The sequence below is a fragment of the Schistocerca nitens genome, chromosome 8 (assembly GCF_023898315.1).
Source record: "Schistocerca nitens isolate TAMUIC-IGC-003100 chromosome 8, iqSchNite1.1, whole genome shotgun sequence".
Classification (NCBI taxonomy): Eukaryota; Metazoa; Arthropoda; class Insecta; order Orthoptera; family Acrididae; genus Schistocerca; species Schistocerca nitens.
The window spans coordinates 382979606-383104450 of record NC_064621.1 but is presented as its reverse complement, the minus strand read 5'-3'; the positions used below and the strand labels follow the sequence as shown (position 1 = coordinate 383104450).

General features: G+C 43.1%; 1 protein-coding gene and 1 non-coding gene across 2 annotated transcripts; one reads left to right on the top strand and one right to left on the bottom strand.

The window, feature by feature from the left end:
- The first annotated feature begins 31196 nt into the window (after positions 1-31196).
- LOC126198878 (glutathione S-transferase 1-like) lies at positions 31197-120706 on the top strand. The gene is made up of 6 exons (XM_049935482.1): positions 31197-31308; positions 49001-49155; positions 69768-69826; positions 69918-70059; positions 107881-108048; positions 120445-120706. The coding sequence occupies exons 2-6, from the start codon at positions 49015-49017 to the stop codon at positions 120601-120603; spliced, it is 669 nt and encodes a 222-aa protein (XP_049791439.1). The 5' UTR covers positions 31197-31308; positions 49001-49014; the 3' UTR covers positions 120604-120706.
- On the bottom strand, positions 34160-34234 carry Trnai-uau (transfer RNA isoleucine (anticodon UAU)). Its single transcript has one exon. It is a non-coding gene; the product is annotated as a tRNA-Ile (tRNA).
- Positions 120707-124845: the final 4139 nt, after the last annotated feature.

Sequence of the window (124845 nt, the reverse complement as noted above, 5' to 3'; positions counted from 1 at the left end):
ACCACTGCACGTGCTGATAGGCAAATTGTGCGCATGGCAGTGACGGATCGCTCAGTGACATCCCGAACCATAGCACAGCACATTGCGTCTGTAACGCATCATCCAGTGTCTGCGCGTACCATTCGACGCCGTTTACAGCAGAGTGGTCTGTCCGCAAGACGTCCATTGCTTCGTCTACCATTGACGCAGAACCACAGACGTCTCCGTCGCCAATGGTGTGATGACAGACGGATGTGGACGGCAGAATGAAATGACGTTGTCTTTACTGACGAGGCGCGCTTCTGTCTGCAGCAGCACGATGGTCGGATTCGAGTGTGGAGACACCGTGGAGAGAGGATGCTGGACAGCTGCATTATGCACCGCCACACTGGTCTTGCACCGGGTATTATGGTATGGGGCGGTACTGGATATTACTCTCGCACGCCTCTAGTACGCATTGCCGGTACTTTAAATAGCCGGCGCTACATATCCGAGGTGCTGGAGCCAGTTGTCCTTCCTTACCTTCAGGGCTCGGCCACAGCCATATTTCAACAGGATAATGCGCGACCACACGTCGCACGCATTGTCCAAAGGTTCTTCGTCAATAACCAGATTGAATTGCTTCCCTGGCCGGCTCGCTCTCCGGATCTTTCGCCGATAGAAAACATGTGGTCCATGGTTGCTCAACGAGTGACCCAGATTACATCCCCAGCTGCCACACCAGATGATCTTTGGCAACGTGTGGAAGCTGCTTGGGCTGCTGTACCCCAGGAACACATCCAACGTCTCTTTGACTCAATGCCGAGACGTGTGGCAGCGGTGATCTCCAACAATGGCGGCTACTCTGACTACTGATTCTGGCAGGAACCACATGTCACAGACGTCTGTAAACGTAATCATTTGATACTTGGTCAACATGTTATCTACAAAATAAATTTTGTTGTGCTACCTCTTGTCTTTCTTGGTGTTGCATTTACGGTGGCCAGCAATATATATATATATATATATATATATATATATATATATATATATATATATATATATAGAAGTACATCAAATTTTCACACGTAATTCTAATAAACTTTTGGACAAACATAGGATACCTATTTTTGAAATATATACAGTACATAAATAAATATACAGTATGTGAAATATATATTACTGAAACGTCATTAGCAAAAATCTTGATAAGTTCTTGAGTGACTGACTTCAAAATTTAAATTGTACACTATCATACATTCATATGAACATAGAATAGATATTTTTAATCAATAAAGTACAGGTGTTCTGTTAAAGCCGGCTGCCAGAAAGAAAATTCTCTGTGTTATGCTGTAAAAATGTGCAGTTTTGTTTCCTTTGTTTGCAGCCATTTTTAACTACAGCAGTGGGACATTTAAACCATTAGACAATTTGTTTATCTCATATACATTGTTTCTCAATATATATATATATATATATATATATATATATATATATATATATATCGTATGACAACAATGTGCTGGAGTTGTTTTTCTGGTTTATTGGCTGTTGATTGGAATACTACTATAGAATCTGAATTTGCAATGAAAATGAAATGAGCATTTGGCCTATTGGCCGGGAGGCCCCTTACGGTTCAGATCCGGCCGCCTTGGTGCAGGTCTTATCACATTCGACGCCACATTGGGCGACCTGCGCGCCGGATGGGGATGAAATGACGATAACACAACACCCAGTCACTGAGCGGAGAAAATCCCCGACCCAGCCGGGAATCGAACCCAGACCGCTTAGGACGGCAGTCCGTCACGCTGACCATTCAGCTATCGGGGCGGACTGAATTTGCAATAACAATAAGCAAGACTCGAGGTCACACCAGAGAGGAGGAGATGATGGAAACAGGAGGAGGAGGAGGAGGAGGAGGAGGTGGTGGTGGTGGTGGTGGAGAGAGTGAGTGAGGGATTGGAGAAGATTGAAAGAGACAGTGGGGAGTTGGGGATTAGGGCGTATATTCCATTCCTGTACGTATTAGAAACGTGTGCTTTCTATTTTATTTCTTTTCCATTTAACTAATCTGACCCAAGGCAACACGTGGACGGGTACAGCTAATTCAACATAAATTGTTTTCTGAGCTCTTTGGCCAACTTCAACCCAGTGGTCAACCCACCCCATTTGACTGTAGCCGTAAAAAGCACAGTGTATGATACAATAGTGAAATGTAGAGAAAAAACTGACAATGACGTTTGGAAAATTTTTTGATGGATACTACGTGACATTTTGTGACACTGAGTGACAGCATATGTTGTCGTAAATTATTATGAGGTGCGCGGAACGCAGAGGGTAGTGATTTGGGATGACAAGTAAGAGACTGACTTGAGGAGCAGAAGACTGCGAGACTCTGCTACGACGCCAACGTATTGCTTCACAGACGAACACGGCAGGAGAGGAGGAGGCAGCTGGAGGCAACAGGAAACAGACAATGCTTTCTGCAACAGTAGGCTGACCGCTGGAAGCGTCCAGCCGACCAGCCAGCACATGCAGTCTACACAGATGGCCATGTATCGTAAAATACAATATGTCGTCTGATCTTATCACTTTAAAAGGCTAAGCAGCGTAGCGTGGCGACGACCGGGGCGGTAGTGCAGAGCAAGGCAGAATGCCCTCGTGACGTAGAGCCGCATTGAGCCAGCAGATAATGAATACGCTTATTTTAGCTATAAGAAATCAGTAACGTTTAAAACATGGGTGATAATAAAAAAAGTTGTACTATTAAGGAATAGGAAGGTACGTTAATCTACTAGTGCAATAAATGACGGGGTCGAAATTCCGTCAGTTTCACATGACGAAGTGTAGAAACACTTGACGAAAATATATCCTGCAAAACATTTCAGAAGTGCAAAATGGTTTAGAAGTAAAGGAAAGCAGGCACTGTACCTGCTGACAGTGATGGTGAATGTCAATAACAATGAAATTCTCCAACAGCCGTGTAACTAAGATGTTATTTTACTTCATTTTGACGACAACCAGTTTCGACATTCCACTATGCCTCCTTCAGGCCCCATATGCATCTCTCAAAATAAACGATAATGCCATATAGTGCCATGTATACCTGGGTTTCGTGAATTCAATCGTTTCACAAGTTCTTGGTAGCTACCAAGTCTTCAGTGCTTCACCCGAAGACTTGGTTGCTATCAAGTCTTCGAATGATGCACTTGTGAAACGGTTGAATTCACGAAATCCAGCGGTATATGGCACTGTATGGCATTATCGTTTATTTTGAGAGATGCATATGGGGCCTGAAGATGGCATAATGGAATGCCGAAACTATTTGTCGTCAAAGTAATATATCTTAGTTACACGGCTGTTGGAGAATTTCACTGATATTCGCAATCACTTAACCAGATGTCGTCCCCTGTCCATGATGAACCAAGAGTGAGGTGAATCGTCTAATGCAGGGGTCTCCAAACATTTTAGTCCACGGGCCACATTGACTCCTCCACGAAGTCATAAGGGCCAAGATCTACCTAGTGGGATTAAAGCACTCCACGATCACCGTAATGTAAGGCTAAAGGAAAGATGAAATCGCAAAAATCTAAGGTTGTGGGAATAGCTAGCACTGAAATGAACTACGATTTTTATTTAATTACATAATTTTGATTGATGGACGTACCTGACCGAAATTCTGGCGTATTTTACTCTGGCGAATTTCACCGACAAAAAAGTATGTCACTGCACATTCTTCACGAAAGTGTCCTGCAGAGTTAACTAAATCTCAAAATCATTGTTAGCGACACTATTACTGCAAGACGTAACAGAGGTAGAGTATGTCAGCGCATTGTTATTTCAAGCGGCGCAACAATAAGTTTAGCTATGCAGTCTTGTAGCGAGTAGCATAGCCAATGTCGCGGTGTATTGGTCGCGATAGGTCTCGAAACTCAATTGTTGGCAGTATAGGTACCACCTTAAATATTTGGCGGGCCGGATAGGGGGGATGTCCGGCCAGCTAACGCGGGCCGGTTTGCCGGCTCCCGCGGGCCGGTTTCGGCCGTAATTTGGAGACCCCTGGTCTAATGAAAATGTAAGTGACAGGGATTATATGTTGCTGAAATACGAGGGCCGTTCAGAAAGTAACCTCCGGTTGGTTTCAAAAAATACACCAAGTTAAATAAAAATATTTTAATATATACATCTTACAACTACATCTTTGCACTATTTTTCTACATAGTCTCCATAGCGATTGAGGCACTTATCGTATCTCTTCACAAGCTTTGAAATTCCTTCTGCATAAAAATCACCCGCTTGTGCCTGGAGCCAGCCTGTGACCGCATCTTCGAGCTCTTCGTCGTCATCAAACCGCTGTGACCCGAGCCATTTCTTCAAATGAAATAATAAAAAAGTTACGACGGGCTATACAGAACAAACGCCGTGGTATGCTGACTTCCGGTATCGTTTTTTTGCACGATAACGCCCGTCCTCACGCTGCTCGCAGAACAACGGCCCTTCTTGAGTCCTTCAAGTGGGACGTTATCAACCATCCACCGTACAGCCCAGACCTGGCGCCAAGTGATTATCACCTCTTCATGCATTTGAAGAAATGGCTCGGGTCACAGCGGTTTGATGACGACGAAGAGCTCAAAGATGCGGTCACAGGCTGGCTCCAGGCACAAGCGGGTGATTTTTATGCAGAAGGAATTTCAAAGCTTGTGAAGAGACACGATAAGTGCCTCAATCGCTATGGAGACTATGTAGAAAAATAGTGCAAAGATGTAGTTGTAAGATGTATATATTAAAATATTTTTATTTAACTTGGTGTATTTTTTGAAATCAACCGGAGGTTACTTTCTGAACGGCCCTCGTATCTTAGAGAATAGCAGCAAAATTTAAAAGCAGCTTAAAAAAAACAGTGAAAAGACAAAAAAATCGAAAATTATATTGAAAAAATTATATTAACAAATTTTTAAAACAGAAAATGAAAGACGCGAGTCGCTTGAAACACCAACTTTACTTATGCAGTGTGAAAAGAGCCAAAAACTAGTTAATTGAGGCTTTATCAGAAGTATTTAAGAATAGGCAAATGACTAAAGCACAGAAACCAAGAATAACTTATTTACAGAATGGTCAGAAAGAAACTAATGATAGGTGTACAATAGCTCATAAGCAGCTAGATAAAAAATTAGGAAATGTTCATGTCGACCTATTTAAGAGAGTAGAAGTGCTCAGGAAGGTGTACTTCATTCTGAACTGAAAGAAATTTAAAGAAATGACAACAGACCTGAGGCAGAATTAGTCAGCAGGATGCAGATAGATCTGCATCAGTTATGCAGCCTATACAGGCTGTGATATCATACATAGTCAACCATAAGGCAGAAAACCAGTAGAAGACTTCATTGATTCCGATTTCTAGCCATCCACTGTCCCCTCCTCCCCCTCCTCCCCCCCCTCCCTCCCCCTCCCCCCCAAGTACCACGCCAGCCGCTACAGTAAAAAACAATGTACAAAGTGTTCTAGATTAATCTACTTTAAGACTGTTTATTTTTAAGTAACATTTCTCTGTATTGATGTATGTATAAACGCCTGAAGGTGAACAGCACATGTTCGAAACGCGTTGTGTTATGTTAGATTAAACATAAAATGAAAAAGTGACTGGTAGCAGAAATTAGAAATAAATAATTATCCCACACAGCCAGGGTTCACAAACATAGCCATTATGGCCGAGAATAAAATACAACTAATCAAGCAACTTAAGTTTGTAGTGATATCGGAAAAATTGTGAGCTGCTCACAATATAGATTACGCTTTTGCGAAAAAGAGGGACACTTACAAGTCTCCGGATTCAGCAAACTTGCTCCGATCATCGCCATTCCGCACGTCTGAGGGCTGAGATGGCGACAGAAAGTAGCTGCCTCCAGAGAACCTCAGGTCACCAGTGTTCCAGAAGGTGTCACCCCAAAGGTCTTCACTTCGGTAGTATCAAACCCAACTCCCTACCTTCTGAAAAACTTTATGTGGAAGGTAGCACTTCCAGCTAATGTCAAAGTGACCAGAGAGAATTTGGCTTTATTTACGTGAACGGAGGGGAGCCCTGTAGGAATATACCATTTTTGGCTTAGTATCAGACTGCCTTCGAAGAAGAAAGCCATTAGCGTTTGCCAACGAACCACGGAGTAAGGGTTTACTGAACTTGACTCTCGCAAACAACAATCCCCTGGGCAACCACATCCCTTCTCTAAAGACACTGTGACTGACCTCCAGTGTTCAAGCCAAACCGCACCCTGAACACGCAGCCCAAATCGTTTCTAACAATAAATTATGAGACATTCTTCCTGAGTTGGCAAGCCATATACTCTCCTGAAAACTAGTCAAGAAATAAGCTGAAAAATAATCAAATATCACACGGCGATATATGACTGTCATGCCACAACGTACAGGATGGTCAGAAACAGTATGCCAAGCTTGTAAAGGTGTTGCAGGGTAGGTTGTGCTGAAAAATAATTGTTAAGAAAAAAATAATTGTTAAGAAAAAATAATTGTTAAGAAAAAAATTCGATACGTTGTAGCGTTTCCGAGCCAATTAGGATTGCAGTTAGTCAATCAGGCTGTTGCACACGCAAATTCAAGTGACCCGCCAGAGACGGTGTCGCCAAACGAGTACTTGGTTTGGTTTCCTAGAACGTGACAAGTGAGCGAAACAAAAACTGGACATGATACGGTAGTAAGAACTGAACATGGGCCAAAGGCTGAGCAGTCACGTGCGCTACCATCTAACTACTGAGGGCAACTGAAACCAACTGTAACTGGCGGGCAACTTGAATTTGGGCGCCTAAGCCTAATTGGCTAACTTCACTGCTAATTAACTCAGAAACGATTTTTTTAGCAATTATTTCACAGCACAGCCTACCCTGCATTAGCCTTGCAAACTTTTCCTACTATATCCGGCCATCCTGTAAATATCCTAGAGTTGTGGCACAAGCAGTATAATGTAGTGTAGTGGTTAGGGGTTGCCAGTTCAAACCAGACTGCCCATTCCAATGTTTGTATATTTTGGAATATTTAATGTTTGCATAAGTAACAACGTTCTGGAATATTTGATCTTTGAATGAACATCAACGCTCTCCACCCAGGAGATTAGTTCTGTTCCGGCTCTACAGTGGTGTCATTAATGAACGTGCTTTCAGTTCTAAGTGTTGTCTTCACTCAAGACCCTTCCTACGACTTTGGACTCCGTTTTGCTTTTCAACTGACATCGTTCGGTGTAGATGCTTCGTATTTTAAAATGTCTACATCAACGTGACTCCAATTAACTAAAAAACATCGCTTACATGTACAGGCACCGGAATACGAGCAATACATTATTCCTCAGACTCGTGTGTTCAGGAGGCAGTTAGGTTCCAAAACAGCAGTAAGTCAAAAAAATGGCTCTGAGCACTATGGGACTCAACTGCTGTGGTCATAAGTCCCCTAGAACTTAGAACTACTTAAACCTAACTAACCTAAGGACAGCACACAACACCCAGCCATCACGAGGCAGAGAAAATCCCTGACCCCGCCGGGAATCGAACCCGGGAACCCGGGCGTGGGAAGCGAGAACGCTACCGCACGAGCAGTAAGTCAGCTGGGCATCAGGCATCCATCTGTTTTCTGGAGATAATTGTTAGGACCCGACGAAATAGTTGAAAAGATTCAACCAAGTCACCAAATACGACAGGTGGGATGATATGATGTGCCTGGCAAATGTATACTTTTATTTGGACATCACAGCTCAACAGTGTTTCGAAGGCAACGAGGATAAGTTCGATAGCTGGGATAAATTCCAGGCAAAACGGAACAAAACATTGGTGGCAATCAACAGTAAATCCATTTAGTAGAAGAACAACTGAAGAACATACCCCAACGTCATGGCGAAACAACCCTTTGCAACATTGCGAATCTTATTATGACAGAAGCCAACAAAATCTCGCTACTGATGAAAGGAGTTGCAAAGGACATGTACGAAGCCCTTGTGGTAACTGTCACAGTAATTAGAAATAATAATAATAATTCATCTAGTGGTGCCAATGCGTCAAAGAAATGCAAAAGAAAAAAAAAAGTGTCAGACGAAAGAGGTGTGACTGATCCCTAATGCGGTATCTATGACATTTGTGGAATATCACCATGATCTCGCCTCTTTCAAATGCTCCATTGTAAGGAAAGAGATACAACATTTTATGGGAACAAGAACTGTCGGAACGAGTACACAAGAGATAGCGGCTGTAAACGTCGACCCCATCTGTCAAGAGTTAGTTGTGTACGGTTCTTTGGCAGCAGTCTACCCCGCCAGTTACAAGCGAAATGAAGAATGGACTCGACCAACTCTGTCTTATGCTGGCGAAGCCAAACGACAACCCAGCATCTAATGAAGCCAAGTACAACCAACGCCCTACAGAAGAACAGACTTACGGAGGACGGAGAACAACACGCGATTCTGTACTCAGTTGGGTGCCCTAGACACATCGTGCACTAGTGCAGAGAAAGAAGACAAGTGTTCGACGACTGTTACTCCGCAAGAAGTCAACCGTCATAAGAGTCCTATCCATACCAGTTAACTGCAGATGAGGCTAGTAGAAATCCTTGGGTAACCGGAGAAATATTGAATTTAATTGATGAAAGGAGAAAACATAAAAATGCAGCAAATGAAGCAGGCAAAAAGGAATACAAACGTCTCAAAAATTAGATCGACAGGAAGTGCAAAATGGCTAAGCAGGGATGGCTAGGAGACAAATGTACGGATGTAGAGGCATATATCACTAGGGGTAAGATAGATACTGTCTTTAGGAAAATTAAAAAGACCTTTGGAGAACCACTTGTATGAATATCAAGAGCTCAGATGGAAACCCAGTTCTAAGCAAAGAAGGGAAAACAGAATGGTGGAAGGAGTATATAGAGGGTCTATACAAGGGCGATGTACTTGAGGACAATATTATGGAAATGGAAGAGCATGTAGATGAAGATGAAATGAGAGATATGATACTGCGTGAAGAGTTTGACAGAGCACTGAAAGACCTAAGTCGAAACAAGGCCCCAGGAGTAGACAATATTCCATTAGAATTACTGACAGTCTTGGGAGAGCCAGCCCTGACAAAACTCTACCATCTGGTGAGCAAGATGTATAAGACAGGCGAAATACCCTTAGACTTCAAGAAGAATATAATAATTCCAATCCCAAAGAAAGCAGGTGCTGACAGAAGTGAAAATTGCCGAACTGTTTAATAAGTCACGGCTGGAAAATACTAACACAAATTCTCTACAGACGAATGGAAAAACTGGTAGAAGCCGACCTCGGGGAAGATAAGTTTGGATTCCGTAGAAATGTTGGAACACGTGAGGCAAAACTGACCCTACAACATATCTTAGAAGATAGACTAAGGAAAGGCAAACCTACGTTTCTACCATTTGTAGATTTAGAGAAAGCTTTTGAGAATGTTGACTGGAATACTCTCTCTCAAATTATGAAGGTGGCAGGGGTAAAATACTGGGAGCGAAAGGCTATTTACAATTTGTACAGAAACCAGATGGCAGTTATAAGAGTCGAGGGGCATGAAAGGGAAGGAGTCGTTGGGAAGGGAGTGAGACAGGGTCGTAGCCTTTCCCCAGTGTTATTCAATCTGTATATTTATCAAGCAGCAAAGGAAACAAAAGAAAAATTCGGAGTAGGAATTAAAATCCATGGAGAAGAAATAAAAACTTTGAGGTTTGCCGATGGCACTGCAATTCTGTCAGAGACAGCAAGGATGATCAGTTAAACGGAATGGACAGTGTCTTGAAAGGAGGATATAAGAAAAACATTAACAAAAGCAAAACGAGGATAATGGAATGTAGTCGAATTAAATCAGGTGATGCTAAGGGAATTAGATTAGGAAATGAGACACTTAAAGTAGTACATGAGTTTTGCTATTTGGGGAGCAAAATAGCTGATGATGATCGAAGTAGAGAGGATATAAAATGTAGACTGACAATGGCAAGGAAAGCATTTTTGAAGAAGAGAAATTGGTTAACATCGAGTATAGATTTAAATGTCAGGAAGTCGTTTCTGAAAGTATTTGTGTGGAGTGTAGCCATGTATGGAAGTGAAACATGGACGGTAAATAGTGTAGACAAGAAGAGAATAGAAGCTTTAGAAATGTGGTGCTACAGAAGAATGCTGAAGATCAGATGGGTGGACCACATAACGAATGAGGAAGTATTGAATAGAATTGGGGAGAAGAGGAGTTTGTGGCACAACTTGACAAGAAGAAGGGATCGGTTGGCAGGACATGTTCTGAGGCATCAAGGGATCACCAATATAGTATTGGAGGGCAGCGTGAAGGGTAAAAATTATAGTGGGAGACCAAGAGATGAATACACTAAGCAGATTCAGAAGGCTGTAGGTTGCAGTAGGTACTGGGAAATGAAGGCACTTGCACAGTGTAGAGTAGCATGGAGAGCTGCATCAATCCAGTCTCTGGACTGAAGACCACAACAACAAACAACTTCAGACGATAATAGTCAACCGGCCGAAGCTCGTCACCATACCCTGGACGAGGTTGCTCCTTAATACATCAAAACTATTCCCCATTTCTGTACAGAGGTACATTTCCGTGCATAGCTAATCAGCCGAATTCATTAAGTGAAACGACCATGTGTTGAGATGAGGCCGCCACGGATGAAAATCCTCCATGGACGACAGTTACCATGATGATGTGAAATCTCATTGACATCATCATCGACAGTCATGAAGTCCAGGTGCTAGTTGGGTCAGGAGCTTCTTTTTTGTAATGTAGAATGCATATCATCGCCAGCTAAAGAAGACGTCGTTTCGCGATACGAAAGTGATCGTGCTGAAGGTCATAAATGGGAAACACGTCCGGCCGACAGGAACATTTATTGCGAGAATAACTATTATGACAGAACAGAACTCTCCGAATTCGTCGTTTTAACAGAATGTCGTCATGTGACTCTTGGATTGGACTTCTTGCATCACAAGCAATCAGACAATGGAAGATCAGAGCTACTGTTGACGAAGCTACTCCAACAAGCACATATAACAAAGATAGCTTTGGATGTGTATCTGCTGGTGAATGCATTGTCACCTCACCATCATCAACGAGACAAGTTCCAGTCGTTAGTGGAGATGCACAGTTAAAATGTGTTGCTTTTGTCGATTGTAATAAGCTACTCAGGCTCACAAAAGAAATTTACATTCTAGCGATGATCATAAGCACTGTACTTGATCAAAGAGAACACTGGATCACTAAATGTCATGAGCAGCCACAGCCTACCCCATATGGTATTTGTGTAGGGACAGCTGAACCAGACCAGGAAGGGCAACTTAGCGCCATCAACAAAGACTTGCTGTCTACTCGCCTCGAATAGGGCGCCTAAAGGATGCTGTGTTCTCGGAATGATATACAACAATTCAAGTAAATTACATTAATAGTATCCTGATTCCTTAGTTTCAGTTTGCATGAGCAGATCTGACATTGAAAACATGTATTTGCTAAAGTTGGCTGCGAAAACACGTTGTAAACACTTAGTAAATGTTATATTAAAAATGATATTTTCACCTTACATTTCTTGTATCAATCCAAATGTGAAAATTAAATTTAATCAATGGAGCATATTAACTTTAAGAAAACCATTATCTAACTATACACTTGTTAAACTTCAAACAATATTGTAATGCAAATCTCCATTACCACTCGCCTGCACATTGGTGCCAGCAGTGGTCATTATTTACAATACAATGCCCACATATTCAGGCCGCCTTTCAATTGAATTCATATAGAGCCAATGTAAATATGTATGATGCAATGATCGTGCACTTGTAGTTTTGAGCGTGAATAATTACATTTCATCACTGCAAGACAAAAAGAAAGGAAAACATATAAAAGAAGTTGGTAGGCTATAACACTTCATATCGAATTCAGTAAGTCGTAAATAAGGTATAAAATCGTTGGCAAATACATCCTTAAATGTATTTCTTGGTGATAAAGTTCCAAAAGCCCAGAAACTTGCATGTTACTCCACTGTTCCGGAGACATCGTGGTTTGAGGGAATCAAGCCTCGAGTTTCAAAATGAGAACCAAAAGAACTTTGGCGACAATGTATGGTCTTCGTATCTACACTGGCCCAAATGTTCTTTGATGTTAGGTCGAAATATCGACAAAAACGGAGTCGTACCAAGATTAGGGCCAATGTTAATTAGCCCACACATTGGACCAACATTTTTAGTGTCAACGTTTGCACCCCGTCTCATACCTCATTAATTTGTTTGGAATAATATTCATATGAATAATATGATTTGAAATATTAGGTGTTTTAAATTTTGTGGTTTATAAAGCTCAATAAAATTAAAATACTTTGCTAAGTTAAAAACACAGAATTCCCTGAGATTTTATAAAATTCCTAAAATTCCCTGAGATTTTCCTGATTTTTCAAGGTAAAATGTATTTCCCTGAGAATTCCAGGTTTTCCAGAAGACTCGCCACCCTGACAGTGCTTTTACCTGCGTTACAGTTCCCTCAATCCATGCCGACTAACCGTTTGACTGATGTATTGATCCATAGACTGTGCACATCTGCTTTATTACAGAAATAAAATATGCGTATACCTCTTATAAACGTGCCACACCTGATAGCTGAAATGCTTATCGTTATAATCGTGTGCAGACGATTTTCTTGAAAATTTTGAACATATTGTAACATCTCCTCCATTTAAACTTTTCCGCTGCTGTCACTCGATAAATTTGTCTAAAGAATGCATAACTTCAGGTTTGAGGGTGGCATTGACGTAAGCTAAATTTTGGGTGGCTAATGCCCTTAATGACCCTTCTGGCCAATACTACGAATTCCGCTTCAGTGAGATGACAGTCGTACCAGTGTGTGTAGCAGGAAGGAGGAAAGCCATCCTGAATATCTCATAAACTGCACCGTTAACGATAACACAACTTCTGTGTAACTCTAATTTCCTCAACTCCTCAGCTCTCCCTTGATCATAGCAATCTGTCAACACAACAAGACCGAGTACAGCCAGTGCATCTTCCAATCTCCGAATTTCAAATGGCTCTGAGCACTATGGGACTTAACTTCTGAGGTTATAAGTCCCCTAGAACTTAGAACTGCTTAAACCTAACTAACCTAAGGACATCACACACATCCATGCCCGAGGCAGGATTCGAACCTGCGACCGTAGCGGTCACGCGGTTCCAAACTGAAGCGCTTAGAACTGCACGGCCACACCGGCCGGCTGATCCGAATTTCATTCCTAATTTCCCCACATCTGTTGATTTAAGTGTACACTGATGGCTCTTAAGCAACGCATCCGATTGATTAGAGAACAATACACTTGATTCCAACGGCTGAACGGAAGTTAAACGTTCTGTTCGTCTCACAATGAAGCATGGCCCAACTAGGACCATTTGCATTATCCAGGATGTTCTCAAGATCTCATCACCTGAGCAAAGGAACTGTCCATCCCTCCCCTCCTTCGAAACGAGTGACTAATGATGAGCAGGAAACAAGAAACTACAGCAAAGAAACCTGATAATGAACTCACAACAATAAAAGAAAAACACATATGGCAATGACTTCAAAACTGTAAATCCGTCCAAACACGAAGTAAGGCATATCCACAAAATAAAATATAGGGAATAAATGTGACAACATCAAAACATTGCAAAGAATCTAACAACATAATTAATTACACGACCTCAAAACATTAGGAATGTCATATGCCTGGCGCTGTCTACCCGCTAGAGGTGTCTTTGCGTACTTGGTTGGTCACAGATAACTGTGGTAATGCATCCATCATATCTTTAAATGGTTTTATCCAACTGAAGCGAACAACAGAAGTTTTGTTAGGAAACTGTTCTTTTACTAACAGGTGAGGTCACCTCCATGATCTTATATGGTCCATGATGTTTCGTCAAGAACTTCATCTTTCCCGTCATTGGATTGGGATTAGTGATCAGTACTCACTGCGCTACATGATACTGTGGTAGTTTGTCCATGCACCTGTTCGTCTGTTCCTGGCGTCCCAGAGCCTTTTTGTTTGCCTTTTGTACGTTTCTCCATACTTCCTGTACTCTTATTACAAACTCCTTTACTGAGTCGCAATCCAGTCGCAATGTAGGATGTCAAAGGGGGATGGCGTCTTCGTCCCATACTACATCTCAGGTGTTGACGTACCTGTTCCCATATGAGACTTCGAGTTGTACACAAAAACCACATATAGAAGATAGATATCCCAGTCATCGTGTCTAGCATTCAAAATGGCCTTATGGATGCGCACCATCCTGCTGTCTATTTGTGGGTGGAACGGGCTTGTTTGCAACTTCCAAATACGTAACACATGACATAACTATTTCTTAATTTCTTGACCGAAGCTTGTGTCTGATCTGTGACTAAGGTATCAGGCACAGCAAAATTCAGTGTCAACTTGTTAACTAATTCCTGTGCCACAGTACTGGCCTGTTGGTCTGGAATTGCACCAATAATAGAAATGGTAAAAAATTGTCGATGATCGTAAGCACATACCTATTCTCTGCACGTGTTTTGTTGAATGGTCCATAATTGTCGAGACCAAGCATTTGAAATGGCTTCGACGCCTCTGGCAATGCGATTTTCTGATGCAAAATATCCACTCTTTGCGTCCCTGGTACACAATTTCTGACAAACCGCTCCACGTCGCGTTTCTTCCATCAAAACCATTCTGAAACATGCTTGTCTATGCCTGTAAGCCACCAGACCTGACAATACATGGTCATGAGTCTGTTGTTGTACTTCCTTTTGAAAAACCCCAGGGACACTGAGTTGTGGTCCATTTTCTGTGCCTCTGCACGATAAATCCTCATGTACCATAAAGTGCAGCTGTGACTTGAAACCCTGACAGTCTTTATTCTCTGCCTGTGCTTGTTGCCAATCGAATGTGCTGTACATCGTCACTTTTCGACTTAACGTGCTGGCATTCATGTGTTTGCTACATGGCTTATGGATGAATTTGCAATCAAATTCATTAAGCTTGAGAGCCCAGCTTGTTAGATGACTAGACAGACCTTTCAGACCAAGCAATAATCTGAATGATGCATGATCAGTCACAACCCTAAGTTTTCTACCATAGAAGTAACAACAGAAATACGTAATGCCATATACGACCACTAGCCTTTCCTTCTCAGTTGTCAAGCAGGTGTGTTACACCTTATTTAACTGCTTGGAAGCATATGCCACTAGATGCCCCTGTCCATTAACAATCTAACCCAGAATACAGCCATGACTGCTTCGTTACAAGTGTCGCATGAGAGAATGAATTCCTTTTTAAAATGGGGAAAATCCAATACTGGGACCGAAATCACTGCCTCCTTCAATTTATCAACGCAAGTTGGCACTTCTATGCCCGCTGAAACCTCACGACTGTTTTTGAGTAATCTCTTCAAAGTTTCAGCTAATTCTGCAAAATCATTTACGAATTTACGGTAATTGTTACACAAACTGACGAGTGTATCTGTCAGGTTGTTTGTTGAGTTGAAAAATGGTGAACTTCTTCTGTAAGATGGGGATCAGTTTGCACATCAAATTCATTAATTATGTGTCCAAGATAGTTAACACAAGTTTGAGCGAAATGACACTTATCCATGCTCAGTGTCAAACGTGACGACTGTAATCTACTAAACACTTCCTTCAACTATCTCACATGCTCTGCTACAGCTTTTTGATAAAACATTATGTAATCTAAATAAACGATATAGGCTTTAGACTTTAACCCTCTTAAAACTCCGTCTAGTAATCGCCGAAAAGTAGTTAATGCTCTTTATAAACTGAATGGCATCCGCTTAAATTGATTTTGTACACAAGGTTACATAAAAGCTGTCTTTGGTCTACTCTCAAGTGCTACTTCTAACTAAAGATAACCACTTTTGAGATCCATTGTAGTAAAGTAATGACACTGACCCAAATTATCCAAGAATTGCATCATATTAGGAACTGGTTAAACACCTGCAACGGCCTGTGCACTCATAAACGTATAATCACAGTAAAACCTATATGTCTTCATTCCATTCAATGATTTATTAGGGACAGTAATTATATTTGTGCTCCAGAGACTGTCACTAGACTCCATGATCCCATTTCGTAGCTGATGTTCAATGAACTCTATTAACAACTGAAAATGTCTTGCTATGTAATACCAATTCCTATAAATAGGTGTACTATTCCATGTTGGTATACGGTGTTGAGTTACCAGAGTTGATGGTAACAGCTCATAGGCACAAAACAAGTCACTAAACTTCAGCAGTACTTTTTACATAGCTGTGCAATCACTAACTCCCCCTTCCCCCCCCTCCCCCCCCCCCCCGCCTCTCATAACGTTGTTGTGTTGAAAATTTGCTTTTGGCTTATATCCAGACTCAACCTATCGAAGTCTTCTTCCCCCGTTACTTCTAGAGCGGCTAAAATTACACCCTTCAATGCACTACGTTCAACTCTGCCATAGTTATCCATGCTAATTGGAACCTTGTATTCCCTATTAACATTATTCATGTGTGCTATGCTTCTGCACACAAAAGAGTGTGGGCCATCCAACTTATCATTGCTCGAGAGTGGCTCAACCACATACAAAACCCCACAAGACAAATCTGTAACCTTTGAAACCTACACTACCTTTCCCATACCAGCTGGTATTTTATCCTGCTGATCAGTCTTTAACAAACTCGTTTGTCTTCATGGTAGGTGAGCCTTGCGGCATGGCTTTGTTTGCAACTGTATCAACCAACAGAAATAATGTTCCACTGGGTTCAACTACGCATTGCCGAAGATCAATCCTAGCACGATTTTTTACGAGATAATCTAGCCCAAGGGTCAATGAATGTCCTTCACCCAAATGTGCTAGTTTTAGCAATAGCAGACGCAACATTATTATTGCGTACATTTCATGGAAGCCAAAGTCCCCTACTGCTCACTAGGCCCACACTAATAATGGACACATGCACACCCATATCCACAAGAAGCCTTTGTTTCCGTCTGTGTACTGACTCGTGCAGTGTTATGGGGCACTAGGACTGCTTTCCTACAGTCAAAGCATTGCTGTTTTGAGTTTAATGTCCTCTTGCCCCTACGGCGCTTCCCATTCTTCCTATTGTGACAATCCAATTCTCGGTGGCCCACTTCCCCACATTAATATGGTTGGCTACACTATTCCTCGATGTGGCTCTCACATCCACACCTGAAACATTTGACCCCTGCATACTTAGTGATTAACCGCTGGCCGGCCGCTGTGGCCGAGTGGTTCTAGGTGCTTCAGTCTGGAACCGCGCGCCTGCTACGGTCACAGGTTCGAGTCCTGCCGCGAGCATGGATGTGTGTGATGTCCTTAGGTTAGTTAGGTTTAAGTAGTTTCTAAATCTAGGGGACTGATGACCTCAAATGTTAAGTCCCATAGTGCTTAGCGCCATTTGAACCATTAACCGCTGCTTCGTGGTAAAATCTGTTGTTCTTGTGGTTTTCAGTCCTCAGACTGGTTTGATGCAGCTCTCCATGCTACTCTATCCAGTGCAAACTTCTTCATCTCCCAGTACCTACCGCAACCTACATCCTTCTGTATCTGTTTAGTGTATTCATCTCTTGGTCTCCCTCTACGAGTTTTCCCCACCACGCTGCCCTCCAATACTAAATTGGTGATCCCTTGATGCCTCAGAACATGTTCTACCAACCGATCCCTTCTTCTAGTCAAGTTGTGCCACAAACTCCTCTTCTTCCCAATTCTATTCAATACCTCCTCATTAGTTATGTGATCTACCCATCTAATCTTCAGCATTCTTCTGTAGCACCACATTTCTAAAGCTTCTATTCTCTTCTTGTCTACACTATTTACCGTCCATGTTTCACTTTCATACATGGCTACACTCCATACAAATACTTTCAGAAACGACTTCCTGACATTTAAATCTATACTCGAGGTTAACCAATTTCTCTTCTTCAAAAATGCTTTCCTTGCCATTGCCAGTCTACATTTTATATCCTCTCTACTCCGATCATCATCAGCTATTTTGCTCCCCAAACAGCAAAACTCATCTACTACTTTAAGTGTCTCATTTCCTAATCTAATTCCCTCAGCATCACCTGATTTAAATCGACTACATTCCATTATCCTCGTTTTGCTTTTGTTAATGTTTTTCTTATACCCTCCTTTCAAGACACTGTCCATTCCATTCAACTGATCATCCAGTCCTTTGTTGTCACTGACAGAATTACAGTGCCATCGGCGAACCTCAAAGTTTTTATTTCTTCTCCATGGATTTTAATTCCTACTCCGAATTTTTCTTTGCTTTCCTGCACTGCTTACTCAATTTACAGATTGAATAACATTGGGGAGAGGCAACAACCCTGTCTCACTCCCTTCCCAACCGCTGCTTCCCTTTCATGCCCCTCGACTCTTATAACTGCCATCTGGTTTCTGTACAAATCGTAAATAGCCTTTCGCTCCCTGTATTTTACACCTGCCACCTTCAGAATTTGAAAGAGAGTATTCCAGTCAACATTGTCAAAAGCTCTCTATAAGTCTACAAATGCTAGAAACGTAGGTTTGCCTTTTCTTAATCTATCTTCTAAGATAAGTCGTAGGGTCAGTTTTGCCTCACGTGTTCCAACATTTCTGCGGAATCCAAACTGATCTTCCCCGAGGTCGGCTTCTACCAGTTTTTCCATTCGTCTGTAAAGAATTTTGCAGCCGTGACTTATTAAACTGATAGTTCGGTAAGTTTCACTTCTGTCAGCACCTGCTTTCTTTGGGATTGGAATTATTATATTCTTCTTGAAATCTGAGGGTATTTCGCCTATCTCATACATCTTGCTCACCAGATGGAAGAGTTTTGTCAGGACTTGCTCTCCCAAGGCTGTCAGTAGTTCTAATGGAATGTTGTCTACTCCCGGGGCTTTGTTTCGACTCTGGTCTTTCAGTGCTCTGTCAAACTCTTCACGCAGTATCATATCTCCCATTTCATCTTCATCTACATCCTCTTCCATTTCCATAATATTGTCCTCAAGTACATCGCCCTTGTATAGGCTCTCTATATACTCCTTCCACCTTTCTGCTTTCCCTTCATTGCTTAGAACTGGGTTTCCATCTGAGCTCTTGATATTCATACAAGTGGTTCTCTTTTCTCCAAAGGTCTCTTTAATTTTCCTGTAGGCCGTATCTACCTTACCCTAGTGAGATAAGTCTCTACAACCTTACATTTGTCCTCTAGCCATGCCTGCTTAGCCATTTTGCACTTCCTGTCGATCTCATTTTTGAGACGTTTGTATTCCTTTTTGCCTGCTTCATTTACTGCATTTTTATATTTTCTCCTTTCATCAATTAAATTCAATATTTCTTCTGTTACCGAAGGATTTCTACTAGCCCTCGTCTTTTTACCTACTTGGTCCTCTGCTGCCTTCACTACTTCATCTCTCAAAGCTACCCACTCTTCTTCTACTGTATTTCTGTCCCCCACTCCTGTCAATTGTTCCCTTATGCTCTCCCTGAAACTCTGTACAACCTCTGGTTCTTTCAGTTTATCCAGGTTCCATCTCCTTAAATTCCCACCTTTTTGCAGTTTCTTCAGTTTTAATCTACAGTTCATAACCAATAGATTGTGGTCAGAGTCCACATCTGCCCCTGGAAATGTCTTACAATTTAAAACCTGGTTCCTAAATCTCTGTCTTACCATTATATAATCTATCTGAAACCTATCTCCTTCAATTGCGCTGCAATTCTAATAGATGGTTTTAAATCACTAGGATTCTCAATGTCAACTCTTCATGGCATTTTCGCGGATATTCTGCGCGAAAGGAAAGACTAACGTTTTGTTTTTTGCTTCCAGCAGTAATACCTCACGGACATTTACTTTCTGGTTTGGCTCATATTCCTGCGCAATGACTTTGCGAATTTTCTCTGAAAATATCTCCACTGACTCTGTACTTTTCAAGGACAAAGTAATGAGCTTCTCGAGAAAGAACCGTGTGTTATTCTGTTTTATGTAACGCTGAAGCGAATGTGCTTTACTGAGGGTCTCGTGATGCAACAAATGTGTCAAGGCTTCCACTCTTAAACGCAAGTTAACCGCACTAAGAGTTACTTCGTTTGTCCAACCTTTCATTGCACAATAGCTGTAACATCATTAACATCTCTCGTTGTTTTACCCGAAAAGGGATTTATAAGTGTGGCTACAGCCGAATTAAAAGAAGAAGCCACTCTCAACTCTGCCTTATTTTCTCGTGACTTACGCTGACCGATCCCGAGCCGGTTTCAAAGCCTCAAATCTACGAAGGAATTCCCCATTCTCGTATTTCTGGCGAGAACTTTCATTTGTTAACACACGAACTCTCTGTGTTAGTGGAGCTTTAGCTTCTGTACTATTAGCAGCACTTGTTTCTACCATTTTACGTACTTTACCTCTACTGTAATTGATACCAGAAACACAAATAACTCGCCAAAACACTAAAAAAACCTTGCAAATTACTTTTTCCTGCATATCAACACCCATCTACACTCTGAACAATCTCGAGCCAAATGATGACCTCACCTATAAATAAAAGATGTGGCCTCTGTGCGTGGAAATTAGTGCGCTGCAAGGCAGTAAAACTGTCGTCTTACTGGTGCTGTATTATCAGGTCTACCATTATCCTTAAACAGTGGAAGTTCATGGGTTTACATGGCTTCAAAACGTAGCTCTAAACATAACGTATGCATGCACACAAATTAAATCTAATACCTGTGAACAGATACTGAATCGAACAAAGTGAGACTCACTATACTCCACTGTGCTGAGCCAATCTTGCTGAACTGGAGATATGCCAAGAACCAATCCTTGCATGTAATTACCGAAATACCCAATTCTTCTACTCACTACCAAACCACAGCGTTCTGGCGTCGAAAGTTACCCAAATCGTAGCATTTGGTTGAGCACTTTTCGACGACACGTCGTTTCGGGAACACTCGGCCTATTCTACGTTTCATGATGGGTGAGAGAAATGGTGATGGAGAGGTCAGATTCACGCCAGGATGTGTAGTTAAACAGTGGTAGTATCGAAACGTGTTTATTCGGACACCATTATGGGTTCTGGCTGGTCTCAGGGCCACACTGCCTGGGTGGAAATGCAGCTGATTGCGGAATGTGCTGACGCCCCGATGACTTCAGTGGAATCCATTGTCCTGGTTTGGGCCTGGCAGCTACCATGGTGCTGTGTGTGTCACCAGCAGTGAAGTATGAGCGTGATCTGCTCAGGTTCTATGGAGTTATGCCAGTGAGGCACCCCTGTGCATACTCATGGTCCCCATGTCATGCACTTCGTTGTGATAGCTGACGCTGGTTTTTGCTTGCTGAGCAGCAATGCCCCAGTCACCCCCCCCCCCCCCCCCGTATTCATCCGCCTCAGGGGTCGCCCCGACAATGGCTGATGACGTCTAGGCAGTTAGAAGGCCATGAGGGTGTGCCTCCCCCCAGCCAGATCATAGACAGCTTGCATCCCTCGTCCAAAGTCCCTCAGAGGGTGGAAGGTGAACGCACACCAGCTTCGAAAATCAAAGAAATTCCCTCAAGTGTCACTTCCACCTTGCCGCAGATATGGCGAATCTCGAGCCAAAACTTCATGAGTTAATCAGTGGGGAGGTAGCCAGCAGATTACCAGAAGGATTGGCTGTGGTTTCTCTGATACTCAAAAACCTGTCATTCTCTCCAGTTCAAGATCCAGGCAGATTGGCAGCACAACTGAATGGCTTGAGCCCCTTTGCTCGATTACCTATACCCTTACAGCTACGCTTCTGACATAACCCTACAGGGGGGAGGGGGGGGGGGTGCAACGAGTAGGTTTGTCATACACTTGTCCTGTCAGCTTTTCCCAGCTTGCTCTGCCTCGAGCGCAGGTCGATAGGTCTGGTTAAATTTGCAAAATATGAGTTTCTTCGTAGCACGCAAGTAATCTGGGTTATAAGCTTTTGCTTCACTCCTGGCCACATGATGTTGTGGTGTCAGTGGTTCTGTACACCTCGGTCTTCATCAATGTTGCAAACACACTTGCCAGGATGTTTTGATGTAATGTCAACAATAGTGCACATCAACTGAATGGTTCAAATGGCTCTGAGCACTATGGGACTTAACATCTGAGGTCACCAGTCCCCTAGAACTTAGAACTACTTAAACCTAACTAACCTAAGGACATCACACACATCCATGCCCGAGGCAGGATTCGAATCTGCGACCGTAGCGGTCGCGCGGTTCCAGACTGAAGCACCTAGAACCGCTCGGCCACCCCGGTCGGCGCACATCAACTGAGCCGGCCTCAACTAGTTGGTGACAACTGCAAGAAACTTTAAAATAATTACAATTTGCATGCTGAATTTCTTTTGTGCACAGCAATATGGAGGATCATTGACAAGAACTAGATCCAGCGTGCTTTGCTTGAGGCGACGAGAACTTTGGAAATAACAGGCCAATGTCTCTCCAGGAAAAGGAGTAATGCCTCGAGCTGTGGCACATGCAATGAAGCGTAATGGTTGGTACCACTGGCTGGCCTGCTGTGCGGCACTAGCTCAAATCTGAAGCCAACAGTTCTTTAGAACTTAACTGTACTGAAAGATTCTTGAAATGGCTTGTTTGTTTTGTTTATATATTAAGGAATATTCATTGTTGTATAAATGCCAGCATTCTGGAATATTCGATGTTTGCATAAACAGATGTGCTCCAGGAGGTAAATTCTGTACTGGCTGTACTTTGGTGTCAGTAATTAACGCACTTTTCAAAGCATTGTACTTCATTGACAAACCTGCCTTCGGATTTGACTGTGGTTTCGATATGACAATATAAATTGTATTTCCATGATCTCTACCTTGGTACAAAATGTGTGATCTACACAACCTAGGTAATTAGGTGGAATGATAATGGTCATTTTTTGTACGAGAATGTATTAAATTCTTGACTGGGCTATAACATCATATCTTTATAAACTTCACAGTTCCATCAAATTCAGTTTTAACTATTTCTGTAGGGAAACTGCAGTCCTCCACTGTATCAATGCACCCGTTGACATTTAAACATAGTTTCAGGAATAGATCGAAATATTTTTGGAAGAAAACAACATTTCGTTTGAGGGCACCAGTATTGTTTAGTTATGCACTTTTATTTATTTTTGACAAATTCACTTTCTAAGAACAACTGTAACTGGTATCGACCCACACTGGCCGTCTTAAAATGCCACATTAGGAAAAATCAGAAGGCCTATATTAAGACATTAAAACAACTAAAATATTTCTTTGCTAGATCTACTTCTGAGTTTAGTAATTTACAACTGAAATATTCTTGGTACAGACCTATGGGTCATGGGCAGCATTTGGTGAACAAACATTCATGCATTGTCAGGCTCAACACAATTCCAACAATTAAGGAATTACATTGGCACAGCTGGGTGTACTTTCATTTCCCTGCTCATTGCACTAGATGTACGCATTCTCCATAAGACAAATATTTACTTGTGAAAACAATAAAATGGATCAAAGTTAGAACAAAAGTTTAATCAGTTATTCGCAAGGTATAAAAATAGAGTGCAGGTCGTTAAACTAATAAAACCTTATATAAAACAGAATAAAGTCTTTATAATAAGCAGAACAAAGGAGCGATAATTATGGTACATATTTCTGATGGTTATGGTGTGTGAGCCGTTAGTTGTGCACAACACTGGCCATAAGCTCAGAAGCGAGAGGACGCAGCCCAGACGACAAGGATGGCATTCCGCTGCAGATAGCAGGCACTCCTCTTCGAGCTGTGAGGTGATTACGTTAGCTGGGCAGATGACCGGGAGTGAATAAGTGGCCCAGATGGCTCAGTTAAGCACTTAGACACAGAGAGGTCCGATGACCAACTGAACAGTGCATGCAGGGCAAGTGAGTACCTCAGCTGAAAAGACTGTCATAAATGTTGAAATATGCATCTCTTGCAAACTCATTCTGCTCAGTGGGGAGTTTGTCCGATCTCTTCTGTTTCATAACCTCCACTTCTTCTAAAATCCAATCGTTAATTTTTTTTCAGCTTTGCCCAAAATATGCAATTATTCGTCAAGTGTCTCCTTCGGTGTATGTGCTCAATGCTGTTTTATTGCTGGCATAGCCGTGTTCCTTAAAACTCCAGTCAAAAGACCTGTATGTCTGGCCAATACAGCTTTTTCTGCAGTTACACTGTGTTATTTTATAGGGCCCAGATTTTCCAAATTTATCATTCTTACGCAAGTTATAACACAGTGATGTCCTGAAGGCAATTTTAACCCAATTTCTCCGGAATGTTTGCTCAATGTCATTTGATGTTTTGCCTAGATACCTCATAGCAACGTACTTTACCTTAGTTAAAACAGGCTACATGTTGTTTATTTCTCTTCTTTACATTCTTTTAAATTTTGTTACATATGTCGAACAGATATTTTAATATTTACGACGATCTATTCAGTTGAGGTAGTCGCCACACCCTGCATGTAATGTCCAGTTGAAAATGGGACCTACCTGAGACTCAGTGCTGCATTGTGCCATCCGGTCCACAGATTCACTTCTGAGCATCTTCCCAGCTAATGCAAACACCTCACAGCAAGAACACCAATGCCTCTTGATTGCAGCAGAATGCCGTGATTGTCATTCACGCCACGTTGACTCTTCTGAGCTAATGGCCAATGGCGTAAACATCTAACACCTTGAAGTGCAGCGCCCTCAGCCATCTGAAATATTTATTATAATTATCGCTCGTTTGTTTCTATTGTTGTCAACACTTTGCTCTGGTTGGTTGGTTTCGGGGAAGGAGACCAGACAGCGAGGTCATCGGTCTCATCGGATTAGGGAAGGATGGGGAAGGAATTCGGCCGTGCCCTTTCAGAGGAACCATCCCGGCATTTGCCTGGAGTGATTTAGGGAAATCACGGAAAACCTAAATCAGGATGGCGGGACGCGGGATTGAACCGTCGTCCTCTCGAATGCGAGTCCAGTGTCTAACCACTGCGCCACCTCGCTCGGTCACTTTGCTCTGCTTTAAATATTTTACTACTTTAACAACTTGTACTCTGTTTTATATTTTATGAGTAACTGACCAAACTTATATTGCAACTTTTATATATTTTATTGTTTTCTCAATTAAAGATTTACCTTATAAAGGACGTGTGTATTAATGCAAAGAGGGAGGAAAGAAAAGTGCGCTTGATTGTTTCAATATAATTCCTTGATTATTGGTATTGTGTTCACTCTGACAATGCATGAACATTTCTTCACGAAATGCCACCCATGGACCATAGGTATGATCAATATGCATTTTAATTATTCATTACTTAACTAACAAGTAGACCTGGAAAAATATTTTTGTTTTAATATCTCAATATAGGTTTTTTACTTTCTTCCTTTTGTAGTACCTGAAGATGGCCAGTGTGGGTCGAAACCGATTATGATTCTTGATTAAGCCAAAACTGGAGATGTTGTTGTTGTTTTGGTCTTCAGTCCAGAGACTGGTTTGATGCAGCTCTCCATGCTACTTTATCCTGTGCAAGCTGCTTCATCACCGTATTCATCTCTTGGTCTCCCTCTACGATTTTTACCCTCCACGCTGCCCTCCAATACTAAATTGGTGATCCCTTGATGCCTCAGAATATGTCCTACCAACCGATCCCTTCTTCTAGTCAAGTTGTGCCACAAACTCCTCTTCCCCCCAATTCTGTTCAATACTTCCTCATTAGTTATGTGATCTACCAATCTAATCTTCAGCATTCTTCTGTAGCAGCACATTTCTCTTCTTGTCCAAACTATCTATCGTCCATGTTTCACTTCCATACATGGCTACACTCCATACAAATACTTTCAGAAACGACTTCCTCGCACTTAAATCTATACTCGATGTTAACAAATTTCTCTTCTTCAGAAACGCTTTCCTTGCCATTGCCAGTCTACATTTTATATCCACTCTACTTCGACCATCACCAGTTATTTTGCTCCCCAAATAGCAAAACTCCTTTACTACTTTAAGTGTCTCATTTCCTAATTTAATTCCCTCAGCATCACCTGATTTAATTCGACTACATTCCATTATCCTCGTTTTGCTGTTGCTGATGTTCATCTTATATCTTCCTTTCAAGACACTGTCTATTCCGTTCAACTGCTGTTCCAGGTCCTTTGCTGTCTCTGACAGAATTACAATGTTATCGGCGAACCTCAAAGTTTTTATTTCTTCTCCATGGATTTTAATTCCTACTCCGAATTTTTCTTTTGTTTCCTGCACTGCTTGCTCAATATACAGATTGAATAACATTGGGGAGAGACTACAACCCTGTCTCACTCCCTTCCCAACCACTGCTTCCCTTTCATGTCCCTCGACTGTTATAACTGCCATCTGGTTTCTGTATAAATTGTAAATAGCCTTTCGCTCCCAGTATTTTACCCCTGCCACCTTCAGAATTTGAAAGAGAGTATTCCAGTCAACATTCTCAAAAGCTTTCTAAGATAAGTCGTAAGGTCAGTATTCCCTCACATGTTCCAATATTTCTACGGACTCCAAACTGATCTTCCCCGAGGTCAGCTTCTACCAGTTTTTCCATTCGTCTGTAAAGAATTCATGTTAGTATTTTGCATCTGTGACTTATTAAACTGATAGTTCTGTAATTTTCACATCTGTCAACACCTGATTTCTTTGGGATTGGAATTATTATATTCTTCTTGAAGTCTGAGGGTACTTCGCCTGTCTCATACATTTTGGTCACCAGATGGTAGAGTTTTGTCAGGACTGACTCTCCCAAGGCTGTCAGTAGTTCTAATGGGATGTTGCCTACTTCCGGGGCCTTGTTTAGACTTTGGTCTTTCAGTGCCCTGTCAAACTCTTCACGCAGTATCATATCTCTCATTTCATCTTCATCTACATCCTCTTCCATTTCCATAATATTGTCCTCAAGTACATCGCCCTTGTATAGACCCTCTATATACTCCTTTCACCTTTCTGCTTTCCCTTCTTTGCTTAGAACTGGGTTTCCATCTGAGCTCTTGATATTCATACAAGTGGTTCTGTTTTCTCATAAAGTCGCTTTAATTTTCCTGTAGGCAGTTTATATCTTACCCCTAGTGAGATAAGTCTCTACATCCGTACATTTGTCCTCTAGCCATCCCTGCTTAGCCATTTTGCACTTGCTGTCGAGAAACATGTTAATGCGTACTATCGAACAGGCACATATTCAAGCTGAGTGCATTATGTGAGGCGTCTGAAAGGGAACTAAAATTGTTTGTGCATCATGTCAGGCAGGTGAAGGTGTACACCCCCTGGGTCTAGAGTATATTTATGTATTCTCAGAAACGCTTGTGTTAGATCTATTGAGATAGCAAGTGACTACTTCCCTGAAGTGTAGACGCATACGTTGGTGGGGCTGATGCCAGGGCACTCTCGAGGGGCCTTTCGACAGTTTGCATGCAACCTCTGAGCTGGGCAGAGCCCTCTGTTGTGAGCTAGTAGTCAGCCAACACCTCTTGTGGGGCCCCGTGTGAGACAAATGCAGTGCATAGTGACCATGTGGCATTGTCTGCAGTGATTGTTAGCTACTAGGAAGTGTTAGCACCCCGCAGACGTCTGTGTAAATGTTTAAACGCGGAATAAAACATTCCTAATTGTTTTAACAAATAAAACACCTCCTCCCTAATCCTGATAATGTTACACACATATCTGACGGCGATGGTGGCAGAGAAGGTGTAGCCCCGTTGCGCTACATTGTCTTAAAGCGTTAAATACAGAGACTTTACACACAAGTGTACAGCTCCAAAGTGTGCGTCATAGCTGTCTAGGTTATGGGGAAGGAGGATGGCTGGGAAAACCCGGTCAAAGTTCAAAATGGTTCAAATGGCTCTGAGCACTATGGGACTTAACAGCTACGGGCATCAGTCCCCTAGAACTTAGAACTACTTAAACCTAACTAACTTAAGGACAGCACACAACACCCAGTCATCACGAGGCAGAGAAAATCCCTGACCCCGCCGGGAATCGAACCCGGGAACCCGGGCGTGAGAAGCGAGAACGCTACCGCACGACCACGAGCTGCGGACCCGGTCAAAGTAGGTCAGGGGAGTGGGGAGGGGGGAGGAAATGGTCTCCTCATCCACTACTACTGTAGGTACTCAGTCCAAATATCGGTTGAATTTTGTATGAATATCACGCGTGGCTGATTCTAAGTGACTGTCACAGTGTCATACGAAATGCTAAACTGTCTTGAAATTTCAGACACTGCACACTGCAGAAAAATGTTCAGTGTGGATGGCTGGAAATCTGAGGTATTAGGTTTAGTCATCCGTGCAGAGGTCATACATTAGACATGCAAAGGGAGAACATCACTCCCCACCCCCTTCCTGCCGAAAATAAGTTGGCGTCTTGCGGCGGCGCGGTGCGATGAATCTCTTCTCACACGCACGCCTCCTTGAAGTTACTGAAATGTAGTTTTCAGCCGGAAAAAGCTATAGAAGAAACAGCTGCATTAAAATTGGTTTTGACTGTGGAATGTTAATAACGGTTAAATAAAAGTAAGCTTGCATACATCAGTTACTGACAAGCCTTATTGTAAGCTGTACAAAGTCTGAAGTCCAAACGCACACATCATTCACAATATTGGCCAGTTTATGGTAATTACTATCCTTCACCGAAAGTTTAGAAACGGCTCAAATGTTGGTATGATCAGTCTCGCGTAACAAAATATTCAAGTACGCGGGTAAGCAACACGGCAGGCGAAATTCACTTATTTAAAATGTCACCATAAGTTCTGATTTCAACACGCATTAAATTCAACTATCTTCCACACCTTACAGCACTTCTCAAATATTTTGGTAACGAAACATCACCATATTAATAATTTTCGTCGGAGCACCTATCAAAACGTCTGATCACAATGAGATCAAGCCCTGGCCCTACTCATCTCTCTACGCAAAAGAAGTTTCTAGTTCCCAAAATGCAGGCGAATATGCTAATTTCTGATTGGGAGGGAAACATCACAGCCAATGAATGGGAAAGCAGCATCAAACCCGCTTAATGCCTCGCATATGTACGGAAAGAATCAAAATTTGTCACTGAATCAGAACAGTAAATTAATATAAATAAATTCTGAAAATCCACAAATAAAAAACTAATTCCCTCTTAACAAAACTACTTTAATGAAATCGTGATCATATTTCCTCAGCACCATAAACTGACGAAACAGTTTATAACCAATTCACCAGTACGAATGATTCACACACACATATCATTCTCGAACAATCCTCACGAGACCAGTTACTTCAATTTATAGTATAAGAGCTTCACATAAAACATTATTTCACATTCACACCTCCATTCACTCATAACTGTGCACAATTATAATAGTAATTAATAAACATTAGTAAGGTGGCTATGATTTCGCACCTTACAAGCACTCGTCCACATACTTTGCCGTGAACTACAACATAATTAGATATCATTTGATAGGTTGTACATCGTGTACATGAGTATTTAAAGGAGACTGACATTGTCACGTACGCCTCATAAGTAATTGTTAACGCTTATTGCCGGAGTGTCTTTATTATCATACTAGTAGAGGTTGGAACGGCCGTGGAAATGAAACGGCAGGCGGAATTCAAGCCCTGGGTGGAAGGCCCACACAGGTGTGTTGGTTCTGCTTCAACACAGGAAGTGGCAAGAGGGACGTTGGGACACATGAGCGCTGGGCCACAATAAGGTCGCGGCCGGCAGGTAGTGTAGCCGGACGGGAATGATTATACTTCAGAAACTACGAAAATCTTGGACGCAGCTGAAAGGAACGAGGAAGCGTCACCTCGGAAAGCATGCCGGCTGGGCTATTTTCCAAGGATTTTTATTCAGATGCATACCATTGTACGAGTATAGGTTTTTCCTCGCAAGCTTTCCGCGCTGGACGACAAAAGACTAAAATACGGTTGGTCGGCGTTCAGAAGAATCTGTAGAGAGGGAGAATAGTTCGTGGTTTCGAGAATATGATTCGTTTTCGAAATTACGAGGGTGAGTCGAGTCTTGCTGGGAGGCCAGTGGTGGAGAGACGAGGTCTTCCGTTGTGAGCGCTGTGTGTGATGGTCGCTCGATATCATCTTTGTTGGTACAGACGGACTTGCTGTCCCTGCTCTCAGGAGAGTTTATAGTTAGATCAGTTAGGCACTGTACTGTTGCGAACCTATACGATTCTGGACTTCAACCCCGGGTTGGAAGTCGTCGTTGAGGACGCAGCGTTCAGTAATTGAGAGCACTTCCTCGGCCTATACATACGTTGAGACATTGTCTGAAATCCGTGCTTGTGGCTGGGAGTTCGCATTTCTCGTCTGTAGAACTCAGAGAGGAGAAGACAGTATTAGAGTATATTTGTCAGAGAACCGCCTTCTGCCGTCCTAGTGTTTGAAAGAGTTTATTTGTGGCTGGAGTTCTTCCATCGTCGTAGACGAGTACGAGAAACATCACTTCGACGCACCGGACGCAGTAAATACGGTGATATCACAAATTGCTTCAGTTCATTAGGGCTATAAAAGCTAAACAGCTGTGATCACGTTAGTTTATTTCCACTGAAGTTCCACAGCATCACAGATCATCTTTGAAATTAGTGTCTTGTAGTGTTTGGTACATAGATGATGTCAATCATTTCGCGTTATTGATATTAGACCGCGCAGTCATAATAAAGGATTAGTTGCCTTGATCATTCATTTGTGTTTAGATTATAATTTATAGAATTAAGAGATCCTAAGATCTGCTTCAGGGGGTAGTGAGACAGGGCCAAGTCTTCATTTTAGAGTTTATTATTTTCCGTTGCGCACATTCATTTTACACCCGCCTGGAGTCGCATCTTGGACAATTAGACATTAAACAAACAGAACCGCAAGTATACTCTGCGGTATTCTGACTGCAGCTCAAACAGTGCCCGTCAGCTAGTGACCTCTCCTAGACCACACAACAACTACATACTCCCGGGTATCTGATGCCACCTGCCCTGCGCGTCACTCATATTACGTGTTTGTTACGATGTAAGTAAGGTGCTGCGCCTCAGTGTCAGCTTGTCAGATGCAGCTTACGTCGCAATATGTGTACGAAACTACGGCTTTACTTACGTACATTTGTACTTGTGCCGAGTCACTGTAAAAAGCTTCCAGTTGTTCGACTGCTTTTATCGCCTCGGCGTGACACAGCGCTTCCCCCTCCACGGCTCGTAAACAAGCGGCGATAGCGGCACGTGCTAACAGCCGACACTCGTCTGCAGTGCTCCGTTACCCGCCAGGCGAAAGGTAGCGCACGCTTCAGGGTCAAGTCTTCCTACAGTTGTCAACAACTTCAACGTAAGTCACTCACATACCACCGGCAACATTGTGTTCATGCTTCATATTATAAATGCTACAAGATCCAAATAGGTCCCACGAGTACAAACGTTATATTCATTCACTGCGACCTTCATGAGAGTTTCGTCTTTTTATGGTCGTAAGGAACCGCACAAAGACACGGACAAAATGTATACTTGTTGTAATCATTGGCCGCTCTCTTTAAATGTGGGTAAACGTAAGATACTGCCTATAACGAAGAGAAAGAACGGTACCGTATCTGATTACGAGGTTAATGGTGAAGATCTTGAGCACCTTACACGATACAATACACGTATATAGGGCTAGATACTAAGAAGTGGTATGTTATGAAACGATCACATAAAATCAGTATGACGGAAGGCGAATGACAGACTTAGACTTGTTGGAAGGGATGATCTGTATTCCAAGAAAACTCCGTGAACCTTATTGCGCCCGCCACCATCGTATATCTTGCTTAGAGAGAGTGAGATTAAGATAAGAGAGACTGGGGCATATACACGTTTAGGCATATAGACATTTTCCATCACACAGTATGCAAATGTGCACTACTGGCCATTAAAATTGCTACACCACGAAGGTCACGTGCTACAGACTCGAAATTTAACCGACAGGAAGAAGATGCTGTGATATTCAAATGGTTAGCTTTTCAGAGCATTTACACAAGGTTGGCGCCGGTGGCGACACCTACAACGTGCTGACATGAGGAAAGTTTCCAACCGATTTCTCATACACAAAAAGCAGTTAACCGGCGTTGCCTAATGAAATGTTGTGATGCCTCGTGTAAGGAGGAGAAATGCGTACCATCACGTTTCCGACTTTGATAAAGGTCGGATTGTAGCCTATCTCGACATTGCTGCTCGCGTTGGTCGAGATCAATGACTGTTAGCAGAATATGGAATCGGTGAGTTCAGGAGGGTAATACGGAATGCCGTGCTGGATCCCAACGGCCTCGTATCACTAGCAGTCGAGATGGCTCTGAGCACTATGCGACTTAACTTCTGAGGTCATCAGTCGCCTAGAACTTAGAACTAATTAAACCTAACTAACCTAAGGACATCACACACATCCATGCCCGAGGCAGGATTCGAACCTGCGACCGTAGCGGTCACGCAGTTCCAGACTGAAGCGCCTTTAACCGCACGGCCACACCGGCCGGCGCAGTCGAGATGACAGGCATCTTATACGCATGGCTGTAACGGATCGTGCAGCCACATCTCGATCCCTGAGTCAGCAGATGGGGACGTCTGCAAGACAACAACCATCTGCACAAACAGTTCGACGACGTTTGCAGCAGCATGGACTATCAGCTCGGAGACCATGGCTGCGGTTACCCTTGATGCTGCATCACAGACAGGAGCGCCTGCAATGGTGTACTCAACGACGAACCTGGGTGCATGAATGGGAAAACGTAATTTTTTCGGATGAATCCAGGTTCTGTTTACAGCATCATCATGGTCGCATCCGTGTTTGGCGACATCGCGGTGAACGCACATTGGAAGCGTGTATTCGTCATCGCCATACTTGCGTATCACCCGGCGTGATGGTATGGGGTGCCACTGGTTACACGTCTCGGTCACCTCTTGTTCGCATTGACGGCACTTTGAACAGTGGACGTTACGTTTTAGATGTGTTACGACCCGTGGCTCTACCCTTCTTTCGATCCCTGCGAAACCCTACATTGCAGCAGGATACAGAAAATGTTCGACTGCTGCCCTGGCCAGCACATTCTCCAGATCTCTCACCAACTGAAAACGTCTGGTCAATAGTGGCCGAGCAACTGGCTCGTCACAATACGCCAATCACTACTCTTGATGAACTGTGGTGTTGTGTTGAAGCTGTATTGGGCAGCTGTACCTGTACACGCCATTCAAGCTCGGTTTTACGCAATGTGCGGGCGTATGAAGGCCGTTATTACGGCCAGAGGTGGTTGTTCTGGGTACTGATTTCTCAGGATCTATGCACCCAAATTGCTTGAAAATGTAATCACATGTCAGTTCTAGTATAATATATTTGTCCAATGAATACCCGTTTATCATCTGCATTTCTTCTTTGTGTAGCAATTTTAATGGCCAGTAGTGTAAGAGGAAAGAAAATAGGTCATCTTGGTGTGACGTATTCTCCGTGTCCTCAATACAATGTTATGCGGTATAAACGGGATGATTTAAAGTCATGTCCCATCGGACAAGGCTACATCAGTGATTCAGTAGTCGTATTCAGGGATACGACAGGGACGATCATCCGAAAGTCAAGAGACCATGGGCTCTAAAATACATACCTTAAGAGCTATGAGCACTTATTTACGTTCGATTCTGTGAAACGAATCTTTTCTAGTGCAAGGTCTTTGCTTTCCATACTTTCGGAGGAAGTAGTGAGGACCAAAACAAGAAAAAAATGTCTAGTAACCATAGACTCTAAAATGCTTAACTTATTTAGTAGAACTTATTTAGTAGAACAATTATGTTTCGTAGTAGCGAAGATGAAGAAGTGTTCCTAGCATTTTAGAACCTATGTTTACTGCACTTTTTCCTTATTTTGGTCCATATTACCATTTCTCAAAATATGGAAAGCAAAGAGCTTCCAATAAAAGAGACTTGCTTCTCAGTATCGAAGATGAACAAGCTCTCGTATTACCTAAGGCATCCATTTTAGAGCCCATGTTGACTAGATTTTGTGCTTCGAATGATCGTTTTCTCATATCCCTAACTACCATTTCGTCCTGTGGAGCAAGACTATTAAATCACCAAAATATATTTGAAATTAGAATTCAATATTAATACCTTCAGCTGCTGACGGGCGTTGATATACATCAACGGAGACAGGTGAAAATGTGTGCCCTGACCGGGACTCGAACCCGGGACCTCCTGCTTATATGGCAGACGCTCTATCCATCTGAGCCACCGAGGGCGCAGAGCATAGTGCGACTGCAGGGACTATCTCGCGCACGCCCTCCGCGAGACCCACATTCTTACCTTGTATGTCCACACACTACATTCGTAGTGTCCTACCCATCAGATGGATAGAGCGTCTGCCATGTAAGCAGGAGATCCCGGGTTCGAGTCCCGGTCGGGACACACATTTTCACCTGTCTCCGTTGATATATATCAACGCCCTTCAGCAGCTGAAAGTATTAATATATAAGCTGCGGTTCGTCAATGGTGTCTGTCCTTTTGGACATACCCGAAAGAACAGACACCATATCCATATAAGAAATTACATTTGGTCCTATGCGACATGGGTTCTGATTCACCCTATACACTAAGGTTACCAAAGTCATGGCATACCGCCTAAAATTGTGTCGGACCTCATTTTGCCTGGCATACTGCAGCAACTCGACGTGGCATGAACTCAAAAAGTTGGGAGCGTCTGCAGAAATAATGAGCCATGACGCATCCGTAGCTGTCCATATTTGCGAAAGTGTTACCGGTGCAGGATATTGTGCACGAACTGACCTCTCACTTGCCACCATAAATATTCATTGGGATTCATGTTGGGCGAACTGCGTGGCCAAACCATTCTCTCGAATAATCCAGAATGTTCTTCAAAGCAATCACAAACAATTGTGGACCTGTGGCATTACATCGCTGGTTTGGAACATAAAGTCCATGAATGGCTGCAAATGATCTCCAAGTAACCGAACATAACCATTTACAGTCAAAGATCGGCTCAGTTGGATGAGAGGACCCAGTCCATTCCACGTACATAGCTTGTCCAGCTTGGGTACATGGCTTCGTGGGGTATGCGCCTCGCTCAAATCCTACCGTCATCTCATACCAGCTGAAACCCAGCCTCATCTGACCAGGCCACAGTTTTCCAGTCGTCTAGAGTCCAACTCATATGGTCACGGGTCCAGGAAGGGCACTGCAGGCGTTATCGTGCTGTTAGCAAAGGCACTCTTGTCGGTCGTCTGCAACCATAGCCCATTAGCGTCAAATTTCCCCACACTGTCCATACGGATACGTTCGTCGTACGCCCCACTCTGAATTTTGCGATTATTTCATGCATTACTGCTTGCCTGTTAACACTGACAACTCCACGCAAGCGCCGCTGCTTTCAGTAGTTAAGTGAAGGCCGTCAGCCACTGTGTTGTCCGTGCTGAGAGGTAATGCCCGAAATTTGGCATTCTCGGCACATGCTTGATACTGGATCTCGGAATATTGAATTCCCTAACGGTTTAGGAAACTGAATGTCCCATGCGCCTACTCCAACTACCATTTCGCGGTCAAAATCTGTTAATTCTCGTCATGCGGCCATTATCACGTCGGAAACCTGTTCAATGAATTACCTGAGTACAAATGACGGATCCGCCTCTGCACTGCCCTTTTACACCTTGTGTACGCGATACTACTGCCAGCCGCACATGTGCATATTGCTGTCCCATGACTTTTGTCACAGTATATATGCAGCTGTAGAACTAGAAGTCACATTTTGTCTTACACGTTACATAATGCGCAATGAAACTGTAAGGGATGTCCGGAGGAACAGTATCCGAATATATTTTTAATAGGGCATGTGTAGGAGTAACAGATTTTTAGTAACTTTAGTCTGAATTTGGCGGCTGCAGCGGCAACCCTTAGAAGATACAAATTAGGTTGAACTGCGACTGTAGGTAGTGGCTAAACACCGATTTAGTCTTCCGGACACAGGCAATGTAATTCTTAACCTTTGTTGCGTACTTGGCTTAACGCACGTTTGCTATATAGTGGAACACACTCAGCATTAATTTTTTTAGATACGCCTATTCACGAAATTTCAGTTCTTGACATATTTATGGACAATTATGCTCTTCTTATAAATAAAAGCGAAAAATGGCGTCGTTACAGACATCCAGCCTATGTTCTACTAGTGTTGAAAATAGAAGAATTCACAAACTGTTCTGTAACAGAAATGCTGTCACTCTACTGAAGTGAGAATTCTTGAGAGCATTCGTTACCTCGTTTACCAGCCGCACGCGACGACTAAGTAAACAGAGAGCTACGACATCTGTTTGCGCAACGACTTTCGTTTCTGGTTCAAATGGTTCCGAGCACTATGGGAGTTAACTTCTGAGGTCATCAGTCCCCTCGAACTTAGAACTACTTAAACCTAACTAACCTAAGGACATCACACACATCCATGCCCGAGGCAGGATTCGAACCTGCGACCGTAGCGTAGCGGTCACGCGGTTCCAGACTGAAGCGCCTAGAACCGCACGGCCACACAGGCTGGCTTTCGTTTCTGTGTACGTTTAGTTGTAAGAGCCATCGATCTGTTTATACCATGCACAGTAAATTTTAACAAAAAATGTGCGTCGCAAGATATTGCAATCTGAACCAATTGTCAAAATATGCATTATTGCTCACTAGATAGCACCAGCAATAGTTGGGATGTGGAAACGGCTGGGCATACGATTCATTGTTTCGAACCTGGATTTGCAAGTGCCGTATGGTATTAAGCAACATTCCATCATTGTGGGTATAAAATGTGATCCGCATCCTCGCGCTGATATATTAATTTTTAAACAATTTCTTATTATTTAATCAGATGGTGCTGCTAGGTCAACGACGGTCGCATTCGGCATCTGACCTAGGTCAACGAAAGTCGCATTCGGCATCTAATGTCTCTGAAATCTCTTTGGAAATTTGTGGTAAGAACTGTGGGACCAAACTGCTCAGGTCATCGGTCCCTGGACTTACACACTACTTTATCTAACTTAAACTAACTTACGCTAAGGACAGCACTCACACCCATGCCCTAGGGAGGACTCGATCCTCCGCCGGGGGGGAGGGGGGGGGGGGGGGGAGCCGCCAGAACTGTGAAAGTCGCCAGAGACCGGCAGGCTACCCCGCGCGCGGTTCTGAAATCTGTAATTGAAATTCTGCATCATGTTGTGATTAGAGCATCACCACACTAAAACAAATTTTCTCACTACTCCTCTGTGTGAATACCACGTTAGAGGGTACTGTTATGAATCATTTGTTCCAATTCTTTAAAGACATGGCAGAGGAGTGAACTTTTTTTTTTTTGGTGCTTTCGGCGTTTTATTAAAATTGCAACTAGACCTTTGCGCCACATTTTCAATGTAGTCAATTGTCCTGCCTGCGGTGGCCCTGTACGCGTAAAACTTTTTGTTTTCTTACCTGTTGAGAATCCTCTCACAGTTACAACAGTAAGCTGTTTATGTTAACTTGCCCCAACATACGACGCAAGCAACCGTGGATAGTGCTGCTTCATTCACTTCCACAATTTATACATACATGTTGAACAATTATCATAAATATTGGACGAATTAATTTCGAGTATGGGCATTAGCATCGGAAAACTCAGACAAACCTGTGGTAACACTAAGGAGCAATGAAAATTAGTCGCTACCTAATAATACTCAACCTAAAACACAAGAGCAATGAGAATTAATCGGTACCTTATAATATTCGAGCTGAAAAACAATTTTGAACTATAGAAATCAATACTAAGAATTGTGAATGATACAAATTTTGAAAACACTAGAAAAACGATAAAAATAAAGAAAAAATGGAATATATCAGAAAGAAAAATACTGAGAATGAAGCTTGGATATACCTTTGAAGAACAAAATTATTATGGATTTGCAAAAAGAAAAAAGTAACAAGAGAAAGTGCTGTTTTCCTGAGAAACGTTGAACTACTCCCGTTGTTGTTGTACGTGCTGATGTAAGTCCCAGTGGACGCTGGATTACGCTACAGGCCTTGAAACCTGACCGAAAAACCTTATCTGCAACAGGAAATGTTATATTTTAATTTATCGTCAATAATAACGGTATCAGACTATATCGAGGCTGTTAGATGTGGTGGTCAACACAGTAATCCAGCTGGACCATGCTCGTTCCACTATCTCTTCGATAGTCCAAGAAACCATAATATCTGCGTAGTCTCCACGTTCAACCCGACATGTCGTTGATTGAAAATGTATGGAACTTGGTTACGGTGCGACTTACGAACTCACACTCAAGCGCGGGCTCCTTAATTTTACTATCAAATTATCTTTTATTAAATAATTTCTTTTCTTCTGGGTTCGCAACCTGTATAGAGTCTTCGCTGTTCGTCGCGGCTTTGTTCTAAGCGGTACTCATCTCTGAAGACAATTCTACTCGAGTGAATGCGATTCCAGGCCGAAGATGTATCTGGAGATGTCTCGGACAGCGACAGGACACCAACCTACAGTCGCCCACCATAACTCCCGACAACCAGGAGTGACGGACTGGGGTTCCAATTCTTTTTATAGCATGCACAGTGGTACGTCGACAATGTTCTACGCCAGGTTTTGTTGCCCTTCATGACAAGCCATCCTGGACTTACATTCCAGCAAGAAAATGCCTGCCTGCACATAGTGGCCAGCAAGATCACAGGGTCTCTCCCAAGTTGAGAACAATGGGCAGGGCTCTCCAACCAGTTCGTGATTTTGACAATCTAACGCGTCAGTTGGACAGAACTTGGCACAAAATCCTTTCCGAATAACTGCTTGCAGAAGGGCCTGGGCAGACCAAAGCGTTACTGATTTGCTCTAGTTGTGAAGCTCTTTCTCTTGAATAAATCTTCTAGTGTTTTTGAAATTGTAATCAGTTGTATGTCTCTACATGTGCTTCATATCCCATTCGGATAATTTCTTCGTGGTCCGTTGAAGTTTTATCTTATATTGTTACTTACGTCTAGACGGAGTGACGTCCATAAATCATCTTGGAATGTAAGTTCTTTTATGTACTGCGCACACACGAATAAATATCCGAATGACATCCTAAATGAACAGACGGACCTCAAGCATGGACATTATCTGGGAAACTTCACTGCATAATATAAAAAGGAAATGGATAAATACAACACGATAACCAAAACACAATAGATAACATTAAGATCGCACATCTACATAATGCACAATATCTCCGACAAAAAACATCTCTACCTTCGATATAATTTACTTGCAAACATAAAGCGTCGTTGGAAAGATCTGTCATTTTGTAACTGTCAACAAATAACACGAAATTTCCCTATTTTTTTGTAGAAATAGGTGACCTATTTTAAGAACATAGTACCTGAAAGAACTTACCTTACAAGATGGTTTATGGACGTCACTCCATCTAGGTGTAAGTTTAAAATAAAATAACGTAGTACTATTACATAAATGTAGAGTAAAATGATATGTATAGATGGAATGTCAAGAGCAACAATGGCAAATATACCGAAATAAGCTTGTCGTGACCTTGCGTAATCAACACAAACTACAAGTTTGCAGCTAATTTTGTCAAAAGTATTCTTTCTTTTGCTACCGCCTTTATCCCGCATTGTGCGCAGGGTCGGCAGGGTTAAGTACGGAATTGGCATGGTTAATTTTGAGGGGTGGCCGGATGCCCTTCCTGCCGCTACCCCATACCCCCCAGGACGGAATTAGTGTACCCCAGCTGTCTGCGCCTAGTGTAAATCGTGAAATAGTGTGAATGTCGGCGAGTCGTGTAACTGAAGCGGGACGTGGGGACCAGCCCGGTATTCACCTAGTAGCATGTGGAAAACCGCCTGAAAACCACATCCAGGCTGGCTTGCACACCAGCCGTCGTCGTTAATCTGCCGGGCGGATTCGATCCGGGGCCGGCACGCCTACCCGAGTCCAGGAAGCAGCGCGTTAGGGCTCTCGGCTGTCCTGGCGGGTCCTAATTTTGTCAAACTATAAAGAAGATATAATCTTTTCTAAATATCTTCGTCGCAGTACTGACAATGTTGCGCACCACTTGTCGAAATGTGATTTTTTTTTTAAGCACCGCATGCTTCGGGACTTCATTATCCCATTATCAAGTTATTTAAGTTACTACGCCGTTCATGGGATAATGTAATTCCTAAACATTTTGTGGTTAATAAATTATACATTTTCAACAATTCGTGCGTAACATTTTCAGCACTGATTCATCGTACAGTTCTACGATGACATCACAATAGACCATCTTTGTCGCGTAAAATACAACCTACAGTGCTTATCGTTAAAACTGCAACACCAATAACAATAGAGGATGATAAAAAATTTGGTTTATTGTGGCGTTCGCAGCACAGTATAAAGAACACTCGATTAAAAATGCACAGCAATTCGAGTGGAGGGGGGAGGCTATAAAAGGCGCGAGATTTAGTATGTAGTGCAGCCTTCTCTGGCAACAACCATGACTCAAACAGGGTTGGACGGCGAGTCGAACTGAACTTCGATGACAGATTCGCGTACCCGTGCGTAGCTGTATGCTGCGTCAACTCTCTGTCACAATTCGTTAATTGTAGTGGCTTGTGAATGGTGGCGTGCCGATCTCTCAGGAACCAACGACCAGATTATTTCATTGGCTGAAGGATCTGGAGAATGTGGTGACTAGGACAACAGTAGAAAATCGTTTGTGTATAGTTATTTTAGTAGTTCAAGGGCAACATGAGGTCTTGCGTTATCATGTTTGAAGATCTCGAAAGACAGGGCACGCCACAGGCTTTAACACGTCCGAAATGATACACCTCCTGACCAAATTACTGGCCTTGCGAACCAGAGATGGTTGTGTTGTGTATTCAATGACTCTCGTGCCAGTTGATGAACTCGTATGGCTATGACTAACAGAAAGTGACACAGATACGCCTACGGTGATGTTATATTCAAAACCGGGACTAGTTTGAAAAGACGAGGTTGTGTCAATGTACGTGCAGTGTTGCCTCGTCCTGCTGCCACATCAAGGGAAGCTGTTAACAACGGTCCTTGTGCTGACAGTAAGTGGTACTCCAGCTCTCATGGCATTGTACGTGTGGATACTTCTCTTGTCGAATGAATCCCATCTCATAACCCATGGCGTTTTACGTGACTCTACGACCGTCCACGCCCAAGCAAACAGTATGCTTGTCGTCTTGGGCGCTAATCAAGTGGGGCCGTTGCGATCCTCACGGCGTTGAATACGACCGTCCTGAACCCATATGTGGCAGATGCCAGTTTCAGAACACAAACATGGAGAAATAACAGAGGTGATGTTCGGAGCATGAACAGAAACTAATACCCTACATGGCTCAAAGGTTCCAAGTACTGACTGAAAGCATGTGGATTTTGAAAGAGCCACGCCCATAAATGGCGCTGAGCTGAAGAGGATGGAATCAAACAATTTACAGCTCAGTTATGATAAAAAAGGAAAGAGTACACTAAAATCTAGACGTCGGGGTATCGAAAACACACGTGACCTCTGCCAGTCAACACTGGTCACGTGTGGGCGCAACACAGGAGCTATCATCAGAACCGTCCTTCAGGACTTTCCCAGAAGTTAACAACGCCACAATTTCACCTCGTGCGGCCTGTATACTCCTCCAGTGCGATCTGATCCCGTATCCTGTTGGAGAATCAGTTTGGGGTAGATTCTCAAAAGTTCTCAGTAGAAGAGACTTCTGCTTTGCCGAACTCATCCTCAGAGGTTCTGACGGTGACGTGAAGAGTGCATTCCTGGGTGGAACCATGAGCTCAGTCGGCGGCTATACAATAAATTCAAGGAAAGTAGAGGCCAGGAAACAGCTACAAATTTGATGAATTTCTTGAATGAACGAAGGAGAGGAAAACAACACACAGAAACAAGGGAACCTGACTTCACACATTCCAATAGAAAAGCTTGTCACCGATTTGAAAGCTGGGAGAAGACCCTTCGCACAAGACAAAGCAGTCAATCGTCTCCTGCGACACAAACGTAAGTCACTTAGTGACAGTTTCCAAGATTCCAGCAGGTAAAGAAAATGTTCAGCAAACAAAGAAAGAATTTAGTGATGTTAAGTAATTTCAGAATCAAACTAAAATTCTCTTCTGCCTTAACATCACTGAACTGGAGGCAGCCTTTAAGCATACGAAATGTAGAAAAGCTGCACGTGCAGATGGGCTCTACTCTGAATTTTTGGTATGCAGTGGTTCTACAACGCGAGTGTGGCTAGTGTGGCTTTTTAACGAAATTCTTCGTGTAGGAACATTACCAGCAAAATTTAAGAGAGCTAAAGTTATTTCTATTAAAAAGCCATGTGAAGAAGGAACAGCCATAGAAAGTTTTCACCCAAAACTCTAATTAACTGTGCTTACAAACTCTTGGGAAGAATGATCTTAGATCGAATACAAGAACAAATTAATTAGTGATACCGTCTAAACAAGATGAATTTAGACCTTGTAGAAGCTGCTGTGACAAAGTGCTCTCATTGACTAGTCGCACAGAAACTGACTACCAGAACAAAACCAAAACAGGGGTGGTTTTCGTTGACATCTCGGCAGCTAATGGCGTGATATGATGCGAGGATCTGATATTGAAAATTCAAAAAACGAAACCTTGTAAGAGCGTAGGTCATCTTAAGCAACATATTGAACACCCAGCAGGTTAAAGTACACCAAGGGTAACAGGAAACCAGATGGCATGTACTCAGTGAAGACTTGTCTCAAAGCTCTGTTTTTTTTTTTTTTTTTGCTGCAGTTACAATAGACCCACCGAACTTGAGCTGCCTGAAATTCATCTAAGCAGATGACCTTGCAATCTAAGAAACAGCCTCATTGAACTTCATGAATATTTTAAGACGTGGCATCTGAAACCTGATGCTTCTAAAACAAACGTATGTCTTTCTCACCTCTCTAACTGTCCAGCATTAGTGAAGATCAGCCCACGATTTTGCACTCTTGGTATAGTCGAATACAAAGAGAAGCCAAAATACATTTTCTAACATTAGACATAATGCTAACATACCATAAACACCTTTCCAACACAGCTAAGAAGGCGCAGGCATGAGGGAATCTGGCGAGAAAGCTGGCAGATAGTACATGGGGGGCAAATACATCAGTTCTCCACAGAGCATCCCATGCGTTAGTATACCCTGCGGCAGAATATTGTGCACCAGTTTGGCATTGCAGCGCTCTTGTGAAGGAAGTTGAAGTATATTTAAATGCAGCTATGAGAACCATCACTAGCGCTATCGGCTCAACAACTACATGATGTCTACCAATTTAGGTCGAACTGTCAATTTCACACTTGTCGAATGGTGGCTCTCTACAACTGATGCCAACAAGTTTCTAAAAGTGAAACAATCCTCCTTCACAAAGATTTAAATGTGGAAAAGCCAGAAGACCAGACATATTAAGAAGGAGTACAGAAGATCTTCACAAGGTTCAACCGGGATGCTGAATGGACATGCGAATGGCGAGCCACAAACTGTTAAAGTTTCAGGCATTCATCATTCTAGGGGGGTGTGGGTACATGATAATAGATTACAGACTGGAAAAAGTATGTGCAAGCATAACATGTGCAATTGGGGCTTTAGTTCTGACAGTATGTGAGGCTGTGGTGCGTTCAGACAATGAGCCATTTGTAAATGTGTGTCCTTACAGACGAACCCCTGGTGGTTTCGACAGTCTGCTTGAAGGATCTGATGAGGTGCTCTATTAGACAGTCATCTGACATCTATTTATAGTCTGGGCCGTTCAATGTTTATATTTATTCTTAACGATAGCAGCAATAATAGATGCACTTATACCTTCTGTAAATTCTGCATATATTGGCTTCCTGTTTATAGGCGCAATACTAGCAGACTTAGATATAATACATGTACTCACATTGGCCAGCAAACCCATCCACTGCCCCCCTACACACACACACACACACACACACACACACACACACATGCAAACACAACATGCATAGTTTTGTTCTCGAAATGCATTGCACACTAACACTGTCAACCACCACTGTTGTAACATGTCATTCTTCTTGTCACCTTCATTTGCAATATATACATTTCTGCAATGCCTGTGTTGTTCAGAAGTATGATGCAATGTTCCTTTGGACTTGCATGCCTGTATGAAGGAACAGACACAGTGACAACTACAGCCATTATGAAATACATCAGTTGTATTTGCAGTTGCGAATATGGACAACCATCAACTATATAATGGAATGACAACAATGAAAATTTGTGCTGGAATGGGACTCGAACCTGAATTTTACGCTTATCATGAGCAATCGCCTTACCTTTAGGCTATCTAAGTACACTGCACAACCAGACTCTAACTTCCATATGATGTCTACCATGTATCTACAACCTGCACTCATAAATCCAAATTTATTTGCAAAAAAACGTTTACAACTTTTTAAAATACACTCCAGTAGCATGTATAAATTTTTCCATTCTCTGAAACCACTTAGAAAATGTGTCAGTCCAAGCTTCTTTTGGGATGTCACTTAGTGCACTCTTGTACACTGCAATGGCCTCCCCATCTGATGAAAACCGCTGCCCTCGAAATTTTTCCTTAGTGTTAGGGAACAGAAAGAAGTCACAGGGTCCAGGTCAGGTGAATAGGGGGGATGGGGTAACACTCGCACTTTTTCCCTCCGCCACACACCGTCAGGTGGCTTGCGGAGTATGGATGTAGATGTAGATGTAGATGTAGATGTAGAAAGTCCATCGTTCTGGCAGCCCTGTGCGCAGATGCGTTGTCGTGATGCAGCAGAAGGTGCCCACTCTTGGACTTTGGGTGCTGTGACTTCCATGTGGCGATGACTTTTGGAAGACAGTCGTTCACGTACCATTCAGTATTGACTGTACGACGTGTGTCCAAGGTCACAGAGGTGAGATGCCCGATCTTTGTGAAAAAAGTTGCCACCATCTTTTTTCCAGAGCTGCGACTTCGTCGAACTTTTGTGGGTGGTTCCTCCCCTGGAAAGCACCACACAGAAGACTGTTCAAAAAAATGGTTCAAATGGCTCTGAGCACTATGGGACTCAACTGCTGAGGTTATTAGTCCCCTAGAACTTAGAACTAGTTAAACCTAACTAACCTAAGGACATCACACACATCCATGCCCGAGGCAGGATTCGAACCTGCGACCGTAGCGGTCTCGCGGTTCCAGACTGCAGCGCCAGAACCGCGCGGCCACTTCGGCCGGCCACACAGAAGACTGTCTCTTCGTTTAAGGGTCATAATGGTAGACCAACGATATTGTAGGTGTCTTGGGACTTCCCTCCATTGAATTTCTCGAGCATGAAACGACACCAGTCTACTCTCGCCTCCTTTTGGCTTTCTGTCAGGGAATTTGGCACCCAACGGGCACATTTCTTAGTAAGGCCTAAGTGACTATGAACGATGGTCTCTGCTGCTGTTGATCCAATATTTAGGGTCCCTTCAATGTCGCAAAATGTAAAATGTGGATCTTCTTTGATCATTTTTCTCACAGCATCAGGAGTCACAGCTGTTGCTGGCCGACCGGGACGAGGTTCATCTTCAATTGACTGCCGACCCCTCGAAAACTCGCGAAAACAATTTCCGACTGTGGCCCTAGAAGGGAAGCTCCACCAAAAACACGCAGCAAAGAAGAATGGCATTCTTCGGCACTTAAACCCTTTTTATAATCGTAAAAAATCATGGCGCGGAAGTCGCGGCTCGACAGCTCCATCCTGCACCGTCTCTGCCTGTGCTTTCTTACCGCGCTGTGGGGGGATCACCGCTAGCCAGGGGGTCGCGCACACGTCCCAAGGTCGAAAAACATAGCTGTTTCGAATGAAAACAACCCCATTGTCCTCCGCCTTACAGTTTACGGGCTGCTAAAAACTTTCGGCATAGCCCTCGTATGCATCTCCTAAGGAACAATGCATCGTACTTCACACGCACTGCAATGTCGTGGCAGACGACATATGAAAGTTTGGGTCTGGCTGTGAAGTGTGCTTGGACAGCCTGATGGTAAGGCGATCACTCGTGATAAGTGGGAAATTCAGGCAAGCGACTTTCAATTAAAATGTCTCCCCTCAATTAAAATGTCTCCCCTGTATGGGAATATGCATAATGGATGTATGAGTTCAGGCTGTAGATACATGGCAGACGACATATGGAAGTTTTGGTCTTGCCGTGAAGTGTGCTTGGAGACCCTAATGGTAAGGTGACGACTCGCAATAAGCGAGAAATTCATGTTCGAGTCCTGGTCCAGAACAAACTTTCACTGTTGTCATTCCATCATACAGCTGACGGTTGTCCATATTCGCAACTGCGAATACACTCCTGGAAATTGAAATAAGAACACCGTGAATTCATTGTCCCAGGAAGGGGAAACTTTATTGACACATTCCTGGGGTCAGATACATCACATGATCACACTGACAGAACCACAGGCACATAGACACAGGCAACAGAGCATGCACAATGTCGGCACTAGTACAATGTATATCCACCTTTCGCAGCAATGCAGACTGCTATTCTCCCATGGAGACGATCGTAGAGATGCTGGATGTAGTCCTGTGGAATGGCTTGCCATGCCATTTCCACCTGGCGCCTCAGATGGACCAGCGTTCGTGCTGGACGTGCAGACCGCGTGAGACGACGCTTCATCCAGTCCCAAACATGCTCAATGGGGGACAGATCCGGAGATCTTGTTGGCCAGGGTGGTTGACTTACACCTTCTAGAGCACGTTGGGTGGCACGGGATACATGCGGACGTGCATTGTCCTGTTGGAACAGCAAGTTCCCTTGCCGGTCTAGGAATGGTAGAACGATGGGTTCGATGACGGTTTGGATGTACCGTGCACTATTCAATGTCCCCTCGACGATCACCAGTGGTGTACGGCCAGTGTAGGAGATCGCTCCCCACACCATGATGCCGGGTGTTGGCCCTGTGTGCCTCGGTCGTATGCAGTCCTGATTGTGGCGCTCACCTGCACGGCGCCAAACACGCATACGACCATCATTGGCTCCCAGGCAGAAGCGACTCTCATCGCTGAAGACGACACGTCTCCATTCGTCCCTCCATTCACGCCTGTCGCGACACCACTGGAGGCGGGCTGCACGATGTTGGGGCGTGAGCGGAAGACGGCCTAACGGTGTGTGGGACCGTAGCCCAGCTTCATGGAGACGGTTGCGAATGGTCCTCGCCGATACCCCAGGAGCAACAGTGTCCCTAATTTGCTGGGAAGTGGCGGTGCGGTCCCCTACGGCACTGCGTAGGATCCTACGGTCTTGGCGTGCGGTCCCAGGTCGACGGGCACGTGCACCTTCCGCCGACCACTGGCGACAACATCGATGTACTGTGGAGACCTCACGCCCCACGTGTTGAGCAATTCGGCGGTACGTCCACCCGGCCTCCCGCATGCCCACTATACGCCCTCGCTCAAAGTCCGTCAACTGCACATACGGTTCACGTCCACGCTGTCGCGGCATGCTACCAGTGTTAAAGACTGCGATGGATCTCCGTATGCCACGGCAAACTGGCTGACACTGACGGCGGCGGTGCACAAATGCTGCGCAGCTAGCGCCATTCGACGGCCAACACCGCGGTTCCTGGTGTGTCCGCTGTGCCGCGCGTGTGATTATTGCTTGTACAGCCCTCTCGCAGTGTCCGGAGCAAGCATGGTGGGTCTGACACACCGGTGTCAATGTGTTCTTTTTTCCATTTCCAGGAGTGTACATTTCCTGTATTTATTTCGGATGTTTTTGGTGGTTGTGATTCACCTTGTCGCTTCATACCACCATGTGTTGCTCCTAAATGTAGAGGGCACGTCCTGTGTGTATATAACTTTCGTGTGTTTTTGGAATAGTGACTTTCAAATGTAGCTGTAACTGGTTATAGCGGTATTTGTTGAAACACCAACACAGGTAACTGTTTAAATGCCATAATTGTTTCAATAAAAAGGACACAGTCTTAGAACGTCTAATGCTATGCACAAGTGGGCTTGTTTCACACAGATGGTTGTGGTTGCGGTGGAACCTTTGTCTAGTCAAAAAAAAAAAAAAAAATGGCTCTGAGCACTATGCGACTTAACTTCTTAGGTCATCAGTCGCCTAGAACTTAGAACTAATTAAACCTAACCAACCTAAGGACAACACACAAATCCATGCCCGAGGCAGGATTCGAACCTGCGACCGTAGCGGTCGCTCGGTTCCAGACTGTAGCGCCTAGAACCGCACGGCCACTCTGGCCGGCCCTTTGTCTAGTCCAACTGTTTCTAGGGGAGGGGGAATTTTTTGTCTGTGTCACAGTTGGTCGTCAACCCATTTGCATATGCACATTACTTCACTGCCATGACTTACATCACCCACACAGGGTCACAAGATCACCAGTTATCAGCTCTACATAATATACAGTGCTCCAAAGCCAGCAGTGACCTTTTCTATGGGCATGGCTGATATTTTATCCTGTGAGCTTATAGCACTTGTGTTACATCCAAAGGTATTCATTTTATGACAGTTGTCAAATGCAAGACTATTTTCATATGTAAAGAATAGGAGCGGACCTAAAATTTAACCCTGTGGGTCATGCTTCATGATATCTCTCCAGTCAATAAAGTTTCTCTTCTTCCAGCACCGTTATAATTAATTACTGAACACGAATTTTCGTGTTCGTTATGGTTAAGAACGATTCAGACCAGTTGTTTGTAAACGAATCACGAACTCCATACAATACAAGCCGTTCTTAGTGGGTATCATGATCCACACAATAAAATATCAAATATATAAGACCCCCAGATGAGCAACCCTGCTGAAGTCCAAACTGTGACATAGCATGTCACAGTTTGGACATTGTTTCTATTTCCGTGTTATACATATCTCGAGTTCAGTTGTCGCTGGAATATTGTGAACAAAGAGGTCAGAGAGGAAATTACACAATAATTATTTAGATTTTTCTGCTCCTTTTCTTATAAAGAGATCACGTTTTCTCTTTTTTTCAGACGACGTGTGAATCATGCCTATAGTTTTGTATCACTGGCTTCCCAGCCCACCATCGAGAGCAGTTTTGACTACTGCTAAGGCTATTGGGGTCTCTGTCACTGTGAAAATCATCGATCTCTTTAAGAAGCAACACTTAACAGACGAGTATCTTAAGGTAAGGTGCAAGTAGTGAATTAAATATTCGTTATAGTCCCCAAGAGCCATAAACACCATATCTGTGTTAAATGGCTCATTGACCATGTGGTTGTGTGCAATCCATTTACACAAATGTGTCCTGTATATATTTATATAAAATTCCAAATTAGTTGTACAGTTTTGAAACACACACACACAAACACATATATTTACTAATTCGTGTATGAAGAAAGAAGAGCCTTAAAATAAAAACGATGATTTATTAAAATTTTCTTTGCTCATACATCAAGTTTGATTTTCACAACGGTGGTTTTGCACTATAATTGTGGTATTAGTAAGGTTCTTAAATAGCCGATAGTGAATATATTCCTCGTAATTAATCAGTATAAATTTCATTATTATTATTATTATTATTATTAATATTATTAGACTATGAACACATGGCTGTTCAAAAATGGCTCTGAGCACTATGGGACTTAACTTCTGAGGTCATCAGTCCCCTAGAACTTAGAACTACTTAAACCTAACTAACCTAAGATCATCACACACATCCATGCCCGAGGCAGGATTCGAACCTGCGACCGTAGCGGTTGCGCGGTTCCAGACTGAAACGCCTAGAACCGCTCGGCCACTCAGGGCCGGCCACATGACTGTGTTTATTGTCCGTATGTTATCTTCCTTAAAGAGTTGACTACCTAAGAAGGTAAAAGAAAGGACCAATTACAGACCAATATCCGTAACATCGGTTTGCTGCAGAATTCTAGAGTATATTTTGAGTTCGTGTATAACAATTTTCCTAGAGACCGAAAAGCTCATGTCCACCAACCAGCACAGCATTAGAAAGGATCGCCATGCGAAACCCAGCTTGCTCTTCTCTCTCGTAAAATACCGTGAACTATGGATGAAGGGCAACAGGGAGATTCCATATTTCTAGATTTCAGAAGAGCATTCGATACTGTACCCCACTACAGCCTGTTAACGAAGGTATGTGCATACGGAACAGGCTCCCAGGTGTGTAACTGGCTCGAAGACTTCTTAAGTAATAGAACCCAGCATGCTGTCCTCGACGGCGACTATTAATTGGAAAAACAGGGATAACACCAGCAGTGTCCCAGGGAAGTGTAATAGCACCGTTCCTATTTTCTATACACATATTTGATCTGGCAGTCACGGCGGGCAGTTGTTCGCTGACGATGCTGTGGTGTACATGACCTAGACAAAATTTATAGTTGGTGTTATGAATGGTAGCTGGCTCTCAATGTACAAAAATGTAAGTTAATGTGGATGAGTAGGAAAAACAAACCTGCAATGTTCGGATACAGCATTAGTAGTGTTCTGCTTGACACAGTCGAGTCGTTCAAATATCTGGGCATAACGTTTGAAGCGATATGAAATACAAAGAGCATGCGAGGATTGTGGTAGAGAAGGCAAATGGTTGACTTCGGTTTATTGGGGGAATTTTAGGAAAGTGTAGTTCATCTGTAATGGAGGGTCGCATATAAGATGATAGTGCGACCTATTCTTGAGTAATGCTCGAGTGTTTGGGATCCGCACCAGGATTGAAAGAAGACATCAAAGCAATTCAGAGGCGAGCTGCTAGATTGGTTACTGGTAGGTTCTATCAGCATGCAAGTGTTATTGATATGTGTCGGGAGATCAAGCGGGAATCCCTGTAGGGAAGAAGATATTCATTTCGTAGAAGATTACTGAAAAAGTAGTTTGAAGCTCGCTGCAGAACGACCCTACTGCTGCCAACATACATTTCGCGTAGGGACCACGAAGATAAGATATGAGGAGTTAGGGCTCATACGGAGGCATATAGATAGTCGTATTTCCCTCGCTCTGTCTGTGAGTGGAGCAGGAAAGAAAACCACTAGTTGTGGTACAGGGTATCCTCCGGCATGCTCTGTACGGTGGCAAGTGGAGTATGTATGTAGATTTAGATATATCCCATGTAGTCTTTGTAGTAGCTTTGTAGTGGCTGACAGTCTATTGTGAAGAAAATCTGCCCATAGGTTGATCGAGATATTGTTCTGATTCTTTCTTTTTGCAGTAAATTAGGGATTTTCATCAGCACACATATGCAGAAAATGAAAATTCACACCACCTTCTCTTGTGAGATGTGACGCTTAGAGTAGCGTGCCTGTGAGGCAAAACACAGGGGCAGTCATATTTTGACCACCCAGCTATCTGAAGTGCGGCTAGGATGGAGAAACCAGTCACTGGATGTTCATACTTCATAGGTGGTAATATTAGTTGTATTGACTCCCCGGGATAGGAGTACTTTTGGCGTTTCGGGATATGACTGCTTTTGCCATTTCACTGAGATTTTATTTCGGGATTGATTGTTACAAAACAATTTCAAACTCAGAGAACAAATACACTCCTGGAAATTGAAATAAGAACACCGTGAATTCATTGTCCCAGGAAGGGGAAACTTTATTGACACATTCCTGGGGTCAGATACATCACATGATCACACTGACAGAACCACAGGCACATAGACACAGGCAACAGAGCATGCACAATGTCGGCACTAGTACAGTGTATATCCACCTTTCGCAGCAATGTAGGCTGCTATTCTCCCATGGAGACGATCGTAGAGATGCTGGATGTAGTCCTGTGGAACGACTTGCCATGCCATTTCCACCTGGCGCCTCAGTTGGACCAGCGTTCGTGCTGGACGTGCAGACCGCGTGAGACGACGCTTCATCCAGTCCCAAACATGCTCAATGGGGGACAGATCCGGAGATCTTGCTGGCCAGGGTAGTTGACTTACACCTTCTAGAGCACGTTGGGTGGCACGGGATACATGCGGACGTGCATTGTCCTGTTGGAACAGCAAGTTCCCTTGCCGGTCTAGGAATGGTAGAACGATGGGTTCGATGACGGTTTGGATGTACCGTGCACTATTCAGTGTCCCCTCGACGATCACCAGTGGTGTACGGCCAGTGTAGGAGATCGCTCCCCACACCATGATGCCGGGTGTTGGCCCTGTGTGCCTCGGTCGTATGCAGTCCTGATTGTGGCGCTCACCTGCACGGCGCCAAACACGCATACGACCATCATTGGCACCAAGGCAGAAGCGACTCTCATCGCTGAAGACGACACGTCTCCATTCGTCCCTCCATTCACGCCTGTCGCGACACCACTGGAGGCGGGCTGCACGATGTTGGGGCGTGAGCGGAAGACGGCCTAACGGTGTGCGGGACCGTAGCCCAGCTTCATGGAGACGGTTGCGAATGGTCCTCGCCGATACCCCAGGAGCAACAGTGTCCCTAATTTGCTGGGAAGTGGCGGTGCGGTCCCCTACGGCACTGCGTAGGATCCTACGGTCTTGGCGTGCATCCGTGCGTCGCTGCGGTCCGGTCCCAGGTCGACGGGCACGTGCACCTTCCGCCGACCACTGGCGACAACATCGATGTACTGTGGAGACCTCACGCTCCACGTGTTGAGCAATTCGGCGGTACGTCCACCCGGCCTCCCGCATGCCCACTATACGCCCTCGCTCGAAGTCCGTCAACTGCACATACGGTTCTCGTCCACGCTGTCGCGGCATGCTACCAGTGTTAAAGACTGCGATGGATCTCCGTATGCCACGGCAAACTGGCTGACACTGACGGCGGCGGTGCACAAATGCTGCGCAGCTAGCGCCATTCGACGGCCAACACCGCGGTTCCTGGTGTGTCCGCTGTGCCGTGCGTGTGATCATTGCTTGTACAGCCCTCTCGCAGTGTCCGGAGCAAGTATGGTGGGTCTGACACACCGGTGTCAATGTGTTCTTTTTTCCATTTCCAGGAGTGTAGTTAGCGCTTGGGCTCAAGAGCTCCGTGCAGTGTAGCAGCAACAGTGACGTGTATAGTAGAGTGCAGCAGTTAGGTACGGAAGCAGATGTTAGTAACTTTGTCACTGAACGGTATCACATTGTGGTACACTAGCAGTCCGCGTCCATTCGTTGCGTTAGTAGTGCTGCAGGGAGCAACGGCAGCCAGGAGTGTACACTTGCCCATTGACGTGAAACCGGTTGCAAACACCACCTCATTTCTTGCTGAGTGGAGCGGTTCGCAAGGTGTAGGATCACATCACAGGGTGGCAGCTGATAGCAGTTACCCATCACCTCTGCAGTTCAGCAGTGGGCATCACATTGCAGCCTGGCTTTAGGCCGTGTCTCTACTAGATTTGTAAAACTACCACAGGCTACCATAGCTATCATAAGTAAGCGTAGATAACTAGTTTTCTTAGTAGCTTTGGTGAGTTAAGATCATAACCGCGTGACTTGTATGTTAGGTGTCTTGCATACCTATCAGGCGTTACCTCCTTTCGATCGCTTTGTCTGCAAGTGCGATCAGTGTCTTACTAGATTCCCCTATAAACTGAAAGTGGTGGACTATCTACGAACTGAGTGAGAATATATAAACTGACACATAACCTATGGAACATTTTTTGTTTTATGTACTTCTCCTCCTGTGTGTTACCTAAAAATAAACAGTATTTAGAGCAAAATATAAATTGTCAATGTTTCATTCAGATTGTATTCGAAAATAAATGATTTGTAACATGAAACAGAGGAATATTGTAGTAAAAAATTTTAAAAGATGCAGATTTATCATATAGTGCTAGAAAACGCATTTTCCTCAAAAAAGGTAAAATGAAACAAGACTGCAAAACAAAAATATATCAAACATCGCTTCAGTACTTCGTCGAGTTTCTGTTTTTCATAATAAACTTACGCACTTATCAGTAACAACAGGAAATCCTGCCTTTGATCACGATGAAGAACTTTATTTAGTACAAAACAACAACAATAATTAAATAGATTCTTTTTACGTTTGTGCATGTAAACTGTACATGCATCAAAAGTAACTGCTTTCATACATAAAAGCGCAGAACTTCCGTGGTCAACTGATTTTTATTGCTCATTAAATGCAATTTATATTTTCTAATGATATAATATACACAATGGACTAACACTGAACGATGTGTGGTTTTAATTATATGCATAACAAACAAATAAAAAAGAAAGAAAAGTCGTCGGCTTCCAGTTTCTGTCACACATTCTTTTATGTTTCCCTACCAAGGCTACCAACACTTTCAGTAGTCGTACCATTTACTATGTCATTTATGTGTTGTACCAAAACAACCGGACCGTAGTTTTGGTAGAGGGCAACTCTAGTCCAAACACAGCAGGCAGCTGTCCATACAACTAACAGTGGCTTGCGTCATCGTAGGCAGCGTCTAATCATCACAGGCAGTGTCCAAGCATCAGGCAGTGGTCCATGTCGGGAGCATCATCTTGCCACGTCACGGGCGTTGGCATCACAGCGCTAGTCGACGACAGCACCAGCATCGACATCACATGGCACCGGGTGCAGAGCACCAGGAAATAAATCTGCATTAATTATGAATACTTTGACTGAATATGGCAGCAACTTTGGGAAAATAAAATATAACTTTAAGAAATGAACTTGGGGAGATGAACTCAAATTAGGGAAATATAGAAACAAAAATTGGGGAAATGTCTACATCTACACGAATACTCTGGAATTCACAATTAAGTGCCTGGCAGAGGGTTTGTCGACCATCTCCAAGCTATTTTTTTACCGTTCCACATTCGAAAGGCGCGCGGGAGAAACGAGCGCTGAAATCTTTCAGAGCGATCTCTAATTTCACTTATTTGATCATGATCATTTCTACTTATATAGGTGGACGTCAACAGAGTATTTTCACAATAGGAGGACAAAGTTGGTGTTAGAAATTGCACAAGAAGATCCTGTCGGAATGATAAACGCCTTTGTTTTAATGATAGCCATGCCAATTCACGTATAATGTCTGTGGCACTATCTCCCCTACTTCGCGATAATACAAAACTAGCTGCCCTTCTTTAAACGTGTTCGATGTACACTGTTGGTCCCGTCCGATGCGGATCCTACACCGCACAGCAATACTCTAGAAGACATCGGACAAGCGTGGTGTAAGCAGTCTCTTTAGTAGAAGTGCAGCCTTTTCTAAGTGATCTGCCAATAAATGACAGTCTTTGGTTTGCTTTCCCCACAATATTATCTACGCGACCGTTGGAATTTAAGTTATTCGTAATTGTAATCCGTAAGTGTCTAGTTGAATTGCTCGGATAGGCACTCCGGCCCCGGATCGAATCCTCCCGGCGGATTAACAACGAAGGCAGGAGTGCCGGCCAGCCTGGATGTGGTTTTTAGGCGGTTTTCCACATCCTGATAGGTGACTACCGCTCTGGTCCCCACGTCTCGCCTCAGTTACACGACTTGCAGACATTTGAAATATGTTCATACTGTTTCATGATTTACACTAGACGCAGACAGCTGGGGTACACTGATTCTGTCCCGGGGTGGTGGCAGTTGAATTGCAGTCTTTAGATTTGTGTGATTTATTGTCTTACCGGAGTTTAGCGGATCTCTTTTAGTACTCATGTGGATGAATTCACAGTTTTCATTATTTAGAGTCAGTTGTCACTTTTAGCACGAAACATATACCTTGTCTAAATCATTTTCAATTGGTTTTGATCATCTGATGACTTCACAAGACGGTAAATGACAGCTTCATCTGCAGACAATCTAAGAGGGCTGCTCAGATTGTCTCCTATGTCGTTTATGTAGTTCAGGAATAGTAGAGGGCCTATAACACTTCCTTCGGGAACGCCAGACATTTCGATGACTTTCTGTCAATTACTATAAACTGCGGCCTTTTTGACCAGAAGACACGAATCCAGATCCAGTCACACAACTGAGGCGATACACCATAGGCACACAATCTGATTAGAAGTCTCTTGTGAGGAACGGTGTCGAAAGCCTTTGAAAATCTAATAATGTGGAATCAATTTGACATCCCCTTTCGATAGCATTCATTTCTTCGTGGGAATAAGGAACTAGTTGTACCTCACAAGTATGATATTTTCTAAATTTATCAATAAATCGTTTTCTTCGAGGTAATTTATAATATTCGACCGCAGTATATGTTCTAAAATCCTACTGAATCCAAATTTGACGAGTCCTTCCGCTGTTTAATTTTTCGGACGCTGGAGAACCTCTGTCCGTAACACGCTAGAAAAGTCAACCAAACAGTTTGTCAAATGGTACTCTACGAGATACAAAATTACTCGCAGAGAGGGCATTAGCTCGCTGGATGCATTATTTGCTAAATCATAGCAGAAAATCATACCCACCATATCACTTGTCGTGTAGTAGGCTTCCATTTCTAGCAGGCTAGACAGCACGATGCATAAGCGGAGTTGCGAGTAGTTTAGTCAAACACATCACCACTGAAACTGCAGTGCAATACATCTCGAACCACACAAAACTGACTGCAGATTACCTAACGCTTAGCCTAAAGTCGTGTTCACACCGAACGGTCCGCGTCACGCAGCGCAGAACGGCGCAGAACTGCGCACAATTGAGCAGACTGTTTGTAGGTGAGGAACATGGTTCCGATGTATGCCCGCGCTCGTCAGTGAAAAAGGAAGACGAAACTTTGAAAACTCCAAATGTTGGTTTCGTAGACGTCTGGCACCAGCTGATGGGAGGAAAAGTATGTTATGAGAGGTTATAATAAATGAATTGGGTTCTGAACAGGTGATAAATTACATGATTATTGCAAGCATAAAATATAAGAACTGAAATATATTTGCAGTCAAAGTGAACACTTATCTTTTGTTACACAGCCTTTTCTTTGCTGTGACTATGTGCCTGAGAGCAGATATATTTATATACCGGTACATTGCTAGAACCAGTCTAACACTTGTCACTTATGATCAAATAGACTGTCATTGGTAATATAACCCGAAGCAGTAATAACTCTTTCTCGTAGCGCTGTTCCTACAGTAGAGAATATTTCTCGTAGCACTGTTAAAAGATAAACTTCACAAACACATAAAAGAATTCGCAGATTGTCTCTCTGTTATCGCCGGACACTGTGTCTTCTCGCCGCTTGCTATGGCCTAGGCGGTGACTGGAACGTAGGCTGGCGTAGAATTGCCCTCATATACTGTGTCAGTCTGATTGAAGACAGGCGCGGAGAACTTGTGTGGGTGTGTGTTGCTGCCTTCATCACAGTGGTGTGGCAAGCGATGCTCCGATAGCAAGGAGCATCGTTGTGGTGTCGATGTCAGGTGCTAGCGGTATGCCTATCTACTAGACCACATAACATAAAACATTGTCAGTGGGCGACACTAGTGCTGAAAAGTCGTTAGATTCATTGATGGCATTACTATCCCCAGTGATAACGAGAAAGACTTACAGGATGTAATGAAGAGAATGAAGAGTCTACTGACCACAGGATAAGGAAACCGAAGGAAGACGAAAGTAATGAAAAGTAACAGATATGAGAATAGGAGAGAAACTTACCATCGAAACTCGTGACCACGAAGTAGACCAAGTGAAATAATTCTGCTGTCTTGGAAGCAAAACAACATGTGACCGAAAAAGCAAGGAGGAAATAAAAGGCACCTCTTATGGGAGTGAATGGGAGATATGATACTGCTGAAGAGTTTGACAGATCAGTTTGGATTCCGTAGAAATGCTGGAACACGTGAGGCAATACTGACCCTACGAATTATCTTAGAAAATACACTTAAGGAAAGGTAAACCTACGTTTCTAGCATTTGTAGACTTAGAGAAAGCTTTTGACAATGTTGACTGGAATACTCTCTTTCAAATTCTGAAGGTGGCAGGGGTAAAATACAGGGAGCGAAAGGCTATTTACAATTTGTACAGAAACCAGATGGCAGTTATAAGAGTCGAGGGGCCTCAAAGGGAAGCAGTGGTTGGGAAGGGAGTGAGACAGGGTTGTAGCCTATCCCCGATGTTATTCAATCTGTATATTGAGCAAGCAGTAAAGGAAACAAAAGAAAAATTCGGAATTGGAATCAAAATCCATGGAGAAGAAATAAAAACTTTGAGGTTCGCCGATGACATCGTAATTCTGTCAGATACAGCAAAGGACCTGGAAACACAGCTGAACGGAATGGACAGTGCCTTGAAAGGAGGATATAAGATGAACATCAACAGAAGCAGAAAGAGGATAATGGAATGCAGTCGAATTAAATCGGGTGATGCTGCAGGAATTAGATTAGGAAATGAGAGGCTTAAAGTAGTAGATGAGTTTTGCTATTTGAGGAACAAAATAACTGATGATGGTTGAAGTAGAGAGGATATAAAATGTAGACTGGCAATGGCAAGGAAAGCGTTTCTGAAGAACAGAAATTTGTTAACATCGAGTATAGATTTAAATGTCAGGAAGTCGTTTCTGAAAGTATTTGTAGGGAGTGTAACCATGTATGGAAGTGAAACGTGGACGATAAATAGTTTAGACAAGAAGTGAATAGAAGCTTTCGAAATGTGGTGCTACAGAAGAATGTTAAAGATTAGATGGGTAGATCACAAAACTAATGAGGAGGTATTGAATAGAATTGGAGAGAAGAGAAATTTGTGGCACAACTTGACTAGCAGAAGGGATCGGTTGGTGGGGCATATTATGATTCATCAAGGGATCACTAATTTAGTATTGGAGGGCAGCGTGGAGGGTAAAAATAGTATAATGAGACCAAGAGGTGAATACACTAAGCAGACTCAGAAGGATGTAGGTTGCAGCAGGTACTGGGAGATGAAGAAGCTTTGGATAGCTGCATCAAACCAGTCTCAGGACTGAAGACCACAACAACAACAACAACAACAACAACATGGAAGTGAATAATGGACTGTGGGGAAACCTGAAAAGAAAAGGATCAAAGCGTTTGAGATGTGTTGACACAGAACTATATTCAAAATTAGATGTACTGATAAAGTAAGAAGTGCGGAGGTTCTCCTCTGAATCGGTGAGAACAGAAACATGTAGAACAAATTGACAACAACACGGGAGAGGATGATGGGACGTGCGTTAAGAAATCAGGGAATAACTGCGATTGAACTAGAGGAAACAGAAGGAAGTAAACACAGTAGCAGAAGAGAGAAGTTGGAATATATCCAACCACTGCCTCATATCAGTGCCTCATCCCTCGAGCCCCTCCCCCCACCCGCCACCCCCCCCCACCCCCCCCTCCCCGCCGCAAAAGAATGTATGGGACGATTGTATCCATAATACTTCGAACACTTGGTCTGTTTTACTGAAGCCGTAGGCGTCCGCAAGAGAGAGCACTTGCGTCCGCCCTTCCACCTCCAGAATCTGGACTACTGAGTTTTTCTTCATTACAGAATTCTCATACACCACGGACAACCATACACTCTCTAGGGTATAAGTTTTTTGGTCACCTATTAAATTTGGTTCTTGTAGCATGACACGTCTCTAAACTGATCAGCTCATTTCTATAACAAATGGCAGTTTTAGAGTCTTGTCCTCCGCCATCACTCCTGGATAAATTTCAGTGGAGGGCCGTCATTCAACCAATGGTAATGAAACAGTACACTAATTATACAAATGCAGTGAATAATAGAGAGAGAATGGCAATAACACTGCGTTTTTTCAGTTCGTTTAAATTTCTGGTGTATTTCTCCAAGGTAGCCACGCAAAGCATCTCAGTGACTGTTCCTGAAAAGTGAGGGGCTTTTAATGACGCACTGGAAAATTATATATTCTTTATTTCAAATTTCCCTTACTACCAGTAAAACATAGGAGGCAAAATTATGAAGTGTGTTCAATAATTAATGCAACACGTTTTTACTGAAAGCAGGTTGGTTTTATCCAGTATTCCAATACACGATACCATACCCGAATCTTCTGGCTCCAAAACGCTATTTTTCAACATAATCTCCAGACAGTGCGTCGGCTTTGCGCCACCTTACTGGGAAGGCCTGTATCCCCGCGTGGTACCACCCTACTGGTCGACGTAGGAGACAACGTCTTGTTGCATCAGTAACCTGCCCAATCCACCCACCGTTTCCACCGAGTACGTCCTTCATTGAGCCAAACAGATGGAAGTCAGAAGATGCGAGATCCGGACCGTCTGGTGGATGAGGAAGAACAGTCGGATGAAGTTCTGTGAGCTATTCTCGTCTGCTCAGACTTGTTTGAGGCTAGCGTTGTCATGGAGAAGGAGAAGTAACGGTTTTTTTTATGGCGACGAACATGCTGAAGTCGTTATTCAATTTTCTAATGCTAGTACAGTACATACGAATTGATCGCTGCACCACGAGCGAGCATCAAACAGAATAACCCCTTCAGGTTCCCTGAAGACCATTGCCATGATTTCACTAGCTGAGAGTGCGGCTTACTTTTTTTGGATTTCCCTTTTGTCGCCGATTCGAAGTGATGAGCCAATGTTTCATCGCCTGTGACGATGTTCGAAAAAGAAAAAATTGTCACGATGAGCCTTATAACGCGCAAGCAGTTCCGGCACAGATGGCCTGTTGTTACTCTTTATGGTCTTCTGTTGGGCGGTGCAGAACCCAACCCAAGGGCACACACCTTTGAGTAGTGGCAATAGAAGGAAAGCTGAAGTTTTAAATTTCACGTTTAAGAAATCATTCACCAGGAGGACCGAACAAACATACTGTTGCTTGACTGTCGTATAGACTCCCACATGCAGGAATAGAAATAGGCATCCATGGTGTAGAGAAGCAACTGAAAGAGTCGTAAACAAATAAGTCGCCAGGTCCAGACGGAATCCCAGTTCAGTTTTACACAGACTACTGCGCCGAACTGGCCCCTTACTTAGCTTTCATTTATCGCGAATCTCTCACCCAACTCAAAGTCGCAGGTGACCGGAAAAAAGCGCAGGTGACTCCTGTATATAACAAAGGTAAAAGAGTGGCACCCTTATGATTACAGACCAGTATCATCGGTCTGCTGCAGAATTCTTGAACGCACTGTGAGTTCGAATATAACAAACTTCCTCGAGACAGGATAGCTTCTGACCACAAATCAGAGCGGATTTAGAAAGCATCGCTCATGCGAAACTCAACTTGCTCTTCCCTCACATAAGCTACAAACCATCGATGGAGGGCAACAGGCAGATTCCACATTCCTAGATTTCCGGAAAGCGTTTGGCACGGTGTCCCGCTGCAGATTGTTAACGAAGGTACGAGCATGCGGAACAGTCCCTACGTTAACCTCGACGACGAGTGTTCATCAGATGCAAGGGAATTGTCAGGAGTGCCACAGGGAAGTGTGACAGGACCGCTTTTATTCTCTGTACACATATATGACCTGACGGACAGGGTGAAGCAATTTACGGTTGTTTGGCGATGACGCTGTGGCGTATTCGAAGGTGTGGTCGTTGAGTGGCTGTAGGAATATACAAGGTGACTTAGACAGTATTCCTAGTCAGTGTGTTGAACGGTTACTTTATATAACTGTAGAAAAATTTAAAAAAAATGGCTCTGAGCACTATGGGACTTAACAGCTATGGTCATCAGTCCCCTAGAACTTAGAACTACTTAAACCTAACCTAACCTAAGGACATCACACAACACCCAGTCATCACGAGGCAGAGAAAATCCCTGACCCCGCCGGGAATCGAACCCGGAAACCCGGGCGCGGGAAGCGAGAAAAATGTAAGTTCGAGCACAATCCCGTAATGGTAAATACAGCGTTAGTACGAAGCAGCTTGACACAGTCATGGAAGCGGAACGGGCACGTAAGGATTGTAGTAGAGAAGGCGAATGGTCTGCTTCGATTTATTGGAACAATTTTAGGAAAGTGTGATTCATCTGTAAAGGAGACCCAAATAGAACACTAGTGCCAACCATTTTCTAGTACTGCTTGGGTGTTTTGTATCCCCAACAGGTAGGATTAAAGGAACATATAGAAACAATCCAGAGTTGGGCTACTATATTTGTTACCGGTAGTTCGAACTACGCAAGTATTACAGAGGTGCTTCTAGGACTCAAATTGGTGTCCAGGGTGGGAAGGTGACTTTCTTTTCAAGGAACGCTACTGACAAAATTTAGAGAACCGGCGTTTGGAGCTGACTGCAGAATGATTCTAATGCCACTAACGTACATTTCGCGTAATGACCAGAAAGATAAAGTAAGAGAAATTAGGGCTATTTGGAGACATATAGACAGTCGCCTTCCTCTCGCTCTGTTCGCGATTGGAACAGGAAAGAAAATGATTAGTAGTGGTATGTGGTGCCCTCCATCACGCACCGTAGAGTGGCTTGCGGAGTCTGCATGTAGATGTATATTATCTGAAAAGTTTACTTTCACACCACTCAACATTTGTGTAGATTTATTGCTCCAATAGACAAACTGCAGAAGGCTGTTAAACACAATACAGCTGCTGTTCTGTAAACTGTCGGAGAGTTTACAACACTTAAAGGAATTTGGGACAGAGATCGAGTATATTGTAAACACTCTTTGTTGGCATTTAATACGCTTAGACAGCCTTCCATAGGGTTAAAAATACTGTAGCTATAAACCAAGGTTGCAATCCAGCCAAGGAAGACATAAAAGTTTCTCATAGATATTGTAAGGCTTTTGTGTGTGTTAAGAAGTGAACTACTTCCATGAGCAGTCAAATGGAGTCCTAAACTGTTAAGCTATGCAATAATATATGAACCTTTACGCCACAGAAAACAAACTGGAAATGCTATCTGACCATGAATATTTAACATAATAGTCACATAAAATAGCACGGTTGCAATTAAATGAATTTTACATAGTTACCTGTTACAATATTCAATAATAAGTAATGATTCATCGAGAAACTGTCATAAAATCGAATAGTATGTCTGCTATTGGCTTATAGCTCCAACCACTGCAGATGAGGATGTTCCCTCAGATATGTAATGATTGATTATAGATTTGAAAGACTAATTAAAAATACTTTTCTGGACCATTCGATCAGAATACAAGTTAAGAATATGCTTTTCACCTAATATCTTAATTAGGAAGTCTCTTGCTATCATGTATTCCATACTATATCTCACTAATATAACAGGTAACTCTGCAGTATATTTAGAAAATGATCATGCATAACAGCAGCTGCTGACTTGCCGTTCCCCACCTGACACCTTATTTCAGGCAAAGAAATATTGGTTATTACTAGTGGTTAGCAATTGAAAAATATGAATAACTTTCTTAACTGTCCATGTCATCTCAGAGCACTTATGTTCCACAGTCGACATCAACAAGTCTGCAAAATACAATGGCGTCACAGCAGAGAAGAAATGAAGTGTCTTGGTGTGATAAAAACAGTTCAGAGAAGAATATATGTACATTTAAAGCAGATTTTTAAAGCAGATTATATATGCGGTATTTTCTCAAATCCATGGATCAGTTTCAACAAAATTTGGCACACAAACCAAACGTCATGAGTATCAGCACTGTGCAGTTCAGAACTTGCTGGCTTCAATACAAGTGGGCAGAAATGTGTTTTTACAGCTCCTGCCATATAGTGCTTGCCCACCACAACAGGCATATCGTTTGGTAATAGTATCAGTCTGCTTCATCGACATGTTTTGGAGGGCAGCTTAAAAGTCAGGGGAAAACTGTTTTCCAGTCTCAGGTGTATAGGCTGCCGTCCATGATGTGTGTTGTGTTATAGTAGCATCAGCCTGCTTTATCGACCTGATTTGCGTGGCAGCCTGTATGTCAGGAGTAGAAAACGGTCTTCAACCTTCTGATGTGTAGGCTGCCCTTCAAATAGGCGTGTTGTGGAAACAGTGGCAGCATGCTTTATCAACACGTTTTAAGGAGCTACAAGTGCAGATGAGCATGTCTCAGGGAAGGTTGAGATGTATGGAGGAGGCGATGGACAGATGGATGGGACAGGAGGGGATGGATAGGGTGAGAGGGACAGGGGGTGATGGACAGAGAGAGGGGGCAAGAGGCAATGGACAGGGCGAGGGGGAAGAGGAGATAGATAGGAAGGAGTAGGAGGAGGGGGAAGTGGACATAGAAAGGGTTGTAGGAGATGGACAAAGCGTGGGGTGAGGATGGCACAGACATAGAAAAGGAGAGAAGGAGATGTACGCCTAGAGGTGCTAGGAGAAGATGGTTAGACAGAGGGAGATGCAGGAGGCAGTTGAAAGGTTTAGTGGGGTAGAAGGCAGGTGGGAAAGGACTAGGAGGGAGTAGGAGATAAACCGAGAGGAGTATATTAGACAGAGAGATGGGGAGGAAGATATCGTTAGGGATAAGTAGATGGACAAAGACAGGGGAGAAGGAGATGGAGAGAGAGAATGGGGAGGAAGAGGCAGACAGATAGAGGTGGGATAATGAGGTGGACACTGAGACTGAGGGAGATGTGGACACAGAGAGAGCGAGGGGGAGGTGAGTGCAATATAAACTGTCGAATGCATGTGTGAGCGAAAATACAGGGAAGAGGCTAGTGTGTTCATGTACAGCCAGTATTCCTCCCAAATCGAACAGAACAAACCTCAATGAAGAACAGAAACAGGAAAGAGAATGGCGAATGGTCATTCAAACCAAGAGCATCTCGCCAAAACTTTCCATTGACTGGTGGCCAAACCAAATACCACAAATGGCCAAACCAAATACCACAGATGCGAAGCCGACCGCCGTGGCCGAGTGGTTCTAGGCGCTTCAGTCTGGAACCGCGCTACGGTCACAGGTTCGAATTCTGCCTCAGGCATGGATGTGTGTCATGTCCTTAGGTTAGTTAGGTTTTAGTAGTTCTAGGGGACTGATGACCTCTTATGTTAAGTCCCATAGTGCTCAGAGTCATTTGAACCATTTTTGAACAGATGCGAATGCATCAGTGGGGTTACAACTACTTTACTCAAAGAACTTATTTCGACTAATCGAAACTGATTATAGAAGAAACACGCAAGGCATTGCAAAGATTATGTCGCGAATTAAGTGAAGCAAAATTATTGTGAGCAAAAAATGAAACTGACAATGAACAGGCAACTTTCAGTGTGTATCAGGTAGTTTCATTAAACTGCTTTGTTGCCTGTAGCATTGTTCACTTCTGGGCTTGTGATATGACATATTGATTTGTTACATGTACAGCTGGAGCTCATCCGCATTAAATTGTATATTTCAACTGTCTTATCGTTGACGCAACCACTTTGTTGATTCCTTGGCCATCTTCGTTTACACAGAAGTCTTGGTTTGATTTTAGGTAACCACACATTTCTATTTTATTAAAATCTCAGCAAAATCTTGCGTTATATTGAGATCTCTAAGATAACAGTAACCTGCACGGAGTTACTGCATTATCCCAGGCAGCTCATCCTGGAGAATTTATCACGTTGCTAATTGTGAAAGACACTGAAGGTTTTCTTCTTTAGCATTACAGACCGTCCATTCTCTGACAGTTCCTGTAGTGCACTAGTACATAGCTGCGCCCTCTGGTGGGATTCACATACAGGTGCAGTCGTGTCTCTGTAATATGAGAAATAAGACATATGCAGGTTTGAAAACGTGAGGAAGTCTCAATACGGTTAAAATGGCTCTGAGCACTATGGGACTTAACTGCTGAGGTCATCAGTCCCCTAGAACTTACAAGGGAACCTCCCCATCGCACCCCCCTCAGATTTAGTTATAAGTTAGCACAGTGGATAGGCCTTGAAAAACTGTACACAGATCAATCGAGAAAACAGGAAGAAGTTGTGTGGAACTATGAAAAAAATAAGCAAAATATACAAACTGAGTAGTCCATGCGAAGATAGGCAACATTATGGATGACCTGGGCTCAGGAGCGCCGTGGTCCCGTGGTTAGCGTGAACAGCTGCGGAACGAGAGGTCCTTCGAGCGTAAAATTTTATTTTCAGACAATTATCAAAGTTCAGGCACTCACACATAATCAACTTCGCTCTCCAAAATTCCAGGACATGTTCAGATTTGCTTGGACATATGCAGGATTTGACGGTCTACACACGGAAAAATTTGAAAACGGTAAAAACATATTTTTTGACAGAGCGCAGGGAAAAGTGTGCAACTGTGAAACTGTTGGATTCATTTGTTGCAGTTTATGTGACAAACTCTTATGTTTTCATCACTTTTTTGGGAGTAATTCTCACATCCACAAGAAAACCTAAATCGGTCAATGTAGAAGAATCTTTTTACCCATTCGCCAAGTGTACAAGTTAGGTGGGTCGACAACATATTCCTGTCATGTGACGCACATGCCCTCACCAGTGTCGTATAGAATATATCAGATGTGTTTTCCTGTGGAGGAATCGGTTGACCTATGACCTTGCGATCAAATGTTTTCGGTTCCCATTGGAGAGGCACGTCCTTTTGTCTACTAATCGCACGGTTTTGCGGTGCGGTCGCAAAATACAGACACTAAACTTATTACAGTGAACAGAAACATCAATGAACGAATGGACAGATCATAACTTTGCGAAAATAAAGAAAATCTTTTCACCTGAGGGGAGACTTGAACCAAGGACCTCTCGTTCCGCAGCTGCTCACGCTAACCACGGGAGCACGGCGCTCCTGAGTTCAGATTATCCTTGATGTTGCCTATCTTCGCATGGACTACTCAGTTTGTATATTTTGCTTATTTTTTCGTAGTTCCACACAACTTCTTCCTGTTTTCTCGATTGATCAGTGTTCAGTTTTTCAAGGCCTATCCACTGTGCCAACTTATAACTAAATCTGAGGGGTGTGCGACGGGGAGGTTCCCTTGTTAGAACTACTTAAACCTAACTAACCTAATGACATCACACACATCCATGCCCGAGGCAGGATTCGAACCTGCGACCGTAGCGGTCGTGCGGTTCCAGACTGTAGCGCCTAGAACCGCTCGGCCACTCCGGCCGGCCGTCTCAATATGTTTGAGATCTTTATGACTAAGCGTATGCACATATTTTAGCATAATGCACCTGATGTCACACGCATGTGGCAATGAGAGTGGGGGAGAGATTGGACGCAGCCATTTGTGGAGTTTAAAACTGATAGAATAACTACATTTAACGACCATAAGTTTGCCAAAGTGGTACACTTTTACGCAGATTCGCTAGAATATGTAAAATAGTTGTCTTCTTCCACTGAAGACGATGTGGAATGTCTTAACAACATAACTGTGCAAGAAATAACAGGCAATATTAACATTTTCTCAGCTAGAAGAAGTGTTGCACTGTGTGTACGAAAGTGCAGTGTCTGATGTTCTACAGTTTCCAGTGCCACGGAGGCAGCCTCTGATCGCTGCATAACCTGCGTCCTGGTCATTGGGTTCTGCCAGATTGTGTATCAGTTTTAGCTAAACTATGACGACTTTTTAAAAAATGATGCAGATTATTTAGACGTGGAAATAACATAGTGGCTCTTAATTTGAGGGTCAGTTGGCCTAGGATAAAAAGATCGGACCATAGACGTCGCTAGTCTTTTAAGTTACATCACATGAGGTTACAGTTGTTGCACTTTGATCGTTAGCAGAATAAATATAACCTCGATGTGCTGCGACAATGCTTGGCTAAACGTCTGTCGGAACAACAATCAGATATTATACTGATCGTTTATGGGTTCGCAGCAAGGCGGTACGAATTGTCGTTCAGGGTCGGTTGGAGCCGTTTTCGGCAGAAAGATGAACAGGAAGTCGTTAAGAGCCGACGTAAAGGTTTTGCCACAATGTGTGTTCGTTGTGGTATATGGAGACTATTTAACATTGAAGTTCAAGGAATGTCGTCCAGGACTGAGTCATTTATGAACGTGTTATTAGAATCTCGTGGCAAGATTTCATTATTCTGATGCAATAACTACTATTGACAAAGGAAATAATAAGTGAATGGTAGCATCTTAGTCTGCTTTGCATTCTGGACTTTGTCCAATGACGTTAATTAAGGAACAATTGATCATCAAAAAGGACAGATGTATTTCTCAACATAGTGAAGCAAATGACGCCTCACATCAGTAGTGTCAAGAAGTGAACAACCTGTGCTTTGTACTGTTATAAAACAATTCTTTACGTGTTTTGATTAATAGTACAGACAATTATCGTTTCTGTAGAGTGCTGCTTTTGTTTGGTACAAAGATCGAACCCTCATTGCAAAGTGTACCTTAATCTGTAACTTAGATCAGCAGTGTCAGTATGTGAGTCACGTGTGTTTTGTACTGCAACAGAAGAAATGTTTGTATATTTTGATTAATAATATAGTCATCTCTTGCTTTCTTTTGAATGCTATTTTACTTTGTTACAAAAATCGAACCACAGCCATTGTCAAGCGCACCTTAAACCGTAAGTTAGATCGCTAGTGCCAATAACTGAGCCATGTGTGTTTTGTAAGGCTACAGAATACATATTTACGTTTGGTTTCTTTAATTTGCTGCTTTACTTTTGTACAAAGAGCGAACCACGGTCGTCGTCAAGTGTATATTAAATCTGTGAGTTAGACCAGTAGTGCCATTAGGTGAGCCATAAGTGTTTTTTACTATTGTAGAACACGGATAAAGACAATTCTGGTGTGAGAGTAACATTGTGACAGTTAATTTGAGGGTTCATTGTGCCTTGCAACAAGTGGGTACAGAGACAGAAGAACAGTCATGTTTATTCGCCAAGTGAGGTACAAAGAACAAGATGTTCAACTTTGGGGTACATACTGACTGGCTGTTTTTTCTTAATGGCCAGTAAAACAATAGGTTGTGACTGGGAGATCTAAATATCTGTGTGCTTACCCAGAAGCTATCTGACTGGCTTATTTGGGATACGAAGATGGAACCACAGTCGGGCTTAGGCTCAAATGGCTCTGAGCACTATGGGACTCAACTGCTGAGGTCATTAGTCCCCTAGAACTTAGAACTAGTTAAACCTAACTAACCGAAGGACATCACACACATCCATGCCCGAGGCAGGATTCGAACCTGCGACCGTAGTCGGGCTTAGGGATCAAGTGTAAATTAACCAGTAACTTAGATCAGTAGTTGCAATCTGTGAGGCATATTTGTTTTGTACTGTTAAGCAGGGATCAGTACGTATTTTGTTGAATAACACAGACAATTTTTGGTCTCTTTAAAATTCTATTTCATTTTGGTACAAAAATCGAAACAAAGTCGTTGCCAAACGTACATTAGTCTGCAAGTTGTCTGTTGTAGACTTCTTGCCAAGTTTCCCCTTCAAGACTTGCTTTAAACGTCTGCATTCCATTCGGAAACATATCTCCAAAGCCTTTCTTCTCTACTTTTGAATATGACGCTGCCTTGATCACATATATAACCTCAGTCGTAATGGAATTGAAGTAAATGCACCTATTTTTTAGCTACGTTCAATTGAAAAGTTGTGGGAGGTTTTAAACTCCACAATCTTAAAGTAAAGAATAAAATTAGGCACACTTGTAGTCTACTACTTGTCACTTGCAGTGTTTTGTTGTGGTCACTTCGCAAAACGCCCAAAAACATTCTGAAAGTACATCTGAGAGGAACTTGCCCTGGTGCTTAATTATTTATGTCCCAACGAAAATAACGAGGTAATCATCTGTGCAGATGACTACTGGTGAAGGATTGTATACTGATAAGAAGAGGACTTCGACCAGTTCCCGTGTAATCAGCACCTTACATTAAAAAAATGTTATTGCTATTTAGGAAACCATGGCAGTCACTGCCTGCAAGTATTACAACAAACGAAATTTACGCACTCTTCTGGTGTGTTGTATGATTTTTCGGTTATTAGTTAGTGAAAAATTGGGGCACTTTGGTCTTCACTTGACTCCGTTAGTGTCTAAAGCTATGACGTACTGAAAACAAGCTTCTTTTGTTTCAGATAAATCCCGAACACACAGTACCATCCTTGGACGACAATGGTTTTATTCTTCACGACAGGTACGTTCAGCGACGAATTTCTGTGCCATCTCATACATTTCATTCTCACAACCACTGTAACGCTGTAACAGTGATGTTCCACTTGTGGTAGCCACACAATCGCAACTTACCTCGTATCGCGGTACGGCAAGGATGACTCCCTCTATCCGAAGGATGTGAAGCAGAGGGCGCTGGTCGACCAGAGGCTGTTTTTCCATGGGACGAAACTCTTCCCCCGTCTAAGGGCTACGGCAGTAAGTGTATTTAAACCAATTTTTTTTTGCAAGGTTTGGTTTTAAAACTTACAAATTGTTGGACGAACGTCTAATTTTGAAATAATATGAAAATTAATGAAGCGAGCAGTTATTTAAATGAACCTTAATGGAATTGCAAAACGGTGCAAAGACTCGCATCTTACTTCAAATCTTCAGAGTGGAGCTATGCACTTCACAAAAAGCCAAAATGTATTATTCTGTGACTATAATGTCCCTGAATTACAATGGAATCAGTCACCTACACAATCACCAGAGTGCAACACTTTGCAGGGATATGAACAGGAATAATCGTGTAAGCTCCGCCGTAAATATAGCAGTTGTCTGACTAAGTTTCATTGGTAGGATGCTGGGAAAATGTAGTTAGTCCATAAAAGAGACTGCTAACAAGATCCTTGTGCCACTCACACTAGAATGTTGCCCAGGTCTATGGGACTCATACCAGATAGAACTAACTGGAAATACTGAAAGTACGCAAAGAAGGGCAGCAAAAATGCACAAAAGTCTGTTTTAATAACGAAAGAGCACCAGGGAAATTCTGTAGAACCTGAAATCGCACAGGCTTTAGAGAGGCCAACCCTCTGACTAGTTACTGTGCGCACAGACACATGTAAGTTCTCACGCATCTCTAGCTACAGACTCAATGAAATAGAAAGAAAACCGTAAGGCATTATACAATGGGGAATTCCCTTTACCATTAACTTCACAGACTCTATACAGTTTATATCAGAATATTTACGAGCTTTCACTATAAGATAGCCAACCATTCTCGTTTCATCGTGAAATATGCATATGCGGAGCCACAAATGCATGAGTCTGTAAGTTACATTATACTTCACAGACTGTCTTTGTAAAAGGAGTACTACATTTGAAACGTTTTTCTTGCCACTGTGGTTATTAATCATAGGCAAGCAGTATATCCTTGACCTGAGTTATGATAAAACCTTGCTATAAAATGTTGTTGTCTGCTATACCTGAACAGTGCAAGGTTGTTAACCAAAATTTCCATGAGAAACAAACACAAGAAAAAAAAGATTCATGCCTTGGGGAGATAATAATATCTCTCACAGTTTAATAAAACAAATTATTGCCATATCAGACAATCGAGTGCAATGCTCGTTACCTTGTCTGAACACTAAACAATTGATGTTTATGTTTGGTTTGGCCACTGTATACAGTGGATACACAATCACAATGAGGACAACAACTTAGGTACACACAAGGTTGTATTTGTTGTGTTAACCACGGGAGCCAAGAGATTCGAAATCTAAGTCAATATTGAGTATAACAAATTTTTTCTTAGCTCCGCCGAAGAGTCAGAACACCTAAAAATTGGCAGAGAGCGAAGTTCTCTAAACTTGCAGAAAGTGACGCTAACATTGTGTGGGGTACCAAATTGTATGGAAGGCTGCAAGATTTCTTCATCTGGGGCAGCTCGCAAATTCATGGATAACGAGACAAAAAGACCAAAAAAATTGCAATCAATTAGGCAACATAAGCTGTTTGCGGAACAACTAAGTTGTCGGATGCTCAAAATATGAATCAGGCTACCGCAATTGCGACATTTTATATTTCTCCAAAATCAGCTAGCGTGCGCCACTCAGCACCAGGAGGCTGCACGAAATCGTAGTTCACAGCCCTCAACTGCCTAGCTCTCATGAAACTCCACATGGAGGGTCGTCAATATGACAAATGAGAATATCGCTCATTTCACGCAAAAACTGGGGAATGCAGCAGATACTTCTCACTTTGTGCTTGCAAAACGCACGAAACAAAGTACCATTAATTGGACAGCCTCTTTGCGCCACGCGTGGTGGCAGGAGTGACCTAGTCAATTGAATACACCACATTTCGGAGGAAAGTAACAGATTTTGTGAGGCTGGTCGGATGGCGGCCTATCATTTTATGTCTGTTCAAAATGGTTCAAATGGCTCTGAGCACTATGGGACTCAACTGCTGAGGTCATTAGTCCCCTAGAACTTAGAACTAGTTAAACCTAACTAACCTAAGGACATCACAAACATCCATGCCCGAGGCAGGATTCGAACCTGCGACCGTAGCGGTCTTGCGGTTCCAGACTGCAGCGCCTTTAACCGCACGGCCACTTCGGCCGGCTTTATGTCCGTACAGAAGAGGCAAAACATCGTGCTTAATTACTCTCTGGGGACAGGAGTGTGGTGGCTCGGCGTTCCCCCCCCCCCCCCCCCCCTACCCCCAGCGAGTGTAGGTGCCGGCGCTCGCCAGCAGAAGAACAGAATGGGCCGCAGCCCAACTTCTGCAAAACTGCTCAACTCCCTGGCGACGCCCGCTCCTACTACTGAGACTCACTGGCCGACTTCTGGTGTCATATAGGAACTTGAGACCAGAATGGCAGCACACCTTCCCAGAGAAAAAGACGCAAAACTTGACTCCCAAGCAAACATGCCCAGTACAGTACTGCTGGTGGTCCGCGCCTTCCAAATTCGATGTTGAAACACCTGATGAAGATGCCGAGTTACGACATCGAAATATAGTGTTGGAAAGATGCGGCCTGCCGGCAGCACACCCGATTCTACAAGATGACAACGAATCGCAGGGAAAGTCTAAGAAATTGTAATGCCCAGTACTATCAATAAAATAACCGCAAAATAGTGGCAGAAAATAAAACAATGTCACATAGCGATTTGTGACAGTCATTGTCTGGGAAGCACAAATCCTATAAATTTGTTGTTGCTGTTGTGGTCTTCAGTCCAGAGACTGGTTTGATGCAGCTCTCCATGCTGCTCTATCCTGTGCAAGGTTCTTCATCTCCCAGTACCTACTGCAACCTACATCCTTCTCAATCTGTTTAGTGTATTCATCTCTTGGTCTCCCTCTGCGATTTTTACCCTCCACGCTGCCCGCATCTCGTGGTCGTGCGGTAGCGTTCTCGCTTCCCACGCCCGGGTTCCCGGGTTCGATTCCCGGCGGGGTCAGGGATTTTCTCTGCCTCGTGATGGCTGGGTGTTGTGTGCTGTCCTTAGGTTAGTTAGGTTTAAGTAGTTCTAAGTTCTAGGGGACTGATGACCATAGATGTTAAGTCCCATAGTGCTCAGAGCCATTTGAACCATTTTACCCTCCACGCTGCCCTCCAATACTAAATTGGTGATCCCTTGATGCCTCAGACTATGCCTTACCAACCGAACCCTTCTAGTCAAGCTGTGCCACAAATTTCTCTTCTCTCCAATTCTATTCAATACCTCCTCATTAGTTATGTGATCTACCCAACTAATCTTTAGCATTCTTCTGTAGCACCACATTCTATTCTCTTCTTGTCTAAACTATTTATCTTCCATGTTTCACTTCCATACATGGCTACACTCCATACAAATACTTTCAGAAATGACTTCCTGACACTTAAATCTATAATTGATGTTAACAAATTTCTCTCCTTCAGAAATGCTTTCCTTGCCATTGCCAGTCTACATTTAATATCCTCTCTACTTCGACCATGATCAGTTATTTTGCTCCCCAAATAGCAATACTCATTTACTACTTTAAGCGTCTCATTTCCTAATCTAATTCCCGCAGCCTCACCCGATTTAATTCGACTACATTCCATTATTCTTGTTCTGCTTCTTTTTTAAAGCTGCATGCCCTCGGGAAAAATTACGGCTGTAGTTTCCCCTTGCTTTCAGTCGTTCGCAGTACCAGCGCAGCTGGTTAGTGTTACAAGGCAAAATCAGACAATCATCCTGACTGTTGCCCCTGCAACTACTGAAAAGGCTGCTGCCCTTCTTCAGGAACCACACGTTTGTCTGGCCTCCGTTGTGGTTGCACATACGGTACGGCTATCTGAAGTACGCAAGCCTCCCCACCAGCGCAAGGTCCATGGGGGGGGGGGGGGGGTTTAAATTTGTTATATTACTTTAATTAGGCACATGCTGCTATCTTGGAGAGTAACAGAGATCGGGAGCTTCTAGATCATTCCTCTTTTTGAGAAACACTCCATCCATAAACTGGAATTACGCAGAGGGCAATCACGTTTGGTCAGACTGTAGCTGGTGGTGGTAGATTGGTAGATGTGATGCAGTCGTTGTAGCCATTACGAATCGCACTGGTAGTGTTGGCCACACGACGTTCTCCTCTTGCCAAGGTTCTAGTTGAAAGGGTTTGCCATTACGTGATGTGAAGCAGCAATTGGGGTATCTGTATCGTGTAGCTGATTTGCAAGTATCTGTTTTTTGGTTTTATGAACGCTGCAGAATTTGCTTGTATTTTGGCTTTACTTTTCGCAAACGACTGTCGAGGTGTGATACTGTTTTTATATTGATCTGCAGTTATCCCATCAAGAGAGGGGACAATTTCTGTCTTGCATCACCTACCAGAGAATCAGAGACTACATAGAAGGAATGAGAGCAGAACAACTGCTAATGATACGCACCGACAGCAAGCTACATAAAAATGGGTCAGAAAAAGAAATGAAAAGGTGCTATATAACTTGGACTGCAATCGAGATTGGACTACATACATAAATATGAGGAGCCGGCCGCGGTGGTCTCGCGGTTCTAGGCGCGCAGTCCGGAACCGTGCGACTGCTACGGTCGCAGGTTCGAATCCTGCCTCGGGCATGGATGTGTGTGATGTCCTTAGGTTAGTTAGGTTTAGATAGTTCTAAGTTCTAGGGGACTGATGACCACAGCAGTTGAGTCCCATAGTGCTCAGAGCCATTTGAACCATTTTTTTAAATATGAGGAAAAAACGGATTCCTAACACAAGAACCCCAAAAGAAACCATAACCACAGGTCCATCAGCAGAGCAAATCTGAGACGTCATTCAAGACTGCTAAGGAAAAGTTTAATCACAGGCTGTAGAGCTCGGTAAAAATAAGATGGCATGTTCGTAGATATGCATTCTCTTTCTCAGCCTTGAGCGAGAGCACTACTTTGTTCCGAAGGTATGTCCGCCATTGTTTGCTGTGGTCTGCTGAGCTTTGCGCTTCCTGTCTTAGAAGCGGTAATCTCAGTTGTTTATGCGCTGCTTTTCTTATTCTGTACTGTAGTGAGACACTAGTAATTTCTCGAGTTATTGGTCCTACTGGCATAACCTGTTAATACGATCGTTTGCAGACTCTTTCACTGTAGCTTAGAAATACTGCTTGTGAGAAGGCATTAGCTGTTTAATTGCCCCTATCGCTACTGCACTGTGTTGTTGTTGTGGTCTTCAGTCCTGAGACTGGTTTGATGCAGCTCTCCATGCTACCCTATCCTGTGCACACTTCTTCATCTCCCAGTACCTACTGCAACCTACATCCTTCTGAATCTTCTTAGTGTATTCATCTCTTGGTCTCCCTCTACGATGTTTACCCTCCACGCTGCCCTCCAATGCTGAATTTGTTATCCCTTGATGCCTCAGAACATGTCCTACCAAGCGGCCCATTCTTCTTGTCAAGTTGTTCCACAAACTCCTCTTCTCCCCAATTCTATTCAATACCTCCTCATTAGTTATGTGATCTACCCATCTAATCTTCAGCATTCTTCTGTAGCACCACATTTCGAAAGCCTCTATTCTCTTCTTGTCCAAACTATTTATCGTCCATGTTTCACTTCCATACATGGCTACAGTCCATAAAAATACTTTCAGAAACGACTTCCTGACACTTAAATCTATACTCGATGTTAACAAATTTCTCTTCTTCAGAAACGCTTTCCTTGCCATTGCCAATCTACATTTTATATCTTCTCTACTTCGACCATCATCCGTTATTTTGCTCCCCAAATAGCAAAACTCTTTTACTACTTTAAGTGTCCCATTTCCTAATCTAATTCCCTCAGCATCACCCGACTTAATTCGACTACATTCCATTATCCTCGTTTTGCTTTTGTTGATGTTCATCTTATATCCTCCTTTCAAGACACTGTCCATTCCGTTCAACTGCTCTTCCAATTCTTTTGCCGTCTCTGACAGAATTACAATCTCATCGGCAAACCTCAAAGTTTTTGTTTCTTCTCCAAGGATTTTAATACCTACTCCGAATTTTTCTTTTGTTTCCTTTACTGCTTGCTCAATATACAGGTGGAATAACATCGGGGAGAGGCTACAGCCCTGTCTCACTCCCTTCCCAACCACTGCTTCCCTTTCGTGCCCCTCGATTCTTATAACTGCCGTCTGGTTTCTGTACAAATTGTAAATAGCCTTTCGCTCCCTGTATTTTAACCCTGCCACCTTTATAATTTGAAAGAGAGTATTCCAATCAACACTGTCAAAAGCTTTCTCTAAATCTACAAATGCTCGAAACGTAGGTTTGCCTTTCTTTAATCTTTCTTCTAAGATAAGTCGTAAGGTCAGTATTGCCTCACGTGTTCCAATATTTCTACGGAATCCAAACTGATCTTCCCCGAGATCGGTTTCTACCAATTTTTTCATTCGTCTGTAAAGAATTCGTGTTAGTATTTTGCAGCTGTGACTTATTAAACTGATAGTTCGGTAATTTTCACATCTGTTAACATCTGCTTTCTTTGGGATTGGAATTATTATAGTCTTCTTGAAGTCTGAGGGTATTTCGCCTGTCTCATACATCTTGCACACCAGAATTTTGTCAGGACTGGCTCTCCTAAGGCCGTCAGTAGTTTTAATTGAATGTTGTCTACTCCCGGGGCCTTGTTTCGACTCAGGTCTTTCAGTGATCTGTCAAACTCTTCACGCAGTATCATATCTCCCATTTCATCTTCATCTACATGCTCTTCCATTTCCATAATATTGTCCTCAAGTACATAGCCCTTGTATAGACCCTCTACATACTCCATCCACCTTTCTGCTTTTCCTTCTTTGCTTAGAACTGGGTTTCCACCTCAGCTCTTGATATTCATACAGGTGGTTCTCTTCTTTCCAAAGGTCTCTTTAATTTTCCTGTAGGCAGTATCTGTCTTACCCCTAGTGAGATAAGCCTCTACATCCTTACATTTGTCCTCTAGCCATCCCTACTCAGCCATTTTGCACTTCCTGTCGATCTCATTTTTGAGACATCTGTAATCCTTTTTGCCTGCTTCATTTACTGCATTTTTATATTTTCTCCTTTCATCAGTTAAATTCAATATTTCTTCTGTTACCTAAGGATCTCTACTAGCCCTCGTCTTGTTACCTACTTGATCCTCTGCTGCCTTCACTACTTCATCCCTCAGAACCACCCATTCTTCTTCTACTGTATTTGTTTCCCCCATTCCTGTCAATTGTTCCCTTATGCTCTCCCTGAAACTCTGTACAACCTCTGGTTTAGTCAGTTTATCCAGGTTCCATCTCCTTAAATTCCCACCTTTTTGCAGTTTCTTCAGTTATAATCTACAGTTCATAACCAATAGATTGTGGTCAGAGTCCACATCTGCCCCTGGAAATGTCTTACAATTTAAAACCTGGTTCCTAAATCTCTGTCTTACCATTATATAATCTATCTGATACCTTCTAGTATCTCCAGGATTATTCCATGTATACAACCTTCTTTTATGATTCTTGAACCAAGTGTTAGCTATGATTAAGTTATGCTCTGTGCAAAATTCTACCAGATGGCTTCCTCTTTCATTTCTTACCCCCAATCCATATTCACCTACTATGTCGCCTTCTCTCCCTTTTCCTACTCTCGAATTCCAGTCACTCATGACTATTAAATTTTCGTCTCTCTTCACTACCTGAATAATTTCTTTTATCCCATCATACAACAACAAACAACAATCGCTACTCCACTGTAGTCACGTTAATAGGAACCCCCACCACTGCTACTGTCCATTTCATTACCATGCTATCTGCTTAGACGTGGGCTAAGTTATTTTCTGTACTCTCTAACAATCCTCCTTGGATTTACACATGTCAGTATGATGATGATAATGATGGTGATGAAAAAACTGGAATAAATAAAGAATGTTTTGATTTGCAATGAAGGAACAAACTACATAGTTTTTGTCAATACTCAGTTTGAATTTTAGCAGTGTACATGAACGAAGGAAGATTAGTGTATAACGTCCATTAGATAGCACGGTCATTAGAGATGGAACACAAGCTCGGATTACGAAAGGATGGGGAAGAAATTCGGTCATGCCTTTTTCAAAAGGAACCATCCTGGCGTTCGTCTGTAACAATTTATGGGAAATCAGGGTTAACGTAAATCTGGGTGGCCGGACAGAGATTGGAACTGTCGTCCTCCCGAAAACATTAATTAGCCTATTCAGATGATATTCCAAAACATGTGAGACGATTCCAGACGTCTTTAGTAAGTTATGGTCAGCACAGTTCACCCTGAGCATGGAGTGCCATTTTCCTCACTCTCGAGATAACTGTCTGAGACACGTAATTAGTGAGTGCTGTGTGCAGACAGACCCTCATCTTAAATAAGCAATTCAGAATTTTCCTGTACTGCAAACGATCATGCAGACATGAGTACAGTCGTTCGTCAGTTGTGCAGCTATTACCGTAAATTCGTAAATGACTTCACAAAAACAGTCGTTGTGACTGAACATATTACGCAAAATGGAGGTGAAGTTTCAGTGGACACAGGAGTGTCAACTATAATTCGACATGTTGAGGGAGGCTTTGCTAGCGGATCCAATACTGTATCTTTTTTTCAGATTTTGAAAAAGAGTTCATTCTGTAACGAAGCAGTCAGCTGTCTTTTGGGGCAGATGTACAGCAGCATCCAGCAGCGTTTTCTTCGAGACAACTGAATAAGGCGGAACGTAACAACAACTGAAAACGAAGCGTTAGTGGTCATGTACTCATTGAAATGGTTGCTTGGACTAAAAGACCCTTCTAGCCGTCTAACGCGTTGGGCTGTCAAGCTTAGTGAGTTTGATTGCGAGGCTGTCTAGAACCTGCTAGAAAACATGCAAATTCTGACATATTATTCGCATAGCCATACTGGGTACATTGGCAAGAATGTGTTGGATTGGTAGCAGGCACAAGCAGAAGATAAAGATCGCCAGTCCTTTGAGTCACAGCCGAACTTTATCATACATGAGAATCTGTTGAGCGGAGTCACGAAATGCAGACCACGTTTTTCAAAAGGAAGTGCTACAACGGCCTCATTGCCTTATGTTGTAAGGTCAAGGTGGCCCACGAGCAACAGATAGGCGTGCTGCGGATCGCGTTTGGTGGAGGCTTAAAAAGTACAACCTGGAGCAGTATGTCAGAGACTGTGCACCATGCGTACAGAGAGAAGGTATTTCGAAGCATAAAATCCGTTTACAGAGGTTACCAGAGGTGTCGAAGCCATTTCAAATTTGACACCTACAGGGAATAGGTATGCGCTTACGATCATCGATCATTTCTCATTATTTCTAGTAATGGTAGCAATTCCAGACCAACATGTCAGAACTGTTGCACAGCCATTAGTTGACGGTTGCATAATGAAGTTTGGAGTGCCTGATATCTTAGTCATGGATCAGGCTATGAACCTTGTTTCAGAATTTATGAAACACCTATGCTGGTACAAATCTGGAAATTACGAACGAACCCGGTCCACCTTCAAACTACTGGTAGGGTGGAATGTGTCCGTAAGACCATTTCCAAAATGTTAAGTTTTTTCGTAAATTCTAGACTCGACAACTGGGATACCTGTCTTCTATGTGTGGTTTCTGCGTACCACTCGAAGGTTCCGTACGGGAACAGGCTTGTTACCACCTGAGGTAGTGTACGGGACAAAGATGGCGCCCGCCTAAATTAGGACCGATTTGCGAATCAGTGAAGTAGATTGCGAGAAGAACACGAGAGGTATGGAGAAACTTACAAAAGACGAACACGAAGTCTCTGGAATGCCAGGAACTGCCGAATAAGTGCATGGGCAAACTACCGCAGTATCGCATAGGTTAGTGTGTGTTGGTCACAGGTCCCTATAAACGGAAGGCAAAGACAAAGAAGCTATTGAGCAAATATCATGGACTATATCGGGTCGTGGAGATGACCTGACCAGTTATTGTAAAAGTACAGTTTCCTGCTGAAACGTCTATTGTTCACATCAGTCGGGCAAAACCTTTTACGAGTTTGGTGGATGCGGTACCACAATTAACTGCTACCAACCTGGCATGCAGAGGTGCATTAGGCAGGAAGAAAGAACCTCTAGCAGTTAGACAGCGCAAGGTACAAGGCATGCCTTATGCTTTGAAACCACGTAATCAGTTATTTTGTCAGATTCCTGGCAATTTATGGTCGTGTTGGATTTATTCTTGACATTTATGTTATGAGTGTGTTTTACATCGTGTTCCGTTCCGTTGGATATAGTGTTTCTGTGTCGTTAGCACGCGTTTTTTTATCATTGTAGGATTATTGTTAGGTTTCTTTGCTATTGGTTAGTCGTTTTGGAAGGAGGGAGGGAATGATGGGCAATTTCTTTTCTGAGGTGGCGACTTTGTGTGTAATAGAGAAATGGGTGATAATAAGGGCGCACGAGGCACTGTTGACTTCGGATAACAGAGAACCTCATGTGGGTATGTGGTTTGCGAATTTAGAGAAGTGTGCACAAGCGAGTATTGTTCAGAAAGACCGATACAGGCGGATATGAGGACATGTGAGGCGAGTATGATTTTAGGGAAAACGAATTGCGAAAAGGACATCTTGTCCACACGGTATTAGTTCCAGAAGGAAGGGAGCCACTGACTGTACGCTCTCTTCTCGCCAGAAACTGTATTGGCAATTTGCTATGGAGAAGGTAAACAGGTTGAAGAGTTGCAAGGAAGCGGTATTATCGTAAACGAAATGGCTTGTGAGGTTGTCGGGAAGAATTTCTGTATTCTGGCGGTTCTCATTGATTGGATTGTCATGAAACTGACACGGAATACGTTCTATTGGCCGGAAGGTTCACTAAGGGTATTACCGACCCAAATTTAACTTACCTTAATGCTACCCTCAACCCTGAACTTATGCATACAGTAGAAAAATTTATTGAATCACAGCAGAGGTAAATTTCAGTGGAGCAGGTGTTACAACATGTCCAAAGTTTACAAGAAAATCGTCAGCATAAGATTATATCGATAAGTATTTCAGCTACCAGTTGCGGCGTGTTTCTACTTGGTATTTGCAATTTTATTTCTATAATAATCACATATAGACACAGTCAACAGATCAACCGATGTATCAACTGCCAGTCGAGTGGTTAGTCAGCATAGGCCGTAGGAACAGTTCATTGAAGTAGAACGTCTGTATGAAGTAGTATAAGCAGTAGATTAAGGGCTGTTTGGTAATAAGGCCCTGGAGACGCATTTTGAGAGTGAGCTCATGTTAGTGGTTGATAAGGGAGGAACCAATGTCGGACAGCTGAGTTGGAGCTGGGTATTGCAATCACGGAATTTTTTAGTAAAGAGCAATTTTAATTAAATACGCATCTTCCAAGATTCGGTACGAATCTTTGGAAAGAAGGGAGGCGTGCTGTGCCCCAAAAAATGATTTTTTTAAAAGTTTAATTCCTATGCGCGGCCAGGCAGTAGAGACCAGCCCAACCCATGTGTTAATCGAGTAAGCCTCTGGACAGTATTTTAACATTACGACAAAACACTTCGGGCAGACGGGAGTTTGTGACGCCTGTCAAAGTCGAGTGCATGGAACAGCTAACGCGGTATGACCGAGAGTGAAGTAATATTCTATAACTGGGGCACTTGCATGCTACCGAGAAACTCACATGTTGCAAATTTAAGTTGGCCTAGCTCCCTGTGCTTGGGGCAGAGCGAGCTAGGAAGAGCTGAAAGGACACGTGCGACGAAGCAAACTTACTAGTTCCCCTCTGGTAGGACGACGACAGAAGAGTAGCTGTGAGGGTATACATAATGGAGCTTAGGGGTCCAAGGCATACAGCCGTGCTGCCATTCTGTCTGTATGCTGAATCGGAGAGAATGACGGGCTTTTGGTTTTCAGAAAAGCCATAACCTGCCCTTTGTGATGAAATCTGTTGATAACCTACTGGTGATTAACTCATCGAGTTCCGGCACGCCATACCTGTTGTGTGGCTGCTGTGGGACTTTTGGGAAGTTTCACCAATGCGGGGAGTTGGGGTAAAACCAGCGTCCGCCCTCTGAGCGACTTCTGCTTATGAACTGCAAGCTGTCTACGATCCGGGTGGAGGAAGCGCGCGCCCGCACGGCCTCCTAGCCACCTAGACGTCTTCGGCCGCCATCCGGTCTACCCCCGTGAGGTGACCGGGCCACTGCTCGGCATCGGCACATCCAGCATCGGCTAACGCTCCCAAGTGCACTGTATGGGGACAACCAGTAAACGCGGAGGTTCTTAGCCGACACTACTCCGGAGAGCGTACGTGGCCCGCACTCGTTGGTGCTGTTGTTGGGCCACAAGCGCCACGGCAGCACCCACCGTGAGCCAGGACAACAGACACCACTAGAAATGATCGTGGCGCGTCAGCGTATTTTGCGCTTGACTGGGTTTGCACGCTCGTAGTGCAGCTCTGAGGAGGGCCGGAGTACTGTACAAGGTTGCTTGAATAACTATCTGTCATTGCTACCACTGTTTCACTGAACACTCCGGCTTGAATCTGCCCGCTAGCCCACCATTTCTCTCGCTGATCCTGACGTGCAGCGAACCGGAATAGGCCGTCTCATTACACTCGCCTAAATCACAAGGGGAGACTGTGACACTGCTCCAGCGTCCTACAGCTGCGGAAACAGTCCAAAGTACGTCAGTGTTAAAGTCGAAAATATTGCTAGTCTGTGGTGTCTACAAATGCACCAAGCTTTAGACGCAGTGAAATATTACACCTCGTGATTTAGAATTAACAAAACCGCGATGTGATTTAGGCCAATCGTGAGCCACAGGAACCTGACTTAGGCGCCACTCTGGAACACTGCTTACGATGTATGTTCATACATGTCGTTATTGCTTCAGCCTTCAGTGCGCTGTCATTGTCCCAGTAATCACACTGGTGTTCTAAACTGTTAGCGAAGTTTTATCTCTGAAGTGAAGATTAAACACATACACACATTTTCCTGTAAGATTAACACCTTTCCTATAGTTTCTTCGTGCTTCTAAATAAAAAAAAGACACTCTAATTCCTTGGAGCACTTGTCCAGTATCACAACACGCTCCACAAAAATCCTTACGGGTGGTGTATGTACACAGTGTTTCAGATTAGGTGCTTTTGCCTATAATTTACAAAATAATAAGTGAAAGGAATATTTGTTTAAATAGGTTAAAATAAGAAATATTAGTGTTTCTGCAGAGCTATTTACGTAGTTTATTTACTTTAAATGTGATTATTTCTGGTTAGTCTTTACTGTGGCTGTTACTGATGTCGAATGAAACAAGTTTACGGTTACCAGCCACAATTTATTTCCACGAGGCGTTTCGGAGATTTAAACCTCCATCGTTAGTTGGATTTATGTGAATTAATACATGTTATAAATTGTGCTACGGCTTTGCCACTGTCTAGTAGAAGACAAAAACGTAACACTACGTCAGTAGATGGCTCATAGCTTTGAAGCGGTCTTTAATTGAAAGGTTAAACGAAAATGTAAATGTAAAAGTTAAAAAGAAAAATACTTCCAGAGGCCACAGGCTAATTTTTCTGTTGAGTTTACACCACAAGGTATCTAGAATCTAATAAGTACAAAGAACATATAATAAAACATAACACTATTCTGGAGCAGACGTTGTGGAGTTCTTTGGTTGCATAAATGAACAGAAATATAAGTATAAATATCTCCAATTGCCACAGATTCATTTCTGTCATTTTTATACAACTTAATACTTTGTACACATTTAGAAAACCGGGGCGGCATGTTGGTAACATTAAGTATAAAGGTCATTTGAAATAATTTTGTTTCTAGCAGTGACAAAATGAATATGTATAACAATTCACTTATTAATACTACACACATCAAAAAAGTTTTGCATCACTCTGACTCCCAGAACTCCTGAAGATAGACGTTGACTGTGGATATTATCTCACAGACATAGTCCCTTTGACTGTTCAGAGATGTCACTAACCCCCTCCCCCCCCCCCCCCCACAAAGATGTAAACAACCATGCATGAGCAGCGCCTATTAGACTGACAGGGTCCGAAAGCCGATCAGTTCCAGTCATACCACCAGGAAGGAGATACACGGCTCGTGTTGTCTGTAGTTCAACCACGCCTAGACAGTCAATACCGCGGTTCGATCGCGACCGGATTGTTACTTTGTGCCAGGAAGGGCTCTCAACAAGGGAAGTGTCCAGGCGTCTCGGAGTGAACCAAAGCGATGTTGTTCGGACATGGAGGAGATTCTGAGAGACAGGACTATCGATGACATGCCTTGCTCAGGCCGCCCAAGGGCTACAGGGCTGCTATTACAGTGGACGACCGCTACCTACGGATTATGGCTCTGAGGAACCCTGACGGTAACGCCACCATGTTCAATAATGCTTTTCGTGCAGCCACAGAATGTCGTGTTACGTCTTAAACTGTCCACAATGGGCTGTTACGATGCGCAACTTCACTCCCTACGTCCATGGCGAGGTCCATCTTTGCAACCACGACACCATCAACGCGGTACTGATCGGCCCAACAACATGCCGAATGGACCGTTAAGGACTGGCATCGTGTTCTCTTCACCGATGAGTGCCGCAAATGCCTTCAAGAAACCAATCGTTGGAGTCGTGTTTGGAGGCAATCCGGTCAGCCTGGACGCCTTAGACACACTGTCCAGCGAGTGCAGCAAAGTGGAGGTTCCCTGCTGTTTTGGGGTGGCATTATATGTGGCCAAAGTACGCCGCTGGTGGTCATGGAAGACACCGTAACGGCTGTACGATACGTGAATGCCATCCTCCGACCGATAGTGCAACCATATCGGCAGCATATTGGCGAGGCATTCGTCTTCATGGACGACAATTCGCGCCCCCATCGTGCACATCTAGTGAATAACTTCCTTCAGGATAACGACATCCCTCGACTAGAGTGGCCAGCATGTTCTCCATACATGAACCCTATCGAACATGCCTCGGATAGATTGAAAAGGGCTGTTCATTGACGACGTGACTCACCAACCACTCTGAGGGATCTACGACGAATGGCCGTTGAGGAGTGAGACAATCTGGATCAACAGTACCTTGAGGAACTTGTGGTTAGTGTGCCACGATGAATGCAGGCATGCATGAATGCAAGAGGACGTGCTACTGAGTATTCGAGGTACCGGTGTGTACAGCAATCTGGACCACTACCTCTGAAGGTCTCGCTTGTAAGGGGTCCGCAGGCCCTTACTACTAAGTTTGCGCTCACACAGGTCGACAGGGCAACTATCGAGTAGTGTGTGTCAGGTCGCGAGAGCTAGAGGGGGTTCACCGGAGTGCCGAGTGCGGCTTGGGTAGATTCCCGCGAGGCGGGAAGAACTGGGCGGAGAGTAGTGTGGAGAGTGCCGAGTCAGGGTGTGGTAGGTTCCCGCGAGGCGGGCAGAGCTGTGCAGAAGCCAGCAGTTGAATTAAGGCAAATTACCGGTAAAAGGGAGTGGCCATCGCCGTGGTTTAACCCCTTTTGTGTTAGTATTATACGGGAAAGTGAGAAAGTTTAATTACAGAGTGATTTCAGTGATATTAAGTGCCGCTATTGAACTCCCGCGTCTACCGCGCCGGCATTACTTGGATTACAGTGATTGGATGTTGCGTGTGACGATTAAGAATAACTAAAGAAACCTGTGCTGAGATTAGCCGTCATTAACAGTGTATTGACGAAGGCAGTGGCTGTCTCCTTATTTTGTGCTTTTGCTAAGAATATAGATCTTGTTTGTGAAACTGTGTTGTGTCCTTCTTACCACCAAACAGTACTTATTACAGTATTTGCGAAGGACAATACGGAATGTAACATCCCCTGAGCAGTCCAATCCGATTGCCAGCCCATTAGGTACACGGTCACATTAATCAATTATCTAAATTTTGGGCTGCTATTCAGATCCCGAACGAGCGGATAAATAAAAGGGTATGTTACACCCTTGGCTTACCGTGAAAGGACAAGTGCAATTTTCGGACGAGTCGTAATGAACAATAGGTAATTTACCTTACTTAACGCCAGAAAACTAAATTTGCAATGTGGAATCAGGACAGTGCATGAACGATAAAATAGCGATAAGGAACAGTGCAGTTTTTGAACAATACGAAGTAATAATATCTCACGATTGTGACTAAACTGTTTTTCTTGCCATATTAAATAGAACAATAGCGTCAATACACTGTGTTGTAAAGTGCAAATGCGAAAATCCGCGCGAAAAACTGTGAAAAGTGGACACTAAAGAGAGACACGTGTGAACAGTAAAATAGCAAAACGAGCCAAGATTTCGTCATACAAGTCGTCAGAAGGTGTTTTGTGGTAATATGTTGACCGAAATTGCCTTTTGAACGGTGAAAATCGGACGGTTTCGTGTGGACCCAGAAACTGGTATGCTGACGATAACGTATTGTGGCGACGCAATTAGTGAGTGACGTCACGCAGAGCCACGTAGCAGTCGCACCAAAGAGCTTCGATCCGCGAGGTGATTTCACACGACACCACGGCGAGCGACGCAACTTCGAGACAACGAGCGCAGTCCCGGCATCTAGCGGCCGAACTACGAACTACGCCCACCTGCAGCACCACGGAGCGGCCGACGGGGAACTACGTCGCCTTGCAGCTGATCTTCAACTTCACGCGAGCTCCAGCGGCGGCACAACCACGCCCATCTCAAACGTCAAAACATCGCGACTCGCGGTAACGTCGGTTGGTGAGTGAAGACGACGGGTTAACATAACAGTAAATTGCAGTGTGCAGTATTCGCGATAAATAAACAGTTTTTAACTGGTATTTACATTAGGAAAAGTGCTCAATTGCAGTAATTTCAAAAAAGTTGCGAAGCATACTCTGAAGTCTAGCATGCTTACCTATGCACACTGCACTGAATAAATGGTAATTGTTTTGATGAATTTGCATTTATAGATTTTGTGAGTGTTATGATTATCTTGTTTGAAACATTTTTACATAAACTGTGTATGTGGAAATTGTTACTGGAAATTTAGGTTTTTGAGGGCTGTTATGTTCAGTACCCATGCATGTTGTATCATTTTGGGAATTAACTGAAAGGATTGCAGGGACTGTTTGATTAGTTTCATGGTAATTAGGAGTGTTTTGGGTTATTGGAGGTTATTTTGTAATACTTGCCTGGGCATTAAATATAAACCAAACATGTCTTCTGAAGATAAGCAGGTCTGTGAGGCAGTAGTTGAAAGGAAAGGGATAGGACAGGAAGATAGAGATGATTCAGGAATCAGTGAGTGTGGATTGTCATTAGGAAGCCCATCAGCACATTCAACTAGTTACCCTGAGACACCGGGACAAACGATGAGAACTAAGCCAGTTTCAGAGGACGCGGATAGGTGGTCGATGTTAATAGACTTGATAAGGAAGAGCTCACAAGAAACTAAAGCATCAGTAGAGAAGAGTTCACAAGAAACAAGAGAATCGTTAGAGAAGCGTATACAAGAAAATAACGCATCATTAAAGGAAGATTTACAAAAGTCGTTAGTGAAGAGTTCCCAAGAAACAAGGGAATCGTTAGAGAAGCGTTTACAAGAAACTAACGCATCGTTAGAGAAGAATTCACAAGAAACGAGAGAATCACTAAAGGTTTTACAAGAAAATAACGCATCATTAAAGGAAGAGTTACAAGAAACTATAGTACAAGAAATCAGAACTTCGTACACCAAGACGGAATGTAATCTGAGGAAAGAAATACAGGAGTTACCAGAACGATTGAAAATGAACGACGACGGGAGAGAGAGTAAGCTACAGAAAAATATAGACCAGATCCAGGGAGACGTGGAGAAGACGGAAGGAAAGTTAACAGAGAAGATAGAAAACGAGGTTGAAGAAACTAGAACCGAATTGGGAGAAAAGATCACCGAGGTGACGCAGATGCAGAAACAATGCAACGATGTGGTTGAGGGGATAGGAGATAAGCAAAACCAAGTAGCAGTCAATCCGAGAAATGCTATAGCCGTGCAGCGAGAAGAAGATGACCAGAGGGATGCAATCGAAGGTGAGGCCTTCACTTGTGGAATCAAGAGGAAGAAAGGGACTACGGATAATGGTCAGTTTGAAGGAAAATTCTTGAAGAAATGCTGGCCCAAAAGTCGTCAGTGTGCAGCACTTGAGGACCCACTACGATGCAGACCACTTAGTAATTGGAAAGGAACGTCGGAAGAATTTGCCAAACATTTGTGGAAATGGAACGAGATTTTGGAACAACCACTGAATGATAACGTCATGGTATCTGCGATAAAAAGAAGATTGAATCAGAAAAGGCAAGGAACCGTATCCAGGAGCCTAATTAAAGGTAGAGAGGCCTTAATGAAGATACTGGACCAATTGGAGTCTATTATCACAGAAATACAAGCAAGCTAATGATCGAAACAGAGAAGGGAGTAATGACCCAAGGATTCATATTAATCATTCGTCCGATTTCCGAGGAAGAGGCGGAGGAACCGAAAAACCGAATGACAATCCAGGTGAGGTCCGGTCAAGAGTGAGGGCTACTAGGACCCGAGTAAACCTGCTAAGACATGGTTAGGACATTTAGCTGTAAAATGGGCTTTTGAAAGAGGGAAGTGTTTATTTACATTGTGTTTTGCAAGGTATTTCAATTAAAATTGCATATTTCATATCAAAAATTATCTAAGGATGAATATAAAACTTGTAATAACTATGTTGTAGTAATAATTCATATGTTCTGTGTTTAGGTAATAATTTTTGAGTGTATATGTTGTGTGCTTTTCATTTGATACTGGATTAGAGAGGACTATTGCTGGTTGAAAGGAAAGGTTGTAATTTTGGACAATGCCATTTATGTGATGTAATAACCTTTTGTAAAATTATTGTGGAGGCAGCCCACTACCGGAGTCCAGGACTAATTTGACAAATTGTAAATTCATTAATTATTTGTATTGCATGTTCTGTTCAAATGTGACCATGTTTTTTTTTTTTTTAAATCCCTTGCCGATTCTTTTTCGCTTGCGGTTCAAAAGAAGTTTTTGAGGGCGGGGATGTAAGGGGTCCGCAGGCCCTTACTACTAAGTTTGCGCTCACACAGGTCGACAGGGCAACTATCGAGTAGTGTGTGTCAGGTCGCGAGAGCTAGAGGGGGTTCACCGGAGTGCCGAGTGCGGCTTGGGTAGATTCCCGCGAGGCGGGAAGAACTGGGCGGAGAGTAGTGTGGAGAGTGCCGAGTCAGGGTGTGGTAGGTTCCCGCGAGGCGGGCAGAGCTGTGCAGAAGCCAGCAGTTGAATTAAGGCAAATTACCGGTAAAAGGGAGTGGCCATCGCCGTGGTTTAACCCCTTTTGTGTTAGTATTATACGGGAAAGTGAGAAAGTTTAATTACAGAGTGATTTCAGTGATATTAAGTGCCGCTATTGAACTCCCGCGTCTACCGCGCCGGCATTACTTGGATTACAGTGATTGGATGTTGCGTGTGACGATTAAGAATAACTAAAGAAACCTGTGCTGAGATTAGCCGTCATTAACAGTGTATTGACGAAGGCAGTGGCTGTCTCCTTATTTTGTGCTTTTGCTAAGAATATAGATCTTGTTTGTGAAACTGTGTTGTGTCCTTCTTACCACCAAACAGTACTTATTACAGTATTTGCGAAGGACAATACGGAATGTAACATCCCCTGAGCAGTCCAATCCGATTGCCAGCCCATTAGGTACACGGTCACATTAATCAATTATCTAAATTTTGGGCTGCTATTCAGATCCCGAACGAGCGGATAAATAAAAGGGTATGTTACACGCTGTATGGTGGTACAACATGCAATGTGTGTTTTTCATGAACAATAAAAAGGGCGGAAATGATGTTTATGTTGATCTCTATTCCAATTTTCTGTAGAGGTTCCGGAACTCTCAGGACCGAGGTGACGCAAAACTTATTTTCATGTGTGTATGACGCATTACTAATGTCGTAACACAACACGCATTTGTCGCATTAATTCATGTAAATCCACCTGATGATTGAGGTGTAAACTTCTGACACGCGTCTTAGAAATAAATTGTGACTGGTAACAGTAAACTTGTTTCATTAGACAGTTTTTTAGTTATTTCTTAGAGAATTGAAGCAACGAGTTCTTTTTATGTAGAACAGTTTTTTCTATCATGTTGTTGATGTATTTAAACCATGTACAAAGTAATTTAAATCAAATTTTAGTTGCGGAGCTAGAAACCTTTTTTAGTGGGTGCAACACAGTTGGATATACACAGACAGATCCTTGCACTGCCGCATACAAGGCAGGTTGAAATACACAAACAAACGAGGTTCGATGATGAAGTTCTCTTGGGCTATCAGCCGATTCAAGGTTCATTACATATTCCTGACATGGTCAGTCTGCGGGCGATCTGCAGTGTATATCACTGAAGAAAACTTCACAAGCCGAGATCGCTATTTTCTTTTATGGCCCTTTTCAACAGAGCTATGCTCTCATCATCGGATACCATGTTTCAAAAATTTTTACGTGTTGTTCATCAGTTTTATTCATAAGATCCAATGATTGATGGCATACCTCTGCCGAAACCTGTCATCTAATACAATGCTTTTTTCGCGGTCTTGGCTTATGAAGTGGTCGAAGAACTCCATCCAGCTATAGGGTCTAAAATATCTCCATTGCGTGTGGCCTGTCTAACAATTTGCTCAAGAGAGTTTTCAAAAAATGTGTTCGAAAATACTTCACAAGGCTGCTGTCAGTACCATCTGCTCTCTACTCAGTACGTTAAAGTCCGCTCCAACTAATACTGCGTGATGTGCTTATTTTCGTGCTACTGAACAGAAACTTTCCTTGAATGGTTCTAAAACCGTCACGGTGGAATCTGGTGGTTGGTAAAAACATCCGATAGGTTGGTAAAAACATCCGATAGTTGAGTTCAGTTAGACCTGTTACATGTGTCCAGATAACTTCACAGTCGGACGCTATTTCGATCTCGACAGGCACAATATGTTTATCGACTACAATGATCACTCACTCTTCACAGCTTTAAATTTGTCTTTTAAAAATACAATGCATCCTTCGCTAAGTTTATCAGAGGTTTCTGCTTCGGTTTTCAGCCAGCTCTCGGTCTCGAGAATAATTTGATTGCGATAACTTTCCTGAAGGGCAGTACATTCAGAAACTTGTTACGAATATTTCGATGTTAGCTGTTAAAATTTTTACATTACAAGTGTCTTAACCCCCCGCCCCATCCACGAACCATAGACCTTACCGTCGATGGGGTGGCTTGCGTGCCTCAGCGATGAAGATAGCTGTACCGTAGGTGCAACCACAACGGAGGGGTATCTGTTGAGAGGCCAGACAAACATGTGGTTCCTGAAGAGGGGCAGCAGCCTTTTCAGTAGTTGCAGGGGCAACAGTCTGGATGATTGACTGATCTGGCCTTGTAACACTAACCAAAATGGCCTTGCTGTTCTGGTACTGCGAATGGCTGAAAGCAAGGGGAAACTACAGCCGTAATTTTTCCCGAGGGCATGCAGGTCTACTGCAATCTTAAATGATGGCGTCCTCTTGGGTTAAACATTCTGGAGGTAAAATTGTCCCCCATTCGGATCTCCGGATGGGGAATACGCAGGAGATGTGGTCATCAAGAGAATCAAAACTGGAATTCTACAGATCGGAGCGTGGAATGTTAGATTCCTTAATAGGGCAGGTAGATTAGAACATTTAAAAAGGGAAATGGGTTGCATGAAGTTAGATATAGAGGGAATTAGTGAAGTTCGGTTGCAGGAGGAACAGGACTTCTGAGCAGGTGAATGCACAGCTATAAATGCAAAGTCAAATAGGGGTAATGCATTAGTGGATTTAATAATGAGTAAGAAAATAGGAATGCGGGTAGGCTACTATGAACAGCATAGTGAACGCTTTATCGTAGCCAAGATAGATATGAAGTCCAAACCTACCACAGTAGTACAAGTTTATATGCTAACTAGCTCCGCAGATGATGAAGAGATCGAAGAAATGTATGATGAGATAAAAGAAATTATTCAAACAGTTAAAGGAGACGAAAATTTGTGATGGGGGACCTGTAATTCGATAGTAAAGTAAGAGAAGGAAAAATAGTAGATGGATATGGACTGAGTGAAAGGAATAAAGAGGAAGCCGCCTGGTAGAATGTTGCACAGAGCATAATTTAATCATCGCTAACATTTTCTTTAAGAACCACAACTGAAGGCTGCATACGTAAGCGACCTGGAGACCCTGGGAGGTTTCAGATTGATTATATAATGGTTAGACAAAGATTTAGGAAGCAGTTTTTAAATTGTAAGACATTTCCAGGGGCAGATGTGGGCTCTGACACAATGTATTGGCTATGAGCTGTAGATTAAAACTGAAGAAATTAGAAAAAGGTAGGAAATTAAGGAGGTAGGACTTGGATAATTTGAAAGAACCAGAGGTTGTTGAGAGTTTCAGAAGGAGCATTAGGTAGCTGCTGACTAGAACAGGGGAAAGGAATACATTAGAAGACGAGTGGGTAGCTTTACGATCTGAAATCGTGAAGGCAGCATAGGATCAAATAGGTAAAAAGACAAGGCCAAATAGAAATCCTTGGATAACACAGGAGATACTGAATTTAACTGTTAAAAAAAGAAAATGCAAAAATGTAGCAAATGAAACAGGCAAAAGGGAATACAAACGTTTAATAAAATGTTGTTATTGTTGTGGTCTTCAGTCCTGAGACTGGTTTGATGCAGCTCTCCATGCTACTCTATCCTGTGCAAGCTTCTTCATCTCCCAGTACCTACTGCAACCTACATCCTTCTGAATCTGCTTAGTGTATTCATCTCTTGGTCTCCCTCTACGGTTTTTACCCTCCACGGTGCCCCCCAATGCTAAATTTGTGAACCCTTCATGCCTCAAAACATGTCCTACCAACCGATCCCTTCTTCTAGTCAAGTTGTGCCACAAACTTCTCTTCTCCCCAATCCTATTCAATACCTCCTCATTAGTTATGTGATCTACCCACCCTATCTTCAGCATTCTTCTGTAGCACTACATTTCGAAAGCTTCTATTCTCTTCTTGTCCAAACTAGTTATCGTCCATGTTTCACTTCCATACATGGCTACACTACATACAAATACTTTCAGAAACGACTTCCTGACACTTAAATCTATACTCGATGTTAACAAATTTCTCTTCTTGAGAAACGCTTTCCTTGCCATTGCCAATCTACATTTTATATCCTCTCTACTTCGACCATCATCAGTTATTTTACTCCATAAATAGCAAAACTCCTTTACTACTTTAAGTGTCTCATTTCCTAATCTAATTCCCTCAGCATCACCCGACTTAATTTGACTACATTCCATTATCCTCGTTTTACTTTTGTTGATGTTCATCTTATATCCTCCTTTCAAGACACTGTCCATTCCGTTCAACTGCTCTTCCAAGTCCTTTGCTGTCTCTGACAGAATTACAAAAATTGGTTCAAATGGCTCTGAGCACTATGGGACTCAACTGCTGTGGTCATTAGTCCCCTAGAACTTAGAACTACTTAAACCTAACTAACCTAAGGACATCACATCCATGCCCGAGGCAGGATTCGAACCTGCGACCGTAGCAGTCGCACGGTTCCGGACTGCGCGCCTAGAACCGCGAGACCACCGCGGCCGGCGACAGAATTACAATGTCATCGGCGAACCTCAAAGTTTTTACTTCTTCTCCATGAATTTTAATACCTACTCCGAATTTTTCATTTGTTTCCTTTACTGCTTGCTCAATATACAGATTGAATAACATCGGGGAGAGGCTACAACCCTGTCTCACTCCTTTCCCAACCACTGCTTCCCTTTCATGCCCCTCGACTCTTATAACTGCCATCTGGTTTCTGTACAAATGGTAAATAGCCTTTCGCTCCCTGTATTTTACCCCTGCCACCTTTAGAATTTGAAAGAGAGTATTCCAGTTAACATTGTTAAAAGCTTTCTCTAAGTCTACAAATGCTAGAAACGTAGGTTTGCCTTTTCTTAATCTTTCTTCTAAGATAAGTCGTAAGGTTAGTATTGCCTCACATGTTCCAACATTTCTACGGAATCCAAACTGATCTTACCGAGCGAGGTGGCGCAGTGGTTAGCACACTGGACTCGCATTCGGGAGGACGACGGTTCAATCCCGTCTCCGGCCATCCTGATTTAGGTTTTCCGTGATTTCCCTAAATCGCTACAGGCAAATGCCGGGATGGTTCCTTTAAAAGGGCACGGCCGATTTCCTTCCCCATCCTTTCCTCACCCGAGCTTGCGCTCCGTCTCTAATGACCTCGTTGTCGACGGGACGTTAAACACTAATCTCCTCCTCCTCCTCCAAACTGATCTTCCCCGAGGTCCGCTTCTACCAGTTTTTCCATTCGTCTGTAAAGAATTCGCGTTAGTATTTTGCAGCTGTGACTTATTAAACTGATAGTTCGGTAATTTTCACATCTGTCAACACCTGCTTTCTTTGGGATTGGAATTATTATATTCTTCTTGAAGTCTGAGGGTATTTCGCCTGTCTCATACATCGTGCTCACCAGATGGTAGAGTTTTGTCATGACTGGCTCTCCCGAGGCCATCAGTAGTTCTAATGGAATGTTGTCTACTCCCGGGGCCTTGTTTCGACTCAGGCCTTTCAGTGCTCTGTCAAACTCTTCACGCAGTATCTTATCTCCCATTTCGTCTTCATCTACATCCTCTTCCATTTCCATAGTATTGTCCTCAAGTACATCGCCCTCGTATAAACCCTCTATATACTCCTTCCACCTTTCTGCTTTCCCTTCTTTGCTTAGAACTGGGTTGCCATCTGAGCTCTTGATATTCATAAAAGTGGTTCTCTTCTCTCCAAAGGTCTCTTTAATTTTCCTGTAGGCAGTATCTATCTTACCCCTTGTGAGACAAGCCTCTACATCCTTACATTTGTCCTCTAGCCATCCCTGCTTAGACATTTTGCACTTCCTGTCGATATCATTTTTGAGACGTTTGTATTTATTTTTGCCTACTTCATTTACTGCATTTTTATATTTTCTCCTTTCATCAATTAAATTCAATATTTCTTCTGTTACCCAAGGATTTTTATTAGCCCTCGTCTTTTTACCTACTTGATCGTCTGCTGCCTTCACTACTTCATCCCTCAGAGCTACCCATTCTTCTTCTACTGTATTTCTTTCCCCCATTCCTGTCAATTGTTCCCTTATGCTCTCCCTGAAACTCTGTACAACCTCTGGTTCTTTCAGTTTATCCAGGTCCCATCTCCTTAAATTCCCACCTTTTTGCAGTTTCTTCAGTTTCAATCTGCAGTTCATAACCAATAGGTCGTGGTCAGAATCCACATCTGCCCCAGGAAATGTCTTACAATTTAAAACCTGGTTCGTAAATCTCTGTCTTACCATTATATAATCTATCTGATACCTTTTAGTATCTCCAGGATTCTTCCAGGTATACAACCTTCTTTTATGATTCTTGAACCAAGTGTTAGCTATGATTAAGTTATGCTCTGTGCAAAATTCTACAAGGCGGCTTCCTCTTTCATTCCTTTCCCCCAATCCATATTCACCTACTATGTTTCCTTCTCTCCCTTTTCCTACTGACGAATTCCAGTCACCCATGACTATTAAATTTTCGTCTCCCTTCACTACCTGAATAAATGTAGTAATTCCAATTCCAAGGAAAGCAGTTGCTGACAGGTGTGAAAATTACCGAACTATCAGTTAAATAAGTCATGTTTGTAAAATAATAACACGAATCCTTAGAGAAAAATGGAAAAATTGCTGGAAACCGATCTCGGGGAAGATCAGTTTGGATTCCGGAGACATGTAGAAACACGAGAGGCAACACTGACCCTACGACTAATCTTGGAAGATAGGTTAAGGAAAGACAAACCTACGTTTATAGCATTTGTAGACTTAGAAAAAGCTTTGACAATGTTAACTGGAATACTATCTTTGAAATTCTGGAGGTGGCGGAGGTAAAATACATGGAGCAAAAGGCTATTTACAACCTACGGAGAAACCAGACGGCAGCTGTAAGAGTTGAGGAGTCTGAAACGAAAGCAGCGCTTGAGAAGGGAGTGAGACGTAGTTGTAGCCTATCCGCGATGTTAATCAATCGGTACATTGAACAAGCAGTAAAAGAAACGAAAGAAAAATTCGGTGTAGGAATTAAAGTTAAGGGAGAAGGAACAAAAACTTTGAGTATTGCCGATGGCTTTGTGATTCTGTCAGAGTTAGCAAAGGACTTGGAAGAGCAGTTGAACGGAATGGACAGTGTCCTGAAAGGAAAATATAAGATGAACATCAACAAAAGCAAAACAAGGATAATGTAATGTAGTCGAATTAAATCAGGGGATGCTGAGGGAATTAGATTAGGAAATGAGGCACTTAAAGTAGTAGATGAGTTTTGCTATTTGGGCAGCAAAATAGCTGATGATAGTCGAAGTAGAAAGGATATAAAATGTCGACTGGTAATGGCAAGAAAAGAATTTCTGAATGGTTCAAATGGCTCTGAGCACTATGGGACTCAACTGCTGAGGTCATTAGTCCCCTAGAACTTAGAACTAGTTAAACCTAACTAACCTAAGGACATCACAAACATCCATGCCCGGGGCAGGATTCGAACCTGCGACCGTAGCGGTCTTGCGGTTCCAGACTGCAGCGCCTTTAACCGCACGGCCACTTCGGCCGGCAAAGAATTTCTGAAGAAGAGATATTTGTTAACATCGAATATAGATTTGAGTGTTAGGAAGTCTTTTCTGAAGGTATTTTTTTGGAGTGTTGCCGTGTGTAGAAGTGAAACATGGACGACAAACAATTTAAAGAAAAACAGAATAGAAGCGAAAGTTCCTGACAGATGAAAATTGTGTACCGAACAGAGACTCGAACTCGGGACCTATGCCTTTCGCGGACAAGTGCTCTACCAGCTGAGCTACTCAAGCATGACTCGCGACCCCTCCTCACAGCTTGAATTGTTGCAGTACCTCGTCTCCTAGCCTCCAAACTTCTAGAGTAGAAGCTTTCGGAATGTGATGGTAAGAAGAATGTTGAAAATTAGATGTCTTGATGAAGTAACTAATGAGGAGGTACTGAATAGAACTGGGGAGACAAGAATTCAGTGGTACAAAAGAAGGGATTGGTTCATAGGACACATTCTCAGACGTCAAAGGATCACCAATTTAGTATTGGAGGGAAGTGTGTATGGTAAAAGTCGTAGAGAGAGACCAAGAGATGAATACAGCCAGCAGATTCAGAAGGACGTAGATTGCAGTAGTTATTTGGAGATGAAGAGGCTCGCACACGATAGAGTAGCATGGAGAGCTGCATCAAACCAATCTGCAGACTGAAGACTGCAACAACAACAGCAGCAAGAAGTATGTTATTGTAGTGCCTGTGTTATTCTGATTACGACACCAAGTTCCTTTGGACATGCATGCATCGTAATCAGAATAACACAGGCACTGATATATCGTATTTTTCTGCCGATACCTGGCAAGTGACTTTCAGGTACAACGTCTGACCTGTACGGGAATATTCATGTATGTACGAGTACAGGTCGTAGACGCACGCTTGACGACATATGGAAGTTTGAGTGTGGCCGTGAGTCGTGCACAGATAGCCAGATGGTAAGGCGACCGCTCGCCATAAGCGGGAATCTGGGTTCGAGCCCCGGTCCGGCACAAATTTTCATTGTCGTCAGTCCATTCTACAGCTGACAGTTGTCCTTATTCGCAATGGCGACTACATTTAAAGTACAACAAGAAGTGTCTTAAAGATCTCAATCTAAATATCCCCATACGCACTCTGCAAGTATTTTGTTACTCGAATAGCTGTTTCCTATCAAGTGGAGTCCTAAAATTCTCCATGCCATGACGCAGGCGTAGATATCTTCAGCATAGAATCGACGGAGCCTTTGACTGAGACTCTCCACTCGGCTCCAAAGCAAAGGACTTCCATCCATTCTGGGAAAAATGATGCAAACTGTGAGCTCTGTTTGCACCCTGAAAGGAAGGCCAGCAGCCTTCTCCACTTCCGTCAGCCGTCCGTACGAACTGAGAATGGCCTCAGAAAGCAAGGGACAGGCGTCACTGATGCCGGCGTGAGCCACAGCTTGCAAGCTGCTGCATTTGCATCTACATCTATACTCTGCAAGCCACCGTGAGGTGGATAGCAGATGGTTCGTCCCGTTGTACTAGTTATTAGGGTTTCTTCCCGTTCCATTCACGTATGGAACGCGGGAAGAATGACTGACTGAACGCCTCTGTGCGTGCAGAAATTATTCCAATTTTTTCCTCACGATCCCTTTGTGAGCTATACGTAATGGATTGTGGTATATTTCTAGACTCATGATTTAAAGCCAGTTCTTGAAACTATTTGTTAATAGACTTTCTCAGGATTGTTTACGCGTATCTTCAACAGTCTTCCATTTTAGTTCCTTCAGTATCCCTGTGCTACTCTCTATGGACGACACAAACCTATGACCATCCATGCTGTCCTTGTGTGTATACGTTCAATACCCCCCGTTAGTCCTACTTGGTACGGGCCCCACACACTTGAGCAATATTCTAGAACAGGTCGAGCGAGTGATTTGTGAGCAATCTCCTTTGTAGACTGATCTCACTTCCCCGTTTTTCTACCAATAAACCGAAGTCTTCCACCTGCTTTTCCCACGACTGAGCCTATGCGGTCATTCCATTTCACATCCCTACAAAGTGTTACACTCAGGTGTTTTTACGAATTGGCCGATTCCAGCGGTGACTAATTGATATTACACTTACAGAATACTACGTTTTTTTCATTTTGTGAAGTGCAAAATTTTATATTTTTGAACATTTGAAGCAAGTTGCCCATCTTTGCACCACTCTGAAAATGTATGAAGATGTGGCTGAACATTTATGCAGCTTCTTTCAGAAAGTACTTCATTATAGGTAACTGCATCATCTGCAAAAAGTCTGAGATTACTATTAATATTGTCTGCAAGGTCATTAATACACAACATGAACAGCAAGGGTCTTAACACACTTCCCTGGGGCACATCTGAAGTTACTTCTACATCTGAAGATGACTCTCCATCCAAGAAAACATGCCGCGTCCTCCCTGACAAAAAGTCCTCAAGCCAGTCACAAATTTCACTTGATATCCCATTTGACAGTACTTTTGACTATATGAGTAGGCGGGCTACTGAGTCAGATGCTTTTTGGAAATCAAAAAATTCTGCGTCTACGTGACTGTCGTGATCCAACGCTTTCAGTATGTGAGAAAAGTACGACTTGGGGTTCGCTTGATCGATGTTTGCGGAATCACCGTTGATTGGCATTGTGGAGGGCGTTTTGTTCAAGATACCTCATTATGTTTGACTTCAGAGTATGTTCTAAGATTCTACAACAAACCGATGTTAAGGATATTGGACGGTAGTTTTGTAGATCACTTCTACTACTCTTCTTGTAGACGGATGCGACCTGTGCTTTCTCTCAAAACTGGGCACGGTATTTTGTTTGAGGGATCTACGATAGATTATAGTTATGAGAGCGGCTACTTCATCCACAAAATCGGTATAGAGTCTGATAGGGATTCCGTCGGGCCCTGGAACTTTGTTCAGTTTTAACGGTTTCAGCTATTTCTCGACACCATTGACCCCAATAATTATTTCATCATCTTTTTGGTGGTACAAGGAGTAAATTGGGACGAGTCTACTGGGTTTTCCCTTGAAAAGTGACACTTGAAAACGGAGTTGTGCGTTTCAGCTTTTGCTTTGTTACCCTCAATTTCAGTTCCCGTCTCATTCGCAGGGGACTGCAGTGGAACCAAGACGTCGGGTTGTTGTAGATGTCGCAGCGCTCATACGTAGTCTGGCATCATTATGCTGATGGAGAAGGTGCTCCTCGTAGTTCCGTTACACACCGCCATGTTACACCCTTCAATTTGGAGCCTTCTAGTGGCAGAGAGTTGCAGCTTGCGTCAGCGAAGTGTGAAAGTCGAGCGAGTAACATGAATGACATATGATACCTCAACCGATACCATGTTACACCCTTCAATTTGGAGCCTTCTAGTGGCAGAGAGTTGCAGCTTGCGTCAGCGAAGTGTGAAAGTCGAGCGAGTAACATGAATGACATATGATACCTCAACCGATATTGAGAACATTTCCAACACGTCCGCGTCCTTTCATGTTTTCCTGGGATAGTGACGGTAAAGTAGCCAAAACTAGGTATCAGCGATAATTGCTTAAAACCTACACAGTGTAATCGTTTAAATCCCATGACTGCTTAAATAAAAGTGATGCAGTATTATTACACTACTGGCCATTAAAATTACCACACTAAGAAGAAATGCAGATGATAAACGGGTATTCATTGGACAAATATACTATACTAGAACTAACATTTGATTACATTTTCACGCAATTTGGGTGCATAGATCCTGAGAAATCAGTACCCAGAACAACCACCTCTGGCTGTAATAACGGCCTTGATATGCCTAGGCATTGAGTCAAACAGAGCTTGGATGGCGTGTACAGGTACAGCTGCCCATGCAACTTCAACACGATACCACAGTTCATCAAGAGTAGTGACTGGCGTATTGTGACGAGCCAGTTGCTCGGCCACCATTGACCAGGCGTTTTCAATTGGTGAGACATCTGGAGAATGTGCTGGTCAGGGCAGCAGTCGAACACTTTCTGTATCCAGAATGGCCCGTACAGGACCTGCAACATGCGGTCGTGCATTATCCTCCTGAAATGTAGGGTTTCACAGGGATCGAATGAAGGGTAGAGCCACGGGTCGTAACACATCTGAAATGTAACGTCCACTGTTCAAAGTGCCGTCAATGGGAACAAGAGGTGACCGAGACGTGTAACCGATGGCACCCCATACCATCACGCCAGGTGATACGCAAGTATGGCGATGACGAATACACGCTTCCAATGTGCGTTCACAGCGATGTCGCCAAACACGGATGCGACCATCATGATGCTGTAAACAGAACCTGGATTCATCCGAAAAAATGACGTTTTCCCATTCATGCACCCAGGTTCGTCGTTGAGTACACCATTGCAGGCGCTCCTGTCTGTGATGCAGCATCAAGGGTAACCGCAGCCATGGTCTCCGAGCTGATAGTCCATGCTGCTGCAAACGTCGTCGAACTGTTTGTGCAGATGGTTGTTGTCTTGCAGACGTCCCCATCTGCTGACTCAGGGATCGAGACGTGGCTGCACGATCCGTTACAGCCATGCCTGTCATCTCGACTGCTAGTGATACGACGCTGTTGGGATCCAGCACGGCGTTCCGTATTACCCTCCTGAACCCACCGATTCCATATTCTGCTAACAGTCATTGGATCACGATCAACGCGAGCAGCAATGTCTCGATTCGATAAACCGCAATCGCGATAGGCTACAATCCGACCTTTATCAAAGTCGGAAACGTGATGGTACGCATTTCTCCTCTTTACACGAGGCATCACAATAACGTTGCACCAGGCAACGCCGGTCAACTACTGTTTGTGTATGAGAAATCGGTTGGAAACTTTCCTCACGTCAGCACGTTGTAGGTATCGCCACCGGCGCCAACCTTGTGTGAATGCCCTGAAAAGCTAATCATTTGCATATCACAGCATAGTCTTCCTGTCGGTTAAATTTCGCGTCTGTAGCACGTCATCTTCGTGGTGTAGCAATTTTAAAGTCCAGTAGGGTATGTTTATGCCACACACACAAATGGGCTATTTCTGCACTGGTAGTTGCGCTTGTTTTAGGCTCTTTTTCAGCAGTAGCTCTGTATTTGGGGGCGGGGAAAACCAATTGTCTGCAACATAACCAGCCCTCTCGGATTGGGGAGGGGCGAAATCGTTTGTCTACGCCAACACTGTCAGGAGGGGAGGGAAAACCCAGTGAAAGTAGGTTAGGCTTATGCGAGGAACGGAGAGAGTATATTCCAGACGAGGGGGAAAGCTGGAGAGGTAGAGAAAACTCAGTGACTTTAGAATAGGGGTGGCTACTGTGCCACTATAAGTGACATAATTCAGCTCTACTGTACAGAAACTGCTAACACCTCGGTTCTCAGGGATTATCAGACTAGCTGTATGATTGGAAAGAAAAGTTTTTCTAGCAAACAGAACATCCTCAGCAGAGAGAAATCTTCAGGTGTAGAAGTAACTTCAGCCATGCCCTGGTTTCGTGTGACCCGCCACGAATTCCTCTCCTGTGCAACCTCTTCATCTCAGAGTAGTACTAGCAACTTATGTCCTCAATTATTTGCTGGATGTATTCCAATCTCTATCTCCCTCTACAGTTTTTGCCCTCTACAGCTCCCTCTAGTACCATGGAAGTCATTCCATGATATCTTAACAGATGTCCTGTAATCCTGTCCCTTCTCCTTGTCAGTGTTTTCCACATATTCCTTTCCTCTCCGATTTTGCGTAGAAACCTCCTCATTCCTTACCATATCAGTCCACCTAATTTTCAACATTCGTCTGTAACATCACCTCTTAAATGGTTCAGTTCTCTTCTGTTCCGGGTTACCCACGGTCCATGTTTCACTATCATACAATGCTGTGCTCCAGACGTACAGTCTCGGAAATTTCTTGCTCAAATTAAGGCCTATGTTTGATAATAATAGACTTATCTTGGCCGGGAATGCCCTTTTTGCTAATCTGCTTTTGATGTCCACCTTTCTCCGTCCGTCATTCATTATTTTGCAGCCTACATAGTAGAATTCCTTAACTTCATCTACTTCGTGATCATGAATCCTGATGTTAATTTTCTCCCTGTTCTCATTTTGCTACTTCTCATTACTTTCATCTTTCTTCGATTTGCTCTCAATCCATATTCTGTATTCATTCCATTCAGCAGACCATGTAATTCTTCTTCAGGTTCACTGAGGATAACAATGTCATCAGTGAATCGTATCATTGATGTCCTTTTACTCTGAAATATAATTCCACTGCTGAACCTTTCCTTTATTTACTTCGTTACTACTTCGATGTACAGATTGAACAGTAGGGGGGAAAGACTACATCCCTGTCTTACACCCTTTTTAATCCGAGCACTTCATTCTCGGTCTTCCACTCTTAGTACTCCTCGTACCTCTCGAACATGTTGTATGTTACACGTTTTTCCTAGAGCTTACCCCAGTTTTCCTCAGAATTTCGAATGTCTTGCGCCATTGATATTGTCGAACACTTTTTTCAGGTCGACAAATCCTATGAACGTGTCCTAATTTTTCTTTAGTCTTGATCTTCAATTTTCTTCTCCATTCTTCTCTATAGTTTTGTCAGCAACTTGGACGCATGAGCTGTTAAGTTGATTGTGGGATAACTCTCACACTTCTCAGCTCTTACAGTCTTCGGAATGATATATTTCCGAAAGCCAGATGATATGTCGCCAGACTCGTACGTTTTACACACCACCGTGAATAGCCGTTTTCTTGCCACTTCCCCAATGATTTTAGAAATTCTGATGGAATGTTATCTATACCTTCTGCCTTATTTGATCTTAAGTCTTCCAAAGCTTTTTTTAAATTCTGATTGTAGTACTGGATCCGCAACACTTCTAAATCGAATCCTTTTTCTTCTTCTATCACATCAAACGAATCTTCCACCTTATAGAGGCCTTCGATGTACTCTTTCCGCCTATCCGCTCTCTCCTCCGTATATAACAGTGGAATTATCGTTCCACTCTTAATGTTATCACGTTTGCTTTTAATTTCATCGAACGTCATTTTGACTTTCCTATATGCTGAGTCAGTTCTTACGACAATCATTTCTTTTTTGATTTCTTCATATTTTTCATGCAGCCACTTCGTCTTAGCTTCCCTACACTTCCTGTTTATTTCATTCCTCAGTGACTTGCATTTCTGTGTTCCTGAATTTCACTAAACATTAGTGGATTTTCTTCTTTCATCGATCAAACTGAAGTATTTCTTGCGCTACCCATGGTTTCTTCGCAGTTAGCATCTTTCTGCCTATGTTTTTCTTTCCAACTTTTGAGACTGCTCTTTCTAGAGATGCCCATTCCTCTTCAGATATACTGTCTACTGAGATATTCCTTATTGCTGTGTGTATAGCCTTAGATAACTTCAAGCGTATCTCGTCGTTCCTTGTTTCTTTGCGTATTGATTTTTGCTGACTAATCTCTTGAACTTCAGCCTATTCTTCAGCACTACTACATTGTGGTCTGACTCTACATCTGCTGCTGGGTAAGCCCTACAATCCGTTATCTGATTTCGGAATCTCTGTTTGACCATGATGCAATCCGACTGAAATCTTGCCGTATCTCCTGGCCTTTCCCAAGTATATCTGCTCTTCCTGTGATTCCTGAACAGCAGCCACTTCGGTTGCACATTGTTTTGTCAGTTGCCCATGGTTTCGACTGCATTAGGGCAATCTTTATCAGAATAAAATATGATGACATGGACTAAAATAATATACACTTAATAGGATTACATCCATAAATTACGTACAAACAGAATTTACTTACATGTAATCACATCATGGTTTAAGAACTAAAACATAAAAGTATAATACAATTGTCAACCAGATTAAATACTGCATGGAATGCATGCCGCCCTTGGCCCTAAGCGACCTTGCGGTTGTCACTGTATTCCATGCAGTATTTAATCTGGTTGACAATTGTGTTATACTTTTACGTTTTAGTTTTTATTCTTATGACATTTCTGTTTGACGAGAGCACTTTTGCTCAGACGTTTTAAACCATGGTGTGATTACATGAAGGGCTTATTTCAATAGTGGTACAAGTCCATTTTTGTTCATTCTGACATTCAGAGTCCTAAAGTTAAATGATCGCTGAAAAATCTGAAGTTGAGATACCAGAAATACTCAAGTATATATACTTGAGTACGTCAGCTGCAGATTTTTCAGCGCTCATTTAACTTTAGGACTCTGCATCTCAGAATGAACAAAAATGGACTTGCACCACTATTGAAATAAGCCCTTCACATGTCAGTACATTCTGTTTTTACGTAATTTATGGATGTAATCCCATTAAGTGTGTAGTATTTCAAGCCATGTCATCATATTTTTAGGTATTCCATGTAACTTTTCATTCTGATGAAGATTGCCCCAGTGCACTCGAAACCACGGGCAACTGACAAAAAATTTTGCAACCGAAGTGGCTGTATATACGTTCTGTATTTTAATAGTGTACGGTTGCTGGATCATAGCCAATAAAATGTTTACAGTTTCAAAATTTTTGAACAGAGTATTCGCTATTACTAGCTGAAATGTATTACCGAACTCAATTAGTCTTTCTTATCTCTCATTCCTAGTACCAAGCGAATATTCTCCCGTGACCTTTTCTTCTACTCCTTCCCCTACAATCGCATTCCAGTTTTCCATGACTACTGATTTTCATCTCCTTTACGTACTGCATTATCCGTTCAACATCCTCATATACTTTCTCTGTCTCTTCAGCTTGCAACGTCGGCAAGTATACCTCAACTATCGTTGTCGGTGTTGATTAGCCGTCAGTTCTGATGAGAGCAACCATATCAGTGAAGTGATCACAGTAACCCACTCTCTGCCCTGCCTTCCTATTCATAACGAATCCTACTCCCTTTATACCATTTGACCCCCACTATACCGAGCGAGGTGGCGCAGTGGTTATCACACTGGACTTTTTCCCGAGTTAGGATTTCCGTAATTTCACTAAGTCGCTTCAGGCAACTGCCGGAATGGTTCTTTTGAGAGGGTACGCCCGACTTCCTTCCCCGTCCTTCCCTAATCCGATGGGACCGATGACCTCACTGTTTGCTCCCCTCTATATCTACCAAGATTAAGCCTTTGCATTTCCCTTTTCAGATTTTCTAGCTTCCCTAGCATGTTCAAACTTCTGACATTCCACGCCCCGACTCGTAGAACGTTATCCTTTCGTTGGTTATTCAGTCTTTTTATCATGGTCACCCCCCACATTCCTTGGCAGTCCTCTCTCAGAGACCCGTGTGGGCGACTATTCCGGAATCTTTTGCCAATGGAGAGATCATTATGACACTTTTTCAGTTACAGGCCACACGTCCTGCGGATACACATCATGTGTCTTTAAGGCAGTGATTTCCATTGCTTTCTGCATCCTCAGGTCGTTGATCATTGCTGATCCTTCTGCCTTTAGCGGCACTTTCCCATCCCAAGGACAGAGAGTGCCCTGAACCTGAGTCCGCTCCTCCACTCTCTTTCAAATGGTTCAAATGGCTCTGAGCACTATGGGACTTAACTACTGAGGTCATCAGTCCCCTAGAACTTAGAACTACTTAAACCTAACTAAACTAAGGACATCACACACATCCATGCCCGAGGCAGGATTCGAACCTGCGACCGTAGCAGTCACGCGGTTCCAAACTGACGCGCTTAGAACCGCACGGTCCACTCTCTTTGACGAGGCCATTGGCAGAATGAGGGTGACATCCTATAAGGAAGTCTTCGGAGCCAATGCTGATTATTACTGAAAATATAAACTGGTGTGGGACTCAAACCTGGAACCGAGGACGTTTTGATTATGAATCAAAGACGCTACTCGCAGATCACACTGAGATATAGTACTGAAATTGTCCAGAAGATTGACTCTTGGTGCAGGGGTTTGATGTGAATACTCTAACAAATATAATATACTGCGCATAAATAGGCAGAAAGACTCATTACTATATGAATACCTACACGATTACAGAACAATTACTGGAAGGAGTCACATCCATAAAATATCTAGAAGTATGTGTATGGAACTATTTAAAGTGGAACGGTCGCATAAAAATAATCGCAGGTAACATAGATTCATTGGCAGAATTCTCAGGAAATGTAGTCCACTGGCAATGTAGGTAGCTTACAAAACCCTCGCTCGACCAACACTCAAAAAGGCCCGATAGAGGAAATTGAGAAGATCTGAAGAAGAGCAGCACATTTCGTTCTAGGTTCATTTAGTAAGTTCGAAAGCATCATGGAGATGTTCAACCAACTTGAGCGGCAGACGCTGCGAGAGACACGTTTTGGACTACTGAGTGATTTACTGTTAAAGTTCTGGGATTGTAAATTTCTACAAGAGTCAACCAATATATGCTGCCTCCTACGTATATCTTGCAAAACGACCATGAATGTAAAATTAGAGGGATTGGAAGTCACATGGAGAGTTACTAGCACTCATTCTTCCCATAAACTTTTTGTGGCTGGAGCAGGAAAAGTGAGAAGTGGCAGTAGTGTTCGAAGTAACCTGTGCCAAATACTATAAAGTAGCTTGCGGAGTGTAGATGTAGATGTAGTTGAACTTGTATCATTCATAAACAGAACAGTACTAGAGTTACCAGCTGCATCTAAGGTAGACAATTTGTGTATGTCTGGAAAAGAAGCAGCCCTAGTAGAGAACCCTGAGGAACACTTCACATTTCGTCACTCCAGTCAGATGCTACCTCATTTCTAGTTACTTGAGAATCTAAGGGTACGTTATATTTTCTACTACCTAGATAAGACTGAAGAGTACCTTACTTAATAATGTTCAGATTTATTTAGCCACGTACTACAATTTACGTAGTCGAGTGCCCTTCTTTGCGTGATAGATAATACGCTAATGGCCACAGTTTTTTTAATCAATACCTTCCACTATTTCAGGTAAGAAGGAGTATGTGATAAGCCAAAGACCAGTAACCAGACATGAATCACGATGTTTGTGCTTACACGGACTGTTTAATTACCTGTGTGAAAAATGTAGAGATATAGATGTAAAATGAAGAAACAGGAACTTAAGTTTCCTATTTTATGATTTTTTTATTAAGTTATATATTTTCGTCGATAGTCTCCAGTCATTTTAAGTATCCATCACTCTGAATTCCAGATTAAAGTAGCAGACGTTATCTTACTGACGCTCTTACATAATTGCAGTTTCCTGTTTTCTTCCTGGGGAAAAGAAATGTGGATGCGGACGCTAGAGACGCCATATATGATGCTCTTGGAAATCTGGAGAAGTACCTGGAGCCAACTGGATGGGTAGCTGGAGACCACGCGACTGTGGCAGACATCTCCTGTGGGGTTACAGCCGGCACTCTGCAGGTAAGCTCCTCTCAGGGACGTCTCATTAGCTTTATCCTCACATTGTCTTCTGCACAGAAGTGGAAATACGAGGTGGTAGCCGAAAGTTCCCGAATATATTAGTTAAAATTATTACGTCTTCTTTAGATCTTACTCAGCACCTTCCCGTTCAAAACAGTTACCTTGGGAGGGAATCACCGATCACATCGTTTCTGTTATTCTGGAAATACACCCTGGAAGTCTGTCTTTGTTATGGTGTTAAGTACCCTTTGCAGTTCACTTGAATTTCCTCCTCAGTATCAAATCATTGTCTCTTCAATTGAACTTTCATCTTGGGGAAGTATAAAAAGTCATACGAAACTAAGTCTGGTGAGTAAGGCGGACAGGGAACAACTGGTATCTTGTTTTTATTGAAAAATTCCTAAATAATATGGAATGAATTCGGTCGTGCTTTGTCTTGGTGGCGAACCCCCAATCGTTCGTACGCCACTTCTGTGGATGTTTTCTCCTTATATTCTCCTACAAACGCCTTAGAACATCGCGGTGGAACACTTTACGGAAAGCCCGTGGTACAGGAACGAATTATTTATGAAGATGCTCATCGATATAACATATCATCAAGGCATTAGCGTTACTCTTCACTACTCTACCTTTTTTTGTCGAGGTAACGTAGGAATCTCCCATAGCGACGATTGTTGCTTTCTTGTGGGGTCACAGCCATAAACACAACGTGCATCATCAGTGATAACGTTGGGAAGGAAGTACAGATAGTCTTGAAGGAACTGTTTAAGTTCTCTACAGAGCTCCAAGTGATGTTGCTGCTGATCATTATGCCGTCGTGGCACAAGCTTCGCAGTAATCCCTCTCATGTTCATTTCTTCAAACAGAATACGTTCTATTGCTCGTAAATGTGATGCAATTACAATATGTATTAACTTGCACTTGTGTGCGGCATTTGTATATTAAATAAAAGGAGCCATATTATCCTAAACTGCACTTGATTGTGGCATTTGCAGATTATATAGGGCGCCTAAAAAAAAAAAAAAAAGGCACAACGCTTGGTATGTTTTGCGCGAAGGTAAACTGATGGGCTTCTGAGCGGGGACCCTTTTTGGAAACGACTGGCTTTGGCGCTGGAAAGCGTTGGAATCTCAGAACGAAAGATTGTGACGGTCTGTTCCGATTCGTTTTGGTGTCAGAACAGTGAAGGTATGCAACCATTCAGCCATCTGTTTACTGCGTATGGACGATCTGAGCCTAATAACATTCCTGCGCCTGCACTACATTGCTCTGCACAGCCCTTGCGCGCATCCTATTGCAGACCTTATCTGGTCTAGTAGTAGTAGTAGTTGTATTCATCCCTAGATCTCTTTTTACAACAATATAGGACATGTCAAAGTATTTACAAGTTTAGACCATTTTAAAATAAGCTAATTCGTATACACATATATTTACAGACTTCTAGTTAGATACAATCATTAGATTTACCCCTGGTGAACAATACGTTTTTTTACAAATAACTTATTAAATAATGTAATGCCACACTGTTCACTCGGATCTCACTACCAGTCACTGCACACACTATACACACATTTTTTCGTAACACTACACACACACACACACACAAACAAACACAAACACAAACACACTGGTGTTCTCTGGGCCATTTTCTGTACCGCAATTTCCCATTTGCTATTCTGAAAAACCGAGTCAGCATCCCTCTATAGTGAATGAGATGTTGAGCTAAGAGAGGGCAAGAGGTGTTAGTATTGTGCTATGCATAGCTTGGGGGTAAGTTTTTCTAGAAAAGGAAAAAAGAAGGAAAAAAGCATAGTGTGGAGGTGTTACGTGGAATGCTGGATGTTTTATAATCATTATTATTATTTATTTGTACAACATTTATTTTACCACACCCCTACTTTGTTTTATCTAAGTAATCCTTCAGTGTATAAAATGTATTGCGTAACAGGTACTTTTTAGCTCCCTTTTATTGTAAGTGTATTTTTGCAATTTCTTTAATCTCTTTTGGTAATTTATTGTACAGTTTTATTCCTTGGTAGAAAATGCTGTTCTGAGTTTTATGTTTATTTTTTTCTTGGTAAACGTAAGTTGAGTCTAGCTCTTGTGCCATGGTCATGGACAGAGTTGTTTGTACAGTAATTACCAATGTTATTTTTGACGTGTATAACTGACTAGTAAATGTATTCACAAAAAAAAAAAATGTTCAAATGTGTGCGAAATCTTATGGGACTTAACTGCTAAGGTCATCAGTCCCTAAGCTTACACACTACTTAACCTAAATTATCCTAAGGACAAACACACACACCCATGCCCGAGGGAAGACTCGAACCTCCGCCGGAACCAAATGTATTCACACAGTGTAATTAAAATCCCCAGTGTTTTGAACAGACCTTTACAATGAGCTCGACTACTATTTTTGGTTATTATTCTTATGACTCTTTTCCGGAGTTTGAAAATTATGTTCATATTTTGTGCATTTGTTCCCCAAAAAAGAATGCCATAGCTAAGAATTGAGTGTACATATGGATAGTATGTAACTAAAAGACACTGCATGTTACACACTGGTGACAGGATTCTAAGGGCATAACATGCTGATGACATTCTGCTTGCAAGTACCTTTGTGTCTTCACACCATTCAATTGAGAATCAATATTGATTCCTAGAAATTTTGCATTTGCTACACATTCTGTAGAGGTGCCATCTACAATTAATTTAACATTGTCATTTTCCTTCTTCAAACTGAAATTCATGGCATTAGTTTTCTTTATGTTCAGTGTCACTTTTTCGCTTATTGACCAGTTGTAAACTTCCTCCCTGCCAGTGCAATAACGTTATTTACAGCAGTACGACATGTACCAATACACAGTTGCGGAAGTGTTTACGGTGGTGCTTGGATACTGCAAAGTGGATTGCAATGGAAGAGCTGCTGCCAGATTGTATGTGGAAAATTTTCGAAATGAATGTATCCCACGTCATTCTACATTCGTAGCCATTGAGAGACTCCTCAGAGAACCCGGAAAGGTGCACATAGGTGTGTCCATTGTACAGTAAAATAGCAGCACTTTGTGCTTAGCACTTGCGACTACTATTCCCAGTCTACTGTGTGTGCTCTGGTAGGTCCCGAAGTATGATGTGGCTCGAACACTACAGTTGGAGGAGGACGTCCTGACAATATTCGAAGACCCAGCCACCAGCTCTTGGCAGGTGGCACAGGTGCTGCGTAAAGGTGCCGTGTGGCGTGTCGTCCATGAACACTGGTTCCATCCATACCATATGCAGAAAGTCTAGGCATTACAGGAGAGGGACTGCTCATGACGGTACAATCTGCACAGTAGTATTTATAGCAAATGCGTACTCCAGCCGCAATTCCGAGCTTGATGTTATTCACGGATGAATGCACGTTTACTAGAGATGGCATACTAAACTTGCATAACATGTATGTTTGGGCAAACGAAAATCAGAGTGTACAGGTGATGCGCTGGGGTAACTGGTGACCATATCATTGGGCTGTATTTACTGCCAAATTTTCCCCTACCACTTGCGCTCGTCCTGTCGCCTCTCCCCCAACCTCACCTACCTTGGACTCATCATTGACTGACACCTCACCTATACCCCTCATCTCTGCTCTATCCAGTCCAAAGGCCACAACTGCCTCTGTTCAAAAATGGTTCAAATGGCTCTGAGCACTATGGGACTGAACATCTATGGACATCAGTCCCCTAGAACTTAGAACTACTTAAACCTAACTAACCTAAGGACAGCACACAACACCCAGCCATCACGAGGCAGAGAATATCCCTGACCCCACTGGGAATCGAACCCGGGAACCCGGGCGTGGGAAGCGAGTACACTACCACACGACCACGAGATGCGGAACTGCCTCTGTCTCTTTAAACTCCTCTCTCGTCGGACATGTGGGTTGAACCCCTCTATCGTCCTCCACACCTACAAATCCTTAATCTGTCCCATCCTCTGTTATGCCAGTCCAACCTGGATAACTAACCCTCCCCCCCCCCCCCTCCAAATTCTATAAGTCCCTCCGAGTCCTAGAGTGCCATGCACTCTGCCTTGCCTTCTGTATATGCCTCCCATCCCCCAAGCGGATCCTCTGTGACCTGATTCCTTTCCCTCATCTGCTCCTATTCCTTGAACATGTCCACGTCCTCTACACCTCCCACTGTCTTGATTCCCCTCTTCACCTGGTTGCTCCTCTCCTCTCCAGCCCCCACCTGCTGGCACTTTCACCTTTGTGTCCCCCCTAACCTCCGCCTCTACACCCTTCATCTCCTTTCCTGAGGTGGCGTCCATCAACTCCCCCTCCTGGATGATGGCCTCTCTCCCTCCATTTATCCCTCTTATCAACTATGATCCTCACCTCCCCCTCGCTCCCCCTCCTGGGCTCCCTCTCCCCCCTTCCATCCTGTTTTTTTTCCATATACCCTCTCCCTGACTCCATTCTCTCCCCTGAGTCCTTATTATTTCTCCTCCATTGTCTTCCCCACTCCTTTCTCAAGTCCGCCCCACACCCCCTTCTTTCTGTGCCCTCTCTCTCCATCGGCTTATCCCCATTTTTTGCTTTTCCTCTCCTCTCCGCCTTCCCCCCCCTCCCCTCATCTGTCCGGGTCCTTCCCCCCCCCCCCCCCTCATACCCATATGCCTTCATACTCTATAGTACAGTGTTTTTCGGTGAATGTTCAGTGTTGTGCGTCCCGTTTTTAAAGTGTTGCGAACAGAAACCAGACTGTCCTTGTGTTTTTTAATTGTACCTGTCTATTTCGTACGTGTTCTTAATCAGCATCACTGACCCCTTTGTTTTTTATGTTTTCTTCACAACGTTTTCACCATGTACCAGTTTAAAACAGTCACCATTTTATCACTTCTTTTATTGTTATATCTCCTCATTATGTTTTTTAACTTTATCTGTAGGCTGCAGAGCGGCATATTACGCTGCTGCCAGCCCCCAATAAAGGACCAAAAAAAAAACTTTCAGACAGACTAACAGGACTGATCTACTTCACATTTATTAGAGATGTTTTGCCTATCCTATTGGATATAGTGCCACTATATGTTCTAATGGACATGTGGCTGCAACGCAACGAAGCTCCAGCGCACTTTGATATCAATCACCTGAGCGTCCAATATCCAAATCGGATTGGTAGGTGTGGACCAGTTCCATGGAAAGCACGGCCGTCAAATGTTACACCTCTCGATTATTTTCTAAGGGATAATATGAAGAGTATGGTGTATTCCACACCTGTAACGTCAGCGAAGGACCTTATTGGTCGAATCCACTGACAGTCACAGGTGTTGAGTCATGCGCATGAGGCTCAGCAACGCCAATGTAGGCTGTGCATTGACGTAAGAGGTACGCAGTTCGAAGTCCGTTTGTAACGCAGACGGCGCGATGTGCTACTCACTTTCAGTTCATTGATGTAATATCGAACGCACACTCATCTCAGACTTCGACACTCTTCAGCTCCCAAGCTGTGCGTTTCCAGACGTGGGTTCCTTCACGAAAACCGATCACTGTGCCTTCGTGCACAACATACTAAGCTCTGTCCGTTTTCTGGGACATTCTACATACAACGATTAGGAGCGCTACGCACAAGGGTATAAGAGAGTTAGTCACAAATATTAATATATTTACTTTTAGAGACAGCAGTGCCTTTGTACCATAGTTATGTAAGTATAATTTACAAATTACTTTTACTCATGAAAACGGAAATAATAATTTGTACATTATAAATTAGAAGATTCTCAGCGCCGCTACCAGGGTGTTTAAACCGTGGTTGCTCTGAGGCATATGGAACTCGCAGGCAGACTTAGGTGAGAGCTATAGTGCATTTTACCGAGTTGTGATCAGGCTGCCATCAGCGCAATAGAAGAAGTGCTGCAGACTTCTGGCAGCGTCTCGTTGGTAGCATTGAGCCGTGGGACAATGTTTGTTGACGGCGGCCGGAGCTGGATGTCACACACTGCTGTCACTCAGGTCCCCCTTTTCCGTCGGAACAACCAGTGTCTCCTTTCCCGGCTCACCCACAAGTCTCCAACGAAGGCGCTCTCTATGTATTTTCCAAAGATATGCCGCAGGATACGGCCACACGCTCGACTAGGTAGCTTCTGTTCCTCTTCTGACCAACCAAATTATTGTTCACCATCTGTTTTAAACATCTTGTACCACAATTCACCTTCTGGACGACCACACACAGACTTTATTAATGGTGGAATTTGTTCACTGCGCAAACTGTATGTTGCCAGTTAAGAACATGCTGATGGACACTGCCTCTTGCGCATATGATAAACTACTGCGTACAAAATGCTGTGTCATATCCTGTTCCTTGTTTTCCGTCAAGAGTTCACCTACACACAAAATATTAAGTGAAATCTGCTCCTACGTCTACCCAGACTAACTAATCTGTACCTTTCGGTATTTTGTCTGGTGAATTGATTCTAAGGGGTCGTGGACGCAGTTTAAGTGGCTTCCCTGATGTCTGCGACGCGCCTTAAGGCGTTTAGGTTTTTCTGGAGTAAAACGCAAACTGAACAACGACCCATCCATCTCGACTATGTGTTGTTCCAGATCGATTTTCACGTGATGTTTAAACAGAAAATCCTGGCCAAATATGACATCGTAGCTGTTGCTAAGTCGAGGAAGGACTTCCAAGCAAAACCAGAATTTTTCACGTCTCAGGCAGAAGTTCATAAATGTCGAACCAAGCGAATGAGTACTATCTCACCTACATCACTTACCCTGCAATACGATAAGGTGTGTTCAAATTCCTTACACCACGTACTACCTGACATGCTATGGATACTTTCATACCTATATCTAGTAGAAATTTACGCATCCTTCCTCCTACATAGCTGATCAAACAATAATCTGCCACTGATTATGTACACATGTCTCTAGTGCTCCCATGTACTGAGAACGCTGCCCATGGCCAAGCTGCTCTTGTTCTGGTTTAACGCCAGGGAGCAAGCTCTAATCCCAGATCTACTTCCCCGTGCCTATGAAAACCTGTGCTGACATTCCCGAGTGTCCAATTCTTTTACGACTCCCACACTAAGATTTCCAATAATTTCGCAGAATGTGACTAGCTGACCACTTTCCTAGTGCTGGTAATTACATCAGCTTGTGATGAAGCCATTTCAGTCACCACAGTTCCGTTTAAAGCCTTTGAAAATCCTGTCTGCACTTTACAAGAAATTTCAGCAGGCAAACCCGTAAGAATGTATATACTGCCCACTGGTCTGCGTCTTGAAGCATGGCCTTATTGTCGTTGTCATTATCCATCAACTCATAAGTGTTAATATTCAGCACCCTAATTTGGTCAACGAAACTCCCACGACCTCTCGTTCCCTTAATTATACATGGCCCAGTCCCATTAATGCGATCACCACATATGTTCGACGTCAACGCTCAATAATCACTCACCGAGCGAGGTGGCGCAGTGGTTAGCACACTGGACTCGCATTCGGGAGGACGACGTTTCAATCCCGCGTCCGGCCATCCTGATTTAGGTTTTCCGTGATTTCCCTAAATCGCTTCAGGCAAATGCCGGCATGGTTCCTTTGAAAGGGCACGGCCGACTTCCTTCCCATCCTTCCCTAATCTGATGTGACCGATGACCTCGCAGTTTGGTCTCCTCCCCTCAAATCAACCAACCAATAACCACTCACAGACGACAGGTGATAACACTAGCAATGGAGGTTATATGAAGCATGTCGGAGGGACCTGGAAAACAGTGCAGTCGTTGCGGGAACGGAGCGATGTATCTGACATCCAAAAAGGGCAAATCATTAGCTTTCGGGCCAAAGGTGAAGGCATTTCCGAAACGGCTGAGTTTGTGAACTGTTCGCCGACCGCCGTGGTTAAGTTGTAAGTTGCCAGGACATGAGCACTTACACGTTAGCTTACCAACATTAGTATTAATAATAAAGGGACTGGCAAGGGCATCAGCTCATTGCTCTATTGAATTATGATAAATTTGAGGCACTCTCGAACAGTATTCCCTGCATGTCAGCATGATTGAGCCACTAACTTAAAGCGTTGGTGAAAAGTCTCGGGAGTTGAGAAATGTGGAACATAAAGCCTGCAGATGGCCGTAGTTCGCCGGGCCGCCGTGGGCGGCAGGTAGCGGTCACCGCAAACGCGGGACAATACGGCGCTTTTGGGAGTAGCCCGGCATCCGGAGCCACCTGTGCTGGGCAGCACGTGGCGAAGACGGGAATTTCTTTTGCCTAGGGGCAATATGAACTACTCGATCATTGGGTAGATCTCAGAAATGTCGTCGGAGGAATTTCGGCGATGACAGAACGTTCGACATTGGCCAAAACTCAGTATTCTTCCGCCGCGTTTTCGTACACGTGGGAGACGAGATAATTGTAGAGAGAGAGGACTTCGCCTTCAGCCATCGAGAGGTACGGACTTGCAGACGGCGTCTTGGCTATGTCTTCGAAGGGAGATATATGGTCTGTATCGCAGCATTGTACCAACGCGTGTTCCGTGCAGAGTTCTGCGGTTAGAGCTCTTTGTGTGCTCAGAAGCGAGATTTTCACCAACGGTTAATCACTTCCATCAACTTACCTAATATTCCTGATCTAGTAGTTATCCTTGCGAGGTGCCGAGTATTTATCAACGCAGCTGCCAGTAAAACGGGCGCGTAATTGCAAATTGTTAATGTGCCATTCTCAGGAGTGTGTGGATGGACAAAGAAATTCACTTTTTTTTGTAAATTGTGTCAGTTGTGGGGGATATCAAATTAAAATGCCAGTATTATAATCGAATTATCGACTTCATTGTAGCTAGCATTTACGCTGTCCCAGTAAGCTTTACATGTACTCTACTCACTGCACAGCTTGTCCAGACGGGAAGGAAAAAAGGTTTGCGTTCTTCTATGTCAGCGACGGACAAATAAGTTTATGGAGTGTACCGTGCATGATAAAATAGCGCTAACCAAAGCTGGCGCCAAGCCAACTGTGGTACACCACGGGCCATAGACGCCTGGCGTGAACGACCTCTGCGGAGAAGCATACGAGCGAATAGACGTGCAACTGTTGAGCTACAAGCTCCAGGTAAACTAAGGGGCTACCAACAATGTCTGCCCAGTGACAGCGAGCGTTGTTGCGTGAGGGCCTCCTCAGCAGACACCTGCTTCACGCACCCATGCTGACTGCTGTTCATTGGCTGGAGTTCTCTGCCCGATACCGCAACTGAGTGGCGACAGGCAGATTTTTCAAATGAATCACGTTTCATGATCCATCAGGCAGATGGTCACTGGCATGTACGGCGTGAAAGTGAATACCTTCCAACTATAGTCGGAAGGGCCCACGACAGAGGGAATTCCTTGGGTGATCTTGTCATTCTGGATCAACACAAGTATGTATATAACCTTGGGAACCATGTCGACCCCTGCAAGCAAGTTATTCTTCCTCGGTGCGATGGCATTTATCAGCAGGACAACGCAACATGTCACATAGATAGTAAAATATGTGCGTGATTGTAAGAGCACCAGGATGAGTTTACTGGACTCCTCTGACCACCAAACTCCCCGTATTTAAAACCAATCGTGAATCTATGGAATCAGTTCGATCGGGCTGTTAGCACTCTGGAATCTCAACCGAGAAACCTAGCGCAGCTGACCACGGCGTTGGAGTCGGCATGGCTCCACATCACGGTCGGTATTTTCCCGAACTTCACTGACTCTCTTCCTGCACATCTCGCAGTGGTTTGCACTGCGAAAGGTGGTTATTCAGGCTTTGGGACAGGTGGTCACATTAATGTGACTGGACAGAATTGAATTGAGCTACTAACGAAAATACGTACGCGTGTTTTTCCTCCTTCGTGAGCAAGACCCTGGAAGAAGTCCAGAGTGAACTTATTTATCGTGAAAGAATACGCATTAGACTCAAAACACCATTTTATACCAAGAAAAAGAAATTCTACAATAAATTACCGAAGGAGCTTAGAAGAAATTACTGAAACAAATTTCTTTAAAAACGCAGTTAAATAGTATTTATCAACGCAAGTGTTCTGTACACTGAAGGATTATTTACATAACACAGAATAGAGGGTTAGTAAAATAATGTAATACAAATAATAATAACTATAATAAAACATCTAACATTCCACACTTCATTTTCACATTACGTTTTTTCCTTCATTTTCTCATTTTCTGGGAAAAATTATTCGCAAAGCTACGCAATGAAATACTAACACTTCTACTCTTTCTGAGCTCAACATGTCACTCGTTATAGAGAGCAGCTTACTCGGTTTTCCAGGCTAGCAGGTTATTTATTTTATTTATTTTATTTTTATCGTATGGCAATACAGACACATAAGAAAGAAACAGACAAATCACTAATATAACAAACGTTAATAATTGCAAACAAACATTACTAATATAACAAAGTTTAAGGATTACAGGTGGGAAGCTGTGATGCGCGAAGTGGCCCAGACATCAGCTGATAGTGTATGCACTGTTATGAACCAATGTGTGTATAGTGTGTGCAGTGATTGGGAGTAAGAAATGAACGAACGTTATCGCATTAGCCTTTTTCACTATTAAATAACTTATTTGTAAGACAGTGTTGCACACGAGGGGTGAACCGAATGAGGTAGCACTGTTTTAAACGGAGTGGGCCAGTATTCAGGAAGGTGGAGGCTCCAGTCTTCATCCGGCCATTCATGTTTGGGTTTTCCGTTACTTCCCTAAATTATGTCAGACAAATGACGGGATGGTTTCCACTATAAGGTCACGGTCGACTATTTAGTCCATCCTTATCGTACAAGACCTGTAAGTCTGTATGTGTCTGTATATATGAATTACTGTACTTCTGCTGTTCTTAAGTTGTAATACCAGAATATATTCAGCATCCTGTAGAAGATCTACCGTACTACTACTACTACTACTACTACTACTACTACTGCTTCTACTACTGCCATACCATCCCAACTCTCCTTCTTCCAGGTCCTGGAAATATCGTCCATTTTCTAAATTCTCCTAAGTCATCACATATGCCCTGGCATCCCTTGTCAATTTTAACCGTGTCATACTGCTCGTCACTCCATCCCCTCAAATTTGCAGCTGTAAATAAATTATCTACAAATGTGAAAACATACTCCCCTGAACCTTCTACAATATCACACGCAGTTCACCCATTAGTACAGCCTTTTTAGTGTCAGCCAGTTCCAATTCATACAGTATAATCAAGGATTTTTATATTTCCTCTAAATCGATCCAGTGATTCCACGCTGATTTTTTTCAGAATTAGATGCCGCATTGTCATTCTAGTGTAGGAGAAATGGTAGCGACATGTCTCTCGAGGTTAAGTTGTAGAATTTACCGTGTAGATGCATCATATATTTCCTTCTTTAACATAACATGCTGCCTCTTCTCTAATTGTTCTTGGCACCATAATGTTATCATAAAACATTTCTGTAGTTGGTATAGCTACATTTAAATTTTTCTTGCTACGGAGAGTGTGATTTTCAGTTCAATTTATATTACTTATGTTAGTAACAAATTTTCCATGTTCTCCAATAATAATCACAAACCAAAGCCCGGAATGAAATTTTCACTCTGGAGCGAAGTGAGCGCTGATACGAAACTTCGTGGCAGATTAAATCTATGTGCCGGACCTAGACTTGAACTCGGGACCGAGTTAGAGTCTCGGTCCGGCACGTAGTTTTAATCTGCGAGAAAGTTTCACAAACCACAGCGTTCGTAAGTTTGTCTTATCTTCGTCTTCCTTAAATCCAAGAGATATTAAGCACTCTAGAGGAACCATTGTTGATATCTCGAACTACAGAACAAATGTAGCTATCAAACTTTCTTATATCATCTAAAGATAAAATATTACGATACTTTCGGTCACATTATCATGACGTCACTTCCTGTTATGCCTCTTAAATTTGGAAGGCTGCTGGTTGCTGCCCATCAGGTGCCACTCCGAATTCTGCGTTGCATAATCCGGAAATCCACATATGGAACAATAAACAGAACACTTAGATACCGGCCGGCCGGAGTGGCAGAGCAGTTCTAGGCGCTGCAGTCTGGAACCGCGCGACCGCTGCGGTCGCAGGTTCGAATCCTGCCTCGGGCATGGATGTGTGTGATGTCCTTAGGTTAGTTAAGTTTAAGTAGTTCTAAGTTCTAGGGGACTGATGACCACAGATGTTAAGTCCCATAGTGCTCAGAGCCATTTGAACCATTTTGAACAAAGCCTAATATACTACAATTCTGTCTCAAATATCCCTTATGTGTCGAAACCCATCACAAAAATTAAAATTTCTCTTAGTTTATTCGTGATTACTGCACACTAGATGTATAATAGCAAGTTAAATGTTCAGCATTTAATCAGCAGAGTATTTAAAAATATTTTTCTTTTTAACAGGCGATGGGAGTGGACTTCAGTGTCTATCCGAAGATTCGGGACTGGCTGAAAAACTGTAGAAGCACTTTCAGCGGCTACGAGGAAGCGAATCAAGAGGGCGAGAAAATGTTTGGAGATGGCATCAAAAACCTTGTGGGGCCCAAGGCATACTTAAGATAGGTGTGAAAGATTGTAACACATCTGATTTTTAATAAAAGAACTTGATGAATTGCTGTGTGATATACTTTAATCTTGGAGAACAATAAAATTTAAGAAAACTTTACACTGCGCCGACTGCGATGCTGTCTGTGGATCATACGAATGAAAATGTATCTACAGGGACTCAGAGGCATAGGTAAGATACCATAGGATTCATCAGGTACACATAACTGGCGTATAAACTACCCTTTCATAACCATCCTGTAACTTATTGAAATACCTGGAGTGATTTTATGAATGACTGTCGGACGCAAGTTCTAGCTGTCGATACGCTCGACACATACATATGGGCGCTAATATCCAGATCGGATGTCGAGTGGTTGACCACATCACAAGAGTTCTACTAACAATCAACCACAACACTGGAACATGTTAGCGTAACCGAAAAGTTTGGCACATATGTATATCTGTAGCTGTGGCTGAGATCTCTGCTATCTCTCCTCTTAAGAGTCTGAATTAATACAGATTATCGAAAGATGAAAAAAAATGGCCTTCGGAGGTGTACCAACTGTCATTGTCCTCTAGCAGATCACTTGCCTGCTGATCTTCTCTCCCAGGCGTCGATCTTCGTTTCTTACAGCAGGTATTTCGTCGCCCAAGAAACAACTGATTAACAGAAAGGGGCAGCAGGAAAGTTACAGACTAATAAAATTCAGTATAGTCTGGCAGTGCATCTATTTCGATAAGGACATTTAATGAGATATAGTTCTGACACAAGTTTCCTAAATTATCATTCCCACACATGTTCCAGCAGGGACTTACCTGGAGGACTTGCTGGAGATGGTAGTACGTTAACGTCATGCAGACAGTTCATAGAGGCACTTGCCATTTGTGAACGAGCGTTGCCTTGTTGAATAATGGCAGCACATTACTGTCGCATGAGAATTAATACCTGGGGAAGAGGACGTCCGTGACATAGCGTTGTGCCGTTAGAGTTTCCCCAAGTTGTTGCTGGATTAAAATCTAGTTGTCAGTGCGTTCTCTACCTCCCTATGGAGGCAGATGTCCAGATCTGGCGTTGAGCGGCTGACCACACCACGAGAGTACTACCTACAACTAACAACACCGAAACATCAACGGTGACTTGAAGTCATACCAGATGGCTCCCCACACCATGACATCAAGAGTAACACCACCATGCCTCTACAAAATATTGAAAGAATGAGACCTCTCCCAAAGTCGCTGCCATGCTCGACAACAATGGTCATCTAAGGTCATGGCGTACCACGATTCATTGCTGATCAAAATGCGACGTCGTTCATCAGCAATCCATGCTTCCCGGTCACGACAGCACTCCAAATGCAGCCGTGTTGTGGTGCTAACGGCAGCCTAAGAATGGGGTGCTAATGCCCTAGTCCGGCTAATATTAGTCTCTGACCAATGCTTCGGGATGATACAGAATCTTGCACGGAGTTCATTACTTCCTCTCGGATGGCACGCAAAAAGTTGATGGGTTTACGACTTGCTTCGTGCAAAATGCGATCCTCCTTTGTGGTAGTCAGACATGGTCAACCAGAACCTTGACGATGAATATGCCTACGCTCATGTTGCCATACAGTCCAACACTCGGCGATTGTCTCATGAATCTGGATAATTGACGATTCGACCTGCTGCCCAAATGGAGACCCAAATGTCTCACACGAATATGCGTTATGTCTATGTCCTTCACAGTGATCACTCAACATCTGACGCTGTTCACTCCCATCATATACCCTCCCACGCCTGGTAAAAATACTAAACACAAAAAACACTAATGCCTTCTGCTGGTTGTCCCACCTGTCACACACAATTGGAGCTCTAATCGTTAACAGACCTTCCCCCGGTGTGAACGTGTATGAAGTTATGTTGACATACGACCATGTCTTCTCGGTGTTTCATCTTCTTGTCAGTGGTCATATAAATTTATTCGAAGAATAATAAGAAGTATTAATACAGTTCTGTGTCATACATTTTTTAAAAAACATTATGAAATGTTGGAAGTCGCCTACAAAAAATGTTCAAAGTGAATTTTGTTTGTTTTGGCCCTTTTTCATTGTAAGTGGCTTGTTCAGTACGTCTCCTTTCTTCCCTATACCTCTCACTTCTCTGGCTGCCCTACCTTTGCTTCCATGATCTTCAGTTCCTCAGTCGCATAATTAGTTAACTCAGTCCCACGAAAGGGAGTTTTCAGTCTGACTGCTGACACCAGAGACACACATATATGTTTGCACCGAGGTACAGAATCTCTTTGGACACGCTGAGAAAGCCGGTGGAAATGCGTGTAGGTCATGCACTCTTTGGCAAGACGGTATACTGGTTTTAGTGGTGTAATACCAGTGATCGTTTCACAACTCTTTTTCATAAAAGGACCATGCTTCATACTTCGGGTCATGTGGATTATTAAAGACAGGCTATAAAGGGATGTGTAGTAATATTTAGCTGCGTGATTTCATTTTTCTGGTGAAGTAGCCTCTTTGAATATATTTGTTTGTGTGGGTGTGTTGAACCACGCAGTCACACACTTAATTTATGTTTTAGTTTCTTCAGTAAAAGCACTTCGTAATAAATGCTCAAGCTCTGGCAAACTGTCTTTCGATTCCTCAGGTACTTTTACAGGCATCGGCGGCGCTACCTCAATCAAGGCAATTGGTAAGTGCATTTCTGAATAAGTACTTCACTCATGTAGCGTTTCTGCACAGGAGACAGCAACTTAATACTGTGTACATACTTTATTTCTCTTATTCGAATTGCTTTCCAATCCTGTATTACTTCTTTATGTCCAGTTGTTTTCTATTAAGCATGTTGCGTTCCATATCTTCTCAGTCAAGATGCTGCCGTCCATCTTCTTCATCGGCGACTCTGAAACCTCTGTATCATGCATGGGATTGGTTCTTCACTCTTGTCTTGACCTGTATGTCCGCTCCATTTCGTGCCCCTGGCGTCTTTCAAGATCCTTTGTTCCTCTTTCTCTATCCGGTACAGGCTCCGTTACCCAGGGTAGTCGTCTCCGTTGCAATAACGCTACTTTTATATATAAATTTCATTTGTCAATAATTCCCTCTTTCATAGGGAGGGGAACGATAACTGACAGGAAGTGAATAAAATAATCCAGAGTCCATTTTCCCTCTCCAGTGCAGTCTGTGCTGATTCGTGAGTTATGAGATATTTTCGGATAGTTCAGGCAGTAGAACAACTGTCTGCGAAATTCAGGGTTCCAGGTTCCTGGCACAAAGTTTTAATCTGCCGGGAAGTTTGAAATAAGTGGGCGTCATGTGTCCATATAGATAGATTATATAATGGTAAGATAGAGATTTAGGAACCAGGTTTTAAATTGTAAGACATTTCCAGGGGCAGATGTGGACTCTGACCACAATCTATTGGTTATGAACTGCACATTAAAATTGAAGAAACTGCAAAAAGGTGGGAATTTAAGGAGATGGGACCTGGATAAGCTGACTAAACCAGAGGTTGTACAGAGTTTCAGGGAAAGCATAAATGAACAATTGACAGTAGTGGGGGAAAGAAGTACAGTAGAAGAAGAATGGGTAGCTCTGAGGGATGACGTAGTGAAGGCAGCAGAGGATCATGTAAGTAAAAAGACGAGGGCTAGTAGAAATCCTTGGGTAACAGGAGAGATATTGAATTTAATTGATGAAAGGAGAATATATAAAAATGCAGTAAATGAAGCAGGCAAAAAGGAATACAAACGTCTCAAAAATGAGATCGACAGGAAGTGCAAAATGGCTAAGCAGGGATGGCTAGAGGACAAATGTAAGGATGTAGAGGCTTGTCTCACCAGGGGTAAGATAGATACTGCCTACAGGAAAATTAAAGAGACCTTTGGAGAAAAGAGAACCACTTGAATGAATATCAAGAGCTCAGATGGAAACCCAGTTCTAACCAAAGAAGGGAAAGCAGAAAGATGGAAGGAGTATATAGAGGGTCTATACAAGGGCGATGTACTTGAGGACAATATTATAGAAATGGAAGAGCATGTAAATGAAGATGAAATGAGAGATGCGATACTGCGTGAACAGTTTGACAGAGCATTGAAAGACCTGAGCCGAAACAAGGCCCCGGGAGTAGACAACATTCCACTAGAACTACTGACTGCCTTGGGAGAGCCAGTCCTGACAAAACTCTACCATCTGGTGAGCAAGATGTATGAGACAGGTGAATACCCTCAGACTTCAAGAAGAATATAATAATTCCAATCCCAAAGAA

What these genes read in the sequence shown, in the direction of transcription:
- LOC126198878 (XM_049935482.1), top strand. Translation starts at nt 49,015, where the DNA reads ATGCCTATAGTTTTGTATCACTGGCTTCCCAGCCCACCATCGAGAGCA. An exon ending in GGTTTTATTCTTCACGACAG is followed by an intron (nt 69,827 to 69,917) that starts GTACGTTCAGCG and finishes CACTTGTGGTAG; the next exon opens with CCACACAATCGCAACTTACC. An exon ending in TTACAGCCGGCACTCTGCAG is followed by an intron (nt 108,049 to 120,444) that starts GTAAGCTCCTCT and finishes TCTTTTTAACAG; the next exon opens with GCGATGGGAGTGGACTTCAG.